The sequence below is a fragment of the Cavia porcellus genome, unplaced genomic scaffold (genome assembly GCF_034190915.1).
Source record: "Cavia porcellus strain 051 isolate PalLab524CR breed Dunkin Hartley unplaced genomic scaffold, mCavPor4.1 scaffold_25, whole genome shotgun sequence".
Classification (NCBI taxonomy): domain Eukaryota; kingdom Metazoa; phylum Chordata; class Mammalia; order Rodentia; family Caviidae; genus Cavia; species Cavia porcellus.
Genome location: NW_026947508.1, coordinates 9,644,370 through 9,768,676, shown reverse-complemented (window position 1 = coordinate 9,768,676; position 124,307 = coordinate 9,644,370). Strand labels below are relative to the sequence as shown.

The 124,307-nt window shown below is 41.3% G+C and overlaps 1 protein-coding gene across 1 annotated transcript; it reads right to left on the bottom strand.

Moving 5' to 3' along the window:
* Positions 1–12,850: 12,850 nt before the first annotated feature.
* Positions 12,851–67,305, bottom strand: LOC100716920 (PRAME family member 27-like). The gene is made up of 5 exons (XM_063235229.1): positions 66,977–67,305; positions 66,028–66,606; positions 64,508–64,936; positions 62,073–62,303; positions 12,851–13,076 (listed from the first exon to the last, which is right to left on the bottom strand). Exons 1-5 carry the CDS (start codon positions 67,303–67,305, stop codon positions 12,851–12,853), a joined length of 1,794 nt encoding a protein of 597 aa, XP_063091299.1.
* Between the last annotated feature and the right edge of the window lie 57,002 nt (positions 67,306–124,307).

Here is a 124,307-nt window from a genome sequence, read left to right as displayed (position 1 = left end):
GCCATGAGTTCAAGGCCAGCTTGGCCTACAAAGGCCTACAAAGTGAATTCAAGGCTCTTCTGAACTGCATAGCAAGACTGTGTCTCAAACAAACAAACAAACAACAACAAAAAAACCCCTCAAGTCCATAAATTTAGCTCATGTTTTTCTTCCAATACTATAAATCCATAAATCCTAAAGACTTCTGCCCTCAAAGAAACAGCACTGTTAGTTGGCTCCAAACTTCAAACACATAAACATGGTTTGCAGATTTGCATTATAACCTAAAGGACAGTGAATTTTGAGTTAGCCCACTAATTGAGTACCCTGGCAGGGACTAAATAAGTAACTCAAAGTATAAACACCCTAGATCATCTGTCTTGAAGACACCCCACGACCACATAAATAGCCCCACTTCCACACCACGGTATCTCTCACCCCTTGAATGCTGTGTTCTTTTCTCTGAATATGTGGGGTTTTATTTCTTTTCTCTTTTTTGTGATACTGGCAATAGAACCCAGAGCCTTTGCACTGAGCTACATTCCCAGCCTGGTTTAGTTTTCATTTTGAGACAAGGTCCCGCTGAGTCACTGTTTCCCCGGGCTGGTCTTGCACATGTCATCCCCTGCCTCAGGCTTCCAGTGTACTGCAATTATAGGTGTGAGTGTGTGTGTCTTTGATTTTGTCTGATAAGTGTGCTTTGGCCTCTCTTTGATGCTTTTTGGGATGGTATTCTGAGAACCTGCCCTGGGTGAGTTTAGATCTCCGTCTCCTCTTTAGGGGCACTTTCTCAGGCCCCATCTGGTAGCGTGACCACTGCCCCACACTGCCATTCTCCATCCAACCATATTCCCTTCTCAGGCCAGCAGGAGCAGTCAGGCGGGGTGAATGGAGTGACATATCTGGGACTGTGTGTGGTTCCTGAGAAAGCAGCTTGATATTGCTGTGAAGCCAGGATAGTAAACTTTCAGTCCTCACATTCAACACTGCAGACCCCTCGCAGAGAGTCAAAGCCATCACAAGGTCTTGTATTGTGGTCTTTCTTTCCTTCAAATGGGACACCCAAACCAAATGCAGTGGCACATGCTTGCAATCCCAACTACTTGGGAGACTGAGGCAGGAGGAGCCCAAGTCTGAGGCCAAACTGACCAACTTGGTAAGAACTTGTTTCAAAATAAAAATTTATAAAAGGATCCAAGGATTGTAGATTAGACCTCAGTGGGTTCAGTGCCCAATACAAAAAAAGAAAAAAAAGAGCTGATCAGAGGATCCTGATAGACAAATTATTTTATCCTACTCTGATGATCTGATGATACCCTATACCACCGATGGTACCCTGTACCACTGCTATACCCTGGCCAAGAGGGGTCCTGTACTTTCCAGTGTCTTCTCCTGGCCTCCTCCAGCTGGCCTCTTCTTGAGGGAGTGACAGTGCATGGAATCAAGGGCACGTGACCACACAGAACTAATGCACCCTTCTGGAGCATTCTCTGGGTACTTGGGCCCCAGAATTTCCTGCACAAAGAACCCCAGTATCCAGTGTGGTGCTCTTTCCAGCATCTCTCCTCCAGGGCAGGCATTTTGGCAGAATGTGTGAACAGAAGTAGGATTTGCAGGCTGGGAGGCTGCACAGATGTACAGGGACCCAAAGGTGCAGGATTGGGGCAGGGACAGAGGAAAGAGGAGGCAAGAGGCCTCAGATAGTTTAGGTGTCTCCATGTTGTCATGTCTTGGGCAGATTCCCAGGAATTGGAGACTTTACCATTTAAATTCGGTCTCCCTAAGTCATAAAGAAGGGAAGTTGACGAGATGAGCGGCTGCAACATTTGCTGCGATAGTTGGTCTTTGTGCTTGATGTGTGTTTAGACTTAGGTGGATACGGTTATTTGTACCTTTGTCCTGGCTCCACAGGTGATACAGCTGGGTTTGGGGCTAAAGCCAGATGCCCTGGCTCCTGCCTCAGGACTGGGTCTGGCTTCTCCCGTGGGTGATCCATACTGGCCTTTGTATCACGACAAGGGCTGAGAGAGACTGGTGCATGGGTTGCCTTTCCAGTGATCAGCATAGATTTACAGTGAATTTCCCATCCAGCTCTGCTGCCTCCTGGGCACCTTCTCCTCCTCCCCCTCGTTCTGAGACCTGGATGGGTGCAGTCAGGGGTTGGCAGGGGTTGGTGTTTTCACCTCTATTGAATCTAAAGGACATCACAGCTGTGAGTCTCATTTCCTTCTTGCCACCAACTTAGACAGCTGCCAGCCCTGTGTTTTGGCTGTAAGTCATTTTAGTGGCCTCTAGTGGCCTAGCTGGGTAACTAGTTTCTTATTTGCAAAGAGGTCTGCTTAAACCCTGCACAATGAACCCTCCCTGAAGCAAGACCCTGTGGGTTTCATTTGCTTGCTGCCAACAAGGTCTCTTTGTTCTTTTAATCCCAGGTTAATAAACACATATCCGAACTTTACATGGCTTTTGCACAGAAAGGATAGTTTAAATATAAAAAAGAATACTGTTCTCCGCTCTTGGCAAAGGCAACCTGTTTTTTGCAAACATACCTTTTCTAAGCATAAGTGAGTTATTGTATTTTAGCCTTGGGAAAAAAAAATACAAAGTGCCTTTTTGAGAAAACTGCACAGCCATGTTCAGGGTCATTGGTGGCGAACTCATTTATTCTCTGGATTTCTACCAGAAGCTAAACTGGGAGCTGGTTTTCTAAGGATGGTCCTTTCTGAGTACAGCAAATGCCCATCAATGCCAAAGGATCCCTTGGGGCAGTGGAGAGCCAACTGACAAATGGATACCCCACTGTCCTCACAGCCTAGTGGCCATGGCTATGTTACCGACCCCTCTGGGGCCACAGAACCTACTTCGGAGGGCAGAGCCACTGAGCTCTCGGCAGTGCTGGTGGGGTTCAGGTGAGGTAAAAAGAGGGCTCACTTGCAAATGTGGGCTTCTTCCTTACCACCTCCTGTCCTCATCCTAGAGAGCCCTACGGACCCCCAGAGCTCTACAGCACCCCCAGGTGTCCAGAAAAAGGGGAGGTCTCGAGAGAGGAACCTGTCCTCCAAACGTCAACATCATGCCTGGCTCCTCTATCTTACTGCTGTGGCCTAAGGATGGGCTGCCCTTGGGCTCAGTCATCTGCATGCATCAGGGCTGCTTTCCTGCACCTGGACACATTAATAGCGAGCTCCCCATCACTCCTCTGGCCTGGATGAAAGGTTTTGCTGCCGGCTAGCTTGGCTCCTTGCTTTTGGCAACAATGGAAATCAAAACTAATGCAAAAACTTACAGAAAAAAAAGTTTTAACTGGGAAGTTAGAGGAAAGTTAGAAAAGAATCTCAGTTTCGGAAGCTTGAGGGGGCACAATTCAGTGCAGGAGTTCAGAAAGACCCCCTGGCAAAGTGCCACTGATCCTAATCGCAGCCTTGGTGTCATGGTTCTGGAATCTTTATGGCTGGGGGACGGTTTCCTTCTCAGGTGATGGCAGTTCAGGACAGTGGCTGGAGACTTCTCAGGCATAGCTGAACCTCACCTCATTTGGTCTCCTCAGTCTTCAAGGGGGTGAGATTATTAAACTCAGGGAAAATGAATCTCGATTTGACACCTTTTAGACAGATACTCCCTAAGTGATTAGCATATTTAAATGCAGATCTGAGAAGAGATTTGACCTCAATTTTAAAGCAACAAAAGAAACCTTTATGGAGTGGTGCATGCCTGCAATTCCAGCACTTGGGAGGCTGAGGCAGGAAGACTGCAGGAAATTTGAGGTCAGCCTAGCTTACATAGTGAGTCCAGGCCAGCCTGAACTACATAAGGAGACCCTGTCTCAAAAATAAACAAATAAATAAAGCAACAAAAGATACAAAATGAAGGTCAAAGTTTGTTGTTTTTAGTTACTTACTGTAGGCCCAAGTGAGGAGTTAGGGTTCAGAGTAAAACTGGTTTTTAAGTCGTTGGCTCTCCCAGAGGAAAACACAAAACATGCTTTTAAACAGCAGCAGGGTAGGGCCCAGGACCCTGTCTGTTTCTGTATCCCTACAGTAATGCCTGACTGTGTTATTATTCTTGTATACATAGAATGGGCTGTGTTTACCTTCTTCAAAGAGAAGTGGGCCTCTATTTACAGTTTAGGCAAATGGATGTCTCCAATCAGTTTGCTTTGATTCCCTGAGGTTTTTACAACTCCTCACCGAAACTCTGAGTTTTTACATAGACCCTAGGCCTGATGAAGAAAGGTGAAGAAAAATCGTATCTTTTTAGCTCCTGTCTCCAGCCTGCTAGTGACTGGCTCTCTGCCTTAGAGTTTCACCTCTGAGAGCTCCAGCCCCTGCCCTTAGCATTTCTAGGGACAGGCACCTTTGTGAAGCAAAATCCAGATGTACACTAAGCAGCCACTGTCAGCCCAGGGCTCACTGCTTGCCAAGCTGATGGAGCTGATGTGGCTGATGTGGCTGACGTGAGCTCTGGCTCTCTGGGAACTGTCCCAAGCTGCCTGTCCCCAGAGACACACAGGCAGACAGCTTCTTTTCAGCCCTCACCACCCCTCACAGTGCCACCCTGCTTCTCTGGGCCATAGGGACAATGGCCAGCGTAAAACCTGGTTTCACTGCCCAGCTGAGAAGCAGTCCCGCGGACTAGGTGCTTCTTTCTCCAGTTTCCTCCCCAGGTCCCACATCCTCTCCCCTCACCTGGCTTTGGTCCCCTCCTCTCAGTTAGGCAGGCTGAGCTGCTTACACTGCAGCTCCCTGCTCACACACTTCAAGCTACTGCGTGGGAGGCTGAGAAAAACAAGGGATGGGTCCCTTTCTCCCTGTGGACTCTCCTGTCCCCAGACACCCTGCCAGACTCCAAGCTCCTTGAGGCCAGGGCTCCTGGGTGTCACCCATCACTAAATGCCATCATTATGCCCAGGCCAGACTGTAGATGTCCTCAGCTGTGGGATGAACAGAGAAACACACAACTCCCAGCCTGAAAAGGGCCACACCAAGCCACAGCCTGAGGGCTAGGACAGAGTCCATCAGGACCCACTGAAGAGTCTGCTGTGACTGATCTTTTCAGAGGCTGGAACACCAAAGTGACTCTACAGAGTACTCAGGAGTGGTATCACAGATGCCCTCCCCATTAGGGAGGGAGGTCTGGGGGCTGTATCTGAAATCACAGGCAGTTACTGAGCCATACCAACTGTTTGTATTGTTTTGTCCTACACATACAGACCTATGATAAAGTTTAGCTCACAGAGGAGGCACAGGGTGACTAACAATAATCTACTAATAAAGTACAACTGTGAGCCTGAGGGCAGCCTGGCTTGTATAGCAAGTTCAAGGCCAGTGTGACTACAGGGTGAGAGACCCTGTCACGAAAAGGAAGGAAGGAAAGAAGAAAGAGAGAGAAAGAAAAGAAGGAGGATGGTAAAAATACATCAAATAAAAGTTTTTTTTTAAAAAAAGTTGTTTATTTCTGGAGCTTTCACCTTAATATTTTGGTTTGCTGCAGGTAACTGAAAGTATAGATAGGGAGATTACTGTCCCCGGATGTCAGGATTCTAGTGTGACAAGATAGTCAAAGCAGATCACCACAGTCTCCACATGCCACCTCGGCATTTGAAGGGCACTGAAAGGACCCTTTAGGCTGTGAAACTGCCCTGAGGGATATGACCTCACCAGCCTGCTCCTGTCTCTCTCCCCTTAGCTGTCCCTCTCACCCTCCTCTGTTACTCCACAGCCCCAGCCTGCTCCAGCCACAGGACCCTTGCACCTGCTGTCCCATCTAGGATGTGTCCCAGATTATTGCTCTTTCTCTACATCCAAGAATGATCTTTCACCTGTAAAGACTTTCTCTCAGAGCATCTTTTCCTGCCCATCTCAACCCAAGCACCCTGGCTAAGCACCCTCTGCAATAGTTATTGTAGGTGGCAACTTGACTGGTTGGAGGGACCCATGGGTAGCTGGTAAAGCATTATTTCTGGGTGTGTCTGGGAGGGTGCATCTAGAAGAAGCATTTGAATTAGAAGCAATCACCCAGTGTAGCTAGATATTAGCCCATCAGTTCAGGATCCAGCTAGCATGAAAAGGCAGAGAAATGGTGAATTTTTCTGTCTTCTGCAGCTGAGATGCTCCTCTCCTGCCCTCTGATGTCAGCCCAGGTTCTCCAACCCTCAAGCCTCAGCACTTGCCCTGTCATCGTCTCTGCTTCTCTGGCCTTTGGGCCTGGACTGGGTAATGGACTTCCCTGGGTCCCCTGCTTTCAGATGACAGCCATGAGACTTCTCATTCTCAGCCTCCAAACCACTGGAGCCAAGTTCTCGAACACATTGCTGACACCTGTCCCATCAAATCTCACCTGCCACCACCTTGTGTGTCTCTGAGAACACAAATCTATGTGCCCTTGTGCGTTACCACCTGTTTGGTTTTTGAACTGTGTGTCTTTCTTATCATGTGCCTACAGCCTAAACCTACCCAAAGCTTGGCAGGAATCTGATAAATATTTGTGGAGTGGGTGATGCGAGGGTGGATGGGTAGATAGGAAGACAGGTGATGAGAGAGATCGATGAGTAGGTGGGTAAAAGGATAGGTAAGCTGTGGACGGGTGGGTCGTAGATGAAAGGATGGATAGGTAGTAGATTCTTTTATCCTTTTCAAGGATTTGAAGGTCACTGTGTGAGAAATATGGCCAAAAAGACTTGTACCAAGTATATTAAAGGAAAATCCCTACTGTCTTTCAGAGGCTGTAGTTCTGAGGCCAGGGCTCTACTGATGTCAGCAATCATCTGGTTTAGGAGTTGCCCATCTCTGTCAAAGACTGGGCTGCTGGTTACAGATGTGACCCTTCCAGACCCCACATCTGGCCTTTTCTCTTGAGAGTCAGGGAGAACAAGGTTTTTTCAGACTGCTACGTTCTATCAGCCTTCTCCCTGACCCTGCTGGCCTTGGCACCAGCTGCTGGATCCTGAGTGATTTCCATCTGTGGCCATCTGACCCCTAATTACTTCTGTTAATTACTTGGACAGCTTTCCATGCAGAAAGGGCTTAAACTCGGGGAAGTAGGAAGGGGATGATCTTCATGTGTCCTTGTCTGCCACCTGCCTCTAGAGGGAGGAGACTGCGGAGGATTCAGGTTGTCCGATTTTCCAGATACTTGTTCTCAAACATTCTGAGTCAAGACGGAGGCCAGTCTGTCATCAGGAAGGGTTCCCTCAAAGAGTGGACTCTCTGGCTAATTCTGGGCCTTCTAAAGTGATTGACGGCTTGTCAGGAGAGCAAGTGTTATAGCAAGAGAGGGCAGGAGGAAGGGAGGGAACAAGAGAAGGAGAGAGACGGAGTGGGGAGGGACGAGGCTCCTGGTCACCTGTGCCATGTGGAATTAATGGCTTCTGTTATTTGAGGTTCATTTCTCTGATTTCCACCTCTAAGAAAAAGCAGTGTGAAGCAGGCCTGCCCTGGTATAGAGGTCCAAGTCATGAAGAAAAACTTTCAGCCAGATGCTGGGGGTGACGTAGTTTAGTGGCAGAGCATTTGCCTAGAAGGTATGAAACCCTGGAATCAAGCATGCATAACCCCTCCCCACCAAAAAAACAAAACACGGAAGCTTATGGCTCCTGTCTTCCCTCAAACCATCCCCCTGATGCACATGGGTCTAGGGAAGGTGTAACACGGGCCCCATTTACGTTGCACATTTCTCTGATTTCCCCCCATTTGTCTTGTGTAAATCCAACTAGAGACTTTACTCCAGACTCATTCATTCACTCATTCATTCATTCATTCATTCAGGATGTGGTCAGAGGTTAGGGAAAGAGTTTTAGTGAGAAGCACAGAGCTCTCAGCCCCCAAGGATGTTGTACAAATGTTGGCAAGATGTGGCCAGGATCCAGCAGGGTTTCCCACTGCAGCAGCCATGCTCCTTTCCAGGAATTTACAGGTTAGTGCACCTCTGTAATCCCAGCCTTTGGGAGGCTGAGGCAAGAAGTTCACAAGTTTGAGCCCAACCTGGGCAACTTAGTGATTTAGTGTGACTCTGTCTCAAAATCAGTCAATCAATCAATCAAGTGCATAAAATAAAAAGAGATAGGACATGGCTCTGTTCCCAGGCCCTGCATTTAGTCCCCAGTACTGACAAGTAAAATGGTCTGGGGTCATGATTAGGAATTCTTCCTCTGTCCTTTGGAGACAATGGTGCGTCTCCCACAAGTCAGGAGGGTGTCTTTCCCAGGGATGTGGCATATGATCCACAAGGCTGGGCCTCTGTCTCTAGTCTCATGGGAAGATGGAAGCCTAACTGATCACTGCCAGTTAGCCTCGCAGCTGACCTGATCACTTTCCCCCTCACCAATGCTTTATCTTTCTCTACTTTCCCATCCCTGCTGAGTTCTAGATCATCCCCTCCCTCAAACTCCCCGGAAAATGACCAGGATCTCTGCACAGACCACAGCAGAGATCAGCGCTCGGTTCAAAATGAAATCTCCTTCCACAGCTTCATCTAACTCATGGTGGGCTTCATCTCTGAGGCTGTGGGCTGGGGGAGTAACACAGCATCTGAAGAGACAAAGTGAGCAGGAGTCAGCCAAGCTACGTGAGAGAAGCTATGGGCCAAGCTGCAGGGTGAGAATGTTCCAGGTTTGGGAGAAACCAAGACTGGCCCAGAAGGCCAGAGGTGTAAAGGGGGCAGTTGTAGGTCTACCTGGCACAGGGTTGTTTTTTACCCTTTTTGTTTTGGTGCCAGGGATCGAACTCACTTCCTCGTGTTTGCCAAGCAGGCACTTACACCACTGAGCTAAACCTCCGGCCTGTTTTTACCCTTTTTAGAGACAGCCTGTCTATTCAACTTCAGTGAGAGTCCCTTGCCTACCTAGAGTTTCTCCCAACCCACCCAGCCTCCTTCCCTCTCCTATCAGCTCCATGGGGCCAAAGGCTCTCAACTGTCCCTTCCCCTCTCTGCTGTGCTGGTTTGGGGGTGTCCAGCACTCTAGAGATGAAGCTGCAAAGCCACATGGCACGCCCTGCCATTAAAAGATCAGGGCAATTTATGTGCCATAAAGCTTGTCTTTCAGAAGTATGTAATCAGTGGTTTTAGTGCATGCAATTGTCACCATCACCTAAATCCAGAATGTGTTTCATACAAAAAGAAAGCTCACATGCATTAGTAGTCACTCCACAATTTCCCATCACCCAACCCCTGGCAGTCACTAATCCACATTCTGTGAACAGAGTCTTGCAATACATGGTCTTTGGTATCTGGGGTCTTTCGCTCAGTATAAGGTTTTCGAGGTCCACCTATGCTGTACCCTGTGTCTGAACTTTCTTTTCATGGCTGAACAATGTTCCTCGCTGTGGTTATGCTACATTTTCTTTAACCATTCATTAATTGGTGGACATGTGGGAAGCTGCTGTTCTTGGTGCTTGTGAAAAATGTTTCCGCAGACATACATGTTGGTCTTTTGTGAACACATGTGAATATTCATTTCTCGCTCACTGGGTGTCTGGGTCACACAGGAACTGCAGGATCACATGGTGAACTATGTTTCACATTTCAGGGAACTTCCCAGAGACGACTTCCAGCTCTTGCTACTGTGACTCCAGCTGTTTTGGGTGGGAGGTGGCACATGCCTTCTTAACCCTTCATTCCTCCCAGTTCTGCCTCATCTGACATAGCCTGGAGTGGGGCCAGACCCCTTCTGCCTCCTGAGTGGGTGGGTAAGGGCTAGCGAGGAAAGCTTACAAACAAGAGGAGTTCTCATATAACTTCAATACATTTGCTTCCTCCTTTTCCTTCTGCCCTCCTGTCTTTCCTTTCCTTTCCTTTTCTTCTCCCTCTCTTTTTATTTTTATTTTTTATTTTTTGAGACAGAGTCTCGCCATGCAGTTCAGGCTGGTCTTGAACTCATTGTGTAGCCCAGGCTGGCTTCAGACTAGTAGTGATCCTCTTGCCTTGTCTCCTGAGTATTGGGATTACAGGCATACACCACCACATCCAGCCTTCTGACTCTGCTCTTTCTTTCCCTCTGAAGTACTGGAGAGTAAACCTCATGTATGGTAAAGGAAGAAATGTACCACTGAAATACATTCCCAGTCTTTTTTATGTTATCTTTTTTGGGGGGTGGAGACTGAACTCATGGGTGCTTTTCCACTCAGCTACATGTCCAGCCTTTATCACATTTTATTTTGAGACAGAGTCTTGCTAAGCTTGCTAGGCTGGCCAGGAACTTGCCATCCCCAACCTTAGCCTCACAAGTAAATGGGATTACAGGCTAGTACTGCCGAACTTGGCTACCTCTATTGATTTCTGAAGCACCTAGGAGAAGCCCTACTTTCCCAAGCCTGAGGCCACAATCTGCTGGGCCCTTTCATTTAAGACCTGCTAGGAGGTACTGGGGTAGAGCTTTGCAGCTCTGGCCATGGTTCATTCTGTTCCCACAGCCTTTCTCTGGAAGCTAGTCCCATCCTGAGCCATACTCTACAGGGCCCTGAGGACAAGAAGAAAGGCTCAGGGAGGAGTGGGACATGAGTGACTTAGTGGCAGCCAGGACAGCAGAAGGATGGGTGTCGATTCCCTGATCCCTGCTTTTACCCAGGCATAGCCTGTCCCTGGAGTGTGTCGCCCCCTGCAGGTGTGAGCTCAAACTCAGGTGACGCACACTTCCTTGCAGGCTGTGCCCATCCCTACACAGCTGCTTGTCTCACAGCAATACCTGCATCCTGCCTTTGCCCTGACATGAGCAAAGCCTGGCCTGGGCGTGGTGATCCCCTCCCAGCAATGGTGCACTGGGAAGCTGGCTTTCCCCAAAGTCCCTAATTTGCAGCATTTGGGAAGAGCCAGCTTCCCAGTTTCCTAAATTGGCCAAATGTCACCATGGACCTGACATTCCATGATGGTTTGGCCAATTTCAAGCTACTGATGTGAAGCCACTGTACCCAGAAGTGGGAGGAGATGTGCACAGCTGATCTACACTCCAGATCACAGATCTCAGGGGTGACAACATGAGTAGCCAGGGTTAGATAGCCCCACCTCTTGGTCTGAAAGCAAACAAACCCTGGGAACAATCCATGCCCCAGGGACTCCACCTTGTGTTGTTCCTTCCCACTCATCCCCTTTTGATGTCCTTCCCAGGGCTCTACCTCAATAAATCATGTGTATATAGTAGATCCCTGTTTCAGACTCTGTTTCCAGAGTTCTTGACCAGAGAGAAACTTCTCCATTGATTGGTGGCCCCAGCAGTCTCTGTCCTAAGGTCTCCCTTTGCCAGCTTGAGGGTTTCTGCCCATGACTGGGAGAGGGCATGACTATGCTCCTGACATTGCTGTGGAATCAGAAGTGCTCTCTACTATGAGCAAGAAATTTGAACTCTGGTACTCTCTACCCATGGCCCAGGGCAAGGCCCTTCCGCCCCTGGAGCAGTGGAGTCCTATGTCACAGGAGAAGGGGGGCTGTGGAAGTTTCTGTTCAGATCACAGACATCTGGATTCACCTTTTCTAGTGGACAGCAAGCCCTCCTTGTTTAACTAAGGCCTTAGGAAGGTCTGCTGTAGTGCTGACATCATGCCCGGTCATTTGTTGTGGTGGAGCTGTCCCAAGTACAGGCAACTGTTCAGCAGCATCCATTGCTTCTGCCCACTTGATGCCAGTAGTACCCTTCACAAAGTGAGGCCGTGTCTTGAAAAACAAAATAAACTCAGGAGGTTGAGGCAGGAAGATTGTTGCAAGTTCAAGATCAGCCTGGGTTACAAGATGAACCCAAAGCCAGCCCAAACTGCATAGCAAGACTCTGTCTCAAAAAGACAAAAAAAAAAAAAAAAAAAAAAAAAAAAAGAACCAAACAAATTAATAATAATAATAAATGAGTGATGATATGGCTTATTGCTATAGTACTTGCCAAATATGCATAAGTACCTGGGTGCAATCCCCAGTACCAAAAAAAAGTGTGCAAAATACTTTTGGAGGCTAAACTAGGATAAAAAATTAAAGCCCATACTAGGCTATTCAGTGACTTAGACCTTGTCTCAAAATTAAAGATTAAAAAACAAAAAAACAAAAACAGGCCCAGGGATTTAGCTCACTGGTAGAGCACTTGCTTAAAATTCTGGAGGCCTGGGCTCTATTTTTAGTATTAAAAAACTAAAAAATAGCCTTCCAGGGGGAGAACCAGCAGCAGCTCCTGAGATCCACGCCATGTTGGAACTTAGGACGCTGTGAAACCAAACAACCAGCCTGCCTCCCTGCTAAGTAATAGTGAACCTTCTGATGCACGGCCTAGAGTCAAATATCCCACTTCCCCTACCCTCCTTGTTCTGTCCCCCCATTATCAAATGGGAACAAGAAATCTAAGCATCTCCTGGGAGGTTGACTTAGCAAATAAGGAGGACTTCCTTCTACCATCTCTTTGAAGGCAAATATTTTTATTACAGTTTTGCTCTTTTCTGATTAATGGTACTGCTCTATTCAATATTCTGTTTTGATAAGTTCTATATTTCATCTCATTTTGATATATTTGATTGAAAGAACAACTATTATAAAGATAGCAAAATATACTGTTATACCTGTTACTGATATCCCGGTAACCTGCTGTGAAGTTCTGTACCAATTTCACTGTACGATATTAGTTGGCTTTATTCTGTCTTGTTCTGTTGTATACTTTCAAAAAAAAAAAAAACTAAAAAATAGATCTCTTAGTTAACTGTAATTCTGTCCTTTGACCTATGCCTTGGTCCTGCATTGTACCAAGTGGCTTACATAGACTGATCACCACGCTGCAGAGACATCACATATGTTGACTAACCAAAGAGATTCTCCGGGAGTCTGCTTATATTACAGCAGCAGGTCTATGATTGGCCCAAATACAGGAGGACACTGATTGGTCCAAGTACAGTAAGGGGCGGGGCTGAAACTAGGGAATCTTCTGGAAGCCTGCTGTGGGTGTTGGAGAACTGAACAGTGGCCCGGATTTCTCCTTTAGACCCGTCAGGGTTCCCCTCTGCTTCTTCAAAAAGGCAGCAGCAGCAGCCCCTCCTGAAGTGAGGGAGCAGAAGGAGACCACGGTGACCGAGGAGTGAGGCCCTGCTGGTGCGGGAGGAGGAGCGCGGCAGCCATAGCGTACCCAGGTGAGTGGTCGCCTGAGGGGGAGGGCAGGCGCCGGGCACAGGGGAGGGGCAGCTCCGTGTCCCTGGCTTTGCGCCCTTTGTGGGCTGAGGGCCTGGCGCAGTGGGGCAGCGCTTGCCTAGCACGGGGCCCTGGTTTTGTTTCTCTGTGTCACACACGCGTGCGCACATAAGCACCAACTGCAGGCTCTGTGGTGCACAATTCATGCTTAGTGTGCTTCAGGATCCGAGTGCACATAGACGCAACATTAGGAATAAACCTAAAAACACATCATAAAACCCTGGGTGCGTGGTGCAGGATGCAAGGTAGATTTATTTTAGAATGTTCTGGAAGGCTGACCTCACTTGCCAGCCATGTGCTGATGGAGCCACTGGCTGGCACCTCGTTGTTTAGTTCCAGGCAACCCGGTTAAGAGTATGCGGTTTGCAGACTAAGAAACATATGTTCACGCTTGTATTTTCTTGTTCTTTTTTTGGTACTGGTTGTTGAACCCATGGTGTTCACATTGAGTCACAGCTCCAGTCCATCCATCCATCTGTGTTTCCTTCCTGCCTCTCTACCTACCAGATAGTGTTGCTAAGTCTCTAAATTGCCCAGGATGGACTACATCCCCAGCCCTTAGCTTGGCTACAATTGTAGTCTTTAAGCCCTTGGCACTTAAATAGTGCAAATCTCTAAGCTTTGTTGAATCAATGTTATATGCTAGGTACTGTTACAAGATTGGCACGCTTATATGAGATAAACCCTGAAACAGCCCTACATTCATGGTATTATAAGCTGAGATCAGTGAGCCAACATGACTGTTATCTATTTAGTGTCTGTATTTTATAGTGTCATAATTTTCTATATTTGCAAATTTTCCCACTTGCTAATTTACTTGTAACCTCCTCATTCAGTCCTGGTGGGATGGGTGCCACCGATGTGTGTACACACTTGTGTGTAGACCCATCTGAGTGGCCAGCTGCCATCATTTCTTCAGCTGTTTGAACAAGCTGACTGTCTAACTCTGCTTTCCAGCTCTGTGCTGTACACAGGTGTCCTCTGTGTGGTCTGTTCAATGCCATGTTTTCACATCTTTGCAATTTTTGTTGATTTCTCTTTTTAAGTGGCCGCATTCAAGGGGGTAGCTCAGTGGCAGAGCCCAGGGGTTGATCCCCAACACCTCTTAAAACCAGAGTGGCCCCTAGTTGCAAGCTCACATTCCTAAGGCCAAGAAGAGTGAGAAGTGCCTTGTGGAGAAAATACAGGTGGTGAAAAACTTCATCCAGCTGTGTATTATAGTCTGTGTGTCCTCAATATATATGAAATAAAATGTCTTTAAACAGAAATGCACATGAAACAAGTTATGTATTGGTCTCTTAATGAAAATATGACCAGAAGCTTAATGGAAACCAACCCTGTATTTCTTTTAACAGAAACGGTTTCATATAAAATAATTAGGTGACTTACATGATTTTGTAAAGCAGGCTTGGTGGCGGAAGCCAGTAATCCCAAACCTGTGGGACAATGGCTAGGAAGCTTTCAAGTTTGAACCCAGCCTAAGGAGAAAATTTTACTTTTATTTTTTGAGACGGGCTCTTGCTATGTAGTTCAGGCTGACCTCAAACTAGATGATCTTCCTGCCTCAGTTTCCCACATGCTAGGATTAACGAATGCATCACGATGCTTGAATTTGAACGCACCTATAGTTAAGGCCTGTGTTAAAATGAAAACTAAAGAAGAGCTGGGTTGAAGCTCAGGTGTAAAAGCACTGTATTTAGTCCCCTATATTGTGAACAACAATACAAAACATGACATTAAAGAACATGACTATGATATAAATAAAAATCAAGTATGTACACATATATCTATATAGTACACAGAAATACATACATTAGTGTATAAGATCTCATTTAATTCTTTTTTTTTAAGGAAAAAAACCAAAACAGTGTAAGGGTACAAGTAATACAGAATTTCAAAAAAAAAAACAGTAAGAGATCACTAGTTAGTAGATTATATATTATCATCTTAGAAATAGTTGTTCAAGTTACAGGATTAAAGCACACAAAGTGGACATTCAAACAGTGAGACTGCAAACAGTTGTGTTCAGTGATCCAACAAAAACTTAGTAATATGGTCATTTATCTTAATACACCTAAACACACATGCAGTTGTATCCTTTAGAGCACTTTTTTCCCCTCTCTTTTTTACAACAACATTTACACATTTTGGGTTTTATCATTCTCATAGTTCTTATTACTTTTTTTTGGAAGACAATAAAACCAAATATGAGAAAACAAATCAGTCAGTCAAAACAAACATGATATAAAAACAGATTACAAGGTAATCAACAATGGTTACCATAATGCCTCTAGCTTCCTTAAAATCATTAGATATAATAAAATTGAACAAAACAGTACAGAACAAGACCAATAAAACCTAAACATTGGAGACATTACAGGACTTCAAAAGAAGATAATAGTGAAACCAGAATGGGCATCATAGTGAATCTTATTGCCTTCAAAGTAGTTGCCTATATCCTCAAACTTGCTACTATCAGAACAGAACAGAGTAAAATCAGTCAAAACAAGATGGTGGGAGCAACGTAGGGCTTCAAATCAAGTTAACAGGAAATCAAAAATGTTGCTATAATATATCCTGCTAATATTTTGATTTTTTCTCTTAATTAAAAAAAAATAATAAATAAATAAATTTCCTTTTAAAAAAGGGGGGAGATTGAGATAAAAGAGGACATAACAACATAACAATACAGCTCAAAGCATAACAATTTCAGCAACCTAGTGCTTCACCACAAGGTAACCCGACTTAATGTTAGTTACCATAGTGTCTCTTCCATTGAAATATTTGAGTATAACTTCATATACCATGGCTTCAAACATATCAAGGCAGTGTGAAACCATTCAAGAGGATGAAAGTATTACAGGGTATTTAGAACCAGCTAACAGAAAAAGAACAATGGTTTCTATATTATATCTTTGCCTATAAAAATTTTTGTTATACTATCACATATAATAAATTCTAGTAAGATACAACATGATAAAACCAATGGAGACAGAAGAACAACAGTTTGGTGGGTCTTCAAAATAAGATGATATTAAATCAGCACTAGCTATTATGATGTCTTGTTTTCTTCAAAATAGCTGTTCATATCATCACAGGCAATAATATCATACAGCCCAGAATAAAGCCATTCCAGTTAATGAGTGAAAACTTTATAAGGCTTCAAAGCCACATAATGGGAGAATCATGATTACCACATACTTTTATATATTTGAATCATTTATTACAATAGGGAAACTATTCGGTATTCACACATGTGAGTTTGATTTATTTCACTTACGAGTATGGTCTCAAGCTGTGTCCATTTATTTATAAATGTCTCAGTGTGATCCTTCTTTATAGCTGAGTAGTACTCCATTGTATAAAAATATCACAACTTTTTAAATCGATTCCTCAGTTGATGGACACTTACGTTGTTTTCAAGATCTGGCGATTACAAACTGTGCTGCTATAAACATGGGTGCACATATATCACTGTGGTATGATGCTTTCAGTTCTTCTGGGCATATGCCTAGAAGTGGGATAGCCGAAACAAATGGAACTTCCAATCCCAGCTCTTTGAGAAATCTCCAGACTGACCTCCACAATGGTTGCACCAGTCTACACTCCCACCAATAATGCAGGAGGGTTCACTTTTTCCCCACAGCCTCTCCAGCATTTGTTGTTGATGGTTTTCTTGATCCTGGCCATTCTTTCAGGAGTGAGATGGAATCTCAGTATGGTTTTAATTTGCATTTCTCTAATGACTAATGATGATCAACATTTTTTCATGTATTTATTTGCCATTTGTATTTGTTCATCTTAGAAGTGTATATTCATCTCAGATGCCCATTTTTGGATTGGATCTTTAAATTTTGGGGGTCTGATTTTTAACAATTCTTTTTATGTTTTAAACAGAAGTCCTTTGTCTGAGGGAGAGTTCACTAAGATTTTTTTTCCCAGTTTGTGGGTTTTCTTTTCACTATGCTGGAGATTTCTTTTGACATGCAAAAACTTTTTAATAATAGGTGGTCCCAGTTATTGATTCTGGGAGGTATTTCCCATGTGGTTTGAGTCCTGTTCATGAATTCTCTACCTACCTCTATGTCTTCAAGGTTTCTACCCAATTTGTCTTCCAATAGATTTAGTGTTTCTGTTTTAATATTCAGATCTTTGATCCATTTAGATTTTAATTTAGTACATGGTGATAGCATGGGTCTAGTTTTAGTTTTCGGCATATGGAGAGCCAGTTTTTCCAACACCATTTATTAAAGAGAGTGTCATTCTTCCAGTGAACATGTTTGGCCCCTTTATAAAAGATAAGGTGGTTGAGTATGTTTGTAGTTTTGGTTGTATCTTCTAATCAATTCCCCTGATCTTCAGCTCTATTTTGATTCCAGTACCATGTTGATTTTACTATGGTTGCTTTATAGTACAACTTCAAGTCAGGGATTGTGATGCCTCCTGCCTTGCCTTTGTTGCTTAGAACTGTCTTTGCTATTCTAGGTCTCTTCTCACTCTAGATGAATTTTAGGAGTGATTTCTCTAGATCTATGAGGTATGTTGATGGTACTTTTATCGGGATTGCATTGAATTTGTATAAGAGTTTTGGGAGAATGGCCATTTTCACAATATTTATTCTTCCTATCCATGAGCAAGGGGTGTCTTTCTAAGATTTCTAATATTATCTTCAATTTCTTTTTTCAGTGTATTATAATTTTCCCTGTATAGGTCTTTTAAAAAAATTTTATTTAAGGAGAAAAAGAAAAAAAAAGCAGAAAAAGGGTACATGTTATACAGAATTTCAGAAGAAAAATAAACAGTAGGAAATCACTAGTTAATGGATTACATATTGTCATTTTAGAAATATTTGTTTAGGTTACAAAATTAAAGCATATAAAGTGGACATTCAAACTGTGAGAGTACAAACAGTTCTGTTCAATGATCCAACAAAACTCTGTAATGTCATTGTCTACTTATACACTTCAATATTCATGCAATTATATTGTTTAGAGCACTTTCTTTTCCTCTCTTTTGTACAATGACTATTACACATTTTGGGTTTTATTGCTCCCACAGTTCTTATTACTTTTTTTGGAAGAGAGTAAAAACCAAATGTGACATAACAGAACAGAGTCGGTCAAATCAAAAGGGTGGACATAATAGATAATGTAAAAACATAATACAAGGTGATCAACAATGGTTACCATAATGCCTCCCACTATCTCAAATAGAATTGCCTACATCAGCAGTTATAATAAAATTGAACAAAACAGTAAAGAACGAAACCAACAAAACCAAAACATTGGAGACATTACAGGTCTTTAAAAGTAGGTAATAGTCAACCAGAATGAGTGTCATAATGAGTCCCACTATCTTCACAGCTGTTTCCTAAACTTTCAAACCTGGTACTATCAAGCAAAACAATAGATGGTGAGAGCAATATAGGGCTTCAAATCAAGTTAATAGAAAATCAAGTGGGTTACTATAATATATCCCGCTATTTTTTAATTTATTTTTCCCTTAAAAGGATAAAAATAAAAAAGTAAAAAATAAAATGGAGATTGAGATAAAACAGGGCATAACAACAAAACAGTGCAGATCGAAACATAACCATTTAAGCAAAATAGTGTTTTACCGCAAGATAATCCTGACATAAAAGTAGTTACCATATTGTCTCTTCCCTTGAAATCTTGGAGTATAACTTCGTATACTGTAGCATCAAATATATCAAAACAATGTAAAAACATTCAAGAACATGACAGTATTACAGGGTATTTAGAATCAACTAACAGAAAATAAACAATGGTTTCTGTATAATCTCGTCTATAAAAGTTTTTGTTTATGCTATCACATATAATAAAATCCAGTGATACAACATGTTAAGACCGATGGAGACAGAAGAACAAAAGCTTGATGGGACTTCAAAACAAGATGATACTAAATCAGCATTACTTATTATGACATCTTTTTCTCCAAAATAGCTGTTCCTTTCATTCAATCTTCTCTGCCTCATTTCTGTTGAGCTCTTTTTCTGTCATTAGTTGTCAGTTTGTCTTCTTCATTTTGTTTTCTGCTCCATTCATTGTGGCCTCTTTGCCACTATTTCTGGATTCTTCATATTTTTCTTTTTTAGAATATCCTGTAGTATTCTCTGTAGAGTTGAATTGGTGGTTGCATAGTCCCCTAGTTCCTCTTTATCCTGGATGCACCTTGCTTTTCCATCAATTTCCAGGGATAGTGGTGCAGGATATATCAGTCTTGGCTGGAGATTATTATCTTTCAAAGCTTGAATTATTCCCCCCATGCTTTTTGTGATTTGGTGGTTTGTGCCAAGAAGTCTGCTGTAATTCTCATAGGTGTTCCCTTATAAGTGATCTGTTTCTTGTCTATGATGGCTTTTAATATTCTGTTCTTATATTGGATTCCTGGTATTTTGATTATTATATGCCTGGGTGTTGTTCTGTTTGGGTTGTAGGTGGCTGGGGTCCTGTATGCTTCATATGTTGTATCTTTACCTTTTGCTAAATTAGGAAAATTCTCCTGGATTATTTCTGCGAGTATCTTTTGTAGTTCATTTGTTTGTGTCCCTACAAATCTTCCCTCCAGTTCAGATAATCTATCCTTAGTTTCTTTCAAGCTGTTATGCCAGTTTTCAATAGAGTTTTTAGTTTCCTGGTAATCTCTTTGAGCCTGCTTCATGTATTCTATGTTTTTTCTATTTTCTCCTTTAAACAATTCTCCCCTCTTTTTCTGTTCTTCCATTCCACCATCTGTTTTTTCTTGGGTGGTGCTTAGCATTTCTCTAACTATTCTTCTTATGTCTAGCTTCAGGTCATTAATAACTTCATTCCTGAACTCGTCTATGAGGCTCTGGAGATAGCACTTTATGTCTATTGGTGCCGTGTCTGCTATTACCTGTTTCTCAGGCTTGGGGGCCGAGGAGCCTTTCTTGTTGCTCCCTCTTCCCATATTCTTTGTTCCTTATATATGCGAGCATATATACAAGGCCCAGCTTCCTTCCCTGTTGGCCACAGTCTGATTGAATTGCGCCGGCTAGGTGTTCCCGCCCACTGCAGCGCACCAGGGATTTACGGACTGGGCAGCCTATACGGGGCCCGCCCCTCCAGGTCAACCTGCTGAAGGCTTCACCGCTAGGGTGCATCTCCAGGTGCTGGGATCTGGGTTGTGCTAGCCTACTGGATCTCAGCCAGCAGCAGTCAGAAGACAAAACAAAACACCACAGAAAGTAACAAAGACAGACAGGAGCTGAGGTGCTGCTTAATTGTAGAGCATTTGCCCAAGATGCTGGGTTTTTACTCCCACTTGAAAAATAAAAAAGGTTCAGATTCATTTAAACCATTGGTATTGGGTACAACTGGCAAGGTGCCCATGCCCAAGGGCTGAGTATGATAAGTCTGCGTGAAGACAGGATAGAATCATAAACTAGGACTTTTTCAGGGAAATCAGCTGTCTAGGTCTTGGGGTGACAACTAAAGAGAGAATAGAAAGAATGCTGCTAATAATTACCTGGGGAGCTCCTCTCATGGAAAATGTACTTTCCATCCATTTTCTAGTCTGCACACCACACAGGTCTCCAGTGTCTGTTTTCCATCTGGGAACACTAGTGCTGAGAGAGGAGGTCCTGTGTCCAATGAGATGCAGTCAGGCCTGGGCCAGGTCTTGCCTGCTGGATGGTACTCAGAATCACATGCAGACTCACATGCAGTTGAGAGCTCTGCATTAAATGGGCAGGAAGATGCACTGTCAGCCCCCAGCATCCCTGGGACACTGGATCAAGAACCTCGTTCCATACCCGAGTCTGTGGATGCTTGAGATCCTGATACAAAGTGGTGCAGTGTTTGTATAGAGGCCGCCGTTTCCTTACCATCTCTTTTTTAAAAATTTTATTTAAGGAGAAAAAAGAAAAAAAACAGAAAAAGAGTACAAGTTTACAGAATTTCAGAAAAAATAAACAGTAGGAAATCACTAGTTAATTACATATTGTCATCTTAAAAATAGTTGTTGAAGTTACAAAATTAAAGCATATAGAGGGGACTTTCAAACAGTGAGACTGCAAACAGTTTTGTTCAATGATCCAACAAACAACAAAACTCTGTAATATCATTGTCTATCTTATACACTTAAATATATATGCAGTTATATCTTTTCGAGACCTTTCTTTTCCTTTCTTTTATACAATGACAATTACACATTTTGGGTTCTATTGCTCCCACAGTTCTTATTACTTTTTTTTTTGAAGAAAGTAAAACCGAATGTGACATACCAGGAGAGAGTCAGTCAAATCAAAAGGATGGACATAATACATAATGTAAAAACAAAATACAAGGTGATCAACAATGGTTACCATAATGGCTCTTGTTATCTTAAAAAGAATTGCCTATATCATCAGTTATAATAAAATTGAACAAAGCAGTAAAGAATAAGACCCATAAAACCAAAACATTGGAGACATTAGAGGACTTCAAAAGAAGATACTAGTCAACCAGAATGGGTGTCACAATGAATCTTATTGTCCTCATAGTTGTTGCCTATACTTTCAAACTTGGTACTATGTAGCATAACAGAATAGAGGAAAATCAGTCAAAACAAGAAACCATTTCTTGAGTACTTGTAATACCTAATACAGTGCAACTGCTACATAAGTAGCTGTGAAACTGTTCATATAGAGAATAATTAGAAGAAAAAAGCCATATATATGTACTACAGGTTTTTACAAAAGAAATTTGACCCATTGTTGATGAGGGTCTCCAGATGTGTGGGTTCAGATGCAGAGGGGTCACTGTATCTGGTGGTTCTCTGTTAGGAAGTCAGTTATTTGTGTACTCTGTAATGGAGAAGGGATCATGTTATCTCACTCATGATTTCCCATTGGTTCATTTTTAGCAAAAAGAAAAATCATTTGAAAAAGCTCTGAAATCAAGTATGGTAATATATACCTGTAATACAAATGTTCTAGGAGGCTGAGACAGAGGACTGCTAGTTCAATTCCAGACTGAAAAATTTAGTTATATAGCAAGGTTCTAATTCAATATCAAAAACTAACCAGATATACTAGTACACACATCTAACTCCAACACTCAGGAGGCTGTGGCAGGCTGATCACCATGAGTTTGAGGCCAGCCTGACTACATAGTGAGAGCCTGTTGTCAAAACCAAGAAATTGGGGACTGGAGATTTAGCTCTGTGACTTAAGCACCTGCCCGGTAAGTGCAAGGTCATGAGTTTGATCCCTGGTGAAAAAAGAAGATGGAGACAACAGAGATGGGAGCCTCGATCCCTCCATTTCTTGTACTGAGGCTTTGGAAAGAGGTGAGGTAGGGACTCTAAATGTCCAGGCACATCTCCTGGTTCAAGGCTCCATTTCTGAAAATCAAGGACAATATTGCAGGTTCTGAGTGGTGGCTGAAGAGCTTCATTTCTTTTCTGACTAGGTTCCTGGGAAATTGTTAGCTCCAGTACTGTGAAAAAGAGAGAGAAAAGTTTGAATTAGGGGCTTACTTCCATGACAAATGCAAGATTGACTTGAGGGTTCAAAATCCATCAATAGCCAAGACTTTCAGGCCAGCCTAGGTTCATAATAAATTCCAAACCAGATTTCTCTAAAAAGCAAGATCTTCTGTAAAAAAAAAAGTCCATGAAGAACACAAGATTAGTTTGACAAGCCATGTATGGTGGTGTACTCTTGTAACCCCGGCACTTGAGAGGCTGAGGCAGGAGGACATTGCAAGTTTGAGACCAGTTTGGGCTACAGAGTGAGCTCAAGGCCATCCTGAACTCCTGTAATTGTAGTGTGCACAGTCATGCACTGCCTAAATCTTTTATTTTGAGACAAGATCTGGCAATATTGTTTAGGCTGGCTGAAAATTCCCATCCCCCTTTCTTGGTGTGCCACAATCTGAGATTATAAAGGACTGGTACCATGCCCAGGTTCCTCTATAATTTTAAAAAGAAATTTATATCTTTGGTATTTATCTAAAAGGTAACAGCAGTCTTCAGGTTTCTTTATCTTTGTCTTGTGAGATAGAGTCTTGTAAATTGACATGCTAGTCTTGAACTTGAAACACCTGTGCCTTAGCTTCCTAATTTCCTGAGATCAGAGGCATGCACCATCAACTCTGGCCATTAAAGGCTATGCAGTTTTGTTTGCTTATTTGTTTTGTGAGGTCTTTATATGTAGTTCAGGCTGGCCTTAACTCCTGGAGATTTTCCTACATCACCTTCCCAGGACCAGGAAATGTAGACATGCACCATCGTACTCAGCTTTAGGAAAACCTGTTTTTTTTTTTTTCTGATATTAGCAAAATTAAATACAGGAAAAGAAACAGGCTCTTGAGAGGGATTTTAGGCCAAGAAAAGTAGTAAAAAGGGTACACCCTACACCTTGAGGGCAGGCTATCATACAAGAGCAAAGAAATTGCCCAGGAAAGAGTATTCTTATAATTAGAAACATGGAACATGGACACCCCTTTAAGCCATTACAGTTGTACCTACCTGACCACTGTGTTTCTAGTTAGATCTGTAAATCTTTTCTTTGGTTTTGTTTTGTTTCTTTTTTGGCATAAGGGGTTGAATTCATGACCTTGAGTTTGCCAGGCTGGTCTTTGTGCCACTGAACTAAATGTCCAGCCCCTCGGTTTCTATTAAGTGGTGTCCAAATTATAGTCTTAGAAGCACTGTGCAAAAGATGGGAATTTTCATTCCTTGTTGGAAACACTGAGCATGGAAAATGTTTAAAACCATGCAAGTTATGTTAAAAGCAGAAGACTGGTGCTTGGTGTGTAGCTCAGGTGGAATGCTTGCCTAGTACATGCAACTTTATGGGTTTACTCCTGTCACCACGAAAGAACAAAGAGTAGCTGAGGATGGGGGTGGATGTGAGGAAGGACAGTACTCAGGAACCCTGAGACAGGAGAAATACAGTTAGAGTTCAGTCTGGGCAATGTAGGAACTTAGACCCCAGTATTGAAATAAAAATATAGGGCTGAGGATGCAGTTAAGAGCAAAGGCTCACCAGTCAGAATCACAGTGAGTCAACCAATATTAAAATTTGAAAAATATAATTAAAATATGCTGAAGATGTAGATTAATGCAGAATCCCTGAGTTCAATCATAGGGCCACCAAATATAATTCAGATTTATAAAGACAATGTTTGTTTGGCATGGTAGTGTATGCCTGTTATCTCAGCACTAGGGAGCTGAGGCAGGATTTCTGTGGGTTCAAGGTCAACCTGCTTTATATAGTGAGTTCAAGACCAGCCTGCACTACATGGTGAGACCTTGTCTCAAAAAACAAGCAAACAAAAATCAAAACCACAAGGATGATGTCACATCTCTACAGAGAACAGAATAGAAATCTCTGTGAATGAAGCCGTGACTTGGGCTTTTGTACTGTAACACAGCAGGTCATCTGCCCAATCAGGATGGCAGAGGGGAGCAACTGAAGGCGTGAGAGACACTGGAGGCTAAGGTCAGGGGAACTGGGCCCCAGTTAGAAGGAGAGATAAACAAGGGGCTGGGAAGAGGGCTCTGCTCCAGGTGTTTCTACTGAAAACCTGGGAATGATGCAACATAACAATGCTTCTGTGATTGAGGGATCAAGTCTGTGGGTGAAAATATTTTCCTCTGCATAATGCTAAGAAACTAAATGGAAGTTGCTAGAAAGAAAAAATGGTGACTGTTTTTTTCCTCCCAGCACTAGTGATTGAACCCAGGAAGGGCTGATATACATGGCCAGCATTTTGAAAGTATTTGAGACTGATCTTAAGAAGTTTCCTAGCTGGGTGTTGAAGTACATGCCTGTAATCTCAGCACTTGAAAGAGTGAGACAGGAGGGTCATTTCAAATTCAAGGCCGGCTTAGTATACATACTTCAAGGTAGTCTGAACTACCTAGCAAGACTTGTTTCAGGGTCAAGAAGTTTCAGAGACAAGAAGTCAGAAACGTAGACACAAAAAGTTTCCCACACTGGGTTTAGATTCATGATCCAAGGTTGGGCATGGGGGCCTACATCTGTAATCCCAGAACTGTTGAGGCCAAGGCAGGAAAATCACCATGAGTTTGAGGCCGGCTTGGGGTACATAGTTCAGGGCCAGCCCAAACTACACAGCCAGACCCTGTCTCAAGAGACAAACAATCCCTTCACTGTCCTGTCTAAATCTCCAAATTGCTGGCATTACAGGCATGTATGACTATCCAGCTCAATGGTGACACTTAAAATCCAAGACTATTCCTGGGCTAAGGGAGAGGCACTTAGTCTTTGGTGCTGCAAGTGGTAAAGGGTGTGTTTCCAATGGGATCAGCTGAGTGAACTGGCCTGAGAAGGTGAAATCTAAAGATAGGAGCTGCTGCAGAACTGAGAGTGCAGCTCCTAGGGGCAGACAAGGGGGTCACACATTTCCCAGTGTCCTTGGGGAAACTGGAGAGGAGGAAACATGAGTGCATCCCAAGACCCAGTCATCCTAGGGGATGTGACCTGTGGCCTGTGCCTGTCATGTCAGGATTCTTTCCACAGGGGATATTTCCCAGGCAGAATGGATTCACAGGCAGTGCTCAGGGCCTTTAGCTGAAAGAGAATAACATGAGCCTAAGGAAACCAGTTTGAGTAAAAAGCAATTCAGGAATTGAGGTAAAATTGCCATAAGACAGCTAGAAAACTTTTAATTTTTTTTTCTGTTTTCCGGTACTGTTGATCAAGCAATGAGTCTGCAACAGGCTGTGATCCTATTCTATGCTTTGATTTGTTTTCACAGGGTGAAGTATTCTTTCAGCCCCAGGAGAGTGGCCATCTCTTGGGCAGTGAAACTCTTTGTCAGCACATCCATGCACCAAAACTGACTCTTAGATCTATTCATTACCAGTGTCAAGGATTTTGGTGTTTGGGTAACACTAAGGGTCCTAGAAAAGTAGCTTTTCTTATTATTCTTAGGTTGTCCAGGGCTTGAGTGTAGCCCTTGTGTCACAGGATCCTGTCAGCAAAAGTTTTGGTGTCATAGAAGCTTACATGGACTGATTTTCACTAGAAACAGCTAACCAGAAGATTGAAAATCCCATTTAAACTATACACAGGGCCAGGGACATAGCTCAGTGGCACATGCCTGGCAAGTGTAAGGTTGCAAATTCTGTCCCCGGTACCAAAAATAAAAAGTAAAAGGAAATACACAGAAGAATGTGTCAACATGAGGATGGAATATCAGATCTAGAAGTCAGGATTGTGACTAGAAATCATGATAAACATGATTTGTTACAATTACAAGGCACCATGAAAACTGAATCTAACAACCACCCAATGATGCAAAAAGAATAAAATAAGATTGATGGGAGTATATGATAAAGCAGGAAATACCAGATGACATAAACAACCCTATTTATAGAATCAATGGCAGAAAACTTCTCAAGCAGGAAAAAAATTTGTACATACAAATCAGTGAAGCATATAAAAATCAAAGTAGCCATGGTCAGAAATAAAACTACACCAGGGTGTGTAATAGTCAAAATTCCAGAAATACAACACCAAAACAGCAAATGAAGAGCTGTTAAGAGAGCAGGGCACAGTGGGACATTCCTGCAATCCTAGTACTTGGGAGGCTGAGGCAGGAGAATTTCTGTGAGTTTGAGGCCAGTCTGGGCTGTAAAGTCAGTTCAAGGCCAGCCAGAACCATATAATGAAACCCTCTCTCAAAGAACAGCAGCAACAACAAACAAAATGTTAAGAGAAAAGAAACAAACCGTATATATGAGAAAACTCATCAGAATCACTTCTCAACACAAACTCTCAAAAATCAAGGAGAACTTATACTGAAGTAATTCAAGCAATAAATGCAAGGAAACCTCCAACCCAGAGTGATATGTCCTGCAAAAGTGTCTTTCCAAAAATGTTGGAGATCCACTCCATTACATCCCAGAGAGGGAGCCAACTGGAAGACAGTGAGTTCACCATGAGGGGCTCCTCCATTAGAGCCCAGAGAGTGGGCCAGCTAGGAGACAGTGAGTCTGTGCTTTGTGCTGATCCATTACATTGCACAGAGATGAGACAGTGAGTTCATGATCAGTGCCTTTCCCATTGCATCGTGGAGGGTGGACCCACTGGAAGACCAAGTAGTTCAAATTCCAGCCTCCTAGGTGGCCGGGCCAGCTTGAAGAGTGTAAGATTAACAGGAACCCAAGACCCAGGACATCAACCTGGTGCAGAGAACCACACATCTTTACAGGGCAAAGGAATCAGCAAGACCAGTAATGTGGGAGCATCTGAAGTAGCAGTGAGGAGACAGCTCTTGGACTGTGGAAAACTCTGCTGACAGAAGACCAGATCCAACCCCACATCCAGTGGCCAAGATCTGCTCATTGCCTGGAACATCTCTGGGATGTAACATGGACATCATTACAGAACTATAAACACTAGGAAAAGATAGTTTCCTATGATAGCTATAAAGAACCAACTACATCTGGAGAGCATTTCTGAGAACAAAACATCTCTTTTCCTTGAGAGAGGCTTTAATGCTCATAGTAGAATTGTATATCATGAGAGGATGGTGGGCATCAGTATAGAAGAGAAAATGAAAGAAAAGAAGGTGGAGGAGTGCAAGATGCAGAGGCAGGATAAGGCCCCAAATTCTCAGCCCATCGTGTACAGGCCTGGAACTCAATGAGATGGGTGAAGTTGGAAGTCAACAGAAGAGAAAAAATAAGTGGGATAATATTAACAAGAAAATGATCTCTTAAGTACAAAAAGAAATGATGCTAACAGTCACAGATATTAAAGACAACACAAATGAAAGAGTAAATGAGCTTTAGCAAATGATGGAAACAGAAAAATACCCAACTTAGGAGAGAAATGAAATCCGTGAAACAGACCCAAACAGAGATCCAGGAGATTTAAATCCTCCATTGAGACTTCTGGGAGAACATGGCAGACAGATAGCAGCAGCTATGGGGGCTCTCTGAAACACCCAGCTTAGAATTCAGGAATGGTGTTGAGTAAGGAATCATAAGCAAGAGGAGATATGCCCCAGTGACCCAAGAATGAACTGGGCTGAGAGAAACCAACTGGGAATGCAATCCTGGTGCTATAACAGGAACAGATAAAGCCTCAGCATGGAAGCTGGAGCCTGCGCCATCAGAAGCCACGATTTGGGTTTCCCGCCGCTGCGGCTGCGTCTGCATCGGCTCAGCAAGGAGAGAGACGCGTGGAAGCTCTGAGAATGGGAATTGGTGAACGGAGTTGAGAGCAGGACAGGCGGGGAGCCGTGTATCCACCTCTGGTGAGTGAGGGAAAACTGGGTCTCTTCCACGGTCTAGGAGACTCCAACAGAGGACATTCTGGGACCGGGCAGACTTGCGGGAACAGGGCACTGCAGTGACTTCAGTCACCAATCCCCCTCTCAAGTGGGTTTGGTGAGCAGTGCCTAGCCCACATGACGCTGCTGGCTGAGACCCAGTAGGCTAGCACAGCCCATGTCCTAGCTCCTGAAGGTGACCTGGAGGGGCGGGCCCTGCATAGGCTGCCTGGTCTGCAACTTCCTGGTGTGCTGCAGTGGGCGGGAACACCTAGCCGGTGCAATTCAATCAGACTATGACTGACAGGGAAGGAAACTGGGCCTCCTATATATGCTTGCATATATAAGGAACAAAGAATATGGGAAGAGGCAGCAACAAAAAGAGTCCTCGGCCCCCAATCCTGAGAAAGAGGCAACAGCAGACACAGCACCAATAGACATAAAGCGCTATCTCCAGAGCCTCATAGACAAGTTCAGGAATGAAGTTATTAATGACCTGAAGCTAGACATAAACAGAATAGTTAGAGAAATGCTAAGCACCACCCAAGAAAAAACAGATGGTGGAATGGAAGAACAGAAAAAGAGGGGAGAATTGTTTAATGGAGAAAATAGAGAAAGCATAGAATACATGAAGCAGGTTCAAAGAGAATACCAGGAAACTAAAAAGTCTATTGAAAACTGGCATAACAGCTTGAAAGAAACTAAGGACAGCTTATCTGAACTGGAGGGCAGATTTGTAATATGGGAGCATGAAATGAAAAACTTCTTAAAAATAACAAAGAAACAAGCAGCAATAATACAAAGACTAGAAGATGATAAGAGGGTCTATAACTTAAGAATTAAGAACATAAAAGAAGAAGTAGGGGCACAAATAAATGAACTACAAAAGCTACTCATAGAAATAATCCAGAAGAATTTTCCTAATTTAGCAAAAGGTAAAGATACTCAGTTGTATGAAGCATACAGGACCCCAGCCACCTACAACCCAAACAGAGCAACACCCAGGCATATAATAATTAAAATTCCAGAAATCCAATACAAGAACAGAATACTAAAAGCCGTCAGAGACAAGAAACAGATCACTTCCAAGGGAACACCCATCAGAATTACAGCAGACTTCTCGGCACAAACCATCAAATCACGAAGAGCGTGGGGGGAAATAATTCAAGCTTTGAAAGATAATAATCTCCAGCCAAGATTGATATATCCTGCACCACTATCCCTGGAAATTGATGGAAAAGCAAGGTGCTTCCAGGGTGAAGAGGAACTAGGGGAATATGCAACCACCAACTCAACTCTACAGAGAATACTGCAAGATATTCTAAAAAAAGAAAAATATGAAGAATCCAGAAGTAGCGGCAGAGAGGCCACAATGAATGGAGCAGAAAACAAAATGAAGAAGACAAACTGATAACTAATGACAGAAAAAGAGCTCAACAGAAATGAGGCAAAGAAGATTGGATGATAGGAACAGCTATTTTGGAGAAAATGACGTCTTAAGAGGTAATACTGATTTAGTATTATCTTGTTTTGAAGTGTCATCAAGCTTTTGTTCTTCTGTCTCCATTGGTCTAAACAGGTGGTATCTTATTGGATTTTATTATATATGATAGTATAAGCAAAACCTTTTGTAGACAAGGAGATTATACAGAAACCATTGTTTATTTTCTGTTAGTTGATTCTAAATACCCTGTAATACTGTCATTCTCTTGAATGGTTTTACATTGTTTTGATATATTTGATGCTACAGTATACGAAGTTATGTTCAAAGATTTCAAGAAGACAATATGGTACCTTCTTTTATGTCGGGATAATCTTGTGGTGAAACACTATTTTGTTTAAATGGTTATGTTTTGATCTGTGCTGATTTGCTGTTATGCCCTCTTTTATCTCAATCTCCATTTTATTATTTACTTTTTTATCCTTTTAATTAAGGGAAAAATAAATTAAAAATAGCAGATATATTATAGTAACCCACTTTGACTTTCCATTATCTTGATTTAAAGCCCTGTATTGCTCTCACCATCTTGTTTTGACTGATGTTTCTCTATTCTGTTATGCTTGATAGTACCAGGTTTGAAAGTTTAGGCAACAGCTGTGAAGATAGTGGGATTCATTATGACGCCCATTCTGGTTGACTATTATCTACTTTTGAAGACCTGTAATGTCTCCAATGTTTTGGTTTTGTTCTTTACTGTTTTGTTCAATTTTATTATAACTAATGATATAGGCAATTCTATTAGAGATAGCGGGAGGCATTATGGTAACAATTGTTGATCACCTAGTATTATGCTTTTACATTATCTATTACGTCCACCCTTTTGATTTGACTGACTGCTCTGTTATGTCACATTTGGTTCTACTCTCTTCCAAAAAAGTAATAAGAACTGTGGGAACAACAAAACCCAAATGTGTAATTGTCATTGTACAAAAGAGAGGAAAAGAAAGTGCTCTAAACGATATAACTGCATGTATATTTAAGTGTATAAGATAGATAATGATATTACTGAGTTTTGTTGGATCATTGAACAGAACTGTTTGCAGTCTCACTGTTGGAATGTCCACTTTATAAGCTTTGATTTTGTAACTTGAACAATTGTTTCTGAGATGACAAAATGTAATCCATTAACTAGTGATTTCCTACTGTTTATTTTTTTCTGTAAATCTGTATAACTTGTACCCTTTCTCTCCTTTTTTTTCTTTTTCTCCTTAAATAAAATTTAAAAAAATCCTCAATTGAAAGAGTATGCAACAGACTGAATGAAGGAAGGGATAGAATTTCAGATCTTGAAGACAGAATTGCAACTAGAAATCATGGAAAGATAATGGAAAAATAGCAAGAGACCATAAGAGATCAATCCAACAGCCACAAGATGAGGCAAGGAAGAATAACACAGCATTGATTGGAGTCAATGAGAAAGCTGGAGACAGCGCACATGCCATAACAATCACAAATATTTATGTGTATAATACAGGAGCTATATAAGCCAACTATATAAGCCAGTTGTTGGTAGACATAGACAATGAAATGAGCAATAACACAGTTGTCACAAGAGGCCTCAATATCCCAGTGTCACAGAGACAGATCAACTAGACAGAAAACCAGCAAAGAAATATCAGAGCTGAACCAAACCTGTGAACAAATGGAGTTAATAGGAAGAATCTGTGATCTGAAGCTACATGCAGTGGGCCCAGAGAGATTTGGCAAACCCCCTTTGCAGGCCCAGACAAGAAGCCATGCCCCGAGGCCTCAGAAGAGAGGCCCAGATGCATCTGGGAAGCCCAGCACCAGCCCAGAGAAGAAGCCATGCCCCAAGGCCATGCCCCATCAGGAAAACATCAGTGGTGAATCACTGTCCTGTGCCTCTTTACCACTCCAGGAACCCTGGATTGGAGGAAGCCAAGTGACTAATCCAAATCAGAACACCGAGAGACTGGCAGCCAATGGTGGGCACACAGAGAATACAGCAGTGAAACACAGGAAACTGTCATGATGACAGTGTCATGATGGTGTCATGATGACCACCTCAGACCTCTAACCCACACTGAACAAGGTCAGGAGACACAGACATAGTACAAATTACAGATCATCTACCTGAAATTTCTGCAAAGGTAACAATTGAAGTAAAGAAGCAACTTAGTCCTTGTGTTGTTTGGTTAATTTTACACGCCTGTGTCTGAAGGTCTGGACAGGTATTTTGAAGATAACAAGTGGCATTATGGCAATCATTATTAATTTCCTGTTATCTTGTTTTGAAGTCTTGCACCATTTTCATTGTTTAGTTTAGGCTTATTGTGTTTTGTTTGATTTTATTATATCTGATGGTATGGCCAGTTATTTTGAAGATAGCAAGATATATTATGATAGCCATTGTTTATTTCTTATCTTGTTTTGAAGTCTGGTATCACTCCCGTTGCTTTGTTTTGATCGACTTTATTTGGTTTTGTTTTGTTTAGATTTTATTTTCTTTAAAATATAAATATGGAATTTTAAAAAGGAGAAGTAAGATACTTCCATGGCAAAAAATACATGAGGAGATTCATGACTTCTAAACCAGTACTCTAAAATGCTCTAAAGGACATTGTGGAAAGAGGTAACAAGGACTACATGTCCATGAATCCTAAGAAAATGGATCTGCCAGGCAAAGGAAATAATTAAACAAAGGGGGAAGAGAGGGGATATCAATAACAAGAAAACATGATAAAAACAATCAATACATATCAGTTGTAGCAGTCAGTGTAAATAGTTTCAATTCACCAATTAAAAAACAGGCACAGTAGATTAAAAGGCAAAGTGTAACTATATGCATCATAGAAGAAATAAATTCATAGAAAGAAAGTCAAAGAATTGAAAAAATTTGGAAAAAAGTAGAGATAGCTATTCTATTTGCAGACAACCTGAATTTTAAGGTGATATTAATTAAAAGACCCAAAGGAGGCCCTTACAGTCTTGTAAAAGGATCAATTCAAAAAGAGATAATGATCATAAATATTTATGCACCAAATATCAGTGCAGACAAATAAAATATTTGTGGACATGAAAAATCAAGCAAGAATTAATACAACTGTTATTGGGGTCCTCAATAGTGCAGTGCCACTAATAAATCAGTTAGACAAAAATCAACAAAGAAATATCAACTGAACCAAGCTTTTGAACAAATGGAATTAGTAAATGGTAAGAGTTTTCTACCCTACATGATCAAAATAAACATTCGTAAGCTGCATATGGGACATTTTCCAAAATAGATCATATATCAGCTACTAGAGTGTGCTTAAGTAAAGGCAAAGGTATTGAAATTTTCCCATACATAATTATCAGATCATTTTTCAGTGAAATTGCAAATCAGTGGCAAAAGAAAGCACAAAAAGTTTGTTTAAATATGAAAATTGAATAACACCTTCCTGAACAACCAGTGGGTCACAGATGAAATTAAAAAGAAATTAGACAGTATGTGCAAGTAAATGATAATGCCAGAACAACATACTAGAACTTACAGGATGCACTGAAAGCAGTCCTATGACAAAAAACTTATAGTGGTAAATTTCCATATCAGAGAAACAGAGCAAGCTCACACAAACAACCTTTCAGGTTTCCTCAAAAAGAAAACAAGTCAAGCCAAAAGCCTGTATGAGAGAAAATTATAAAGATTAGAGCAGAAATTAATGCAAAGGCTACTAAGAAAACAATGCAAAGAATAAATGAATTAAAGATTTGGTTCTTTGAAATATTAAGTAAAGTTAACAAACCAATAGCCAACCTTTTCATAAAAAAGAAAGAACAGATTTACATCCATGCATATAGGAATGAAAAGGGTGAAATCACAACAGATCCTGCAGAAATCAGAAGATCATCAATACCTACTTGGAGACTTGTATTTTTTTCATTTGTTGGTGGATTGGTTGGTTTCACACAGGGTCTCACGAATTCACCCTGTAGCTCAGCAGACCTCAAATTTGTGGTGATCCTCCTGGCTCAGTCTCCCAAGTTCAAGAACCTGTATTCTAATAAGATGGGAAACAAGAAATGGACAGATTCCTAGATAAATATGGATGACCAAAGCTGAATTAAGAAGATCTAAAATTTCTAAGTAAACAAATATCAGTCAATGAAATTAAAGATGTAATTTAAAAACCTACCAGAAAAAGACAACCTTGGGCCCTGGTAGGTTCACTGCTGGATCCTGCAAGAAATTTAGAAAATACCTAATGCCTCCAGTTCTCAAACTCTTTAATAAACTTCAAAGTGAAGAAACATTTCTGAATTCATCCCTGGAAGCAACATTACCCTCATTCAAAAGCCAGAGAGGAATCCAACCAAAAGAGAACTACCAGCTAATCTCCCCAGTAAACGTAGGTGCAAAAATTCTCAATAAGATACTTGCAAACAGAATCCAGCAAATTGTAAAGGGGATTATATACCATGACCAAGTATGATTCATCCCAGGGACGTAGGGATGGTTCAACATACACAAATCAATAAATGTAATATGCCACATTAATAGAGCCAAGGCCAAAAACATGGTCATCTCAGTAGATGCAGAAAAAGTGTTTTGACAAAGTCCAACAGCCATTCATTATATAAACCCTACAGAACATTGGAATAGATGGTGTTTATCTCAATTTCATAAAACCCATCTATGACAAGCCAACAACCAACATCATGCTAAATGGACAAAGCTAAAAGTTTTCATTGTCAATTCACAAATAAGACAAATATGTCTATCTTCACTACTCATTCAATATAGTTCTGGAAACATTGCTGAGAGCAATTAGACAAGAGAAAGAAATAAAAGGAATAAATGCAGGAAAGGAAGAATTTAAAGGATCACAATTTGCAGATGATATGGTACTCTACACAAAAGACTCCCCCACAATCCCTTAAAACACTTGTAGATTGAATAACCAAATTCAGTAGCGTAACAGGATACATTGTCAATACTTAAATATAAATAGTCTTTCTGTACACAAATAACAAAAGCATTGAGAGAGAAATTAGGGAAGCAACACCTTGCACAGTAGCATCCAAGAAAATAAAATAACAAAGAGTCAACCTAGTAAAGCAAAGAAAAGACCTGTATATTTAAAATTCCAGTACGTCTTAGTTACTTTTCTCTCATTGTTGAGACAGTATACTCAATGCATAAAGTTAAGGAAAGGCTTTTTACCTTAGTTTGTATAGGCTTCAGTCTACATCATCTAGCTCCGAGGCAGAATGGCATAACAGAGTGTCAGTCATTCATGTCAGTGGAAGACAGCAAAAATGACTACAGCAAAAGAGATGAGCTAGTCTCTTTTCCTCCCTTGTATTGTAAGCAGGCTACCTGTCCTAGGGGATTGTAGCACTCACATGTCCAATCCCAGCACTAGACAAGAACCAGTCACAAAACCTAGATTCAGCAGCCTCCAGAGAACACAGCTGCCATGACTACGTGTGGCTTTCGGGGGGCGGGGACATCCAACCATAACAGAATTCTAAAGAAGGAGATCAAGGAGCATTATCTAAAAATGGAAAGATATCCCTGTTGTTATGTAGGGAAAACCAATGTAGTGAAAACAGCTATGCTTGCAAAATTGTTATAGAGATTTAATGCAATTCTGACCAAAATGCCATTAGCATGTCTTACAGAATTAGAGAAAGCAATCCTAAGATTCATTTGGAACCAGAAGAGACCTTGGATACTCAAAGCAATTCTGGGAAGCCAAGGCAAGGCAAGGGCATCACAATTCCCTGACTAAAAATTATTCTTTTAAGCTGCTGTGATAAAAATAATAATTTTTAGTCAGGGAATTGTGTACTCTCAGCACTTGTGAGGCTGAGGCGAGATCTCCATGAGTTTGAGGCCAGTCTAGGCTACATAAGTCAGTAAGAGGCTAGCCAGCACTCCACGGTGAGATATGTAGTAAACAAGCAAACAAACAAACAAACCAAGTAGCATGCAACTGGCCAAAAAACAGACTCAAAGATCAATCAAACAAATTAGAAGATGCAGAAACTCCAAACATGTTTAGCCACCTTATATTTGATAAGGTCCCAAACACTTTTAGTGGAAGAAAGATAACCTCTTTAATAAATGGTGCTGAAAAACCGACTTTCCACATGCTGAGGAATAAAACTAGAACCATACCTTTCACCATGCACTAAACTAATATTGAAGTGGAGCAAAGATCTACCTATTAAAACAGAAGCACTAAATCTGCTAGAAGATAGAATAGTCAGAATTCTTGAGGACAATGAAGTAGGCAGAGACTTTATGAACAATACCCTGATTACACAGGAAACAGCAAAAAATAATTAGGAAATCATTTTTTCTCTTTCTTTCATTATTTTACTTTCTTTTTCTTTTCTTTTTTGTTTTGGTGGTACTGGGGGGATCTCATCTTATTGAAAACTTTTACACAGCAAAAGAAACCACAAAAGAAACAAAAAGAGTGATAAGATAACACACAGTGTGGGAAACTTGTTTTACCAGCTCTTCCTCAAAGCTGTAATAGCTATTATATATAAAGAACTCAAAAAATGTCAAACCCTTCCAGTTTATAGACTCCATCCAATAATGAGCATCTGAAAACGAATGACACTTCACAGAGGAAGAAATAAAAATGGCAATGGGAAACATGAAAAATGTTCAACATCACTGATCATTTGAGAGATGCAAATTAAAACAATACTGAGATTTCATCTAAGTCCAAAAGACATGGCTAGTATCAAGCAGTGAACCGATAACAAATGCTGGTGAAGCTGTGGGGCAAGAGTAACCCTTCTCTACTGTTTGTGGGGTTAGAGATTGGAATGACCATTATGGAGATCAGTGTGGAGATTCTGCAAAAATCTAAAGCTCTAGGTTCCATTTGACCCAGTTGTACTCTTTCTCCATATCTTCCCTAAAGATTTGAAAGCATCATACCACAGAGATATATGCACAACCAGGTGTGTATTGGCACAGTTTGTAATAGATAAATGTTGGAAACAGCTCTGATGCCCATCAACTGATGAGTGTTTTTACACGATGGGATACTCCTCTGCCATAAGAAGGATCAGATTGAGACTCTACTAGGTAAATGGATGCACTTCCAGACCATACTCTTACATGAAATAAATTGGACCCATATAGTTAAATATGGCTTGGTTTCTCTGGTGTGAGACACTGAAAGTGTCAATCAGACCCAAGTGTATCATAGATATTGGGAAATGGGAAAAAATGTTCAAATGAGGAGGGGAACAAAGCAAGGCTTAGGGGGTAAGGAAGAAAGGGAGAAGAGAATTGGAAGGAAAAAATGGGAACAAAGGTTTTGAAAATAAGGAAGGAGTCCAGAGGTGGTGGTGCATGTCTGTAATCACAGCACTTGGGAGGCTGAGGTAGGAGGATCACCATGATTTCGAGGCCAGCCTGAGCTACATAGTGAGACCTTGTCTCTATAACAAGAACAATAACAAAAAAACCAGGATAATGGGAAGAAGGTTTGAAAGGAACGGAGTGCGATGAGAAAAAAAAGATTCAGATGGGGGTGGAAGGTGAAGTACTGCGTGTGGAGCAAGCAGGCTGAGGGGAAAGAGTGGACTGAAACTCCCAGGGAGGTGGAGGCAGGGGAGAATTGGAGAGAGATGCATTATAAAGATGCCTACCTCTGACCTTCTCTCCTGCTGTCTGCCCTCAGGAAACTGGGGACTTGGGCAGGTAATTTAACCTCCTTCAGTTCCTTACCTGGATGTCCAGATGGCCTCTTAGAATCTCCTTTAGTTGGTCATGAATCTGCAAGGATAACACCAGAATTGAGGTAGGCAAATCCTAGTGTTGCCCTCCTGGAAGTTTACTGATGTCAGCCAGATGTGGTGGCCACACCTACAATCCCAGCACTCTAGATGGGACAAGAGGATCACTTTGAGTTCAAGGCCAGACTGGGCTAGATAGAGAGGTCAAGGCTAGCCTACACAAAAATACATAGTACAATTCTTATCACAAACTAATAGCAAAACAAAAGTATTAAATTCCATGATATCTTGGTCTGAGTATTTATGTGCTGTGACTGAGCCAAGAATCTCAGTACAGCTCCCAAGACAGATCCAACAGATACAAGTTCGGGAGGATAATCTGTTTACTATAAACTTTAAACATTACAGGAAAATAATTCCCTTTCTTGTCTCCTCTGTCCCAGGCACATACTCAATTCATGTACCACTAAAGGATATTTAGTAAGCAATAGTGAAGTCCATGTAACAATATTATATCATGAAGTTAGGATAGAAAATGCTGAGATGTGCATTTCCACACATTCTCCCACATCTGAAATTTACCACTTTGGGATGGAAATGAGGAAAAAAGAGATCCACTTTCAAAAATGTTACATAGAATGGTTTCAGCTTTTCGTGAAAAGGAATACCTAAATTACCATTCATAAAACCACAAAGTTGATGATCAGTAATTTCAAAGAACAGAAAGCATTTGAAGAGCCATGGCCCATGAGTTGTATTGTTTGGATCTCTAATCCCATGCACTAGGAGCCTGAGCCAGGATGATCACAAATCCCAGCCCGGCCTAGGGACCTCAGTGATTTAGACTTTTATGCACATGTGTGCTCGTGTGTGCTCCCACAAGCACACATATGACTTGGAAATGTAACGAAATTTTTATCTAGCTAAGGGAATGTGGCAGCTAAGCGAAAACCTTCTTAAACAGAAAAATGGCACACCTAATCCCAGGAGTCTGGATGCTGAGTCAGGAGGACTGAAATTTTGATCTCAGCTTGAGGCACAGAGTGTCTGAGTGAAAACTAGTTTCAAAATAAAGCACAGTAAGCCAAGTGTGGTTGCATATTCCTATAATCCCAGCACTTGAGGTGCTGCGGCAGGTGAACCAGTACAAGTTTGAAGTCAGCGTGAACTATATAGTTAGGAACTGTTCAAAACAAAACAAAACAAAACAAAACAAAACAAAACAAAACAAAACATAAAAACCCAGTGTGGAGGCCCAGACCTGTAATCCCTCTCTTAGGAGGCTGAGGCAGAGGATCGTTGCAAGTTCAAGACCTGCTTGGGCTATGAAGTGAGCTCAGGACTAGTCTGAACTGCATAGTGAGACCCTGTCTCAAAAAGACAGAAACAACAACAGCAACAACAATAAAAAACATGATCTGAGATGTATCTCAAAATCAGGTGTGGTCATGCAGGCCTATAATCCCAGCACTTGGGAGGTTGAGGCAGGAGGACAATTGTGAAGTTGAGGCCAGCTAGGCCTGCAGAGTGAGTTCAAGGCCTGCCTAAACTATACAGTGAAACCCTGCCTCAAAAGAAAAAATCAGAAATTTTATACCAGAAATCAAACTATTTCAGAAGAAAGGAAAACTACATTTTGAGGCAAAATCCAAGTCTTACCATTGATTCATCTAAATCGAGAGAGAAAGGACCATTCGTGGCATCTAGGGCTGCAGATCTCCAGGGGAAATTGGATGAGTGTCCTCCAGAGGGCAGTGATTCACCAGAGGTGGATGAAGCCAGCCAGGGAATCAAGGATTGCAGGAAAGTGGCCAGCAGATGCCAGGCCCCAGGCCCCTGGAAGGCTTCTCAAGCTTTTATTGATCTTCCTAACTGGTACAATGGGCACATGTCTGTAAGTCCAGCAAAGGGGGCTGAGACAGCAGGATACCCTAAGTTCAAGGGGAGCCAGAAGCTTACAGCAGGACACCTTCACCATGGGAAAAAAAAGGTACTAAAAACATATCAACTGAGGAGTTTGTTTTATTTTGCTTTTTGTCAGTACCAGCGATTGAACTCACCACCACCACTTACAAGGCAGGCGCTTATGCAGTTGATCTAAATCCCCAGCCCCTCTGAGGAGTTTTTTGACCTCCCTGATCCTTTCTCCCAATTTAGACCCTACTGTATTTCTAATCAGAGCATTAATTTCTGAACTTCCATACAATTTGTTTGCTTTTTGTGACCAGGTCTTACTGTGTAGTTCAGACTGGTGTTGAACTCACTATGCATGCCAGGCTAGGCTGTAACTCATGGTGATCCTCCCTGCTTTAGCCTCAATGGCTGGGATTATAGGCCTGTGTTAGTCCTGGTTGATATGCATCTTCTACCAAATCAGATGTCCATTTTTTAAAGGCAACAGTTAAGACTGGTTTACAAATCCAGGACTCATTCACTGATGGACTCCAGATCATTGTTGAGTTTCATTTACATGTGACCATTATAGCTCTGTGTGTGACGGTGCAGGGCATTACTTGCTCCTGACAGTGAACAGAAAGTAAGCACCCCCAAAAGACTGTGGTTAGGGATTTTTGGACACAAATTATCCAAATATTCCAGTTAGAACAATTGTGTACAGTCATTGATATCATCCTCAGGGTAAACACAGCAGCAGTCTCCATGTATCAGTGGTGCCTTGGGTGCTGTGCTTCCTGACAGCACATCCTACACCCACTTTGGGAGGAGATCAACCCTCTGCAGTCTTTGAGACTTGGACAAAAACCAGGCTTGGTAGCACCTGCCTATAATCCCTGTACTCTGGGAGATAGAGTCAGGAGGATTCCAAAGTTAAGCTCAGCCTGGTAAATTTACTAACTTAGTGAAACCCTGTTTTAAACAGAACAGAACAGAACACAACACAACAAAACAGAACAGAACACAACAGAACAGAACAGAACAGAACAGAAGCGAGCCGAGCCAAGCTGAGCCAAGCCGAACCAAACTGAACCAAACAGAACAGAACAGAGAGAAGATGAGATGAGTAGGGAAGGGGTGGGAGGGGAGTGGAAGACAGGAGGAAAGACAGAAGAAAAAAGAACAGTGAGAAAAGAGTGGTGGATACAGTTTATTGCAAAGGCCCAGGATTTATTCTGCATTGATAGTGGATAAACACTTAGATGGATCTGGAGAACATGGCAGATAGATAACAGCAGCTACAGAGGCTCTCTAACATAGTCAGCTTAGATTTCAGGAATGGTGCAGTGTGGGGAGTCCTAAGTAGGGGGAGATATACCCTGCTGACCCAGGAATGAACTAAGCTGAGAGAAACCAACTGGAAATGCAATCCTGGTGCTATGATTGGAACAACTAAAGTCTCAGTGCCAAAGCTGGAACCTGTGCCTCTGGAAATGGTGGCTTGAATTTCCTGCCATGGCTGCTGCATCTGAATTGGCACAGCAGGGATAGAGATGTGAAAACTCTGAGAGTGGGAATCAGTGAACCAAATTGCGAGCAGAGCTGGGGGGAGTCCTAAATTGACCTGTGGTGATTGAGAGGAATAGGGACTGTTTCCTAGACTAGGAGGCTCCAACAGAGGACATTCTGGGACTGGGCAGACTAGCTGGAACAGGACGCTGCAGTGACTTCAGTCACATATTCCCCTCTCAAGTGGGATTGGTGGAGAGTGCTTGATCTGGGTGATGCTGTGGACTAAGACCCAGTAGGCTAGCCCAAACTGGGTCCCTGTGCCTGGCAGTGCACCCTAATGCAGTGAAGCATTCAGCAAGTTGACTGACCTGGAGGGGTGGGCTCAGCATAGGCTGCCCAGGTCTGTGCCTCCCTAGTACACTGCTGTGGGCAGGCACAGCTAGCTGGCGCAATTCAAACAAACTGTAACTGATAAAGAAAGAAACTGGGCCTACTATATACGCTTGTATGGAAGGAACAAAAAGTATGGGAAGAGGGAGCAATAAGAAAGGGTCCTCAGTTCCCAATCCTGAGAACACTGATCCAGAAAACGTAAATGCAAAGGAGAATGAGGACAGAAAACATGCAATATCAGGCACAGCACCAATAGACATAAAGTGATATCTCCGGGGCCTCATAGACGAGTTCAAAAGTGAAGTATTTAACCAAGTAAAGCAAGATATAAGTAGAAAATAGTTAAAGAAATGCTAAGCACCTCCCAAGAGAAAAAAGATGGTGGCATGGAAGAACAGAAAACAAGGGGAGAATTGTTTGATGGAGAAAATAGAGAAAATGTAGAATACATGAAGCAGGTTCAAAGAGATTACCAAGAGACTAAAAACTCTATTGAAAGCTGGCATAACAGCTTGAAAGAAACTTAGGATAGATTATCTGAACTGGAGGACAGATTTGAAGTGTGGGAGCATGAAAAGAAAAACTTCTTAAAAATAACAAGGAAACAAGCAATAACAATACAAATGCTAGATGATGATAAGAGGATCTATAACTTAAGAATTAAGAATGTAAAGGAAGAAGCAGGGATATAAACAAATGAACTTCAAAGGCTATTCACAGAAACAATAAAGGAGAACTTCCCTAATAGGAGAAAAGGTAAAGATACTCAGATCTATGAGGCATACAGGACCGCAGCCACCTAAAACCCAAAGAGAACTATACCCAGGCATATAATAATCAAAATTCCGGAAATCCACTATAAGAACAGAATATTAAAAGCCATCAGAGACGAGAATCAGATGACTTACAAGGGAACATCCATCAGAATGACAACAGACTTCTCAGCACAAACCATCAAATCACAAAGAGCATGGGGTGAAATAATTCAAGCTTTGAAAGACAATAACCTCCAGCCAAGATTGATATATCCTGCACAAATGTCCCTAGAAATTAATGCAGAAACAAGGTACTTCCAGGATAAAGAGGAACTAAAGGAATTTGCAGCCACCAATTCAACTCTACAGAGAATACTGCAGGACATTCTAAAAGAGAAAAATACCAAGATTCCAGAAACAGTGGCAGAGAGGCCACAATGAATAGAGCAGAAAGCAAAATGAAGAAGGCAAACTGACAACTAATGACAGAAAAAAAGCTCAACGGAAATGAGGCAGAGAAGGCTGGATGGTATTGAACAGCTATTTTGGAGAAAACAAGACATCATAATAGCTAGTGCTGATTTAATATCATCTTGTTTTGAAGTCCAATCAAGCTTTTGTTCTTCTGTCTCCATAGGTCTTAACATGTTATATCTTACTGGATTTTATTATATGTGATAGCATAAACAAAATTTTTATAGATAAGGAGATAATACAGAAACCATTGTTCATTTCCTGTTAGTTGGTTTTAAATACCCTGTAATACTGTCATTCTCTTGAAGGGGTTTACATTGCCTTGATATGTTTGATACTACAGTATATGAAGTTATACTCAAAGATTTCCTTGAAAGAGACACTATGATAACTACTTTTATGTTGGGATAGCTTGTGGTGAAACACTATTTTGCTTAAATGGTTATGTTCTGACCTGTGCTGTTTTGTTGTTATATCCTCTTTTATCTCAATCTCCTTTTTTATTATTTATTTTTTTATTTTTGTCTTTTTAATTAAGGGAAAAATAAAAAATAGCAGGATATATTACAGTAACCCACTTTGATTGCCTATTAACTTGATTTGAAACCCTGTATTGCTCTCACCATCTTGTTTTGACTGATTTTACTCTATTCTGTTTTGATTGATAGTACCAAGTTTGAGAGTATAGGCAACAACTTTGAAGACAGTAAGATTCACTATGATGCCCATTCTGGTTTGACTATTATCTTCTTTTGAAGTCCTGTAATGTCTCCAATGTTTTGGTTTTATTGGTTTTGTTCTTTACTGTTTAGTACAATTTTATTACAGGTGATGATATAGGCAATTCTTTTTAAGGTAGCAAGAGGCACTATGGTAATTATTGTTGATCACCTTGTATTCTGTTTTTACATTATGTACTATGTCCATCCTTTTGATTTGACTATGTTTTGTTATGTCACATTTGGTTCTGTTCTCTTCAAAAAACTGTAATCTGTAATAAGAACTGTGGGAGTAATAAAACCCAAAATGTGTAATTGTCATTGTAAAAAAGAGAGGAAAAGAAAGTGCTCTAAAGGATATAACTGCATGTATATTTAAGCGTATAAGATAGATAACAATATTACTGAATTTTTGTTGGATCATTGAATAGAACTGTTTGCACTCTCGCCGTTTGAATGTCCACTTTATATGCTTTAATTTTGAACAACTATTTATAAGATGACAATATGTAATCTGTTAACTACTGATTTCCTGTTTATTTATTTTGAAATTCTGTCTAATGTACCCTTTTTCTGTTTTTTTTTCTCCTTAAATAAAATTTAAAAAACCTACTTAGATGAAGACTACTTTGAAGGGAATCAGGCTGAATTAGGATTAATGGTGAGGAGTCAAGGCCACTGAAAAACAATGTACTCAGTGGGACCCTGTGAAAGCCTCAACTAATTCTAAAATACCTGGGGTTCCTTTCAGGGTTATAGAACTTCATGTAGATGAAATTTGGAAATCCATAGATTACTACAAAGCCCCACCACACACTTTATAACCCAACACTATCCCTGTGGGTACAGAGGGCATTTGGTATTTGCTGCCCCAGAAGCAAGAGGGTTGTTCAGCTGGGGTCAGCTCACTGAACTTGGTTGAGAGGACGAGATCTAGGAACGTGATCTGGGACATATAACACCATACCCATGTCCATGGTTTTCATCAAACACCAAGACGGCAAACCTGGGAACCAAAGATGCAGAGAAACTTGCACATTCTTTTTTTTTTTCTTGTTTTTTTTTTTTTTTAACTTTTTATCGGTACCAGGGATCGAACTCATGACCACCTGCTTGCAAGGCAGGTGCTTATGCCACTGAGCTAAATCCCCAGCCCCAACTTGCACATTCTTGAAGCAAAGAATTGATGGACATCCTCAAGCAAGGTTCTCAGAGAATCCCCAGGAAGGTCAAGAGTTGTAATATTAGGAGGAAGTGATTGACAGACCTAACAGTTGGGAGGAGGTAGGAGATTGCAGTCTTTCCGGCTGGGAAGTGCCTGCCTATAATCCCAGCACTGTGAGAGACTGAGGCAGGAGAGTGGAAAGTTTAAGCCCACTCTGAACAATGTAGTGACTTGGGGAGATGTTATCTCAAAATTTTAAAAAATTGAATAAAATGCTGAGGGTGGAGCTCAGAGTGAAGGCCCTGGATATAATCCCCTGTAATTAAAAAAAGCAGAAATTTAAACTTAAAATTTTACACAAAACCCTAGCTTTGATAGAACCCAAAGTGGCAGGATAGGCCATGATTTGTTACTGTTGACTTTTTTCTTTTTTCTTTCCTTAGTTCTTCCTTCTTTCTTCTTCTTCTCTTCTTTTTTTTTTTTTTTTGAAAGGGTCTTGATGTATAGCTCAGGTTGGCCTTAAACTTACTATGTAGCCCAGGTTATTGGCCATCATTTTTGAGTGAACTAGATTTGAGAAGTTAAAAATGCAACACTCCTCAACCAGGTGCACTGGTGCAAACTTTTTTTTTTTTAAAGAACAATCTGTTTTTCAAACATGATTTTTCTATTTTTATCACACTCTCCAGAACAAATGGAAATGGGGCTGCTAAGTGGAAAGGGAGTAGTGATTGATGATAGAGAAGGCTCCTGGAGTGGGGTTGAGAGGGAGGAGAAAACAAAATAAACACATAGGGTGGTGGGTATGTGGGAAGGGAAGTGGAGAAGGGGGCCAGGAATTTCTGTACAGAGAGTGACCCCAACACCTCCTCCCCGAAATTCACGGTACAAACCTTAGATAATTACAGCAGCCAAAGAAGACAAGAGGGACAGGGTTCTGGATTAGGGCCAGACGTGGGGAGCATAGAGAACAGAGCTCAGGGATAAAATGTCACTTACTTAGAATTTTAATGCAGTTGAAACTTGAAGCTAGCTGGCTGCATGTATGTAGGGTGATAGCAATGAGCGGTGTCTGTCCACACAAGAAAGAGAAGGGTGCAGTTGGGGAAGGCTCAAGTCCACACACAAGAAGAGCTGAGAGGACCATGCAGGGGAGGGGACAGCAGTCAGGGAAGCAGGGCCTAGTGGGTTGCCAGGGACTCTTCCTTCCTAGGGATTTTTCTGGCACCGGGGATCAAACTCACAATCTTGCGCTTGCCAGGCAGGCACCAATGCCACGGAGCTGAATCCCTAACCCTTTTGGGGGATGTTTATAGTGTAAAATCATGAGGTGAGGCAAGTCTAAAGAGGGGTATGAGGTGGGACAGAGTTATGATCAACCAATAATTTTAATTGTTCAGGTAAAATTGCACAAATCAGGAACAAATGGAGAAGCAAGTCACAGCAAGTGAGCATTCTTAGGGCAGTGACTTTGGGGGTTGGAATAGTGACTCCTGGTTTCTCAAGGTGATCCATACTTAATCCCTAAGGAGTATATTTAAGGGGGTGATTGCATTTGTTTTGCCTTCTGTCTTGAGATCTGGCCCATAGCAAGAGGTATATGTCTCCTCCAAGGTCATAAGACATCTGGTCCTCTGTGCCAGCTTCTTCAAGGGCCTACCCCTGTCTGACTGCCTATAATATTTCTAACTAGCTCAGCTGCGTGTAACATTATGACCAGAAACCAAGGAATTCTCCCCAAATTCTGTACTGGTATTTTGGTGCACTTGGCATTGATAAATCATAGAGTCCTCCCGTAGCTTTGGGGAATCCAAAAACACATGTAGGAGTGCTGGAGAAGGAGCCTTCCTGGCTTGCCCATGAAGACCTGGACTCTTCCACTTGGCCAGCAGAGTGGGGCTCTGAGGAAGCCTGGTATCCATCCTGAGCAGGAACAATCCCATTGCAGGTGTTTTTTATTTTCTTTTTTTATTTTTTTGCAAAACTGAAAATTGAACCATGGCTTTTATATTGAGCTATACCTCATGCTTCTTTTGTAATCTTCAAGACTGTGTCTTACTAAGTAACTAAATTTCTCAGGCTGAGTTCAGATTCTCCAGCCTCAGACTCCCAGAGAGCTGGGATTGTAGGTATGTGATACCATACCGAGCTACATCTCAGGATGCTTTTCAAATTTAGTTTGAGCTCTTTTAACTCCTCCTCCCCCATTTCATCATAGGGCTTTGGACCAAGTTACACGTTCTCAGTCCTTTTCATTAATTTCTGAATATATGGCAAATTTCATAGGGAACAAGTTTCCCTCTTTGACATGTATGCAAGGGGAAAGGGATGCTCACTGGCAATTCAGTGGTTTGGTGCCCTCACTCCTCACAGCCTCCTTTGACTTGTGCCTTGCAGTGTGGAATAAGAGGGAGTGGGCTTTGGCACAGTGGTTCTGTCATCAGAGTCACCCCAAATCTCTTGCTGCAACCCATGCAAGATCACTATGGATGGATGAAACAAGGGCTGATGGGTAGTCCCACACTTCCAGTGGGGTGTAGAAGGAGTATAAGGACTTTTAGTTTGGAAAATCCTCATGTGTAGAGCATGTAGGGCTGGCAATAGGCCCAGGAAGGGGATACACTGCAGACAGGACCATGGGGAATATGCTGGTGTATTCGATACACCCAGGGCGTCCTTCCCCATCCTCTCTCCTGATCCATTCAAACGCAGTTCCTGAGTGCACGGAAAGTAGCTCCTGCTGTTCTGGGTGCTGAGAAAACCAGATATGAATGTGGTGCAGTCCTGCCCTCAGCTTGTCCCATATACAGAGCCTGCATTCCATTCTGGAGGACACAACAGCAGCTTGTAGTCCTAGGGGCAAATTCAAGGAAGAAAAACTTGGCTTGTAACACTAGTCAGGAAGGTAAAAATATCTGTGCAAACTTAAACTGCATGGAAATCTCAATAATCCGTGGGGAAAATCATGATTGTGCTGTGACCTGTATTCAGACAGGCCTGGAGTGGTGGCATATGCTTGTAATCTAAGCATTTGGGATGCTGAGACGGGATGATTGCTGCAGGTTTGAGGCCAGCCTGAGCCCATGGTGAGACTCTGCTTTGAATAACAACAACAACAACAACAACAATATTGTCAATAATGAACAAAACAATAAAAGCCAAACAAATAAAAGATAGCAAGAACTCTTTGTTTTCATTAACACTTGGGGAAATCAACTAGGCAAGCCATTACACACTGGGATTTCCCACACATGAGAGACTGAGGGAGAACAAAGCATTCAAAACCAGCTTAGGTTATATAGCATTTCCAAGCCCACTGCAGATGCATAGCAAGACCCTGTTCAAAAGCAAAGCAGCTGGCTATAGTGGCATGCCAGTAATCTAGGCAGGAGGATCGCCTTGAGTTCAAGGCCAGCCTGGGCTACACAGTAAAACTCTGTCTCAGGAAACCAAACCAAACAACCAACCAAACAAAGCAAATCCACTGAGGGACATGAAAAATATGAAAGCTAATGTTTATTTAGTCCACTGCAGTTTAAAACATTGAGAACTGACTGCTTTGTTTCTTTGGAAAAAACAAATCCACACCGTGAATGGTTTCTATATTCATTTTCTTACTCTTGCAGTTTAGGTTACCAGAGGGAGGCAGGGGAGGCAGCAGCTTTTTTCCTCCCCTTCCCCTTCGCCTTCCCTTCCCATTTCAATGATGGTGATGAAATTCTGGACCTCATCTTGGCAAGTGCAGCACCACTGAGCTACACAGCCAACCTGGAGGAATCTTTGTTTTGTTTTTGTTTTTTCTTTTGTCATGTAGATGTAGACTTACACATCATTTTCCATTTATTTCTTCTCTGACACTGGATCCTATGCTATCTGAGGGCAGGTGCTATGGCTTAGATATCATGAGTTCCCCCAAAAGCTCATGTATTAAAGGAATTGGCCTCCACTTATGGGGTCTGGTGGAACCTTTTGGAGAGGAGTTGGCTGAAAAAAAGTTAGATGCTGAGAGCGTGTCCTTGCAGAGGAAGTTGGGCAGCATGGGGGGTTCTGCGCTCTGGTGGATGGTCCCACTCCTGTCCACGTATTCACCTTTCTGCTTGCTATCTCCTGACACCTCCAGGAGTTGATGGTACACGTTCTGAAATGTTACTTTCCCTAGGACCAGGGCATATCGATCCTTTCACAACATTTTCCTAGTTTATGAAATTCTGTGCCAAACAGATTGTGAGCCCCAGATAGAAGGACTGGACTCCAAGTCACCAGACAGAGATTTGGCAGGGCAGTAGGGTCTGACATTGCCTGATTTAAAAAGCAAAGCAGAGCAGAGCAGAGCAAAGCAAAGCAAAGCGAAACAAATTGAAATGGCTGGGTGAGGGGCACACATCTATAATCCCAGCCCTTTGGAGGCTGAGGCAGGAGAATTGCTTTGAGTTCAAGGTCAGCCTGAACTACATAGTGATACTGCTCTGGAAAAAAATGAAGAAGAAAGAAAGAAATTGCCTGATTATTTTTCAAAGTCCTCCCCTTGCACAGCAGCTCCGATTAAAGGAGAAAGGGTGCTGACTTGGAAAGTTCCCAGGGTAGCATGAGGCAAATATCTTTATTACTATAAGAAAATATAGATTAGGGGCTGGGGATTTAGCTCAGCGGCATAAGCACCTGCCTTGCAAGCAGCCGGTCGTGAGTTCGAACCCTGGTACCGATTAAAAAAAAAAAAGAAAAAAAAAAGGAAAAAGGAAAATATAGATTTATAGATACATACTATATTGATTCATAGTTTCAAGACCTTTATATTTTCTTTCCTCTTCTGTTCTTTTTCAGTTTTTATTGGTTATATCAATTAATGAGTTTCATTTGGTAGCTTTTTACATATATGCAGCATACTTTGACCATTTTCACATATGCTCCCATCATATCCCCTCTCACTTTTGTTTACTTTTTTTTTTCTTTCTTTCTTTTTTTAGTACCAAGGATTGAACTCACAACCTCGCAGTTGCCAGGCAGTGCTTATTCCGCTGAGTTAAATCCCCGGCTCCTGCCCCTCTCTTGACTGTACATGATTTAGTAGCCAATGAATCCTGACCAGTTTTCAGCTTTCTCCAGATAAGCTGAGTGGTAGACAAGATGTTTCATTTTGAAAGGCAAGAACTAGGACCAGGGGAAACAAATGAGTCATTCGCTGGTTCCCTCCAGAGCGCTGCTGAGTTTTACTCATATGTGACCAAGACAGGCCAGTGTGTGAGACGAGGTTTCTTCTCTTCTTACACAGGGTACAAAACAATTAAGCCTGAACTATTGTGGGAAGGACATGGTTGTTTGACTAAATGAAGATTCTCAAAAATCCAGAATTAGAGCAATATTGTAAAGACAGTGATGCTATCCCCAAATGAACACAGAGCTGGAATCTCCATGTACTCAGGGTTCTGCAAATGTTATGGTACGTGACCATGGACATTGAACCCATTCATGCTAGCAGACAGGGCTCCCCTGAGAGAGGTTGATCTTTAAGACTCAGGTCAACGCCTTTGTGTCGTGAATTAGGATTAAAGTTGAGGGGGAAGTAAGTGCTGAGATCATAAATTTGGGCATGGATGTTCTTAATGGAGTCGTATCATCTGCAAGTTAAAATACTCATTGTATTTTCTCTTTAAATTGTTTTTTGGGACTTGGCTTTACTGGGACTAGAACCTAGGTCCTATACATGCTCGATAAGTGCTTCACCACTGAGCTAACCCCTCAAACCTTTTTATTGTATTTATAGAGTGCACTTTAATAAGACCCCAGACTATGCTGAATTCTCTGATCTTCCTTACAGGGCAACCTGCTCTCTTCTTTGGGGTTCATATATATGAGCAAAACACAGGGACTGCTTTTAAATAGATTGCTTTATGAGGGTAGAGGTGAAAGGAAATGACATCTAATTTATAGGAAAGTGAATTTAAAGAGAAGTGATTTTTATGCATTGGAAATCGTCTACAAACAGAGACAGATGCACAGAGACAGGGAGAGGCAGACAGAGACCTAGAGAAGCAGATACAGACTATTCATGAGTTGAGGAAAACCACTATGAAAGAAGGTCAGTGTTCTAAGGACATGGATGGGGGAAATGAGGTAGCAAAAAAAAAAAAGTGTTTGAAATGTTTGTTATACACTTACGGGTCATCCTTCATTGCTTGCTTTTTTTCCCTTTTCTTTCTCTCTCTCTCTCTCTCTTTCTTTCTTTCTTTGTTTATTTCTTTGTCTCTTTCTTTTCTTTCTTTCTGGTTTTCTATTGAGACAGGGCCTCACTAGGAGATTCAGGCTGGCCTGGAACTCACTAGGTAGCCCAAACTGGCCTTGAACTTTGGTGATCCTCTCATCTCAGCCTCCTTAATGCTGGAATTACAGATGTGAGCTACCACACCTGACTCAACTAAACCTAGACTTTCTTTTTCTCTTCCATTTTTTCCACTTTATACTGAGGTTGGAAGCATGGCCAGCCTACTAGTGAGCTATGACCTCAGAGATTTTCACATTTTTTCAAGAGACAGTCTTAAGACTGTCTTAAATTAAGGCTTCAACTTGTGATCTTCCTGCCTTGTGAGTACTAAGATTACGAATATATACTGGAATCTCCAGTGTGTACCACAATCTTAACTGAAAGTTTTCTTTCGCCTGATGTGGTGGGAGAGTTCCTAGCTGCTGAAGCTTATAAATAGCTCAGATTGCATTTTCTTCCTATAACAAGCTTTCACCAGTTCGTTACTGAGTTCATGTTACCTTTCACTTGCTGGTTACCAAGATTATGCCAACTTTTGTTCCTTAGTTATTGTTGTAGACTTTTTATTTTTTTCCACTTTTTCCCCCACATTGAATATGGAACCAAGTGCTCTTGGGTTATAAGATGCTGGAATTTTCTACTAGAGGTGATTTCTGGGGTCTTTCTGTCCTAAATAAAGAATAGGTCATGCCACGGAGCAAAAGGTTGCAAGGTTTTACATTTATGAAAGTTTAGAAAAGAAACATACTCTGAAGAGTTCCAAGAAGAGTTCCAAGAAGTTCCAATATAGGAAAAGCAGTGCACATGACAGTGTGAGAGCAAACTCTTGTGAAAGGACACAGCAGCACAAAGTTCAGTGGCCACTGTCCTTTTGTATCTCTTGCTCCTCAGGCTGAGATCAGGTCCAGGTGTCCTACGGAAAACCTGCTTAAGGTCAGGCAAGAAGGACTGGATGTGGTCCTCTCTGATGGGGTCCACATGCATAGTTTTGGGAATTTTTGTGTCCATGCATCCTGAGGTCAGCTCACTTCCCCAGCCAGTTTGCCACTGTTTCGGGTCTTTCTTTTGAACTGTATCCCCAGACCTTATTACTTTGTATTTTGTAACAGTGTCATAAATTCCTAAGCTGCCCAGACTGTGCCTCAGCTTTCTGTCCTTTTTCCTCAGCCTCCCAGATTTGCACTGGGATGATGGCTTAGTTAGAAAGGACTGAGGTGTCTTTCCTAGAACTGTAAAAAATTTAAAAATTTTTTTTCTTTTCATTTTGAAAAAAGTCTGGAGATGTAGCTGAGTGCAAAAGTCCTTGGTCAGTCCCCAGTGCAAAACAAAACAAAACAAAATCACACTTTAAGTATTTACTCTCAACAGCATTTCACAATTTTTGAAAACTAATGTAAAAAATTTTAGGATGTATATAAAAATGCATAGCATTGGCTCTTAACTACCAAAAAGTGATGAGCAAAACCTACCCCTTGGAACTTGGTATCTTTGGATCACTGGTGGTGAATCCAACCTTGAGCTCCCTGCATCCAACCCATGTTGGCTGCAAAGCTCTGTCTTTTATGTTAACCTGAATTCCAGGATGGCCACATGTAAAAAATGAGTATCATTTGTGCCCCCATGTCCTGCTCCTTGTTACCAGGAATAGGGGGTAAATCGAAAGATGAAGAGTGCTAGGAACTGTTAGGAAGGATATAAACAAGGAAAGATGCTTGCATTCAGCTTTTCCTGTATGCTGTGCCATAGGCCAAGTCATAATGAGCCTCATCTAACTGACGCCTGTTAGGGTGCCATCCCCTGGCTGTGCATAGCTGTCCTGATTTGTCATGAAAGCTGATGTCTTGGCTCAAGGCCTCTGACCATTGACAGCTCCTAAATCATCAGCAGGGAGCTGACATTTGTTACCTTTTACTCCACTGGGCACAGGGAAGGCCATGCATTTACCCCCTGGCTCTTGTTCATCCTCAGTCTCTGAACACATACTTATTTCAATCCATGTCATTTTGTTTTTCCTTGTAGGGAAAGATGAGAGATATTCTGGGAAGATCTCTCCCTATGATGGCCTAGCTGCCAGAAATTCAGCTATGGTATTTCCTTCTCCCTTCAGTTGGCTCTAAGCAATGCAAGTAAGGCCAGCTGAAGTAGTGATATGTAATCTTTGAGGCCTACCTGCTTCCTTTAAGTCTCCGGCTTCCTCACCTAGTGCTCTCTGTGAAAGATCCACTCAGCTCCAGGGATGTCAGCTGAGTACCAGCCTCAAAGCAAGAAGCTATGACTCCCAGGGCACAAAAGTTTACATATCAGAAACTGAAACAACAGCCTCCTCAAACCATTCAAATGCTACCTTAATTCAGTTATGCAGGCTGGTTCTTCAGCATGTCATTCTCCCTGAATTTGCAGGTGAGTGGGCAAAGTCCTATGAATCTCACATCCATGAGGCTAAGGCACAAAAATTGAGAGTATGAAGCCAGCTTGGTTCGATTTCAAGTTCAAAGTCAACCTGAATTTCATAGCAAAAGGTTCTTTCAAGTAAACAAAAGAAAAAAGAAATACACTCGAGGTGTTGAAGGACAAACAAACAGAAATCTCTTAGTACCAAATGTGACTGTGTTTTTAAATTAAAAAAATTTAAATCACAACCTCAATATAGAGCTCTGGATGGCCTGGAACCTGCTGGATGGTCCAGCTTGGTTTCCAGCTCACCATCTTCTTTTCTCAGCCTCCTAGAGCTGTGGTAATAGATTTGAGCCAACACAATTCTTCTTGTCTCTGATATTTTGCCTTTCCTAAGGCAAGCAGTTTCAGGTAGTTCCAGCACCTGAGAAGCTGAGGCAAGGAAATTCTTTTCTTTTAAAGAAGATTCTTGAAGCCAACCTGAAATTCATCATAAATTCTGGTCTCAAAAAATGGAAAAAAACACAAGCAAGCAAACACCCAAACAAAAAAAACCCCAAATAAACAAGTGAACAAAGAAGAAACACACACAAAAAGGGGAAAACACCACACCATGCCAAGGATGTTGGCATAATGTCTATAATCCCAGGATTTGGGAGGACGAGCAAGAGTTTCAAGGTGAACTTAGTGAGTTGAAGGCCAGCCTGAAGTAAGTAGCAGGACTGTGTCTCAAAGACGGGGCAAAACAAAACAGAAAACCTCAGAAAAGACATATCCTCAGGGAAAAAAGAGGCACCATGAGGCTGGGATTCATCCTCAAGGCTAAGGTCAAAGGCATCAGACCCCAAATACATATGAGATGGGGGCTGGGTATGTGGGGTGTTATCTCCATCATGGACCTCTTGAGGATGACCCAAGACAGCCTAAGACCTAGAAAGTTGGGAAAAAGTTGTGGGGGAAGTTTTGATAGCTGTCATGGAAAATTTAGACATAAAAATGGACAGATGAATGAAAGAGAGCATGGCAAATGTCCCACAGGAGCAGTGTGTTTGTCTTCAAGGAGAGAATTCTGGCTTTATTTGTCCCCAGAAGGACAAGAATGTTTTAGACAAGGTTAGCACAGTTTTATTTCATGAAAAAATAAAACAATGTTTTCATAATTTCATAATAGAATTAGAATAGAGTAATGATAGTGATTACACTGTGCATCGCTATCCCCAAACTGTGAGCAGCCGTTTGAGTCAGATTCATCTGAGTTCTGTCACTTCCTTGGTGCAACTGGCTTAGTCCCTAGTCCCTGAAGCCTCCTTTTATATTGCCAAGTGGAAGACTGTAGCCCTGCCCAGGCTAGCACAGGAGACAAGCAGAAAGGAGAAAGTAGGCAAGTTCTGACCACATGGACTGGAACTGTACCCTGTGGGCCTCAGTCAGTCTTCACCAAAGCCCCTGTTGCTATTTTCCCTTTCCTAGATACTCTCATCTTGTTTTCCTGTCTCATCTTTTTTTTTAATTTAAAGAGAGAAGAAAAAAAAAGGACATAAGAAAAACAGTGCAGTAAAGGGGTACAAATAATACAGTATTCCTAGAAAAAAATACATACAGTACGAAATCACCAGTTAACAGGCTACACATTATCTTCCCAGAAACAGTTGTCCATATCACTAAATTAAAGCATATAAAGTGAACATTCATACAGTGGAATTGGAGACAGTTCCGTTCAATGATCCAACAAAAGCTCAGTTATATGGTTTTCCATCCTACAGTCTCGAACATACCTGTGGTTATATCCCTTAGTCCACCTTACTTTCTTCTCTTTTTTACAGTAACAATTAGACTTTTAGGGTTTTATTACTCTCACGTTCTTATTACTTTTTTGAAGAGAATAAAAACAAATGTGACTAAGCAAAACAGAGTCAGAACAGAAGGGTGGGCATAGCACGTAATGCAAAAATAGAATACCAGGTGATCAAAAGTGGTTACCATTGTGCCTCTTGCTATTTTCAAATTGAGTTGTCTATATCATCAAGTATAATAGAATTGATCAAAACAATATGGAACAAAACCAATAAAATCTACACTGAGGACCTTATAGGACTTCAAAAAAAAAAAGGTATGATAGTCAATCCATATTGGGCATCAAAGTATATCTTATTGCCTTCAAAGTGATTGCCTATACCCTCAAACTTGATACTATCAAACAAAATAGAATATATAATAATCAAACAGAACAAGATGGGGAGAACAATACTGGGGTTCAAGTCAAGTTAATAGGACAACAAAAAAGTTACTATAATATGTCCGGTCATTCTTTAATTTAGTTTTCCCTTAATTAAAAAAAATGAGAGAAAATAGATTAATTAAAAATAGGGGGAAGACTGAGATAAGAGAGGATATTGTAATAGAGCAATGCAGGGCAGAACCGAGCAATTCAAGCATCATTGTGTTTCACCACCAGATAATCTAACATAATAGTAGTCAACATAGAGCCTCTTTCCTTAAATTATTTGAGTGTAACTTCTCATGCTATAATATCAAGTGTATCTAGACAGTGTGAAGCCTTTCAAGAGAATGTAAGAATTACAGGGTATTTAGAACCTGCTAATAGAAAACAAACAATGGTTTCTATATTATCTCTTTGCCTATAAAGAGTTTTGTTTATACTATAGCATATAGTGAAATATAGTAAGATACAACATGTTAAAACCAGTGGAAACAGATGTACTACAGCTTGATGGGACTTTAAAACAAGACAATATTAAATCAGCACTAGCTTTTATGTTGTGTTGCTTTCTTCAAAATAGCTATTTATGCTATCATAGATGCTAAAATCGAACAACCCAGGTTAAAACCATTGCGGTTAATGAGTGAAATCATTATATGGCTTCAAACCCATATGATTGGGAATCATGATGACCACAGACTTCTATGTATTCTTATCATTTCTTACACTAGGGAAACTATTTGGTATTTATACATGTGAGTTTGATTTATTTCACTTATGCGTATGGTTTCAAGCTGCATCCATTTATTTATAAATGTCTCAATGCGGTCATTCTTTATAGCTGAGTAGTACTCCATTGTATAAAAATACCACAACTTTTTTATCCATTCTTCAGTTGATGGACATTTAGGTTGTTTCCAAGATCTGGCTATTACAAATTGTGCTGCTATAAACATGGGTGCACATATGCACATATATCATGGGTATGATGCTTTCAGTTCTTCTGGGAATATGCCTATAAGTGGTATAGCTGGGTCATATGGGGCTTCCAGTCCTAGTTTTCTGAGAAATCTCCAGACCGACATTCACAATGGTTGCACTAGTCTACACTCCCACCAACAGTGCAGGAGAGTTCCTTTTTCTCCACAGCCTCTCCAGCATTTATTGTTGTTGGTTTTCTTGATCTTGGCCATTCTTTCAGGAGTGACATGAAATCTCAGTGTGGTTTTGATTTGCATTTCTCTAATGACCAATGATGATGAACATTTTTTCATATATGTATTTGCCATTTGTATTTCTTCATCTGAGAATTGTTTATTCATCTCAGATGCCCATTTTTTGGATTGGGCCTTTGAATTTTGGGGGTCTGATTTTTTTAAATTCTTCATATGTTTTAGACATAAGTCCTTTGTCTGAGGGGCAGTTCACTAAGATTTTTTCCCAGTTTGTGGGTTTTCTTCTCATCACACTGGAGACTTCTTTTGACGTGCAGAAACTTTTTAATAAGAGGTGATCCCAGTTATTGATTCTGGGAAGTATTTCCCATGCGTTTGAGTCCTGTTCATGAATTCTCTACCTACTCCTATATCTTCAAGGTTTTTACCCAATTTGTCTTCCAATAGATTTAGTGTTTCTGTTTTAATATTCAAATCTTTGATCCATTTAGATTTTATTTTAGTACATGGTGATAGGCATGGGTCTAGTTTTAGCTTTCGACATATGGAGAGCCAGTTTTTCCAGCACCATTTATTAAAGAGACTGTCGTACTCCCAGTGAACCTGTTTGGCCGCTTTATCGAAGATAAGGTGGTTGAGTGTGTTTGCAGTTGTGGTTGTATCTTCTAATCTATTCCACTGATCTTCAGCTCTGTTTTGGTTCCAGTACCATGTTGATTTTACTACGGTTGCTTTGTAGTATAGTTTGAAGTCAGGGATTGTGATACCTCCTGCCTTGCCTTTGCTGCTTAGAACTGTCCTTGCTATGCTAGGTCTCTTCTCACTCCAGGTGAATTTTAGGATTGATTTCTCGAGTTCTATGAGGTATGTTCATGGTATTTTTATCGGGATCACATTTAATCTGTATAAAAGTTTTGGGAGAATGGCCATTTTCACAATATTTATTCTCCCTATCCATGAGCAAGGGATGTTTTTCCATTTTCTGAGATCATCTTCAGTTTCATTTTTCAGTGTAATATAATTTTCCCTGTACAGGTCTTTTACTTCTTTTGTGAGAGTAATTCCTAGATATTTCATTTTTTTGGTTGCTAGTGTGAAGGGTGTGGCTTCTATTTCTCTTTTTGTGACTTTGTTGTTAGTGTATAAGAATGCCATTGATTTTTGAGTATTGATTTTATAGCCAGCTACATTACTAAATTTATTTATTATATCTAGCAGTCTTTCAATGGAGTTTTGGGGATCTTCTATATAGAGTATCATGTGATCTGCAAATAATGATAGCTTAACTTCCTCTTTTCCTATCTTTACGCCTTTTGTTTCTCTTTCTTGTCTAATTGCTCGGCTAGTATTTCCAGTACTACATTAAATAGGAGCGGTGATAAAGGACATCCTTGTCTTGTGCCTGATTTTAAAGTAAAGGCCTTCAATTTTTGGCCATTTAGTATGATATTGGCTGTTGGTTTGTCATAGATGGCCTTTATTATATTGAGGTAAAGACCATCTATTCCGATTTTCTGCAGGGTTCTTATCATGAATGAATGTTGGACGTTATCAAAAGCTTTTTCTGCATCTATAGAAATGATCATGTGGTTCTTATTTTTGGCTCTATTAATAGGGTATATTACATTTATTGATTTACATATATTGAACTATCCCTGCATGCCTGAGATGAATCCCGCTTGGTCATGGTGTATGATCTTCTTGATGATTTGCTGCATCCTATTTGCCAATATTTTATTGAGGATTTTTGCATCTGTGTTCTTTAGGGAGATTGGTCTGTGGTTCTCTTTTTTAGTTGGGTCTTTCTCAGGTTTTGGTACTAGAGTAATATTTGCTTCCAGGAATGACTTAGGAAGAATTGATTCTCTTTCAATTACATTGAAGAGTTTGAGAAGTGTTGGCATTAGGTCTTCTTTGTATTTCTTGTAGAATTCTGCAGTGAATCTGTCTGGGCCTGGACTCTTCTTTGTACGTAAGGATTTAATTACCTTTTTGATTTCATTAGTAGAAATTGGGTTATTCAGTAGTTTTACATCTTTGTGACCTAGCTTTGGTACTTCATATGCTTCTAGGAATCTGTCAATTTCCTCTGTGTTATCAAACCTTTGAGAGTAGAGGTTTTTGAATAGGTGTTGATGATTTTCTGTATTTCTATAGGGTCTGTAGTGATTTCTCCTCTTTCATTCCTTATTGCATGAATTTGAGCTTTTTCTTCCCTTTTTTAAATAAGGTTGACTAGGGGCTTATCAACTTTATTTATTCTTTCAAAGAACCAACTCTTTGATTCATTGATTTTTTAGATTTTTTTGTAGTCTCTATTGCATTGATTTCTGCTCTGATTTTTATAATTTCTTCTCTTCTTTTGGCTTTGGGCTTGACTTGCTCTTCTTTTTCTAGATGTTTGAGGTGTAGTATCAGGTTATTTATTTGTATTCGTTCTGTTTTCCTGATGTGTGAACTCAGCGCTATAAATTTTCCTCTGAGGACAGCTTTCATTGCATCCCACAGATTCCAATAAGTTGTATTTGTGTTTTCATTTTCTTGTAGGTAGTGTTTAATTTCTTCTTTGATTTCCTCTGTGACCCACTGATTACTCAAGAGTATGTTATTCAGTTTCCATGTGTTTGTGGGAATTTTGTAGTATCTTTTATCATTAATTTCTAATTTCATAGCGCTATGGCCCAATAGCATGCAAGGGATGATTTCAACCCTTTTGCATTTATTTAGATATGTTTTGTGAATTAATATATGGTGTGTTTTAGAAAATGACCCACGTACTGCTGAGAAGAATGTGTATTCTGTTGTTGTTGGGTGGAATACTCTGTATATGTCTATTAAGTCCATTTGTTCACATGTGTGATTCAGTTCTTTTATTTCTTTGCTGATTTTCTCTCTGGTTGATCTTTCCATTGGTGTCAATGGTGTGTTAAGATCTCCTGTAAGAATTGTGTCACTGTTAACTTGGTTTTTCATTTCTGTTAGTACTTCTGTTATATAACTGGGTGCTCTGGAATTGGGTGCATATATATTTAAGATAGTTATCTCTTCCTTTTGGATTTTTCCCCTAACCAGTATGTAGTGACCTTCTTTATCCCTTCTGATCATTATTTGCTTGAAGTTCACATTGTCTGCAAACAGAATAGCCACCCCCGCTTTTTTTTGGGGGGGTTCCTGTTGCATAAAGTATTGTTTTCTATCCTTTGACTTTCAGTCTGTCGGTATCCTTTTGGGTTAGATGGGTTTCTTGTAGACAGCATATGGTTGGATTTTGTTTCTTGATCCATTCTGCCAGCCTGTTTCTTTTAATTAGTGCATTGAGACCATTTACATTAATGGTTATAACTGTTATATATTGGTTTATTGTTGACATGTTATCTTTCTGCTCTTGCATCTTTGTCTTTCGGTTCTGTTTAATTGTCTGCCTTGTTTAGTGGTTTTTTCTCAGATGCATATAGGCTGTCTTTCAGTATTCTTTGCAGGGTTGGCTTGGTGATCATGTAGTTTTTTCAGCTGTTATTTGCCATGGAAGTATCTTATTTCTCCATCCATTTTGAAGGACAGTTTTGCAGGATACATCAGCCTGGATTGGAAATCATTTTCCTTTAGGATCTGAAATACTTCACTCCATGCTCTTCTTGACTTTATTGTTTGTGCTGAGAAGGCTGCTGTGATTCTGATAGGTTTTCCTTTATAGATAATCTGTCTTTTCTCTCTTGCAGCTTTTAATATTCTGTTCTTTTGTTCGATTTCTGGAATGGTGATTATTATATGTCTGGGTGTAGTTTTATTTTGGTTATGGCTATTTGGAGTGCTATATGCTTTACTGATCTTGATATAGGTTTCCAGTCTCATGTTTGGGAAATTTTCGGCTATTACTTCTCTAAATATCCTCTTGACATCCTTTATGTTGTTCCCTTCTTTTTCATTTATCCCTATTAACCTTATGTTGTTCCTTTTTTGTGTCATCTTGCAGGTGTTGAATTATTATTTCCTAATTTCTTGTTATTTTTAAAAGATCTTTCCTTTACTGTTCACTGGCTGCAATCTTGTCTTCAAGGTCTTAAATTCTATCTTCACATTCATTGAAGTTTTTACAACTTTCGATGGAGTTTTTGATTTCCTGTATATCTCTTTGCATCTGCTTTATATATTCTGTTTGTTTCTTATATTGTTCATCCAGGGATTCTATTTTTTTTTATCTCCTCAAGTTTTTTAACTGTGTCTTCTTTAGATATGTTCAGCACCTCCTTCATTTCTTTTGTCATTTCTTCTTTTACCTGAGAGATTATTTCTAGTTTGATTTCCTTTAAGGCTTCCCAGAGTTGCTTCTTTATTTCAGTTACTATTATTTCAGGTATTTCAAGTATGTGGCATATATTTTCTTCTATACACATGGCTCCTAGGCTTTCTTGGGATGGGCTGGATGTTTGAGACTGCAGTTTGGTCTTTCATTTTGTCATTTTCCTATATTTTTGCGCTTCAAGTTTTGTTCCAAGTGAGGTAGAGAGGTCAGCCAGGCTGGAACAGAGGTCCCTGCTCCCTCCTTACTCACTGATTTGGACAGGAAGCCGAATCCTGGGCCCCAGGCAAAGAAAACAGTTCACCCGGCCTAGCGCGGGTTTCCCTGCCTCTGCTGGTCTTACTGGACCAACAGGGAGCTGGAGTAGCCCAGCCTGCAGGCAAACAGGAGAGTTCCAAGCCTCCGCTGGACTTAAGCGACCCACCCTGTCTCATCTTTTTGAGACAGGGTTTCACTATGCAGTTCAGGCTGTCCTTGAACTCACTTTGTAGGTCAGACTGGTCTCAAACTTGGAATCCTGCCTCAGGCTCCCAAATGCTGGGTCACAGGTGTTTCAACCATGCCTGGCCTGGCCTCTCATTTTACACATGATTTGCACGGAGAGCTCAACAGTCCTGTCCCTTGTGTATCTGACTCTAACAGCTGGCCAGTTAACATGGTAGCTTTTCTAGATTGGCTAGCTTAGTATACCTCTTATTTTATGTTCACAGTTTTACCACAACTTGCTACAGATATAATCAGAACACAACAATCCATGGACACTCTAGTGTCCCCATCACTTTTATTTCACAAATGGCAGGCAGACCAAAGGTGTCCACTCCTAAGCCCATAATGCAAAGGCTTTGTGGTGGTCTGCAGGGAAAGCTGTCCACCCTCCTCTCCTGAGTAGCTGGTGAAGGTGGCCTCTGAATAAATAGGCACAGTCCACCTAGAGGTCCTGCAGGCAGGTCAGCTTCCAGAGGTGAAGAATGAGTTTCTCAACATACTCTGCGGGGCTTCCTGAGGTCCTGTAATACCCATTAGTGAATGAAGAGAGGAAGTTTTTGAATATTTCTCATCTGGCCCAGGTAAGGAGCCAATGATGCCAGGTGTCTCACACTCAAGAAGTGGCACACTTCTACTTCCTGAATACAGTTCAGCTTCAGCATCTTGAGGGCATCCAGGAAGGTATCAAAAGGCATCTTCTAAACCTCCATCTACTTACAGCACAAGTGAACCAAATGTCTCTCTGCTGGACCCACTCAAAAGACAGGTTTGGAATCCACTGAGGTCCCTGCTCTTGCTGAGAATCTCTGTCATCACCGGCACCATATGGTCATCCACTTTCTGGTCCCTACGTTCATTATCTGGTGTCCAGGTACGAGCCATGGCTCTGAGCCCCACAATCCAGAAGTCCTGGTGCATGTCCCTCAGATCCAGTGCCTGCAGTTTCCACCTGCTGTGGATGAAAAGGGAGGCAGACCCTGAACTGAGGAAAGACTCAACTTCCAACCTGGGCTTCTCTTCTGCTTTCTGTGTATCGGCAGCTCTTTTAGTTTTCTTGCCTTCCTTTTTGTACCCTTGACATATAGCAAATACCCTGGTTCCACTTCTAGTCCCTGTGGCAGGAGGCAGGTTCAGGCTCCTCCCATGATCTGCATGGCCAGCACACACAGCTTTGCAGTCAGGAGGCCTCTTCCCAGATGGTGCTCAGCCATGGCCATGGTCTCTGTGAGCCTCTTGTTACATTGCCACTCACTGCCTATCCTAATTCAGACCCTCCCGATTCACACCACCCCGTGATGTTTCTCTCACTCCTACATGTGAATGGCCTGTTAGAGACCCTCCCAATGCGCACCATCCCGTGATGTTTTTTAGAAACCTATCCTACATTGCCACTGCATGTTTCGGGACCTCCCCATGCTCACCACCCCGTGGTGCTTTTCTCCATCCTACATTGCCTCAGCCCCCCCCATTCTTAATGATCCCCACTGTTTTTCCCCCAGTGCCCTACACCCTCCCTCCAGAATACCTGGTCCATGCTCCCCTGGGGCAGCGTTTTAGGGCCAGAAGCATATCTCGCCCATGGAGCACAACTTTCCATGTCTGTAAGTTTATCTTCTCCAGTTAGAGCTTTCCTAGTTCAGGTTGTGGGGTCACTAATTTCCTCATTTCCAGGAAGGACCCCAAAGGGAGGCACAGAAATACCCAGGCATGCACCATCACATTCAGGACCTCATTGTGGTCCCCCATGAAGGTGTCCATGAATATGTCATGGGAGATCAGGGTGGGCAGGCCCTGCAAAGCAGTGCAGGCTGTGGTCTCACTGTTGAGCTGGCCTTGCTTGGCAGCTCATAGAGAAGCAGTGCACTCATCAAGATGGATCTGCAAGAATAAGCATCCTGGTGACATCCAGGAAGATGCTTCTGTTGAGGCTGAGCTCAGGAGACTCCTTGTGATCCAGTAGACTAACTAAAGTTAGTTAGATCAAGGTCTCTGACTTGTCTCTGGTGGAGGCCTTCTCTATTTGTACCAATATCTCTGTGCTTGATAGTCTCAAAGCCACATATCTGCAACTGTTAGCTCCAGGATACTCCTCTCCCATCCACTTCCAACCATTAATCCTCTTTTCTCCAATCCCTATTGCAGATGGATATGAAATAACAGCTGTGTGCCATGTGGGAAAAATTGTTTTTGATCATTCCTTCAAGGCCCCTGAATAATATCAGTGGAAATATCAAATGGCCACACCATCTTACCTTCTCTCATTCTAGGGAGACTTTTCTAAGTGGCAGTATTTTTATGTTACAAAATTGAAGAAACAAGTATATCAAAGCCATGTAACATTATCGAGTCATCATGGCCTTCTGTAACAGGCATGTTCCTGAGTGCACCTCCTGCAATTCTGAAAGGATTTCTAATCTATATACTCAGTATCTGAAGTGCACTTCAGTTTGACAATCTTTTGGATTCACAAGAGAAAAAGCGGCATAGAATAGTGGAGGAAAACATCTGAGAATAATGGTCCATATCTTTCATCACGGCATTCTTGGTCTTTAGCACAGTATATTCCAAGTATTACCCAACCCAGACAATTTAGAAGGGATTTATCTGGATAACAAAAATGTTTTCTGGGTGGCCTTCAGTGAGGAGACCCTAAGGTGACTGCCATGTAACATGGATGTATTGGGAAGAGAGAAAAGCAAAGAAATTGGAGGTAATGTGTGGCTAGAGAAAACTTTAAGAATGGGAGGGAATGAGCATTATGGGATATTTCCATTTGCTGCTGTGAGTTCCTGAGGCCAGACCTCACTGATCAGACAGCTCAGGGCCTTTTCTCCTTTGGGAGATTCATGTGGTCTAAGCTGGAAACAAGGTAACATAATCATGCAGGAAACCAGATAATTCAAAGGTAACTCTGTAGCTGCTGTTATGCTATTTGTCCTTTCTCAGTCAGAATGAACCCAAGGCTCTGTGCTCCTGGTGCCCAGAAGGAAGCATAGGGTGTCAGAGTCCAACTAGATAGCTGCACAAGATGAGCATGGAGCAGTGTGCAGGTTATAGACTTCCCAGCTGGAACAGAGGCCCAAGTGAGCAGCACAAAACCAGACCGTCCTGGGATGGTTCAATGGCTTCACAACCCTCCTCAGCACCTCCCACATCTGGTTCAGGCTCGGCAGGTGGACATTGTGCCTGGGATTGTAAACTTCTTCAGGAGGTGAGTACAGCTCCAGTGTTAAGTTGCTCATCCCGGCAGTGTGGCACAGCAGCCTCTCCAGGGTGGCTAGAGACATGGAGTTCCTCATGTAGCTGAAGGTAGTGAGCTGGGAGCAGTGACTCAAGGCAGGCAAAAAGTCCAAGAACTCAACTTCCATGATTCCACAGACCTGCAAGTGTAGGGTGGTCAGAGTGGCTGCAATGCTTTCCAGGAGATATCTAAGGGAATCAAGCTTATGAGTCAGGTCCAAACCATACAGAGCCAAGTGTTTCAGGTGTCTGATGCTTGGACAGTGCGGCAGCTGGTTCCAGTTGGAGTCTGAAATTCGGCAGTATCTTATCCAGAGGGTTTTCAAGGGGGATGTCAGGCACCTACAAGAGAGACCAAGCAGTTAGATCTGGCCATAGGAAGTGAAAAGGAGTGGTTGCTGGGCAACAACTCTTAGGTAATCCTGGTGTCATTAGAGTCACCCCAATTTAAACTGAGGTCATTTCCCACCACTAGTCTCTGAAGTCACCTTTGCTTTCTCCTAAGTAGAAAACCACAGCTGTTTCCTATTGAGGGGAGCAGGAGACAGGCGGGAAGGAAAAATCATTCAAGGTCTAACCACATTCATTGAGGTGACTAAAAACGCTGTCCGCAGAGGCTATGACCTTGTTCCAGCCCTGCACTGCTCTTTGCCTTCAGTTTGAGACTCCTGCCCTTCACCTCTGGTCATCATCCCACCTCTCAGGAGAGGATTCTGATCCTGACTGCCAGAAGGATAAGAGAGACCTTGGGCATTGCTCAGCCTCACTGACTGCAGATGGAGGGGATGGGGAGGCAGCAATGGAGGGAGCAGCAAGGCCCTGTGTGCTCCCACAGACACTAGGAGTAGGGACTGGACTGGATCCAAGGCAGGAAGAGGAAATGGGAAGAAGACTAGCATGACACAGAAGAGTGGAGGAGAGGGAAACCAATGTGTGGGATGAGGAAGGCACAGGGGAAAGCGGGGTGACATCCAGATGAGATTGTGAAGCCTATGATGGAGTCAAACAGCAGCCTTTCCCAGTGGAGAACAGGATGGTGGGATCACTGTCTCTCACACATCTCCTGAGCAAGCAGTGCACACATTGTGAAGTGTGAATTCTTGTCTTTCCTTGGTGCCATATGCCTTGTCTGCTTCTCAGCACTTTACTCTAGATGTGCTTTCTGAGGGAGAAAGCACACTCCTGCCCGCACTGTATCTGGCCACTGACTTGCGGTATCCTAGCACAGTGGCCCCTTTGCAGTCTGGCTACTCATGTAGAGCGGCTATGTCACATGCTGCTTTAGAACTGAGGTGTGAAAAAGGCAATGTGTTGATTCTACAGTGTATGATCTTTGTCACACCTCAGATGGGTGGCACACTGTCCATATCCACTAATGTGTCTAGAACAGAAAAAGGCTCTTCTGACTCTGCAGAGAGAGCTTCACATCTTACCTGAGCACCTGGTCCAGGTAGCCTTCCTGGAAGAAGGCAGTGTCGATATAAATCTCCTGAAGACAGTGAAGCTTTACAAAATGAGAAGTGATTTGGGTGATCATCTGCTCTATCTTCTCTGGGGAAATGATGGCGTGCATAGAAAAGTAAGAGAGCATTAGTGTGTGGAGATTTTGCATCTGGCCTAGGTAAGGGGCAAAATAAGCCAGGGTGGGAAGGTCCCACTCATCCACATCCACTTGCTGCACCGAATCAAGGTTGAGGCTTTCCAAGAGCTGAGTGATCTTTTGCAAGCAATTGCTTGTGATCCTCAGCCTTGTACATTCCAGCTGCACCAGATCTTCCCTCTTCTGGGCCCACTCGAGGAGGTGGAATGCGAATGGATTCATGCCAATATCACTGAGCCACAGGTCTAACATCACTTTGAGAGGCTGCTTTTTTGCTACTCTTGGCAGAGTCTTCTCTGTTTTTGTCTTCCTCCTGACTTCTGAGGAGCGCACTTCTAACTGGTTTTCAGCCCAGACTTTCCAGAAGTCCTGGTGCACATCCCGCATATCCAGCACTTGCAATTTCAGCCTCCTGTGGGGGAACCAGGAAGGAATCTGAGAATTTGGACTGGACCCATTTCCTCCTGTGATTTATTCATCTCTGAGGTCACTTCCTGTTTTCTTTGTTCTGCAGTTTTCTGGTTCCCCTTTTCCCATCCCTACTCCTGGTGTCTGTGGAAGGAGCCAGGAACTTCTTGCTCCTTTCACTGCTGCATCTAGCATTAGCTGTCCTGCCCTTCTGGCAGCTCATGCCCAGCTGACTCAGCAATGCTCAAGGCTTCTCTGATCCTGTCACATTCAGAAGCCTCTGCTTCACCCTTAAGCCCCTAGTCTCCCTGGTACTTTCAGTCCCTGACTTGAATCCCAGGGTCCTTCTTGCAGGACACCTGGGTTATACTCACCTGGAACAAAGCTTCTGGCTCAGCAGCACATCCACTGCACCCAGCATGGCTTGTAACATCCTGTTCTGCACCTGCTCAACATCCAGCTGAGTGTTTAACATCCTTGGTTTCCACATGTTTATCAGGACTCCCAGGGGCAGGTAGGGAAAGGGCCAGGACAGCACCATGGCCTTGAGGACTTCAGCATGTCCCCTGGTAAAGGCCTCCATGAACACTGGTGGGAAGAGCTCCCCTGGCAAATCCTCCACAGCCCTCATGGTCAAGGTCTTGTCTCTCAGCAGACTTTGAATTGCCAGTTTCAATAGTCTGTCTGGGGACTGGATGCTCATCCTGGTGAATCTGGTGGGCCAGAGGTGCTGTGGAAACACTGAGGAAAGAGACATCCTTTCAGGCCAGGCTGAGACACCCATTCACACCCATTGGGAAACCAGTGTGCTGCCAAAAAGTCCCTGGTCTGACAAGGGCAGAAGAGTCCTCCATTTGTCCAAATCAGTTTGTGCTCATGGTCCCAAAGGACTACTGCTGCCTGTAAGGTCACCAGGAAGACTGTCTGCTAGCACCCAGATGAAGCAAGGTGAGAGCAACAGACCCGTTTCCAACTGAGCACCCTGAACTCTGGACCCATTGCAAAATGGGAGCCAAGAAATTGGAAACTGACTCCCATGTGTTGTGGAAAAATATTCTCAGGCTCACTCCAAGGAAATGTAACTCCAAGAAAATGGAAAAATCGTATGGCCCAGTCTCTAAGTTAACCCTTCTCAAATGTGCCTGCTAAAACAAATACACAGACTATGAAATGAATGTCATGAATTTTCATTTTAACAATGATACAATAGCCCACAGGTGGCAGGAGTAGAGACAGATCTGATATGGCCACCTCCCTTTTTGGTTCCCTAGGTCATCTGTTACCTAGCAGTGGAAACAGAGACTCAGTGGATAACCACTCAGCAGTGTCAGCAGCTGGTTTGCGAATTTCTTAGGTGAAAATACAGTGGATTGGATGAAAATATAGTGTACCTCCATGATACTGTTGGATGAAAATACAATGTAACCTCGATGACACTGTGGTGCGCAGTCCTTTGAGAGCACAGAGAATAATTGATCGTAGAAACTCCTCAATTTCATGGAAACTCCAAAATCCTTTTTAATTGCTTTATTGTGTGAGACTTCCAAATAGCCAATCTAAGATCACTGTGCAGTGCTCCATGCTGCTGAGTGGTTGCTGCTGCACTGGAACCATCTCTAGCAGATGTACCAGCATTCCTGCAGCATAATAGGTAAGCATGTAGCTCTCCCACATGTTCTCAGTTTTCATCTTCTTAAAGCCCAAAGATCCCTAAGATGCCTCTAAACACCTTATCCAGCCAGGTGTGGAGGGGCCCAACTATAATAACAGCACTCAGGAGGCTGAAACATAAAGAGCTTTGCAAGCTTTGAGATGAGTTTGGGCTACAAAGTGAGCCCAAGATCAACCTCAACAGCAACAGTGAGACCATGTCTCAAAAAGGGGGGAAAAAAACCCCAGAACAAAACAAAAACCACACCTTTCACCTTCTAAGGTTTTATTAATAGTATTTATAAATTAAATTACACAACAGTGGGGGAAATAGCATATTTGGGGCCTAAACCACAAAGCCAAGCGTTTATAGGCATTTTCCTGACCATATATAAAATGGATGGTTTTTCACAATTCCCAGGAGCTCTAGGCACATAAACTGCAAAATGTCCTCTGGACATGAATCAGAAGTTAGTGGAGCTGAGGCATGGAAAGATGAAAGAAGTGTTTTAGTGGGGGGAACCAGAGACTACTCTCCTTGAAAAGAGGAGCCACTATCTCCATTGTGGATAAACTTGTCCTTGTCGCCATGTATTATATATACAGAGCTGGCTAAGCCATTTCCTTGTCCCTTTAATTGACTTCAAGCCATGTAAATTGGGCTGGCTGAGCAGCTGATGTATAATACCTAAAGCAAAGGGACAGGTCAGTGTTACCCCACCCAGAGACTCCCCAAATCTGTGATTGATCTGGTGGGATGGGGAGCTGTGCTCCAGGCTGTGGGCTGGGAGCAAACCTTGAGAAAGAAGCTGTGACTTCCCAGGGCAAACAGGATCGTAAATCAGAACTGAAGCACCAACCCCTAATTGTTAGACACTGCCTCAGCTGTGTTACACAGATTGCTTTCTCTGCATTTCTTGCCCTCTGCTCATGGCAGAGGTGATGTCAGGTCTCCTCCCTAGCCCAGCTCAGGGCAGCCATGCATTTCCTACCACTCTCACTGTCACTCATCCCTGAACTGCTCCCGTCAGGGGGAATTGATAAGACCTGGAAAGGGTTCTGGGTGGAGGACTTGTGCTGGGGAACCACCACCTTGGCTGGGCTTAGGACCCCTTGGCTCCCTATATCTGTACTTATATCCCAGAGTCTGTCTTCTTGCCATGGGGTACACGGGAAGTGGTAGACTGGAATTAACTCACTAGAATCCAATAACTGCTCCTTAGGATTACAATTATAAACCTTCTTACACCCCAAGAGGACAGGAAAGGCTTCTCTATATTTTAGAGAGGGGGAGAGCAGATGGATGAGCTGATCAGAGTAGGAAAAGTCTGGAGAGCACAGTGGAGACAAGGATGATAGTTTGGATTGTGGAAATTTGGGTAACAGGCATTACCAGCATTCTATTGTCCACCACTGTCTCTTGTGTGGCTTTGTTCAAATGGTCAACCTCAGATTTCCTCACCTGTGAATGGGCTCACAAGTGTACCTATTCCTATCCCCCCCTTTCTTGCCTTATTGAGACACAGCTTCATTATATAGTTTAGGTTGGCTTTGAACTCACTTTGTAGCCCACAGTCTCAACCATCCTCCTGCCTCAGCCTCCTGAATGCTGGGATTATAGATGTGTACCACCACACCTGGCTTCCTCACTCATTCTTTGAGGGAGATACTACTGTGATTTCCAGCTTGAACTAGGATTTGGGGTGAAGGATAGCAGGGAGTCTGCACAGAGTCCTAAGCATCTATGCTTCTGCAATGTTTCTTACTCTCTGCCCACTTCCTATTCTCTCCAGCAAACCTGGGTAAGGTTGCATCCCTGTTATTACCCACCCCATCCCTAGTCCCAGCATGGGCTTGTCCTGCTCATCCATGAAGCAGAAATAAAAGACCACTGCTGTGACACCCAGCTTTCCACATCACACTCTGCTATACCGCAGTCCTCAAACACCCTTTCCCAGTGGCTTCTTTGTCTCCCATGCACTGGGCAATGAGGACTGTGTGGTTTTTGTCTTTAGAGATGCTGGTGGAGGTGGAAGAGCAGAGGAGCAAAGGCTGAGGATAGAACATGCAAGAGGGGAGGAGGGGATGGACCCGAGAGGGAATGAGGCTCCCAGGGAGCTGGAGGCTGGAGAGTATTGGAGAGGGATGGGCCATAGGGACTTCCTCTCCTCCCCACCTTCTGTCTTGGTGCTACCCTCTGGGAGCTGTGTGGCCTTGGGCAGATGCCTTAGCCTCCCTCAGTTTCCCTCACCAAGAAGCAGAGGATGAGTTAGCACCTTACTCCATAGGTCAGGATTGACTTAGGCAAACTCTGGGGTTGCCCCTTGGAATTGCTGATGTCAGCCAGGTGTGGTGACCACAGCTGTAAGCCCAGCAGTCTGGAGGTCAGGATGGAGGGTCCCTGGGAATTTAAGGCCAACCTGGGCCACAGAGTGAGTTTAAGGCTAACTCAGCCGAAACTACAAATGAAAAACAAACCAAAACATAAAAACAAAGTTTTCTGATGCCTTGTTCTGAGTACGTTACATGTCTGATCCAAAACCTCAATACAGCCCCAAAATCCATGCTGCTGGTATGAGCATACTTGTTACATATCTGACCCCTTCTTTATAATCTCTCAGAGCTACAATAGATAAAATCATCATCTGCTTACTACAAACTTCTAAGTCATCAGAAATGTAGTTCCCTTTCACCCTTCCTCCTCTGTCAAAGCCATTTCATGCACCACTAAAAGATTTCTAGTGAGAAATGGTGAAGTTTATATATCAATAACTAATCCCAGCACTCAGGAGGCTGAGGTGGGAGGGTTGTTGCGAGTTTGAGACCAGCCTGGGCTACAAAATGAGCTCGAGGCCAGCCTGAACTGCATAGAGAGACCCTGTCTCAAAAAAGACAAAAAATAAGCATAAAAAATAAAAACCTAAAAAAAATTTTATTGAGCACTTTAAAATTAGGATGGAGCTGAGTGAGGTGGTGCAGGCCTGCAGGGCCAGCAGTTGGGAGACTGAGGCAGGAAGATTGTTAGAGTTCCAGACAAGCCTGGGGTACAAAGTGAGTTGAAGGACAGCCAGAACTGCATAACGAGACTGTGTCTCAAAAAGACAGTAAATAAATGAATGAAAATAAAGTTAATATGGAAAATACTGAGATGTAGATTCCCACACATTCTCACGTGTGAAATTACCACTTAAGATGAAGATGTGCATGAGACAGATCCACGTGTTTTTCTTTTACCTTTTGTTGGAGAAAGAGTCTTGTTCTTTTCTATAGTTCAGGCTGGGCTTGAACTCCTGGAGATCCTCCTGCCTCACCCTTCTAAGTGCTAGGATTATTGGTGTGCCCCATCAGACCAAGCTAATCCACTTCAAGTATTGCATAAGTTGTTTTACAGTGAAAAGCAACTTTTGATTTATCCATTCATACCACCACAAAGTTGGTAATCAATAATTTTAGTGAACAGGAAGAAATTATTTAAAAATCTATAAGCCAGGATTTGTGGTGCATGGATATTATTCCATCATCTACTAGACTGAGTTGGGATGATCACAAGTTCCAGTCTGGCCCGAGGAACTGTGTGACTTTCTGAGCCTTAAAAAAAAAATTCTTGGAATGTAATGAAATTTTTTCCAGCTAAGACAATATGGTGATTCAGTGAGAATCTTCTCGTGACACCCTCAAAAATTACCAGTCAGAGATGTCATAATATTTGTTCTTAGCTAAGGCAAAATGGCAACTTAGTACCTTCCCAAAAGGGAAGACAAACAAACAAAGAACTCCCAATAAACAGAAAAGAAAAACAACTCTAGAGTGGTCACACACCCCTGTAATCGCAGCACTCCAGTGGTGAGGCAGAGGGTAACAAGTTTGAATTCATCCTGGGCCACATGAAATTTGAGTGTCAATTTGCTTAAAAATGAAACATCACAAGGAGGTTGAAATTAGGTCAGCACAAAGTCCTTGTGTTCAAATCCCAGTACCACAAAAAAATAGAAAAAATTAATGCATGTAAAATTAGGTGTTGGTGGGCAGCTATGGGGGTGGATCATGCCTGAAATCCCAGCACTTGGGAGGCTGAGGCAGGCATTGCTGGATGTTTGAGGCCACTACAGCCTAGAGAGTGTTTTCAAGACCAGCCTGAACTACATAGTGGGCCTTCTCTTAAATACCCAAAGAAAAAAAAGACATAGACATTTATATCAGAAATCAAACATTTTAGCTGAATGCAAATATGCATTTTAAGATAAATCTAACCTCACATCCATTCATGTGAGTCTACAGAAAAAGGAACACTGATGGCATCCTGCACTGCAGATCACAGTGGGGACTGGCTCTGGGCAGACAGGTTGCCTATGCCCAAAAGGGTGGCGACTCACCAGGGTTGGATGAGGGTGGTGAGATGCTCGGGTCTCCAAGGAAGATAGGCTCCAGGGTCCTGGGTGGCTCCTCAGAGGCTTTTATTGACTCCTGATCCTGTCTCCCTTATCAGATAGTGCTTGCCAATCAGAGTGGAGAGTCTCAGCTCCACCTTGTAAATCCTGACTGGTTCTCAGATTTCTCCAGGTTAATGCACAGATAGGATGAAAAATCCCATTTGGAAAGGCAAGAACAAAGAAGTGTTTGGAAATCCAGAAATCATGCACTGATGGACTCCACATCATTGTTGAGCTTTACACACACACGTGACAATTGTAGCTCTGTGTGTGACAGTGAAGCATATTATCTGCTCTGATGTGAAGAGAAAATAACCCAGAAAAAACTGTGGTTAAGGGTCTTAGGCTACAGAAAAATTATCAAAATATTCCAGAGTTAAAACCACTATGTAAATTCAGTGAAGTCTTCCTCTGGGTAAGCACAGTGGTGCCCTGGGTGCTGTGCTTCCTGACAGCAGATCCTGTGCCCACTCAGGGAGGAGAGGGCCCACTGATGGTGAGCTTGGTCTTTGAGACTCAGGTGAAAATCAGGCTTGGTGGCCCCTGCCTGTAATCCCAGCACTCTGGGAGGCAGAGGCAGGAGGATTTCCCAAGATGAAATTCAGCCTGGACAATTTACCTATTTAGTAAGACCCAGTTTTAAAATATGAAAGAAAAGGGGTGTGGGTATTGCTTATTGCAAAGGCCCCAGGTTCTTTCTGCAGTACTGGGGGAAAAGAATAAGATGAAGTCTATTTCAAAGGGAGTCAGGCCAAAATTACCATTAGAGCACATACCTGTAATCCCAGCGCTTGGGAGTCCCTGAGACAGAAAGATTGCTGCAAGCTAAAAACCAGCATGGGTTACAATGTGAGTTCAAGGCCAGCATGAATTGTGGGTAAAACCCTGCCTCAAAATGCCAAAACCAAAAACAAACAAACAAAACTACTAGAATTGAGTAGGAAGGCCATGAAATTATGGAGACTACTCTTAGAGGGACCTGTGAAAAACTGAAAAAATCTCAAACCCTGGATAATTTTTTCCAGGGGCTAGGTAGGATGATGGAAAGGAATTTGCTTTAGAGGGAATATGGAAATCCAGAGAGCACTACAAAGCCTCAGTGGAGCTCTTAAACCAAGGCTATCCCTGAGGGCAGGGAGAGATACTTTGTCTTTGCTGTCTCAAAAGGGAGAGGGTGGTTCAGTTGGGATTAGCTCAGTGAACTGCTTTGAGAGGACCAGATCTAGGAATGTGAGCTGGCCAGAGCTGGAAGGGGCAGCACTGCCAGCCAGAACCAGAGTGTTAGAAGATCAAGAACCCCTGAGAACAGAGGCTGTGATCTCACAGCCAGGCGTGATGGCATGTGCCTGCAATCCCAGCACCTGGGAGGCCGAGACAGATGCTCCCTGAGCACTGGAGACCAGCTTGTGCTGTATAGTGAGTTTAAGGGCATCCTTGAGTGCATAGGGAGACACTGTCTTGAAAACACAACACAAAAAGCAAACAAAGAAACCATGAGAAACACAGGAGTAACCAAAGAGAAGCTGTGGGCTCATAGGCATGTTACAGAGAAAAAGATGTTGGTCAGATGCCAGTGAATGTGTCACCAAAGGAGACACTAGTAGCTCTTCTAGAATCTGTTTCTTTTTTGGACTAGTGCTTGCTAGGTAATTTGGGCTGACCTTGAACTCGCTACATAGCCCAGGCTGGCCTTCAACTCCCTACATAACCCAGGCTGGCCTCAAATTCACTGTGGGGCCCAGGCAGGCCTTGAACTCAGTGATCCTGCTGCTCAGCCTCCCAAGTACTGGGATTACCCATGTGTGCCACCATGGCATTTCAGTTTCTTCTGACAGGGACATTTGCTTAGTGCCTGCTGCAGTAGGAGTCAACATTCTCATGTCTCTTCTGGTTATGAAGCTCACAGATACAGGTTTGGGAGCCCTGTCTTTTCTCCAAGCTCTATACACAGCGTGATCAGGAGTAACATCGGACATATAAATAAGATTCAATTTTTCACTTGCCATTTTTTCCTTTTCATTTTTCTTTCTTTTTTTGGTACCAGGGATTGAACTCATGACCTCATGCTTGCCAGGCAGGCACTTACGCCACTGAGCTAAATCCCTGGCACTCTCTTTCCATATTGTGCAAAGTAAACTCATACCAACACTTCCCCGTGAGAGAATCGACTCCCCGTTTGTAATGTAACCCCCCCCCCCCCCGAGCTATAGAACAGAGAAGTAAGGAATGTTTCACTCCCTAAATCCTCCTTGAGATATCGGGATAGGACAGGAAGGAATGCATCTGCTAGTCATTAACCACAAGATGATCTGTCCTCTGTAAAGATAAAGATAAGTAAAGGAATGTGCTAGATTAGACCAGGACTCTCGGTCTCCATGGTTACTCAGCCCTAGATCCCTCGAATCAGCATCTGCCAAGTCCTGCGCCTTTCAAAATTAACCAATGCGATCTGCTTCTGTAAACCTGCTTGCTTCCCGCTTGTGCCCTTAAAAACCCTGCACAAATTCCCCTCGAGGCCCTCCGCACTCGTTTGCCTGGAGGACCCCATGCGCATGGAAATAAACTTTTTTCCCTCACCAAGAGTTGAGTCCTTGGGGTCTCTTTCCCTGCGGCGTCAGCCCTAACACCCACAACATTCAGATTCCACAATTAGTTTTCATTTTTGGGTTTTATTGTACTACAGCTCACTTATGTGGTTGCTGGTACTTGTTTTTAGAGACAGTGTGTCTTATGTAATCCAGGATGGCCTTGAACTCCCCATGTAGCCCAGGCTGGTGGAAACCCAAGATGATAGTCCTGCCTCAGTTTCCCAATTGCTGGATTAAAGGCACACAGCACCATGCTGAGACAGATGCTGTATGTTCAAGACGTTAGCATCTTGAACACTGAGTAATGACCCCCATCCTGGCCTCAGTTCCACATCAATTGTTTGGAAATTTCAGGTCACACAAAAAAGGAGACCCCATTCTGCCCCAATCCCATGCTTTGCCTTCCCTAGTTTCTGATGAAACCCATTCAACTGGGTTGGTGCTCACAAATCTTTCCAGCCATTGGAGGAGAAAACTGGGCCTATTTGATGGCAGTTCTTCAGCTTTGTGGCTTTTGGCTAAAGTTCTTGTGCCTCAGGTCTACATTCTGTATAAATGCCTTTTATACATGGTTGAATTAAACCAATCTTATCTTTCTCATCAGACAATTTTAACTCCTGAGCAATGTTCTATCAGTCTAAGCAGGGAGTGTGACTAGTAATGAGAGACATCATGAACACCACTGTTTGCTTGTTCCTTTGTTTGGTTGGTTTTTGAGACAGGTTCTTGCTCCATGGTCCAGTCTGGCCTTGAGCTCACTCTGTAGACCAGGCTGGCCTTGAACTCCTAACAGTCTTCCTGCCATTGCATCCTGAGTGCTGGGGTAACAGGCATGCCACACCACATTTAGCTACATCTCTGTTTAGTAAACATATGCTAGAATAGGGCCCTGTCCAAGGTGAGAACCTTGGACATCAACTTTACCTTGTTCCTTATTCAGCAGGTGAGAGTCCTCTGGACTCCTGCTGACATGTGATTTTATATAGCCCTCTCCCACAGTGACTCAGTGTGTTCATGCAGTGGAATTTGGTCTTGGTCAGAGTTTTGGTATACAGAACTCTGGTATACAGAATGCCACTGTGATTGATGTAGCTCTCTTACACTGATGCTCTGGGCAGTGTTCTCCTTGGGTTATTGGTCTAGTTCAGAATCAGCACCGTTTTATTCTTTGTCTCAGCCTTTCCTCACCCTGTGGCTGCTTTAAGCAAGATTGTTTTCTTGTCTTCCCCACAAGGCAATTTTTCTCCTCTCCTCTCCACCAAGTTCTGCTTCCCTGTTATAGCCTGGGCTAGGTTTCTCTGTCCCTACAGTAGCAATGCTGCTTCTGGTTTTCATCCCAGCACCTCACCTCGGCAGAAAACATAAGCACATGGCTGACTTCCTCCAACTTCCTGCTGACAAGCCTGGGACCTGGCCAGGGAGAGGAACTTGCCTCTCATTCATCCAGCAAGCAGTGAGTGGACCCCTCAGGTGAGGGGCTCAGAGGATCCCAAAGGGCTTCAACAACCTTTTGAAGAGCTGATGGGCAAACTTCTTTTGGTGATTAGGATGAACTGAAGCAGTGCAGAAGTTCAGATGGACATGGTGGCGCATACTGAAATCTCAGTGCTCTGGAGGCACAGGCAAGAGAAACAAATGCACACATCCAACCTGGGAAATTTAGTCACTAATTAAGGACTTGATGCAAAATTAAAGATCAAAGTTATCAAGTGGCTGTGTATGCTGCTCAGTATGTGTGTAGTGTGAAGGCCAAAACTCTAGGCCCTTGTATCTTAAAAAAAAAAAAAAACAGAAGATGAAGAAGACAGAAAGAAAGAAAGAAAAAATAAATAAATAAATAAATAAATAAAGACAGACAAGAATAGAAAATTGCAGAAGTTTCATTTTAACACATTTGAACAGAATCCCAGCTGCTGTGGAATCCCAGAAGGTGCAGTAGGCTGTCTTGTAGTATGTTTCTAGAAGTGTGAAGTGGGAAAACCACTCCAGCCAGGTGTGGCAGTGCACACCTATAATCCTGTAGGTTGGGAAGATAAGGCAGGCTGGTCAAAAATTGGAGCCCACCCTGATCTAATGAGAGACTCTTTGAAAATTAGAAAAAATCCTAGAAATAAAAATATGCTGGGATGTAGCTCAGCACAAGTGTCCTGGATTCTTTCTCCAGTACCATGGGAAAAAATTAGCCCAACACCTTCCCTAGAGGGAAGAAGGCCTGCTTCTTGCCCCTCCAACAGGCCCTGTTCATTTAGTAGACTCTCTGGGGTGTCCAATGCAGAGCTGCAGCCAAGTTTATTCTTCACTAATGTATAGTACTTTCTATAACATATGTAACATATTGGGGCACAGGGGATGGAGCAGCAGAGACGACCAGGCTTGTATTAAGACAACATGGCATGGAATTTATTGTGCATGGGTCCAAGTAGGCAGACAGAGTGATAAGACCATCACTCTGGTGAAAGAGAAGTGTGTCCTTTTTATAAGAATGGAGAGAAGATAGGGGACATTAGTTGGAAGGTCCCAGTAAACATCTGTGGTCAAAGTTCTCTGGTAGTCTTCAGTCTCAATGGGCAGAGTCCTTGAAGTGTCTGATGTAACTTTTCCAGTGTCTCCAGATGTCTCCAGATGTCCCAAGAGCTGCAGAATTGCTATCTTATCTCCTCCACAACATCCTGTGCTTGCCGATGACAGCCATCGGTGCTGAGCTGAATTCCCTGCATAGAGCAGTGCCAAGCTGGGTGGGGCTGGGAGAGTCAGGTCTGGTTGGAGTCTTATACTTTCTACTCAATTGGGGGTTTCAGCGGGAGTTTTAGAAGAGTGCAGGGAGCCTGGAGATTGGGGACCTTTCTGCCATGTCCTGATTACTTGTCTTTTCTCATGGTCCTCACCAAGTCAGTGCACCTTTCAAGATGGTGCACCCCCTCTCCAGGTCAGAATTCTAAGCAGGGTTTTCAAGCATCTGCTCCAGAGACTTACTTGAAAGCTTTCATTTCTTATTTGCTTGACGCAGTATATTTCTATGCTTCTGATCGCTCCTCTGAACCTTAGCTGAGCATGTATCCCTCTCTCTCTACAGTTCATCAGCCTCGCTGACCATGTAGCCCTCTCCTGGAACTGGACACATGACTGCCCTGCTGGGAGTCTCTTCCATTGTTATCACAATCCAACTAATTTTAAATTCTACACAGTTATTTTGGTTAACATGACATGGCATCAAGCATAAAGTTCTCCTGTTTCTTTTGGGAACTCAAGAAACACCTGGGGATGATGAAAGGTGAACCTTCTTGGGCTGCTGAGGAACATTTGTGCCACAGTCAGAGCAGTGCCCAGGGTGTGGACCATGAGTGGTGGTGAGTAGGTGAAGAAATGAAGACAAGGTATAGAAAGCTGGGGTCAGGCGGTGCCCTCTTTCCCAATGGGAGGAAAGGAGCTGCTCAGCTGCCATGGGATCCATCCTGAGCAGTGACAAGGCTATCACGGTTAAATATACATATAATATATACTTTATTCTGTGTATTAAACCCATAATCTTTTAAGCCCTCATTTTTGTTTTTTAAATCTTATTTTGAGACAGAATCAGGCTAACTCTAAGTTCCCCAGGCTGTGGTCAGACATGTGATTCTTCAGCCTCAGCCCCCCAAAGTGCTGAGATTACAGGCATCTGTCAATACACGCAGTGATATCTCAGAATTATTTCTTTAAATGGATTTTGAGACATAAACTTGCTATGCAATTCAGACTGGCCTTAAACTCCTGTGAAGTCCAGGATGGCCTATCGTTTGTGATCATCTTCTGACTCAGCCTGACAGTGCTGGGATTATAGAGAGATGCTACCAGCTGTGGTTGGATTCTTTTTTATTTAGCTTTATTTCATTTTTCTCAGACCATGATGCCACAGGGAGATGAGGGCAAAGGGCACAGACCTGGGCCAGGTGCTGCAGGATGTGTATCATCAGGTGCCTGCACTGTTTGCAGGGCCAGGAGACTGAGCTGCATAGATTGCCACCAGCCTGCCCTGCGGGAGGTAGGATGTGGGGCATCAGTGCAGGGAGAGGGGAGAGCCCTGAGAGATGCCCAGCTGCTTCTGTGGCTCTGGGTGTGGCCCTGCTGTCCTGATTGTGTGCCTGAGCTGTTTGCTCTAAGTAGGTGTGATAAGCTAACAGACAAGGGGACAGTGCCTTGCAGAGAAGAGTTTCTCACTTGCAGTTCTCATGAAGACACCTGGTGTCACATGGGACACCTGGTGTTACAGACCATTTAAACTCATATGTTCAGGTTTGACTGCTCACCACTGACTGAATCGAGGGAGACCACATTTTGGGGTAAAAAGCAAAGAGAATTCATTTGAAACTAGCAGAGGCTGATCTTGACCTTGGCATCTTCCTGCACTGGCTCCCACTGTACTAAGATTACAGACAGGTACAAGCCACCACTCCCCATAGCTCCTGTCACCTTATGAAGCAGTTTTTCAAGTTCTGTCTTCAGTTGTGTTGTCTTAGTGTCTTACATCCATTCAAATGTGTACTATTACTCTTCAGTCTGGTGTTGGGGAGGAGCCTGCCACCATACGGTGCCATGTCTGGGGAATAGGTGGCTGAGGAGGACACATGGTAAGGTTTTAGGAGACTGCCTGTGAGGTGGATGGCAGTTGGCATCAGCAGTGTCATTTTGGCTCTGAATGATAACAGGAGTGGAACATTTACCAGGAACCTAGCCAAGATCCACAACTGCTTGTATGAAGGGTACAGTGAAAAGATGAAGTAAGAAACAGAGACAAAAGCCAGGCCTAGTGGTGCATACTGGTAATCCCAGCACTTGGGAGGCTGAGCCAGGACAATCTCTGTGAGTTCAAGACCAAGCTAGGCTACAAAGTGAGCTCCAGGACAGGCCTGAACTGCTTAGTGAGAGCATATGAAAAAAAAGTAGAGAAAAGAAAAGTAACAGCTAAATTTAGTAATGCACAAAGGGGGAGTAGAAAGAAGGTCAATGCCTCAGGATGAGCAGACAAAAATGCTCTAAGGCAACTACTATGTATTGGGTATGTACAGGTTCAGACTATTTTCATCTCCACAGAGAATATCTGCATCATTTTACAGATAGCATGCATATCACAGTCCAAATGTATGTTTATTTTTTCAAACATTTTTTTCAAATCCACTTTATTCATAGATAAAAAGAAAGGGATAAAAGAAGAAGAAAACCACAACAAAATTTTAAAGTGCTTCAATCAGGTAGTAACAATGGTACATACACTGTGTATTGTCATCCCAAAATCATTCACCTAGAGCACAAGACATCTGCCTTCAATTGTCCAAACACTATCATTACAAATCTTTCTCTTCAGCAGAGAAGTCAGTAATATAACTATCTTAACTATTTTTATATACATACACACATATACATGTTTTTTCTTGAAGTTGTTCACACTAATAAAATTATAAGTATGTTTATGCATGTTTGTTTTATTTCACTAATGAGTATGTTTTCTCATCCATTTACCTAAAAAATTCTCAAGTTCATCATTCTTTATGGCTGAGTAGTACTCCATAGTATAAAAATACAGCATCTTTTTTATCCATCCTTTAGTCTATTGGGCATGTAGGTGGATTCCAAGATGTGGCTATTATAAATTGTACTGCTATAGACACAGGTATACAGACATCACTTGGTATGATGATTTTAGTTCTTTTGGGAAGATACCCAGAAGGGGAATAGTTAGATTGAATGGGACCTCCAACCCTAGTGTTTTGAGGAATCTCTTTTCTAATTTACACAGTGGTTGAACCAGTCTGCATACCCATGAATAGTAGAGAGGAGTTCCTTTTACCTCCAAGCCCCTCCAGCATTTGTTGTTGCTTGATTTCTTGATAATAGCTATTCTCTTTGGGATGAGGTAGAATCTCAGTGTTGTTTTGATTTGCATCTCTCGAATGACCAATGATGTTGAACATTTTCCCACATATTTATTTGCTGTTTGTACTTCTTTATCTGAGAAGTGTGTTCATCTCAGATGCCCAGTTTTGGATTGGGTCTTTAAATTTTGGAGGGTTGATTTTTTTGAATTCTTTATATGTTCTTGATAGTAATCCTTTGTCTGGGGAACAGCTGGCAAACATTTTATCCCAAATTGTGGGCTGTCTCTTCACTCTGCTGGTGACTTCTCTTGTTGTGCAAAAGCTTTTCAGTAGTATGAGATTTCAGTTGTTGATTCTATGCAATAATTCCTGTATAGTCTGGGTTTTATTCATCAATCTGCCTACAGCAATGTCTTAAATAGTTTTATCTAATGTATCTTGCAGCAGATTTAATGTTTCTCTTTTAATATGAAGATCTCTGTTTCATTCTGATGTTAGCTCAGTAAATGGTGAAATAGATGGGCCCAGCTTTAATGTTCGGCATGTGTAGAGCCAGTTTTACCAGCCTTTTAACCATTTGTTAAAGAGGCTATCTTTCTTCCAGGGAATGTGTTTGGCATCTGTCTTAGTCACTTTTTACTCATTGCTGAGACAAAATACCTGAAGCCCAAAGTCGGGAAAGGAAAGGTTTATTTCTTACAGTTTTTGGAGGTTTCAGTCCACACTTAGTTGGCTCCAAGACAGGTGGGCATGGCTGGGCAGCAGTGCATGGCACCTGCAAACAGCAAGCAGGAACCAGCAAAGAGCAAGACACACCTTCTTCCTGCCATTACATTACATCCTGGCTCCACCCCTAGGTGGGTGTAGCACTGACACCATCAATCCAAACACTAGACAATGCAAATGCACAATGCAAACTCATGAGGCCTGGGGGACACAGACATGACATTCCACCCCTGATCCCCAGGACTCATGTAAATCCTTTATACAAAAGACATTTAGTCTACCTCCAAAAGTTGCCAAAGTTCTACCAGTTTCAGCATTGCTAAAAAGTCCAAGTCCCATGTCTCCTCCATGATTTATGGCAAACTGTTAATTGTAACCCCAGTACAAATAAAGCAAGGTTAAACATTTCTAAAAGGCACAAAATAAACATTACTATTCCAAAAGTTACAAGCAGTGGAATATAAAGCATTGGAAACAAAGCAAATCCAACATCTAGCAGATTGAACATTAAGTCCTAGAGTTCCAAGCTCAGCATCTGAAGCAATCTGGCTACAAGCTCCAAAAAGCTTGGGTGATTCCACCCCCATGGCACTTCCAGGGATTTCAGCTCCTGCAGCTTTTCTCTTAAATCCTCTCTGCTTGCTTTTTGCAGCTTTCCTTGGATCATCCACGTTCCTGGCTTTTCCAAACTTCTGGGGTCTCCACTGCACCTTTGGCTTCACCTTTACTCTTCACAAATTGCCCTCTCAGGGGCACACTGCTTGGCCTCCCAGACCCTTTGCAATCGAGGTGGAAGCCATTTTGCCCTCAGAATTCATGCATTTTCCTTGCACCTTGTGGATGCCGCCAAGGTCTGCTGCCAGCTGAAGCAGTAGCCAGGCTTTTCTCTCTCTTGGCTGTAGGGGTCAGTTGCCTGGATTGTAGGGCTCTGTTTACCTGATTTTGAGGCTTCTCCATGTTGACGCCATTCTGGAACCTCATGTGGCCTCTGTCACCATTCTGGAGCATGGTGCTCTGCAGCCTTCTCCTCTAAGCAAATTCTTTCACCTTTGCAGTGAGGCTGCAAAGGGTAGGGACCCACTTCCTGGGATGCTCTGGAGCCATCTTTCTTATCTCTCTGTTTCCCCTCAACAATCAAAATCTCAACTCTGTCTTTAGAATCCACAGCCTTCCTGGAATTTTCCTTCTGGCCAAACTCACAGCATTGTAAATTATCCTTCTGGGCTCTTTGCTCTTGATTTGAAACATAAAGCTGGCTGAAAGTCCCCAACAATAGCCATGCCACAGCCTCAAGGTTCGATTGCTTTTTAATTTCTTTTTCAATATTCATCAGTCCATTGCTCTTTGTCTCAGTCTCAGGCAAAATCTCTGGGCAGGAGCAAAATGCAGACAAACTTTCTGCCAAGCCATAACACACATCATGTGGAGTCCACCAACCAATGCAGTCCTTCTTCCCAGCAGAAACCTCTCAAGCCTGGTCTTTACCATGAGGCTTTCTATCAGCCTTCTGGTCTCCTGAGCTCTGACTCAGTTGGCTCCAAGGCAGGCTGGCCCCAGTTCATGGCGGCTGCCTTGGAGCCAACTGAGTATGGATTGAAAACTCCAAAAACTGTAAGAAATAAACCTTTCCTTTCCCAACTTTGGGCTTCAGGTATTTTGTTTCAGCGACGAGTAAAAAGTAACTAAGACAGCATCTTTGTCAAAGATAAGGCAGCTTAGTGTGTCTGCAATTTCTGCTCTGCTCCATTGTTCTTTGTAGCTTTTTTTTTTGCCAGTACCTCGTGGTTTTTATCACAATGGCTTTATAGTATAATTAAAGTCAGGGATTGCGGTGCTTGTCTTGTCTTTGTTGCTCAGGATTGACTATGCTATTCTAGGTTCAAAATTAAACTGAGTCTTCAGGATTGGAAGTTTGAAGATAGTCCAGGTTAGGTGCTGAGCTCCAGTTCAGACTGGACACATGGGATAGTACTGTTGCTGAAACAGACAAATCACAACATGTAAGATATTATCATATTATCACTTGCAGGGTTGCCTGCAAATTTGGATTTGAGAGGCTGGGGCAAGTCAGTGTCATTTTAACCCAATCTGGTAACAGTGGAACACAGTAAACCCAGTATCAAAATGGAAAAAGGACAAGGGTGGAATTGTTGCATGTAGTTAGAGCACTCTGAAAGGTTAAGGAAGGAAGGTGAGAGATCTGTTTAAGCCTGAGCAACTTAATAATGTTGTAAGATGCTGTGTTGTAAAACAAATGTGAGGTATGATGGCACCTGCCTGTAATCCCAGTATTGCAGAGACTGAAACAGGAGGATTTTCCAGTTCAAGGGTGGCCTAGGCTACATAGTGTGTTCAAGACAAGCCTATGGTATATGGTGAGACTTTGTCTCAAAAAACCAAAATAAATGGATAGATAGATGATAAACAGACAGACAGACAGACAGACAGACAGACAGATAGTGGAAAATGTACTTAGTGCAATGGCCCTAAGTTCATTTCCAACACAGCAAAGAAATACATTCTTAAAATGTATTCAAAAAGTGCTTGAGATGGATCTCAGTGGAAAGGTTAATCCCCAGTACAAAAGAAAATCATGATTTGAATATTTATCCTCAACAGTGTTTTAGAGTTTCAGGTTTTGACAGTTAACATAGAAAATAGGAATGCTTATAAAAATGCATGATATTGGCTCCATACTACCGGCAGGTGACGTGCAAACCCCACCACTTGGAACTTGCAACTTTGCATCATTGGAGATGTGTCCAGTGTTGGGCTATTCACCTCCAGTTTTTCAGCTGGCTGAAAAACTCTGGCTTTTGCCCCCCAAACCTGGGAATATTGGTCCAGGAGAGGTAAATACAGAAGAGACTGAGGTCAGCAAACATACAATAATGGACACAGCATCACCTGACATAAAGAGGTATCTTTGTGACATTATAGATGAGCTCAAAACTGAAATATTAATATAAATACAGAAAGATATAAGAAGGTTAATAAAGAAATGCTAAGCACCTCTCAAGAAGACACTGATGGAAGAATGGAGGAACACAAAAAAAGGAGAGAAACATTTGATGAAGAATACAAATAAAATCTAGAATATGTGAAACAGAGTCAAAGAGATTACCAGGAAATTAAAAACTTCATTGAAAGCTGAGAAAATTATCTGAGAGGAACTAGAGATACATTAACAAAACTGGAAGATAGGCTTGCAATGTGTGATCATGAAAGATCTCTTAAAAATAACAAGGAAACAGGCAGTAACAATACAAGGATAGAAGATGGCATGAGGATCTATAACTTAAGAATAAAAAATGTGAGTGAAGAAGCAGGGGTAAACACAAAGAAAATGCAAAGTCTATTCACAGAAATAATTCAGGAAAACTTCCCAAACACAGGAAAAGGCAATGACATTCAGATGTATGAGGCATACAGAACTCCAGCCACCTACAACCAAAACAGCTACACCCAGACATATAATAATCAGGATTACAGAAATTCAGTGCAAGAACAGAATATTAAAAGCCATCAGAGAAAAGAAACAGATCACCTGTAAAGGAAAACCCATCAAAATCACGACAGACTTCTTTACACAAACCATCAAATCAAGAAGAGCTTGGACCTAAGTATTCCAAGCGCTGAAAGAAAACAACCTCCAATCCAGATTGATGTACCCCGAAAAACTGTGTCTCAAAATTAATAGAGAAACAATATTCTTTCATGACAACGAGGAACTGGGGGAATTCATGACCACCAATCCAACCCTAAAAAAATACTGAAGAACATTCTAGAGAGAGAGAAAAAAATACCAGGATTTCAGGAATGGTGGCAGAAAGGCCTCAATGAATGGGGAAGACAGTGGATGAAGGAGAAAAGTAGACAACCAATGGCAGAAAAATAGCATAGCAGAAATGAGGCTGAGAAGGTTGGCTATATAACCTCTAACATAGATGGCCTTGATACACTAACAAAAAGTAACACAGGCAAAGTAGATCAGGATATAGGGTCCATTAAGTTGCTCTGAATAGAAAATATAATTAACCCGAGAGAGGGTTTATGGACCAAAACTCAAAATATGAGAAAACAATGCTCTATGTGTCAGAGAACCAGAGAGAAATAGGGGCAATTCATCCAGCCCCTGCAGATACGTTGGAAAGACGTGATACTTTTGTGCAGTTGAAAACTACTCAGCTATAATGAAGGAAAACCTTGAGGCTTTTGTATGTAAATGAATACAGCTTGAGATCAAGCTCAGGAGTGAGAAAGTTCAGAACCACTTAGGTAAATAGCAAGTTACCCACACAATCTAAAAACTGAGGGCCCAAAATGTACAGTTCATCCTGTGGAAGTGAAAAGGGAGGAGTTGTCTAAAAAAGGAAGGCAGAGGGCATTGTTAATAGTGTATCAGGATTTAAAATCCACATTATTATCACTGTTCTGTTTAATTATATTCTATTCCAGTTTGTCTACTTGTTTTAGAATTGAGGGCACAGACATCTCTCCCCAAAATAGCAGGATGTATTATGATAATCATCCTTAGTTTACTTTTAACTTAATCTGAAGCCTTGTATAACTTACACTGTCTTATTATGACTGATTTTATATGAATCTGGATTGCTATATTGTTGTTTTGTATTGACTGATTTTATTTGAATCTGTTATGAGTGATAGTACCAAGTCTGAGTGTATAGGTAAATACTCTGAAGATGACAAGATGCACTAGGATATCCACTCTGCTTTGACTATTACCTACTTTTGAAGTCTTATGTCTCCAATGTTTTGTTTTTATTAATATTGTTATGTACTGCTATGTTCAATTATACTATGCCTGATGGTATAGACAATTCTATTGAAGAGACATCATAATAACCATTGTAGATCCCCTTGTATTGTGGTTTATATAACTTTTTTGTTTCATGTTTTTCTAGGAATTTGTTTTGTTTTGCCTTGCTTTGTTTTGTTTTTCCCTCTAATACAGAAAGGATAGATATACATGTAGAGACTCATGCATGTGTAGAATTTATCAACGGTTTACGCAGCTGGGTGTGGTGGCTTATGTCTGTAATCTCAGCTCTCAGGAGGTTGAGGCAAGAGGATCATTGTGAGTTTGAGACCAGCATGGGCTACAAAGTGAGCTCAAGGTCAGCCTGAACTGCATAGAGAGATACTGTCTCAAAAAAAGAAAAAAACAGTTTATGAGAACTGATTATATAATGCACGATGAAATGAACAACTACTTTGAAGAAAAAGAGATACTACAGGACCCAGTGCTGATTCAGTAGCATCATGATGTGAAATCAAGCAATACTATTATTCTTTGTTCACAGTGATTTTAGTCTGTTTTGTTTTATTTAATTTCAATATATGTGAAGGTATGGATAGCTATTTTGAAGAGAATAAGAGACACTATGATAGCCATTGTTGACTTCCTTATTGTCTGGTCTTGAAGACCTAAAACACCTTCTTCATCCTGTTTGGATCGGTTTTATACTATCTTGTTTTGTATGAATTCACTGTATGTGAAGATATGGAAAACTATTTGGGAGAAAACAAGAGACAATATGATAGATTGTGAAGATCTCTGGTCATCTTGCTTTGAATTCTATGTCTCTTACATTGCTTTCTTATGTTTTGTTTTGTTATGTTCTGTTATATTTAATTTTACTATCTTTAAATGAAATTTAGAAAACCCTCTGGCTTTTAGGTGAACCCTGAGTCAGTAGTGGCCACATGAACAGCCAGCTCTCATTTTAACCCTGAGTCCTTCTCCCTGTTATCAGGAATATGTGGTAAATTGACAGATGGTGAGAGCAGTGCATTTGTCAGGAGAGTTAATCAAAGAAAAGGTGCACGTGTGAAGCTCTTACTGTTTGACACACCCAGGCCAAGTTGTAAAAGAGCCTCATCTCTCTGACTCCTGTGAGGTTACCATCCCCTGGCTGTGCATCTTGTGTTCATTTGACAGGAAAGCTAAAGTCTTGGCTAAGACCCTCTGACCAGCACCAGCTCCCGGATTATCAGCAGGGAGCCATCCCTCAGCTGAGGAAGAGACTCAGGACTTCACTCAGATAAGGTCACATGTTTAGCCCTGAGTCCCTGGTCATCTTTATCTCTCAACACATGCTTGTTTTGAACCATGCAATTTTTGCTTTCCTCGGTCGGGAGAGATGAAGGAGTTATGAAAAACCTCTCCCTGTGATGACCTAGACTTGACAGTTTACATGCTCCTTCCCAGACTACACTCAGCAAGACCAAGGCCTGTTGTGTTCCTCTAATGTTCTTAAGGTCCCTCACCATCTGTCCATCATCACTCATCAAAACACACACACACACACACACACACACACACACACACACACACACACGCACAAGCTGCATGGAATGATGCAAAGTTGTAATCTCATCAGTGCAGAGGCTGAAGCCTGGTCATCTTGACTTCTTGCCCAGCCTAAATTCTATGAGGTCTTCCAGAACTACCTGACCTTTATATTTTATCATATTCACTTATTTATTTATGTTTGTTTTAGTATCAGGGATTGAACTCACCACCTTGTACTTACCAAGCAAGCACTTGAACTGTGGAGCTGAGTCCCCAGTCCCTATCTTTTTATTTTTGAGATACTTCCTATGCAATTCAGGCTGGCCTTGAACTTAGCAATCCAGGTTGGTCTTGAATTCACAGCAGTCCTCCTCCCCCAGCCATCTAAGTACGGACTAAGTACGTTGACTGGATCATGGTTGGATTAGTCCAATGATTAGTCCAGCCATGGGTTTAGGGCTGTGTAGGATATTGGGAGGAAAATCCTAGAGAGAAAGGAGGTCACTGTGGGCACCGCCTGGAAGGCTGTTACATACCCCTCTTCTTTCCCATTTACCTGCTGCTTTCTGTTTGCTGTCACCCTCTGCCAGGCCACCTGTCTTGGAGTCAGCCAACTGTGAGCCTCCCTTATTATATTGTGGATCACAGCTATGGAGTCTCAGTAATGAGAATGGAAGTAAGATAAGGTCTCAACATCCCAGCCCTTAAGAAAACAAAAGAATTGTAAATACTTGCTTATCAAATTCTAAAGGACACATTAAATAGAAAAGAAAACAATTGCAATGATGCTGGTGACATCCAGAAGCAAAATCTAAGCCTTGTTTGAACCTGTTCCCCTGGAAAGACTGGAAATGTGCCACTCTGGGTGTCAATTCTGGCAATAGGTCATGGCTCTAGACTGACCGAGGGCTGAGTGGATGGGATGTCATTTTGAAGGTGAGTGACTCAGAAGATTTGGAGGATGGTGGCAGTGCCCAGTCTTCAGGAGGATCAGGCAGTGGGTCACACAGGCTCTGGGACTCCTGGTTTCTCCTTTGCATTCTCTCAAGATGTTCCTTCTTTTGTCAGAGTTTTTTTTTTTTTGTATTGTTCAGGCTTGAACTCACTATGTAACCCAGGGTGGGCCTCAAACTCACAGCAATCTTCCTGCCTGTTTCCCGAGGGCTGCTGTTATAAATATGTGCCACCAGACAGCTGAAATTGATCATTTCAAGAAAAATTTCAATGTGGAGTGTGTGATTAGTCCCTGTCCTGTGTGCAGTTAATCTTGATGGAATTTTCTCATTTTTCACTTTTAGAGATGAATCAGGCATGGGAAAGAGAATCCTGACAGGCAAGGACTCAGTACTGTTTTCTTTTACCTCACTGAAGCTCACCACATGGGGTGAGATCATTTTAAGAGTGACACAAGAAAGGCTGTGATGTGGTCCTGACATTAGGAGGGGAAAAGAAACTACAAACAGTACTGTATATGAACCTTTATCCTGAACTGAGTATGATGATGCATGCTTGTTTCTGTACTCAGCCTGAGGTAAGAGGATTGCCACCAATTTAAGGCCAGCTTGCACTACAGAGAGAACCCAGGACTGCCTAACAACATGGCTAACCTGTCTCAAAAATTTGTGGAAATGACTCATAATTTCCAGGTAAGGTGGCACAGGCCTATTAATCTTGGCATTTTTGACACTGAGACACAAAAATTGGGAGCATAAACACCATGCAGGTTTTACTGGAAACTCAAGGCCTGCATGAATTTGTAGGCAAAAAGCTCTCAAGTAAACAAAAAGAAGGGGAAAGGGGCTATGGAAAAATTGAGTATTCAAACAAATAATCAAGCCAAACAAACAAACAAACAAACAAACAAACAGGGAAAATGTTGGTGAGTTCAAGCAGCTTTATGAAAATAGTGAAACCATCCACACAAACAATAAGACAGGAGTCTTTCAGTATGAAAGTCACTGGCCTTTGTTCCTTTTTCCCAAATGTGTGGGAGTGAGAACCCCACTACTTAGCCCTTGCTGGCTTGGAACTTGCTGTTTGTCTCAGGCTGGCTCCAACTCAGCATCTTCTTTCCTCAGCCTCCCAGTGCTGGAAGAACAGACTTGAGTGGCCACCCCCTTCTTGTCACTAGTACTTTACCTTTCCTAAAACAGCCTTTGAGGGGCATGCCAGTACACACCTGTATTCCCAGCCCTTGGGAGGCTGATGCAGGAGGACTGTTTCCAGTTTGAAGTGTATGGCAGCTTAGAATTCATAGCAAGACTTTGTGAAAGAAAAAGAAAAGAGAAAACCTCATTACTGTGCCAAGCAGGGTGAGCGAATGCTTGTAATCACAGCAGTTGGGAGGCTGATGAAGATTGTCACTATGAGCTCAGGTCCAGCCTGAAAGAAACAGCAGGACCCTGCCTCAGAAAAACAAAACAAATGAAACCAAAAAACCTAAGACCAGCAGTCAAGTGTGCATTCAGGGGAGGGGAGAGGCACTGCAAGGCTGGGAATCACCCTCAAGGCTAATGTCCAAACTATCTGACCTGAACTTCAATGGGAAAGTGGGGCCTGGGCACTTGGGTGCCACCTCCCTCATGAGACTGTGAGAATGACCCAGGACTACCCGAACCTGAAACTTGGGGAAAAGTTGTATGGGAAGATTTGCCTGGTGTCCACATAGACATTAGAAATACAGGTGGGCAGAAGAATGAAATCTACCAGGGCACATCTCCCAGAGGGACCTTACCTTTGAGAGCATCAAGGGAGTTTCAGCTTCACTTGACCACAGAAGTCAAGAGTGGATCACACAGGGTTAGCAATCAGGTTTCCTTTATTTTGTGAAAAAAGAAAAATTTGATAATCAAATTTATTCAGAATTGCAATAGTTACCACCCTGTGTGTTGTTTGCTCCAGAGTTACTGAGAGTCCAAGATAAGCTAAACAGATCCTGAGAAGAGAAACAGAAGGGTCCAGTTTGAAGAGGAGCTGTACCTCATGTTCACGCACATGAGGATGCCCAGATGTGTGTGTGCACTCTGGCTCTCACAAGGTCCAACATCCTTCACTGGGTGTACTTTAATTTGGCAAGTGTTAAGGAAACATTTCCTTAAGCTCACACTGAAAACTCATTTTTCATGTTTGTGATAAAATGAAAATATGAGTGAGCAGACTGTGAGACCCAAGAGCTCTGTGAAAAATAAAAAAGTGACAGTGATGCAAATGGAAAGTCAACCTTTAGGCCATCATCACTTCTTTCCCGAGTATATTCTTTGGGCCCAGGAAAGGAACATTTGTCCTCTTTTGGAGGACTTTGCACTCACGACAGCTGAATTGTCTCTATTTCCTTTGGGTCTTTTATTGCCCTTGGCCCAAAGAGAAGGATGTCCCTGAAGAGCTGAACACATAGAACCCATTCCATGCTGTGCTTTGGAGAGACAGTCTGTGTTAATCATGGAAGCTGAAAACCTTGTGTACCTTCATCCGTGGAAAAGCCACACATCTTACACAGATGTGGCTGATGGCTTTAGAAGTCAGGAGTGGCAAAGAATGATCAGAAAGGTCTTTCTCTGTTTAGATACCACGAGGCCCTGGGTGCCTACCTCAGGTATCTTGTAGTCTTTTGCTACAGCCACAGGAGTTTGACTACAAGTAAATAGAAATCTAGGCTAAGAGGCCAAGGATATATGGGGGACATATACCAAATTCCCCTTGATTTCCAACCTATATTCTACAAATACCCTGTCATGCATACTACCTGCATGAACCTCTGAAACTGGAATCTTCTGGGAATGCAGATTCACATTTCTGACTCCAGGACACAGGCCCACCAATATCCCACGGCTTCCCAGGAAAGCTTTTACTCTGTAACCCGTTCCCCAGTGTCACCCGATCCTGTTCAAAGCAAGCAGGGGTCTAGACTGCTTTTATGGATCCCCTTATAGAAAATCCTATTCCTTGGCTTCCAGTTCTAGAAGTCCAGAAGAAAACTTCTGACATTTTTACAATCATAGTAGAAGCAACAGCTACGTGGAGAGGCCTCCATGTGATAGAGGAATCGATGGTAACAATACTTGCACTGATGTGCACCAAACACGGCCATCCTTGGCTGCCTTATGGCCTTCAGGATATCTATGAGCTCAGCACAAAGTTGGGCAAATGTCTCTGGTTGCCCAATGTCTCCCGTGTCATTGTAGCTCTCTAGTGGGGCAGGATACTGCTCCAGACTTAAGTGGCTCATTCTGGCAGTGTGGCCCAGCAGGGCCTTCAGGGCACATGTGGAGACATTGTTGTCATAGAAGCTGAAGGTGTTCAGCTGGTAGCAGAGGGTGAGGGCTGGCAGGATGGCGTTGATCTGAGAATCTGTCATCTGACATGATTCCAAGTCTAGGGTGGTCAGGGTGCCTGAAACTTTCTCCATCAGAGGTAGCAGGGGCTTGGGACTAAAATGGATCAGTCTGACTCCTCTCAAATCCAGGTCTTTCAGCTGGCTGATGCTTGGGCACTGGGACAGATGCTTCCAAACTGAGGATACAGGCTCCTAGTCATTTATTTTGAGGGTCTTTAAGGCAGTCTTCAGGCACCTATAGAGAGACCAGGCAGTTATTTCTAGCAAACTGTGGTCGAGATTGGAGCATGGTAAAGATGGCTTCTCGTGGGGACATGATGAATGCCACAGGTCATTCTGATCCTGTAATGATGGCCAGCCTGTTTCTGAGTGTGGAATGCATTGAGCATGGAGTCACTCCATGTCAGTCTGAGTCCTATCACTGTCTTTGTGTGACTGGCTTAGTGTACAGTCTCTGAAGCCCCTTTGTTCACTGCTGTGCTTAAAACTGTACCCCTGGGGCCGGGGATGTATCTCAGGGGTGCAGTGCTTGCATGGCAGGCACAAGGGCCTGAGTTCGGTTCCCGGTACCAAAAAGAAAATAGTAAAAAAAAAGACCAAAAAAAAAAGTCCCTTTACAAAACGAAACAAAACAAACAAACAAAAAATTGTAGCCCTGGCCACGATAAACCAGGAGATGGGCAGAAAGGACAAATAAGGCAAATTCTGACCATACGGGCTGGAATTGTTCCACGTTGGGCTCAGTCCTATCCCCTGTCATCAGCAAAGCTTCATTTGCTTTTTTTTAAAAATTTTTTTCTTAATTTTTAATTTATTTAAAGAGAAAAACAAAACTAAAAGACGCAAAACAGTAAAAGATTGGAAGTAATACAGAATTTCAAGAGAAAAAATATACAGTAAGAATCCACCAGTTAATAGATCACCCATTGTCATCTCAGAAACAGTTGTCCAGATTACAAAATTAAAGCATACGAAGTGGACATTAATACAGTGAGATTGCAGACCATTCTGTTCAATGATCCAACAAAAACTCAGGAGTATGGTGTTCTATCCTACACATTTAAATATAATTGCAGTTATATCCTTTAGATCATTTTCCTTCCTCTCTTTTTTAGGCTAACAATCACACATTTTGGTTTCCATTACTCTCACAGTTATTATAACTTTTTCCTTGAAGAGGAAAAGAAAAAAGATAAAAAAAAACCCAAAGCCAAAAACCAAACCAAAACAAAACAAGACAGACCAAAGAAAAACCCAATGTGACAAAGCAAAACAGAGTCAGAACAGGAGGATGGAGATAGTATGTAATGAAAAGAAAAAAGATTACTAGGTGATCAACAATGGTTACTATTATGCCTCTTGTTATCCTAAAAAGAGTTGCTATATCAGCTGGTATAAAAGAATTGAACAAAACAGTACAGAAGACCAATAAAACCCACATTGGAGAGCTTACAGGGCTTCCAAAGAAGATAATAGTCAAATGATAATGGGCATCATAGAATATCTGGTTGCCTTCCAAATGGTTGCCTATACTCTCAAACTTGATACTATTAAGCAAAACAGAAAATAATAAGATCAGTCAGAACAAGATGTGGAGAACAGAACAGGGGTTCAAATCAGGTTAATAGGGAAACAAACAAGTTACTATAATATATCCCACTATTTTTAATTTAGTTTTCCCTTTGTTAAAACATACTAAGGAATAAATTAATTTAAAAAAAAAGAAAAAAATGGGGGAGATTGAGATAAAAAAGAACATATCAATAGAACAACACCGGTCAGAACCGAAAAATTTAAGCATCATTGTGTTTCACCACCAGATAGCCTGACATTAATAGTAGTTACCATAGTGACTCTTTCCTTGAAATATTTGAGTCTAACTTCATATACTATAGCATCAAAGCATCAAACTTATCAAGACAGTGTGAAACCGTTCAAGAGAATGAAATTATTACAGGGTATTTAGAACCAGCTAACAGAAACTGAACATCAGTTTCTATATTATCTCTTTCTCTATAAAAAATTTGCTGGGCCTCTACATCTGCCTCCCCATCCCGGTTGCACTTGGAGAACTGCTGAGCTCCTGACGGGTGGGCCGGCCCACACTATCACCCGAGCGAAGCCTGTTTTGCTGCCATGCCTGGCCATTGGTGTGCAGAGGAGGAGCTGGGCAGATCTGGAGTGCCTTCATTGGCCTCTCTGTGTGTCTGGAAGACTGTGGATATCTCGGCCCAGACTGTTGGAGTCCCTCCAGGATCCCAGGTGCAGTGAAGGGGAGAGGTGGGTTTGAGGCCTCTACATCCGCCTCCCCATCCCGGTTGCACTTGGAGAACTGCTGAGCTCCCAACGGGTGGGTGGGCCCACACTATCACCGGAGCCCAGCCTGTTTTGCTGCCGCGCCTGGCCATCACTGTGCAGAGGAGGAGCTGGGTGGATCTGGGGTGCCTTCATCGGCCTCTTTGTGTGTCTGGAGGACTGTGGATATCTCAGCCCAGACTGTTGGAGTCCCTCCAGGATCCCAGGTGCAGTGAAGGGGAGAGGTGGGTTTCAGGCCTCTACATCCGCCTCCCCATCCTGGTTGCACTTGGAGAACTGCTGAGCTCCCGATGGGTGGGCGGGCCCACAATATCCCCGGAGCCCAGCCTGTTTTGCTGCGACGCCTAGCCATCAGTGTACAGAGGAGGAGCTGGGCGGATCTGGGGTGCCTGCATCGGCCTTTCTGTGTGTCTGGAGGACTGTGGATATCTCTGCAAGCAGGGAGGGATCACAGGTTCCTGAGGCACCGCGGCCTGTGGTGAGTACCCTAACCCGGCTGGGATTGAAGAGCTGTGGAGCTTCCAAGGGGCAGGTGGGCGCACAGTGTCCCTGAGGCCCAGCTTGTCTGGAACTGTGGAGTTCTGAGCAGGCAGAGGAGGGCCACTGGTTCTGTAGGCCCAATGGCTTGGGGTAGCGTGGTGCCAGAGTCTCAGTAGCTCCAAACATAGAAGGGGATTTTCAACAGATCCTGAGGAAGCTTTCAAATAACACTTGAAACACAGAAATATAGGAAAATGACAAAACTAAAGACCAAATTACAACCTCAAACCTCCAGCCCATCTCAAGAAACCCTAGGAGCGATGTATATAGAAGAAAATATATCCCATCCACCTCATATATCAGACACAATAGCTACTGAAATTGACAAGCAACTCCAGGAAGCTTTAAAGAAATTCAAACTCGAAATAATCTCCAAGATAAAAGAAGAAATGATAAAAGAAATGAAAGAGATTCTGAATATATCTAAGAAAACACAGATAAAAAATTGGAGGAACTAAACAAAAAGATAGAATCCCTAGACGAGCAATATAAGAAACAAACAGAATACATTTTTTTTATTTAAGAGGAAAAAGAGGAAAACACAAAACAAAACAAAGTGGTGTAAGGGTACACGTAATACAGAACTACAAAAAAAAAAAAAACATAACAGTAAGAAATCACCTGTTAGTAGATTACATATTATCATCTTGAAAATAGTTGCTCAAATCACAGTATCAAAGAATACAAGGTGGACATTCAAACAGGGAGACTGCAAACAGCTGTGTTCAATGATCCAAAAACATTGATATAGTCAGCTATTTAACACCCCTAAACACACTTGCTGTTATATCCGTTAGAGCTCTTTTTCTTTTTTCTTTTTTTTCCCTTTCTTTTTTACAACAAAATTTACACATTTTGGATTTTATTACTCCTTAGTGCTTATTACTTTTTTGGGGGGGGGAGAGAATACAGTCAAATATGTCAAAACAAAGCTGTCAGTCAAAACCAAGGATAGACATAGCACATGATGTAGAACAGAGTACAAGGTTATCAACAATGGTTATCAACGTTGTCTCTTGTTTCCTTAAAAAGAATTGTCTATCTCATTAGATATTATAAAGTTGGACAAAACAGTAGAGAACAAGACCAATAAAACTTAGGCATTGTAAACATTACAGGACTTCCAAAGAAGACAATAGTCAAACCAGAATGGGTATCTTAGTGAATCTTATTGCCTTCACAGTAGTTGCCTATGTCTTCAAACTTGATACTATCATACAGAATGGAATAGAGTCTAATCAGTCAAAACAAGATCGTGGGAGTATTACAGGACTTCAAAACAAGTTAATAGGAAATCAAAAAGAGTTACTATTTATATATCCTAATTTTTTAAATTTTTTCTTTAATTAAGACAAACATAAGAAATGACTAAAAAATTTTTTTTAAAGAATAAGGGGGAGATTGAGATAAAACAGGACATAACAATATAACAATAGAGGTCAAAGCATGACTGTTTCAGCAACCTAGTACTTCACCATCATATAACCCGACTTAATAGTAGTTACCATAGTGTCTGTCTTTTTCCTTGAAATATTTGGATAAAACTTCATATACTCTACCTTCAAATATTTCCATATCAAGAAGCCCAGAATAAAGCCTTTCTAATTAATGAGTGAAACCTTTATAAGGCTTCAAGGCCACCTAATGGGGAATCATGATTACCACATATTTTTATATATTTGAATCATTACTTACATTAGGGAAACTATTCGGTATTCACACATGCGAGATTGATTTATTTCACTTATGAGTATGGTCTCAAGCTGCGCCCATTTATTGATAAATATCTCAATGTGATCCTTCTTTATAGCTGAATAATACTCCATTGTATAGAAATACCACAACTTTTTTATCCATTCCTCAGTTGATGGACACTTGGGTTGTTTCCAAGATCTGGCGATTACAAATTGTGCTGCTATAAACATGGGGGCACATATATCACTGTGGTATGATGCTTTCAGTACTTCTGGGAATATGCCTAGAAGTGGAATAGCTGGAATACATGGGATTTCCAATCCCAACTTTTTGAGAAATCTCCAGACAGATCTCCACAAAGGCAGTGCAGGAGAGTTCCTTTTTCCCCACAGCCTCTCCAGCATTTGTTGTTGTTGGTTTTCTTGATCCTGGCCATTCTTTCAGGAATGAGATGGTATCTCAGTGTAGTTTTAATTTGCATTTCTCTAATGACCAATGATGATGAGCATTTTTTCATGTATTTATTTGCCATTTGCATTTCTTTATCTGAGAAGTGCGTATTCATCTCAGATGCCCATTTTTGGATTGGATCTTTAAATTTTGGAGGTCTGAGTTTTTTTTAATTCTTTATATGTTTTAGACAAGAGTCCCTTGTCTGAGAGAGAGTTCACTAAAATCTTTTCCCAGTTTGTGGGTTTTCTTTTCACTATGCTGGAGATTTCTTTTGACATGCAGAAACTTTTTAATAAGAAGTGGTCCCAGTTATTGATTCTGGGAAGTATTTCCCGTGCGGTTTGAGTCCTGTTCATGAATTGTTTACCTACTCCTATGTCTCCAAGGTTTCTACCTAATTTGTCTTCCAATAGATTTAGTGTTTCTGTTTTAATATTCAGATCTTTGACCCATTTAGATTTTAATTTAGTACATGGTGATAGACATGGGTCTAGCATTAGTTTTCGGCAAATGGAGAGCCAGTTTTTCCAGCACCATTTATTAAAGAGACTGTCATTCTTCCAGTGAACCTGCTTGGCTCCTTTATCAAAGATAAGGTGGTTGAGTGTGTTTGTAGTTGTGGTTGTATCTTCTAATCTATTCCATTGATCTTCGGCTCTGTTTTGATTCCAATACCATGTTGATTTTACTACTGTTGCTTTGTAGTATAACTTCAAGTCAGGGATTGTGATGCCTCCTGCTTTGTCTTTGCTGCTTAGAATTGCCTTGCAATTCTAGGTCTCTTCTGGTTCCAGATGAAATTTAGGAGTGATTTCTCTAGACCTATAAGGTATGTTGATGGTATTTCTATTGGGATTGCATTGAATCTGTATAACAGTTTTGGGAGAATGGCCATCTTCACAATGTTTGTTCTTCCTATCCATGAGCAAGGGATGTCTTTCCATTTTCTGAGATCATCTTCAATTTCCTTTTTCAGTGTATTTTAATTTTCACTGTATAAGTCTTTCACTTCTTTCGTAAGAGTAATTCCTAAATATTTCATTTTTTTGCTTGCTAATGTGAATAGTGCAGTTTCTCTTATTTCCCTCTCTGTAATTTTGTTGTTCGTGTATAGGCATGCTATTGATTTCTGAGTATTGATTTTGTATCCAGCCACATTACTGAATTTATTTATTGTATCTAAGAGTCTTTCAATAGAGTTTAGGGGGTCTTCTATGTAGAGTATCATGTCATCTGCAAACAATGATAATTTAATTTCTTCTTTTCCTATCTTTACCCCTTTTATTTCTCTTTCTTGCCGAATTGCTCTGGCTGGTACTTCCAGTACTATAGTAAATAGGAGTGGTGATAAAGTACATCCTTGTCTTGTGCCTGATTTTAAAGTAAAGGCTTTCAATTTTTGACCATTTAGTATGATGCTGGCTGTTGGTTTGTCATAAATGGCCTTTATTATATTGAGGTAAAGACCATTTATTCCAATTTTCTGTAAAGTTCTTATCATGAATAAGTGTTGGACCTTATTGAAGGCTTTTTCTGCATCTATAGAAATGATCATGTGATTCTTATTTTTGGCTTTATTGATATGGTGGATTACATTTATTGATTTGCGTATGTTGAAACATCCTTGCATTCCTGGGATGAATCCCACTTGTTCATGGTGTATAATCTTCTTGATGATTTGCTGGATCCTATTTGCCAATATTTTATTGAGGATTTTTGCATCTGTGTTCATTAGGGAGATCGGTCTATAGTTCTCTTTTATAGTTGGGTCTTTCTCAGGTTTTGGTACTAGAGTAATATTTGCTTCCAGGAATGACTTAGGAAGGATTGCTTCCCTTTCAATTTCATTGAATAGTTTGAGGAGTGTCAGCATTAGGTCTTCTTTATATTTCTTGTAGAATTCTGCAGTGAATCCATCTGGGCCTGGGCTCTTCTTGGTGGGTAAGGACTTAATTACATTTTCAATTTCATTAGCAGAGATTGGGTTATTCAACAGTTTTATGTCCTCTTGATCTAGCTTTGGTACTTCATATGCTTCTAAGGATCTGTCTATTTCTTCTGTGTTATCAAACTTTTGAGAGTGGAGGTTTTCGAAATAGGTGTTGATGATCTTCTGTATTTCTATTGGGTTTGTAGTGATTTCACCTTTTTCATTTCTTATTGCATGAATTTGAGCTTTTTCTTCCCTTTTTTAAAATAAGGTTGGCTAGGGGCTTATTGATTTTATTTATTCTTTCAAAGAACCAACTCTTTGATTTGTTGATTCTTTGTATTGTTTTCTTAGTCTCTATTGCATTGATTTCTGCTCTGATTTTTATAATTTCCTCTCTTCTTTTGGCTTTGGGCTTGACTTGCTCTTCTTTTTCTAGCTGTTTGAGGTGTAGCATCAAGTTATTTATTTGTATTCGTTCTGTTTTCCTGATGTGGGAACTCAGTGCAATAAATTTTACTCTCAGGACGACTTTCATTGCATCCCACAGATTCCGGTAAGTTGTATCTGCATTTTCATTTTCTTGTAGGTATTGTTTAATTTCTTCTTTAATTTCTTCTGTGACCCAATGATTACTCAAGAGTGTGTTATTCAGTTTCCATATGTTTGCGGAATTTTTGTAGTATCTTTTATCATTAATTTCTAATTTCAGAGCGCTATGATCCAATAATATTCAAGGGATGATTTCAACTCTTTTGCATTTGCTTAAATATGTTCTGTGAGATAACATATGGTCTATTTTAGAAAATAATCCATGTACTGCTGAGAAGAATGTGTATTCTGATGTTGTTGGGTGGAACAATCTGTATATGTCTATCAAACCCATTTGTTCACAGGTGTGATTCAGTTCTGTTATTTCTTTGGTCATTTTCTGTCTGGTTGATCTGTCCCTTGGTGTCAATGGTTTATTAAGGTCTCCTGTTACAATTGTGTTACTGATAATTTGAGTTTTAATTTCTGTTAATAATTGTTTTATATAACTGTGTGCTCTGGAGTTTGGTGCGTATATATTTAAGATAAGTTATCTCTTCCTCTTGGAGTTTTCCCCTTACGAGTATGTAATGACCTTCTTTGTCCTTTATGGTCATTGTTGGTTTAAAGTTCACGTTGTCTGCAAACAGAATGGCTACTCCTGCCTTTTTTTGGATTCCTGCTGCATGAAGAATTGTTTTCCATCCTTTGACTTTCAGTCTGTGAGTATCCTTCTGGGTTAGATGGGTTTCCTGTAAACAGCATATGATTGGATTTTGTTTCTTGATCCATTCTGCTAGTCTGTTTCTTTTGATTGGTGCATTGAGACCATTTACATTAATGGTTATTACTGTTAAATGCTGGTTAATTGTAGGAATGTTATCTCTCTGCTGTTGCATCTTTATCTTTCTGTTCTGTTTAATTATTTGCTTTGCTTAGTGGTTTTTTCCTTTGTGTATCTAAACTGTCTTTCAATATTTTTTGCAGGGTTGGTTTGGTGTTCATGAAGTTTTTCAGCTGTTCTTTGTCATGGAAGTATCGTATTTCACCATCTATTTTGAATGATAGTTTTGCAGGATATATCAGTCTAGGTTGGAAATCGTTTTGCTTTAGGATCTGGAATACTTCACTCCATGCTCTTCTTGACTTTATCGTTTGTGCTGAGAAGTCTTCTGTGATTCTGATAGGTTTTCCTTTATAAGTGATCTGTCTTTTCTCTCTGACAGCTTTTAATAATCTATTCTTGGGTTGGATTTCTGGGATGGTGATTATTATATGTCTGGGTGTAGTTTTATTTTGGTTATGACTGTTTGGAGTCCCAAATGCTTCACTGATCCTGATGTCAGTTTCTGATCTCATGCTTGGGAAATTTTCAGCTATTCCTTCTCTAAATATCCTCCTGACATCCTTCATGTTGTCTCCCTCTCTTTCATTAATCCCTATCATTCTTATGTTATTCTTCTTTGCATTGTCTTGCAGTTGTTGAATTGTTGTTTCCTGATTCCTTGTTATTTTCAGAGGATCTTTCCTTTCCTGTTCACTAGCTGCAATCCTGTCTTCAAGGTCTGAAATTCTATCTTCACTTTCATTAAGGCGGTTTTTACAACTTTCAGTGGAGTTTTTATTTCCTGTATATCTCTGTGCATCTGCATTATGTATTCTCTTTGTTTCTTATATTGCTTGTCTAGGGATTCTATCTTTTTGTTTAGTTCCTCCAATTTTTTATCTGTGTTTTCTTTAGATATAGTTAGAATCTCTTTCATTTCTTTTATAATTTTTTCTTTTATGTGGGAGATTCGAGTTTGAATTACTTTAAAGCTTCCTGCAGTTGCTTGTCAATTTCAGTAGCTATTGTGTCTGATATATGAGGTGGATGGGATATATTTTCTTCTATATACATCGCTCCTAGGGTTTCTTGAGATGGGCTGGAGGTTTGAGGTTGTAATTTGGTCTTTAGTTTTGTCATTTTCCTATATTTCTGTGTTTCAAGTGTTATTTGAAAGCTTCCTCAGGATCTGCTGAAAATCCCCTTCTATGTTTGGAGCTACTGAGACTCTGGCACCGCACTATCCCAAGCCATTGGGCCTACAGAACCAGTGGCCCTCCTCTACCTGCTCAGAACTCCACATTTCCAGACAAGCTGGGCCTCAGGGACACTGTGCGCCCACCTGCCCCTTGGAAGCTCCACAGTTCTTCAATCGCAGCCGGGTTAGGGTACTCACCACAGGCCGTGGTGCCTCAGGAACCTGTGGACCCTCCCTGGTTGCAGAGATATCCACAGTCCTCCAGACACATGGAGAGGCCGATGCAGGCACCCCAGATCCGCCCAGCTCCTCCTCTATACACTGATGGCTAGGCGTGGCCGCAAAACAGGCTGGGCTCGGCTGATAGTGTGGGGTGGCCCACCCTTCGGCAGTTCAGTAATTCTCCAAGTGTAACCGGAATGGGGAGGCTGATGTGGAAGCCTCATACCCACCTCTCCCCTTCACTGCACCTGGAAGCCTGGGGGACTCCAGCAGTCTGGTTGGAGATATCCAGAGTCCTCCAGACATGCAGAGAGGGCAGTGAGGGCACCCCAGATCTGCCCAGCTCCTCCTCTGCAGACTGATGGCCAGGCGCGGCAGCTAAACAGGCTGGGCTAGGCTGATAGTTTGGGCCCACCCACCCGTTGGGAGCTCAGCAGTTCTCCAAGTGTAACTGGAATGGGGAGGCTGATGTGGAAGCCTCAAACCCACCTCTCCCCTTCACTGCACCTGGAAGCCTCGGGGGACTCCAGCAGTCTGGGCGGAGATTTCCAGAGTCCTCCAGACACGCAGAGAGGCCAGTGAGGGCATCCCAGATCTGCCCAGCTCCTCCTCTGCAGACCAATGGCCAGGTGCGGCAGCTAAACAGGCTGGGCTAGGCTGATAGTGTGGGCCCGCCCACCCGTTGGGAGCTCAGCAGTTCTCCAAGTGTAACTGGAATGGGGAGGCTGATGTGGAAGCCTCAAACCCACCTCTCCCCTTCACTGTACCTGGAAGCCTGGGGGGACTCCAACAGTCTGGGCGGAGATTTCCAGAGTCCTCCAGACACGCAGAGAGGCCAGTGAGGGCACCCCAGATCTGCCCAGCTCCTCCTCTGCAGAACGATGGCCAGGCCACAAACAGAATACATAATGCAGATGCACAGAGATACACAGGAAATAAAAAACTCCACTGAAAGTTGTAAAAACCGCCTTAATGAAAGTGAAGATAGAATTTCAGACCTTGAAGACAGGATTGCAGCTAGTGAACAGGAAAGGAAAGATCTTTTGAAAATAAAAGGAATCAGGAAACAACAATTCAACAACTGCAAGATGATGCAAAGAAGAATAACATAAGAATGATAGGGATTAATGAAAAAGAAGGAGACAACATAAAGGATGTCAAGAGGATATTTAGAGAAGTAATAGCTGAAAATTTCCCATGCATGAGATCAGAAACTGACATCAGGATCAGTGAAGCATTTGGAAATCCAAATAGTCATAACCAAAATAAAACTACACCCAGACATATAATAATCACCATCCCAGAAATCCAACCCAAGAATAGATGATTAAAAGCTGTCAGAGAGAAAAGACAGATCACTTATAAAGGAAAACCTATCAGAATCACAGCAGACTTCTCAGCACAAATGATAAAGTCAGGAAGAGCACGGAGTGAAGTATTCCAGATCCTAAAGCAAAAGGATTTCCAACCTAGACTGATATATCCTGCAAAACTATCATTCAAAATAGATGGTGAAATACGATACTTCCATGACAAAGAACAGCTGAAGAACTTCATGAACACCAAACCAACCCTGCAAAAAATATTGAAAGACAGTTTAGATACACAAAGGAAAAAACCACTAAGCAAAGCAAATAATTAAATAGAACAGAAAGATAAAGATGCAACAGCAGAGAGATAACATTCCTACAATTAACCAGCATTTAACAGTAATAACCATTAATGTAAATGGTCTCAATGCACCAATCAAAAGAAACAGACTAGCAGAATGGATCAAGAAAAAAAATCCAACCATATGCTGTTTACAGGAAACCCATCTAACCCAGAAGGATACTCACAGACTGAAAGTCAAAGGATGGAAAACAATTCTTCATGCAGCAGGAATCCAAAAAAAGGCAGGAGTAGCCATTCTGTTTGGAGACAACATGAACTTTAAACCAACAATGACCATAAAGGACAAAGAAGGTCACTACATACTCGTAAGGGGAAAACTCCAAGAGGAAGAGATAACTTATCTTAAATATATACGCACCAAACTCCAGAGCACGCAGTTATATAAAACAATTATTAACAGAAATGAAAACACAATTTATCAGTAACACAATTGTAACAGGAGACCTTAATACGCCATTGACACCAAGGGACAGATCAACCAGACAGAAGATGAGCAAAGAAATAACAGAAATGAATCACACCTGTGAACAAATGGGTTTGATAGACTTATACAGAATGTTCCACCCAACAACATCAGAATACACATTCTTCTCAGCAGTACATGGATCATTCTCTAAAATAGACCATATATTAGCTCACAGAACATATTTAAAGAAATGCAAAAGAGTTGAAATCATCCCTTGCATGTTATCGGATCATAGCGCACTGAAATTAGAAATTAATGATAAAAGATACTGCAAAAATTCCGCAAACACATGGAAACTGAATAACACAGTATTGAGTAATCAGTGGGTCACTGAAGAAATTAAACAATACCTAAAAGAAAATGAAAATGCAGATACAACTTACTGCAATTTGTGGGATGCAATGAAAGCCATCCTGAGAGGAAAATTTATTGCACTGAGTTCCCACATCAGGAAAACAGAATGAATACAAATAAATAACTTGATGCTACACCTCAAACAGCTAGAAAAATAAGAGCAAGTCAAGCCCAAAGCCAGAAGAAGGGAGGAAATTATAAAAATCAGAGCAGAAATCAATGCAATAGAGACTAAGAAAACAATCCAAAGAATCAACGAATCAAAGAGTTTGTTCCTTGAAAGAATAAATAAAATCGATAAGCCCCTCGCCAACTTTATTTTAAAAAGGGAAGAAAAAGCTCAAATTCATGCAATAAGAATTGAAAAAGGTGAAATCACTACAGACCCAATAGAAATACAGAAGATCATCAACACCTATTTCGAAAACCTCTACTCTCAAAAGTTTGATAACACAGAAGAAATAGACAGATTCTTAGAAACCTCAAGTACCAAAGCTAGATCAAGAGGATGTAAAACTGTTGAATAACCGAATCTCTATCAATGAAATTCAAAATGTAATTAAGTCCTTACCTACAAAGAAGAGCCCACGCCCAGATGGATTCACTGCAGAATTCTACAAGAAATACAAAGAAGACCTAATGCCGACACTCCTCAAACTATTCAATGAAATTGAAAGGGAAGCAATCCTTCCTAAGTCATTCCTGGAAGCAAATATTACTCTAGTATCAAAACCTGAGAAAGACCCAACTATAAAAGAGAACTATAGACCGATTTCCCTAATGAACACAGATGCAAAAATCCTCAATAAAATCTTGGCGAATATGATCCAGCAAATCATCAAGAAGATTATACACCATGACCAAGTGGGATTCATCCCAGGAATGCAAGGATGTTTCAACATACGCAAATCAATAAATGTAATCCACCATATCAATAAAGCCAAAAATAAGAATCACATGATCATTTCTATAGATGCAGAAAAAGCCTTCGATAAGGTCCAACATTTATTCATGATAAGAACTTTACAGAAAATTGGAATAAATGGTCTTTACCTCAATATAATAAAGGCCATTTATGACAAACCAACAGCCAGCATCATACTAAATGGCCAAAAATTTAAAGCCTTTACTTTAAAATCGGGCACAAGACAAGGATGTCCTTTATCACCACTCCTATTTACTATAGTACTGGAAGTACCAGCCAGAGCAATTAGGCAAGAAAGAGAAATAAAAGGGGTAAAGATAGGAAAAGAAGAAGTTAAATTATCATTGTTTGCAGATGACATGATACTCTACATAGAAGATCCCCTAAACTCCATTGAAAGACTCTTAGATACAATAAATAAACTCAGTAATGTGGCTGGATACAAAATCAATACTCAGAAATCAATAGCATTCCTATACACGAACAACAAAATCACAGAGAGGGAAATAAGAGAAACTGCACTATTCACATTAGCAAGCAAAAAAATGAAATATTTAGGAATTACTCTTATGAAAGAAGTGAAAGACTTATACAGTGAAAATTAAAATACACTGAAAAAGGAAATTGAAGATGATCTCAGAAAATGGAAAGACATCCCTTGCTCATGGATAGGAAGAACAAACATTGTGAAAATGGCCATTCTCCCAAAACTGTTACACATATTCAATGCAATCCCAATAGATAATACCATCAACATACCTTATAGATCTAGAGAAATCACTGCTTAATTTCATCTGGAACCAGAAGAGACCTAGAATCTCAAAGGCAATTCTAAGCAGCAAAGACAAAGCAGGAGGCATCAAATCCCTGACTTGAAGTTATACTACAAAGCAACAGTAGTAAAATCAACATGGTATTGGAATCAAAACAGAACCGAAGATCAATGGAATAGATTAGAAGATACAACTACAACTACAAACACACTCAACCACCTTATCTTTGATAAAGGAGCCAAGCAGGTTCACTGGAAGAATGACAGTCTCTTTAATAAATGGTGCTGGAAAAACTGGCTCTCCATTTGCCGAAAACTAATGCTAGACCCATGTCTATCACCATGTACTAAATTAAAATCTAAATGGGTCAAAGATCTGAATATTAAAACAGAAACACTAAACCTATTGGAAGACAAATTGGTTAGAAACCTTGGAGACATAGGAGTAGGTGAAGAATTCATTAACAGGACTCAAACCGCACGGGAAATACTTCCCAGAATCCATAACTGGGACCACTTCTTATTAAAAAGTTTCTGCATGTCAAAAGTAATCTCCATCATAGTGATAAGAAAACCCACAAACTGGGAAAAGATTTTAATGAACTCTCTCTCACACACGGGACTCTTGTCTAAAACATATAAAGAATTAAAAAAACTCAGACCTCCAAAATTCAAAGATCCAATCCAAAAATGGGCATCTGAGATGAATACGCAATTCTCAGATGAAGAAATGCAAATGGCAAATAAATACATGAAAAAATGCTCATCGTCATTGGTCATTAGAGAAATGCAAATTAAAATCACACTGAGATATTATCTCACTCCTGAAAGAATGGCCAGGGTTAAGAAAACCAACAACAAATGCTGGAGAGGCTGTGGGGAAAAAAGAACTCTCCTACACTGTTGGTGGGAGTGTAGACTGGTACAGCCTTTGTGGAGATCTGTCTGGAGATTTCTCAAAAAGTTGGGATTGGAAATCCCATTTATTCCAGCTATTCCACTTCTAGGCATATTGCCAGAAGTACTGAAAGCATCATACCACAGGGATATATGTGCACCTATGTTTATAGCAGCACAATTTGTAATCGCCAGATCTTGGAAACAACCCAAGTGTCCATCAACTGAGGAATGGATAAAAAAGTTGTGGTATTTCTATACAATGGAGTATTATTCAGCTATAAAGAAGGATCACATTGAGATATTTATCAATAAATGGGCGCAGCTTTAGACCATACTCATAAGTGAAATAAATCAATCTCACATGTGTGAATACTGGATAGTTTCCCTAATGTAAGTAATGATTCAAATATATAAAAATATGTGGTAATCATGATTCCCCATTATGTGGCCTTGAAGCCTTATAAAGTTTTCACTCATTAATTAGAAAGGCTTTATTCTGGGCTTCTTGATATGGAAATTTTTGAAGGTAGAGTATATGAAGTTTTATCCAAATATTTTAAGGAAAAATACAGACACTATGGTAGCTACTATTAAGTTGGGTTATATGGTGGTGAAGTACTAGGTTTCTGAAACAGTCATGCTTTGACCATTATTGTTATATTGTTATGTCCTGTTTTATCTCAATCTTCCCCTTATTCTTTAAAAAAATTATTTAGTTATTTCTTATGTTTGTTTTAATTATGCAGAAAAATTAAAAAAATTAGGACATATAATAGTAACTCTTTTTGATTTCCTATTAACTTGTTTTGAAGTCCTGTAATACTCCCACGATCTTGTTTTGACTGATTAGACTCTGTTCCATTCTGTATGATAGTATCAAGTTTGAGGGTATAGGCAACTACTTTGAAGGCAATAAGATTCACTAAGATGCCCATTCTGGTTTGACTATTGTCTCCTTTGGAAGTCCTGTGATGTTTACAATGCCTAAGTTTTATTGGTCTTGTTCTCTACTGTTTTTTCCAACTTTATAATATCTAATGAGATAGACAATTATTTTTAAGGAAACAAGAGACAACGTTGATAACCATTGTTGATAACCTTGTACTCTGTTCTACACCATGTGCTATGTCTATCCTTGGTTTTGATGGACAGCTTTGTTTTGCCATATTTGACTGTATTCTCTCCCCCCACAAAAAAAGTAATAAGAACTAAGGAGTAATAAAATCCCAAATGTGTAAATTTTGTTGTAAAAAAGAGAGGGGAAAAAAGAGCTCTAACGGATATAATAGCAAGTGTGTTTAGGGGTGTTAAATAGCTGACTATATCAATGTTTTTGGATCATTGAACACAGCTGTTTGCAGTCTCCCTGTTTGAATGTCCACTTTGTATTCTTTGATACTGTGATTTGAGCAACTATTTTCAAGATGATAATATGTAATCTATTAACAGGTGATTTCTTACTGTTATGTTTTTTTTTTGTAGTTCTGTATTACATGTACCCTTACACCGCTTTGTTTTGTTTTGTGTTTTTCTCTTTTTCCTCTTAAATAAAATAAAAAAATTGGCTTATACTATTGCATACATTAAAATGTAATAAGGTGCAACATGTTAGAACCAATGGAAACAAATGAGCAACCACTTGGTGGGGCTTCAAAATAGGATGGTATTAAATCAGCACTAGCTATTACGTTCTTTTTCTCTTCACAATAGTTATTTTTAGTATCAAAGACAATAAAATAAAACAACCCAGATTAAAACCATTCCAATTAATGAGTGAAAATATTATATGGCTTCAAACCAGTGTGACTGGGAATTATGATTACCACATACTTTCATGTATTCTTATCATTTCTTACACTAGGGAAACTATTCAGAATTTATACATGTGAGTTTGATTTATTTCATTTATGAGTAGGGTCTCAAGCTGCGTCCATTTATTTATAAATGTCTCAATGTGATCATTCTTTATAGCTGAGTAGTACTCCATTGTATAAAAATACCACAACTTTTTTTATCCATTCTTCAGTTGATGGACACTTAGGTTGTTTCCAATATCTGGCGATTAAAAATTGTGCTGCTATAAACATGGGTGCACATATATCACTGTGGTATGATGCTTCCAGTTCTTCTGGGAATATGTCTAGAAGTGGAATAGCTGGGTCAAATGGTGCTTCCAATCCCAGCTTTCTGAGAAATCTCCAGACTGACCTCCACAATGGTTGCACCAGTCTACACTCCCACTAACAGTGCAGGACAGTTCCTTTATTCCCACAGCCTCTCCAGCATTTATTGTTTATGGTTTTCTTGATCTTGGTCATTCTTTCAAGAGTGATATGAAATCTCAGTGTGGTTTTAATTTGCCTTTCTCTAATGACTAATGATGATGAACATTTTTGCATATATTTATTTGCTGTTTGTATTTATTCATCTGAAAATTGTTTATTCATCTCAGATGCCCATTTTTGGGTGGGGTCTTTGAATTTGGGGGTCTGATTTTTTAAATTCTTTATATGTTTTGGACAGAAGTCTTTTGTCTGAGGGGCAGTTCACTAGGATTTTTTCCCAGGTTGTGGGTTTTCTTTTCACTATGTTAGAGATTTCTTTCAATGTGCAGAAACTTTTAATAAGATGTGATCCCAGTTATTGACTCTGGAAAGTATTTCGCATGCAGTTTGAGTGTTGTTCATGAATTCTCTACCTACTCCTATGTCTTCAAGTTTTTTACCCAATTTGTCTTCCAATAGATTTAGTGTTTATGTTTTAATATTTAGATCTTTGATCCATTTAGATTTTATTTTAGTATATGGTGACAGTCATGGGTCTAGTTTTAGTTTTCGGCAAATGGAGAGCCAGTTTTTCCAACACCATTTATTAAAGAGACTGTCATTGTTCCAGTGAACACGTTTGGCCCCTTTATCGAAGATAAGGTGGTTGAGTGTGTTTGTATTTGTGGTTGTATCTTCTAATCTATTTCACTGATCTTTGGCTCTGTTTTGATTCCAGTACCATGTTGATTTAACTACAGTTGCTTTTTAGTATAACTTCAAGCCAGGGATTGTGATGCCTCCTGCCTTGCCTTTGCTGCTTAGAACTGTCTTTGCTATTCTGAGTCTCTTCTCACTCCAGATGAATTTTAGGAGTGATTTCTCGAGATCTATGAGGTATGTTGATGGTATTTTTATCGGGATTGCATTGAATCTGTATAAGAGTTTTGGGAGAATGGCCATTTTCACAATATTTATTCTTCCTATCCATGAGCAAGGGATGTCCTTCCATTTTCTGAGATCATCTTCAATTTCAGTTTTCAGTGCATTATAATTTTCCCTGTATAGGTCTTTTACTTCTTTTGTGAGACTAATTCCTAAATAATTCATTTTTTGGTTGCTAGTTTGAAGGGTGTGGCTTCTCTTATTTTTCTCTCTGATTTTGCTGTTAGTGTATAAGAATGCTAATAATTTTTGAGTATTGAGTTTGTATCCAGCCACATTGCTGAATTTGTTTATTATATTTAGGAGTCTTTCAATGGAGTTTTGGGGGTCTTCTATGTAGAGTATTATATCATTTGCAAATAGTGATAATTTAACTTCTTTTCCTATCTTTACGCCTTTTATTTTGGTTTCCTGTCTAATTGCTCTGGCTAGTATTTCCAGTACTATATTAAATAGGAGCAGTGACAGGGGATATCCTTGTCTTGTGCCTGATTTTAAAGTAAAGGCCTTCAATTTTTTACAATTTAGTATGATACTGGCTGTTGGTTTGTCATAAATGGCCTTTATTATGTTGAGGTAAAAACCATCTATTCCAATTTTCTGCAAGGTTCTTACTATAAATGAATGTTGTACCTTATCAAAGGGTTTTCCTGCATCTATAGAAATGATCATGGGATTCTTACTTTTGACTCTATTGATATGGTGGATTACATTTATTGATTTACGTATGTTGAACCATCCCTACATACCTGGAATGAATCTCACTTGGTCATGGTGTATAATCTTCTTGATGATTTGCTGCATCCTATTTGCCAATATTTTATTGAGGATTTTTGCATCTGTGTTCATTAGGGAGATTGGTGTATAGTTCTCTTTTTCAGTTGGGTCTTTCTCATGTTTTGGTACTAGAGTAATATTTGCTTCCAGGAATGACTTAGGAAGGATTGCTTCCCTTTCAATTTCATTGAAGAGTTTGAGGAGTGTTGGCATTAGGTCCTCTTTGTATTTCTTGTAGAATTCTGCAGTGAATCTGTCTGGGCCTGGGCTCTTCTTTGTAGGTAATGACTTCATTACATTTTTTATTTCATTAATAGAAATTGGGTTATTCAGCAGTTTTACATCCTCTTGACCTAGCTTTGGCACTTCATAAGCTTCTATAAATCTGTCCATTTCTTCTATGTTATCAAACCTTTGAGAGTAGAGGTTTTCAAAATAGGTGTTGATGATCTGTATTTCTTTTGGGTCTGTAGTGATTTCACCTTTTTTCATTCCTTGTTGCATGAATTTGAGCTTTTTCTTCCCTTTTTTAAATAAGGTTGGCTAGGGGCTTATCGATTTTATTTATTCTTTCAAAGAACCAACTCTTTGATTCATTGATTTTTTTGGATTCGTTTCTTAGTCTGTAGTGCATTGATTTTTGCTCTGATTTTTATCATTTCCTCTCTTCTTTTGGCTTTGGGCTTCACTTGCTCTTCTTTTTCTAGATGTTTGAGGTGTAACATCAAGTTATTTATTTGTATTTGTTCTGTTTCTCTGATGTGGGAACTCAGTGCAATAAATTTTCCTCTGAGGACAGCTTTCGTTGCATCCCACAGATTCTGGTAAGTTGTATTTGTGTTTTCATTTGTTTTTAGATATTGTTTAATTTCTTCTTTAATTTCTTCTGTAACTCACTGATTATTCAAGAGTGTGTTATTCATTTTCCATGTGTGTGTGTGATTTTTGTAGTATCTTTTATCATTAATTGCTAATTTCAGAGCGCTATGATCCGATAACATGCAGGGAATGATTTCAACTCTTTTGCATTTGTTTTAATATGTTCTGTGAGTTAATATATGGTCTATTTTAGAGAATGACCTATGTATTGCTGAGAAGAATGTGTATTCTGTTGTTGGGCGGAATACTCTGTATATAGTCTATCAAGTCCATTTGTTCAGAGGTGTGAGTCAGTTCTTTTATTTCTTTTCTGATTTTCTGCCTTGTAGATCTGTCTGTTGGTGTCAGTGGTGTGTTAAAATCTCCTGTTATAATTATATTACCGCCAGTTTGGTTTTTCATTTCTGATATTACTTGTTTTATATAACTGGGTGCTCTGGAATTTGGTGCATATATATTTAAGATAGTTATCTCTTCCTCTTGAAATTTTCCTGTAACCAGTATGTAGTGACCTGCTTTATCTGTTCTGATCATTATTCGTTTGAAGTTCACATTGTTTGCAAACCGAATAGCTAGCCCCGCTTTTTTTTTTTTTTTTTTTTTGGTTCCTGTGGCATGGAATATTGTTTTCCATCCTTTGACTTTCAGTCTGTGAGTATACTTCTGGGTTATATGGGTTTCTTGTAGACAGCATATGGTTGGATTTTGTTTCTTGATCCAGTCTGCCAGTCTATTTCTTTTAATTAGTGCATTGAGACCATTTATGTTAATGATTATAACTGTTATATATTGGTTTATTGCTGACATGTTATATTTCTGTTGTTGTATCTTTATTTTTCTGTTCTATTTAATTGTCTGCTTTGTTAAGTGGTTTTTTCTTAGGTGTATCTATACTGTCTTTTACTATTCTTTGCAGGATTGGCTTGGTGATCATGAATTTCTTCAGCTGTTCTTTGTCATGGAAGTATCTTATTTCTCCATCAGTTTTGAAGGACAGTTTTTCAGGGTACATCAGTCCCAGTTGGAAATCATTCTCCTTTAGGGTCTGAAATACTTCACTCCATGCTCTTCTTGCCTTTATTGTTTGTTTTGAGAAGTCTTCTGTGATTCTGATAGGTTTTCCTTTATAGGTGATCTGTCTTTTCTCTCTTACAGCTTTTAATATTCTATTCTTTTGTTCTATTTCTGGAATGGTGATTATTATATGTCTGAGTGTAGTTTTATTTTGGTTATAGCTATTTGGAGTTCTCTATGCTTCATTGATTCTGATATCAGCTTCCAATTTCATGTTTGGGAAGTTTTCAGCAATTACTTCTCTCAATATCCTCTTGACATAGTTTATATTGTCTCCTTCTTTTTCATTTATCCCTATCAACCTTATGTTGTTTTTCTTTGCATCATCTTGCAGGTGTTGAATTGATCTTTCCTTTCCTGTTCACTGGCTGCAATCTTGTCTTCGAGGTCTGAAATTCTATTTTTGCATTCATTGAGGTGGTTTTTACAACTTTCAATGGAGTTTTTGCTTTCCTGTATATCTCTTTGCATCTGTTTTTATATATTGTTTGTTTCTTATATTGTTCATCCAGAGAGTCTATCTTTTTGTTTAGGTCCTCCAACTTTTTAACTGTGTCCTCTTTAGATATTTTCAGCATCTCCTTCATTTCTTTTATCATTTCTTCTTTTACCTGAGAGATTATTTCTAGTTTGAGTTCCTTTAAAGCTTCCCAGAGTTTCTTCTTTATTTCAGTTACTATTATTTCAGGTATATGGTGTGTATTTTCTTCTATGTACATGGCTCCTAGGCTTTCTTGGGATGGGTTGGATGTTTGAGATTGCATTTTGGTCTTTCATTTTGTCATTTTTCTATATTACTGTGTTTCAAGTGTTGTTCTAGAGTTTCCCCTGGTCGTGTTGTAAATTGACTCTTATGTCCTGGGCTCTTGGGACTCCTCTGGTAGAAGCTCCCTCCATGGGCTGCGGAGCCCCTGGATTAAAAGAGGCTTGCCAGGCTCCTTTCAGGTAGACCTAAAGCCTCCTCAATTTTCACAGTTTTCCCTTCTGGTAGCAAAGCTACCCTGAAGGATAGAAGGCCACCTGGTGTGGTCCAGGCAATCCCAAATCCTGTTAAGCCCAGTGCAGTGTGGCTGCAAGCCCAGTGGGCCTCCACGCCCCTAGAGCAAGGATCTCATACTCTCCCGGGGATTGGATGTTGTGTAACAATCCAGCTCCTTGGATGACAGAGCTCCCCACAGCCTGGATATCTTAACAACTTTGCCTCAAAGTAAATTCTAAGCCAGGTGTGATGGCATAAGCCTATAATCCCAGCTCTTGGGAGGTCAGAGTTGGAAGATGGCTGCAAATTCAAGTCCAAAATAATTTAAAATTCCTTCAGCCAGGCATACCTGTAATTCTAGCATGCTTGTAATCCTAGTGCATACCCGTAATCCCAGGATTCTTTATGCTGAACCACAGGGATTTCTATGAGTTCTAGGCCACCCCGGACTCCATACTAAGTTGAAGGCCAGCCCGAACTACATAGCAACACCTTGTTCTCAAAAAAAAAAAAAAAAAAAAAAAAAAAAAAAAAAAGCTTACATAGAAGGAGCTATCCAATCACAGTAATATCCACAAGTTAAAATACAGGGAAAATTTTTTTCTCTGCTTTCTTTCTTTCTTTGGATTTCTATGGGGTAGGGGTAGGGATAGTTTACAGGGAATAGAGCCTAGATCCTGCTCATGATGAGCAAGTGCTTTGCTACTGAGCTAAAGCCACAGCCCCTTGGAATGTTTTTTATTTTTCAGTCAGCAGACTGCACTTTATTTTGGGATACTCTTAAGCAGGGCAAACTGCCTTCTTGCTTTGGCTTCTTACAGATAAGTAAAGCTCGGGAATTTAAAGACATGACTTTGTAGGGTGAAGGTTTAAAGGAAATTTCCAATTTCTCACAATCAAAGCTTAGACATTTTCTCTAAACCAACTGCCCAACATTCAGTAGGTCACAGCGTCCAACATCGGCCTTCCTAGCATTGTGCAGTCCAGACAGTGTAACCCAGTTTAACTGGGCTACGTTGCACTTTGATGTCAGATGGGGCATGTATAGAAGCATCCATTCCCTCCATTGTGGTGAATTCCTACGTGGATGGCAGACAGAAGGTGTCCACTTATGTTTATGTAACATAGGCTGTGCTCTAGATTTCAGAGAAAGCTCTCTGTCCAGTCTTGTGTGAGCATCTGGCCCATGTGGTGCATTAGGAAGAAGACAGGCTCAGGGAGAAGCAGACAGAGTGGGTTTCTTGCAACCAGGACAACAGAACGATGCCTGTAAATGACCCTGTCTTGATTGCTCATTTTTTCTCATGGTTCTCACTTGCTGCCAGGTCAAAGCAGCTTTCTAATAAGATTTATATCTTTATTCTCTATAGTTTATACAGTCTTTCAAACCTTTGCCATTGCAAAAGTGTCCTCTCAGTGATTACTTTAAACACTTATTTATAATCTTCCAAATCAATTCTGGTGGCACTGGGACAGAAAGAAATTCCCAACCTGTTGGATGTCTGGTATGAGTTCGTTTTCTCTAAAGTCAAGGAATGAATTCTAGGAACACCATTGTGAAGAGCACAGTATGTTTATTGGGAAAGAATATGTCTATTTGAAAGAAGAGGTCCTGAATGTGTTACTGAGGACTCTGCATTTTCTAGGGATTTTTATAAGCAAAACCACAAGGCAAGGAGGATTCAAGGTGGGGAAAATGGAAAACCACAAAATGGGCATACAGTATTATGAAAATATGGTCAATAAATGTTATGTTTTGTGTTTAAATGTCCCTTCAAAGTCTTAGGTAGGCATGAGGGGTTGGGCCTTTCAAAGGCAGCTGAGTCAAGTATTTCTCATTGGTTTGATATCTAGAGCTGTGATTGCTGATGTGAGTGCCACATCTGACCTGGGGTAGGTAGCTAGCATACAATACAAGGGAAGAAAGGAGGCTTGCTTTCCCCTTTTTTTGCTTTTCCTTTTGCCACATTTGGAACCTGCAGAAGCCACAGTGTTGCCATGAGCCATGGCCCTGTACCTTAGAGCCAGAAGATTATTGACTGAAACCTCCATGAATCATAAGCTAAATAAAGTTTTTCTAACTTCATTTTAGGCATCAGGGATTTTGTGTCAACAAGAGAAAAGCAACCAAGACAGAAATTTGTACCGTGTGGTGGGGTCATTGTTGTGACTATACCTGACCATGAGAATGGCTTGTGGGAGGAGTTTGGAAAGGTTCAGAGATATCACTTGAAGGAATAGAGCTGGAACACATTACACTGTTCTGCATGGGAGACTCTGTTTAGGGCTCTGGGGAAGAGAAAGGTGAGAGAAATCCAGCTAACAAAGACCACATTCAAGAGTTTCTCCTGGGAAGAAGGACTGCATAGGTTGTCAGACTCCAGATGATTTGTGTTATAGCTTTGCAGAAAGTTTGTGTGCATTTTGCTCCTGTCCAAAGACTTCCTCAAAATCCAAGATTAAGGAAGTTGGAGTAAATAATCTGGCAGAAGAAATTTCAAAGAAGTCTAATGTTGAGGCATTGGGGATGGCTACTTTTGGGGGTTTTAGCCATATTTACATAGCAAATCAAGAGCAAATAGTCCAGCAGGATGATGTAAAATATTGTGAGTTTGGCTAGGGTTAAAAGCTCCACTAAGGCTGTTGTTATAAATTAAAACCTGATAGTCAACTTAACACCAGCAGAATTAAATCACTACGGTGTTGAGCATAGATCTTCCATGTGAGGGAAGTTGCCAGCATAAATAGAGATGTGGAGAAGGAGAAGAAAGGCATTGAGGCATTGACATATTGAGGTGTCATGGAAGTTGCTGTTTGAATGGTGAGTTGTCCTGGAGAAGCTCTGGTCCTTACCTCAAGCATTGCTTTTAGGCTCTGGAGGGGAAGACGTGTGGTACTTGTTCTCCAGGATGAACTCATCTCAATGGCTTCCTGGGATGTGCTTGACTGTGCTTATGGTTGGAGGGGCTCAGGGCTTCCCTGTTGCTGTGGATGGCTGTGGTACTTTTTAGGACAGCCCTTGTCTTCGTTGTGTGTGCAACTTCTCAGCTCCAGCAGTAGAAACCTCAACCAATTAGCACAACGCATTCACCCTGCTGGTATAGGTTTTCCAGCTTCCACCGTTGATCTTTGGGTCTTCACAGCATGGACCCATAAAACAGACTGCTGTGAATATTCCCATGGGCCCTAGACCTCAAGTTAGACTTGTGGGAGTCATTGTCATGAGCTATGGGTGTTCTTCGGGGCTCATTCAGGACATTGCTCTGGGGTTCAGGCCCTTGTTTGATTGTCCTATGTCTTTGGTGTTGCAGACAGATTTCTCACACTTTCTTGTGTTAAACCTTGGTCATCATTATAAAACAATATTATAAGTTCAATGTCCTTATTTTAATTGTTCTCACAACCTCTGACTACAACAGCTGTGGACTGCAAAGAGAGAGCTTAAATCTCTGTTGTTGAGAAAGAAGAGGAGAATAAAATGATGGCCTTAGGGCATCACAATAAGCAGTGATTCCTCATACTTTTCAGCCTCAAAATTGCAAACATAGGGCTGGGGATTTAGCTCAGGGGCTCAAGCACCTACCTGGCATATGAGAGATCATGAGTTCAATCCCTGTACCAAAACAAAACAACCAGAATAAACTGCAAAAGTGAAAGACTGTACTTTGAGGAGAAAGCTGCAGAACACTGTTCCAGAATGATGGGTGCACAAAGTTGTTCCTCAGAATCTGGTTCATGGTGCTCAGCGATCTAGGCACTAGATCCCTACAGCCAATAGAAAGTTAAGTCTGGCTACTGCTCCAACTGGCAACAGTCCTCAGCATCATCCATATAGTGCTGGTTTTAGGTGCATGCAGAGTGCAAGCTTTCTGAGATTAAAAAGGCTCACATACTGATTTTAGAAGACATGAGAGGCTAGGGAGGTTCAAACTGTGACTATAAAACCAAAGGTGCAATGCAGAACCCAGAAGTTTGAACAAACCAGGACTGTGATTGTCTAAGGAAACCTGCAAGGAGAGAACAAAGTCAGCTCAAGAAAGAAACTGTGGGAGTTACAACACCACAAATGCTATGGGATTGGAGTCATTCAATCCTTTTGGAGCTCATAACCAGATTTCTGTGTGTGTGTGTATGTGTGTTTTTTGAGATGGGGTCTTGCTATGCAATTCAGGTTGGTCTTGAGCTCACTTTGTAGCCCAGGCTGGTCTCGAACTTGCAATGATCCTCCCACCTCAGCCTCCCGAGTGCTGGGATTACAGGCATGAGCCACAATGCCCAGCTAACCAAATTTCTTTACATGCTAAATGTGGAATTCCAGGAGTTAATATTTGCCCAGCTGAATGTTGAACTTCCTTTAGTCCCATTCCTCTTTATTCCCCTCTTTGTACCCTTTGGAAAGGTAATGTTTGTCTTGTGCCATTGAATATGGGAAGTTTTTAATTTTGTTGTCATTTGTACAGAGGATCAATGCTCAGTGTTTGCCTAGATCTGGGAGGAGACTTGGGATTTGGATTTTTCCACAAGGCTGAAACTGTTAGGACTTTGGCATTTCTTGGAGATGGACTAAATATCCTTTGCATAAAGGGATGTTCGTGAGTCTTGGGTGGGCCAGGGTTGACATGTTCTGGTTTGTATTTAAATGTCACCCCAAAGCCTCATGCAAGCATAGGGAGGGCCTTTCAAAAGTGGCCAAGTCTAGAGTTTGTGATTGTTTTGTTGGCTGTTGCTGAGACTGATGGTGTGAGTGCTGTACCCACCTAGGCATTGGTACCTGGCATACAATACAAGGGAGAGAAAGAGGTTTGCTTTTCCTCCTTTTCCCCTTTTGTCTTTCATGCTCTTGTGTCCTTTGATACATGCTGGTGCCATGAACTGCTGCGTCATGCCTTGTCATCCTGGCTTGGAGCCAGCTGATTATGAATTAAAACCTCCACAAACTATGACCTAAAGCTTTCCTTCCCTAATTTTCGGCATTGAATATTTTGTCCCAGAAATAATAGAAAAATAACCAAAACAACCAATAGAATTATGAGTATAGTTACATAATATTAATTAATTTATTGTTAATTGATTGTACCTGGGTGTAGGCAGAGAGCATAATACCATCTCCCTCAAACAAAGTGAAGTCTGTCCATTTTTGTAGGGATGGAGAGGAGGAAGGTGCCATTACACTGGACGATCCCAATGTACATCTGTCATCAAAGTTCTGTGGTAGTCTTGCTTCTGAGAGGGCAGAATACTTGAAGTTTCCCATGAAAATTCTGTGGTGTCTCCAGATGTCCTTAATGTTAAAGGCAGCTCAGTTATAAATGGTATAGGCAGTTAGATAGGGCTGGGCCCTGGAATGAGCCAGTGAAGAAGACCGGATACTTTACAACCTGGGAGAGAGACATGTCTGCTGTGGGCCAGACCTCAAGACAAAAGAACAAACACACACGCATATTTCCTAAGGATAAATTTCAGGGTTCGATATTCTAAATAAATATCACCTTGAGAGTGCCAGAAGGAGCCATGAACACAACTTCCTACAGAAAGAGCTCTCTCTCTCTCTCTCTCTCTCTCTCTCTCTCTATATATATATATATATATATATATATATATCCCTGACTTGTTTCACCATTAGTCCCTAATTTAATCATTTCCTAATTTAGAGTCTTAGTTACTTTTTACTCATTGCTGGGACAAAATACCTAACACCCAAAATTAAGGAAGGAAAAGTTGTTTTTTTTAACAGTTCTGTAGGTTTCAGTCAATACTCAGCACAAAGACAGGGTGGCATGGCAGGGCCTCAGTTCATGGCAGGCACAAAAAGCAAGGTGGAAACCCACAAAAGCGAGAGACACGTCTTTTTCCTGCTGTGACATCATATCCTATCTCCACCCCTAGGCAGGTATAGCACTCACACCACCAATCTGAATGCTACATGATGAACTGATCACAAATGCATAATTAATTGCATGAGGCTAGGGGGCCACTGACATAAACCTTGACACTGAGCAATTATACTTGTGATCCTACTGGTTGACAGTAATTGTGTCCCACTTCATGCCCACATTGTGACTTCCCAGGTTTCCCCACCTTAGTCCCACCTCATATTGCTGTTTTACTCTATAAGAATCTCTAGAAAAGGCAGGGTACTCATCAACTCACTCAGAATCCCTTTTGTCTCTCCCAGACAGAAACTTTCTTTCTCTCAATATAAATATATTCTACTCCTAACCTCATTGTTGCTAAAATTCTTTTTCTGATTTTGGAGAGCATGAACTCATACCGGACATCTAGTAGGTGAGGTGTTTCTTTGCCCTTTATAACTGCTGTACACTAGCAAAAAGATCTTCATTATGTTTGTGTTATGCGTAAGTTAAATGACCAATGTACCTGAAATGTCACCATACTGTTCTGTATGCACCATTTTTCTGGGTGACCTAATTGATATATTAATCAGTGCTCCCCTCTGATATGTTAACCATTGCTGCTCTCTGCAAATGACAGATGTTATCTAAAATTGAGTGCTAAAGTAAGTTGACAAAGGATTTTAATTCCTGTGAGACTTCTCTGTCCTCTACAAAGGAAACAAAGGTCTTCTTCATTCTTTAGCAGATCAAGGATTTTTTCATTTCCTGATCCATGCCCATAACCCCTTACTTTGTAAACTGTGCTTTCTACAAAAAGTCTAAAAAGTTTGAGGGAGACACACAGCTTTGCAAACTCCAACTGCACTGTGTCATTGGGCCCAGGATAAAATAAGTCAGTGCTGCTTTTTTCAAAAACATGTCTTGCCCCATTTTTGGACTCAAGGTTGGGGGGTAGGGGCTCGTTTTTAGACTAAAAGATTTGGGGGCTCACTTGGGATTACTGGGTGATCCCCCAAAAATATTTTTTCACTGATTGATTGGCTAAACATCTGTAAGTATTTGGGGTTTTTTTGGCCCATTTTTAATTTGGGTGCACACACTTGGGACTGCAGATAAGCCTAGCATTCCTTCTGCACTAGATTCCGGGGGCTTCTCACCCATTTGTGCTTGTAGGCTTCTCCCCCATTTGTGCTGAGGGGCTTTTCACCCATTTGTGCTGGGGTCTTCTTGACCATTTGTGCTGGGGTGCTTCTCGCCTATTTGTCTCTATGTTCAGTTTTTTTTTTTTTTGTACTTTGGGGTTGTCTGCTTGTTTGAATTTGTTACTGATTTAGAGGTTCGTTGCCCATTTCTGTTGCAGCATCCATGTGGCTTATTGGACTCAACGTTCATAATAAAAATTATTTCCCTTTTAGCTCACCAAACTATGGACAGAAAAACTTTCGTTTGTGTCTTTAATATTGGTCTTGTCTTTTGTGCACCTTGTTTAATGTTTTAGTCCTCAATTGATTTCTTGCAACCTCAGCATGCCTTTAAAAAGTATTTTTCTTTCTGTTTAAAATGTGAATATATGTACACACCACACACACACACACACACACACACACACACACACACACACACACATATATTTATGCCCCCCAGAATAACATATATATTAAGCCTCCCAGCACACACACAATATATATATTTATGGCTTTTGAAAATTATATTAACTTTACCAAGTAAAACCAGGTCATATTGTAATTTAGCCAGTTGAGAAAGTTACAGTTTTTAAAATGTAGCATTTTAATGTGGTGAAAAGACATGAAATGATTAAATATGTTTTAGACTACTAAAAGAAAGTCACTTCAAGGATTTTGTTAAAGATTTTAATGTTGTCTAAAAAGCAAGACAAAAAGTAATTGGTAATAAGTAAAAAAAGTGATTTTGTCTTAAAGTAAAAATGTCTGGCTGTGGCAAAATGTAAAAGAGAAAATGCTTTCTGTGGCATGGCTATTGTTAGGGGCTCTTAGCCCGCTTTGTATTGTAAATCAAGAGCAAAGAGCCCAACAGGATAATTTGCAATACTGTGAATTTGGCCAGGAAAAAACAATCCAAGGAATGCTATAGATTGTAAAGACAGAGTTGAGATTTTGATTGCTGGGCAAAAACAGAGAAAAGGAAACAGTTGATTTTGTGTTGGGAAAAGCCAATATAAATTTAAAAGGAATAACTATTGTGCCTAATGTGATTATAGAGATAAAATACAAGTTCTTGCATGTGTTGTGAACATCTGGGAGATTATGCAGCATAATTTTGTTAACTTTGAAAAAAGCCTTTTTTTGATAAGTATGTAATTTCAGTAGAAAAATAGCCTGCCATGTGGCACCCTGAAAAAAAAAAGCAGTGTGCTATCCAGATGAAACTTGCCCTCTGACCCAGAGTGCCAGAACCATTTTTTCCTTTTGTCCCACCCAGATTGGACAACCAGAGGTAAGGAGGTTCTCAACTGGTTTTTCTTGGTAGCCATTAGGGCACTCCAGAAAACCAATGAAGAGACCAAGAAAGCTCTTTCCATCTGCTGCTTCCCCTCCCCTTCTCCCTTCAAATCTAACTAGGTTAAGTTTTAACTTCCTAAAGGCCATAAAACAAAGGCCTGAGGTAATTGCTCCTGACAACCTGGGTCTTCCCTACCTGGTAGCCCCGTCACAAATTGTGTTAATTGCATCAGATTGTATCAGATTGTACATTCTTCACAAAAATAGCTTTGCTTATATCATAGCAATACCTGTAACTTGGCCTTACTGTAAATGTGTGTCTTCTTTTTCCTCTGGGCAAAGGATTGGGATGTTAATCAATGCTCTCCTCTGTAAAGAATTGTAAAATCTTACCTAATTGATATGCTAACCATTGTTGCCCTCTACAAATAAAACAGTTGTGGTGCTAAAGTAAGGTAACTAAGGTTGTTAATTGCTGTTAGACTTTTCTATTCAGGAGGCCTTGTGGTGCGAGTTTTGAAACTATGTGCAGCTCCACCCCCACAGGACCCAGTGTTTCTGGGCCATTTGAGATAAACAGGCTGTTTTCTCAGTCATGGGAAAAATGCCTGTTCCTAAGAAGCGCCACCCCTTCTTGCGAGACGACCCCATCGCACCACAAAGAAACCCAATCCCTTGAGGACAGCTCACAATTAGCCCAGCTCTAATCGCTATGATTGGCTTCTCTAACAATGCTTGCTTGCTTTGCGGTTTTAGGCCTTAAAAGACACAGCCCTGCTCGAGTATGGGGTTCTCTGTTTCCACCTGTTTGGAGGACCCCCGTGTGCATGGAAAATAAAACCTCTTTGTTCTTACATGAGAGCTGAGTCCTTGGGGTCTTTTCGTGACACCGGTCTTACACCCAGCAATTTTCCCGAGATAGCAGAGGTGAGGCAATTGGCTAATAAGTCTCCCTCAGGGTTTTCTGAAAAGATTGCAAAAGGACTATCACATTTATACATGGGTAGCACCTAAAAATGCAAGGGCCATTAATATTGCCTTTATAACCCAGTTGGCCCCTGATATTAAAAGAAAATTCCAAAAGTTTGAGAGATTTGAGGGAATTCCCTTCAGTCAGTTATTAGAGGTTGCTTGAAAGATATTTGACAACCAGGAGGATCCTAAAGACTAGGCTTAAGAGGTTTCTGCTGGGCAGAAGGACTGCATTGGTTGTTGGGTACTCCATAAAGAAAATCAAGACTCTTTCCTCCCAGTGGATGCAAGCCATCTAACAGATTCCAGTCCCTGTGACTAAACAGCAAGTGTGAAAATTTCTAGGAGCCATAGGACTGACCCAGAGTTTGGGACCCTGGAAGAGGCCTGTTGCCTATCTTTCCAAGAGACTTGATTATGTGGCAGCTGGATGGCCACCTTGTCTGCGGGTGATTTCCTTGGTGGCCCTCCTGGTAAAGAGGCTTAAAAATTGACTTTTGGACAGAAACTCTTTAATTTCCCCCTCCTATTCACTGGAGACTCTCAGCAAGGCTCTGCTGGACTGATGGCTGCCCAAATCCTGAGTCATACATTATCAGAATTACTTCTAGATCTGGCTACCATCAGTTTCAAGGGGACAGTGGCTTCAAACCCTGCTATTCTGCAGCCTGATTGTGACCCTTCCTTGCTCCTGCACGACTGTATTGGGGACCAGACTTGACAGATGAGCCACTATTCAAAGTCCCTTTGTATTTCTCCGATAGAAGCAGTTACATCTATCAA

What these genes read in the sequence shown, in the direction of transcription:
- LOC100716920 (XM_063235229.1), bottom strand. Translation starts at nt 67,305, where the DNA reads ATGAGCATCCAGTCCCCAGACAGACTATTGAAACTGGCAATTCAAAGT. An exon ending in AGCCAGAAGCTTTGTTCCAG is followed by an intron (nt 66,607 to 66,976) that starts GTGAGTATAACC and finishes GTTCCCCCACAG; the next exon opens with GAGGCTGAAATTGCAAGTGC. An exon ending in ACATTTGGTTCACTTGTGCT is followed by an intron (nt 13,077 to 62,072) that starts GTAAGTAGATGG and finishes CCTCCCCCTCAG; the next exon opens with GCGACCACTCACCTGGGTAC.